The sequence below is a fragment of the Gavia stellata genome, chromosome 3, assembly GCF_030936135.1.
Source record: "Gavia stellata isolate bGavSte3 chromosome 3, bGavSte3.hap2, whole genome shotgun sequence".
NCBI classification, from domain to species: domain Eukaryota; kingdom Metazoa; phylum Chordata; class Aves; order Gaviiformes; family Gaviidae; genus Gavia; species Gavia stellata.
Genome location: NC_082596.1, coordinates 101,779,802 through 101,923,980, shown reverse-complemented (window position 1 = coordinate 101,923,980; position 144,179 = coordinate 101,779,802). Strand labels below are relative to the sequence as shown.

General features: G+C 38.9%; 1 protein-coding gene across 1 annotated transcript; it reads left to right on the top strand.

Moving 5' to 3' along the window:
* Positions 1-46,854: 46,854 nt before the first annotated feature.
* On the top strand, positions 46,855-139,131 carry CDYL (chromodomain Y like). Its single transcript, XM_059815668.1, has 8 exons — positions 46,855-46,926; positions 80,331-80,997; positions 116,742-116,786; positions 128,162-128,418; positions 129,024-129,196; positions 132,620-132,830; positions 137,599-137,742; positions 138,789-139,131. Exons 1-8 carry the CDS (start codon positions 46,855-46,857, stop codon positions 138,945-138,947), a joined length of 1,728 nt encoding a protein of 575 aa, XP_059671651.1. The 3' UTR covers positions 138,948-139,131.
* Positions 139,132-144,179: the final 5,048 nt, after the last annotated feature.

The window sequence follows — 144,179 nt, the reverse complement described above, 5'->3', positions numbered from 1 at the left end:
TGAGAGACAGACAAATAGTAAGATCACAACCCTGGAGTTCAGAAGAGCAAGTTTTGGGTCAGGGATCTGCTCAGTAGAATCCCATAGGAGACTACCCTAGAGGGCAAAGGAGCCTAAGACAACTGGTTGATCTTTTAGTAGAACTTCCTCAAAATGCAAGAAAGATCCATTCCAATGAGCAGAAAGTTAACCAAGTATGGCAGAAGGTAGCTTGGGTGATTGGAGAACTCCTGGCTGAGCTCAAATGCGAAAAGAAGGTACAAAGAAGGAAGGCTACCCAGGAAGATTATGGAGACATTTCTTGAGTATAGAGGAAGGAATTAGGAAAACCAAAGCTCAGCTGGAGTTGAAACTAGCGAGGGATGTGAAGTGTAAGGGGAAGGACTTCTACAACTACACTGGCAGCAAAAGCAAGGCTGAAGAAAAGGTGGGCCTGGTGCTTAATGGGGGAGGAGACCTAGTGATAAAGGATATGGAAGAGGCTGAGATATTCAAAGGTTTTTTGCTTTTGTTTTTGCTGGTTAGGTCTGCCCTCTGACTGCCCAGTTCCCACTGCCTACTAACTGAGTCAGTGGGAATGTAGAGGGAGGTACAATTCAGGAGCTCTTAAGCCAATCAAGCACATGCAAGTCTATGGGACCAGATCAGGTGCATCTAAGGGTATTGAGAAAAGGCAAACATCATACCCATCTTTAAGAAGGGTAAGAAGTACGGGGAGTACAGACCGGTCAGCCTCACTTCAGTCCCGTGGAAGGTCAAGAAGCAAATCCTCTTGAGAGCAATTTCCAGTCACAAGAAGGAGAAGGTGGTGACTGGAACAGGCAGAATGTATTTACCAAGGGCAAAACATGTCTAACCAACTGATTTTCTATGATGAGATGGCTAGCTGTGTGGGTAATGGGACAGCAGTAAATGTTGTATGCCTTGACTTTAGCAGGTCTTTGACATAGTCTTCCATAGTATTCTTACAGACAAATGAGTAAGATATGGACTGGATAAGTGCATGGTAAGGTGGGTAAAAATCTAGCTGGACCATCGAGCTTGAAGCTCAGTGATCAGCAGTAAGAAGTCTCAACAGACAGCCAGTTACTAGTGATTATCACTCAGGGGTCAACACAGGCAGCAAGACCATTCAAAATCTTTATTAACAAGCTGGATGATGGGCTAGAGTGCTCTACAGCAAGTTTCCAGATGATAGCAAACTAGGTATTGTGAATAAGATGCCTGCCTCCTGTGTATTTTTATAGCTAGATAAGTTCAAAAAATGGGCTGAGAGGAACCTCATTAAGTTCAATAAAGGCAAAGGCAAAGTCCTGCTCCAAGAATGGAATAACCCCACGCAGCAGCGCAGGCTGGGGGCCAACTTGTTAACAGCTGGAGACCAGCTCACCTACAAGATAGCTCAGGCAGGGACTCTCTTCTTGGAGGTGCACAGTGGAAGGACAAGAGGCAACAGACACAGCATGAAAGCTGGGAAATTCTCACTCAATACAGGGAAAACAATTTTTACTATGAAGGTGGTCAGATGCTAGAGCAGGTGCCCATAGCAGTTGTGGAATCTCCACCTTGGAGGCATACGAGACCCATCTGGACACAGTCCTGGACAACCTTCTCTACATGGGCCTGCTTTGAGCAGGGGGTTGGACTAGAAGGTGATCCCTTCCAACCTATGTGATTCTGTATTTCTAATTTGCAGCTTAGAGACACCCTGAGCCTGAGACAGTTTTAACGTAAACAATAATTCTCACTGTTTCACAGCTCTGCAGCTTAACCACATGCTTTGTGAAGAATCGCTTCTTTCTTGGTTTGAGTCTGCTGCCTTCTTTTGTTGCCTTCTGATTCTTGTATCAGAAGAGACAGTGAATAATTAATAATTTCCTTCCTTCTCCATGCCACTCAGGATTTTATCAGACTCTGATGTTTCCTCCTCAAACATCTATTCCAGGATGAAGAGTGCTAAGCTACCTATTTGCTGCTTGTATAGAAGTTGTTCCCATGTTCTTTTAGCCCTTCTCTAAACCTTTTCCGGTATTACTGTCCTTTTTTTTTGGGGGGAAGGGTTCAGCAGGTCCTTACACAGTATCCTAGAAACAAGTTCAACATGGGGGCATACGATATTCTCTGTTGTATTTTCTAATATTTCCCTAACAATTCATAATATTAAATTTACTTTCTTGACTCTTATTAAGCATTGAGTTAACATACCCATGCAAGCCAAGAAAACATCCAAAAGGATATTTTAAAATGTTATCATCTATATTTACAAGCTTAAACAAATTTGGTTATCAAGAACCTAGAGCTTAAGGAACTATCTATCAGTTTCCAGTTGAAAATTTATTCCACCACAATATATGTATGTGAAAGCTAGAAAGCCAAAAGGGGTAAAAACAAATGTCTAAGCCTCTTCAAAGTCAAATGCCTGAATAAAGTAGTAGGTATTACATGCCCACATCCATCAGAAAGTTTAGCAGACCCATCTTTCCAAAATTATCCAGAAAGGAAAATAGAAATATTTGGGGCACATGTTAAGAATGAGGCCAAAGCATGTGCCATAGCGTACTTGTCACTGAGCAGCTGGAGGAACACATACAAGAGCCTAAATGAAAAAATCCCCCAAATATTACTCAGTGAGGGAAAACTTATGGGACTAAACAATGCCAAGTACATATGAAGATCAACCTGGAACACTTGACAGTTGTATTGTGAACCTTTAGTGATTTCTAATTTTTCAGGAAGGATTAAAAATCTGGCTGATGACACAGCATGTACTGCTGTAATAGGAAGGTAACATAAATAGGAGTCAATGAAACTACCTTTGTTTACATTTTCTCATGATCATATCCTATACCAATCTCATGGTTTTATAATCTAAGACTCCATTCTTGCAAATGGCCATTTGCAAATGGTAATCTGCTGTACCTGTACACGTTAAGTTCCAACTACATCAAGGAAAGGTAACAAATGGAACAGAGAGGATGTATTTCAAGGTTTATAGCAATAATGTTACCTGGTTTCTTTGTTCAAGCATTTAGAGAACTTGATAACTCAGTTAACAGCTGTTTGTTTTTTTTTTAAATTGACTCAATTTATGTGGTTTTCATGGAAGAGGCAAATCTTAAAATAGGGATTTGAATGAGCAGAATCAGCCATTGTGGTTTCTCCAGCTATAACAAATTGTTCATGGTTGTCAATTAAGGAGTTAGATGTCCTCCCTTGATTTGCTATTGGCTAACAATCAGTACTTATAGTTGAAGAAGTGTTGTAAACATGATTGGCTGCTTATTTTCATAAAAATGAACAAGAGAGCTAGCAAGAAAAAACTGTTACCTGCCTCTTTCATAACTGCATCTATAATTAAGACCCAGGCTACCTGCTGTCCTCAAAAAAAATTGGATCTGATTACTTATTTTAATATAAATACAAACTATGTGCATTGGTTTTGCCTTCATAGTGGCTAGGCAGCGCCCAGTTTCCCAGCAGGATGGCAGGCACATTCCACATAATGTTCCCTCCTGCTGTGCTATTCCGTTCCTTTAGTAGGAGGTAACAGCAGAATTAGTAAAAAGGCAGAAAAAAACCCCGTATTAGAAAACCAACCTCTTCACGTTCCAGCAAAGCCAGAGGGAGTATCACATACAGGTACCTGCACTTTCACACCCACACTCCAAAGGAGATCAAGTGTTTGACCATCAGTCTTCAGAAGGCACTTTAAAATCCTGTGGTCCGGAGGCAAGCCAGTGGAAACAAGACTGTCAGAAACATCTGTTCTAATGATTTTTAGAAGTCAGTACATTTATTAATCCAAAATGGACATGACTTGTAGAACATATATCTTGTTTAAAAAAAAGTAACTTTTTTAGGGATTACAAACTTTGCTGACAATGATAATGTGTTGACATCATATACTGAGATTTCTGCAGGAAATTTAACTTAATCTTGCATAGCACTCTCATTGAAATAATCTGTGCTCAAAACAAAAAATCAAAGAAGCTTACATTACGTAGATTAAAAACATGGTAAGAGTACGTAGTCATAAATGGTGAGCTGTCACCCTAGTGCGGAGGTTACTTGTGTATTCATCAAGGAGCTACGCTGAGCACCATGATGGTCAATATTTTTGATAAAGATCTGAAGAAAATATGAAATCTTTCTCATAAGTGTCGCAGAAGACAGGAGCTGCTGCAGCATGCCAACTCCTTGGCCATACTCATTATCTGTTTCCTCTGTTTGTGCTGCATGGCATCTTCAGTGGAAAGTTCTGTGAACGGTCTGACTTCTGTACTACAGATGTATTTTCTCCATTTCAGTTTTGCTATCTTCAGATGGAACAACTCTGCTTCTCCAGTTCAACAGACTCCCATATTCTAGATGGCTTCTTTTTATCTGTAGCTTGCTTCTTAAGCCTTTCTTCAGTTCTGTTTTTACTTGTTTCTCTGTGATGGAAGTCACTGGTTTAATCCAAGAGAAAACTGACAAACTATGAGGTACTCTTCCCCTCATTTTGGCTAGTCTGTTCTTCCTCTGCTTCAACTACATCTTCTTCATACTAAGATTTCTAATCTGCTGACCTTCTCTGACCCTATTAGTAACTCCTTGCAGATCAGGATGCATTCTTACCCATTCATATTACTCCCCTGCTTTTCTCATCACTTCTCCATCTTCTTGATCTTTCCTTTCACAATAAAAATTGTGTTTTATTTTCTCCCATTTCAAAAAAATCCAGTCTTTCCTCCCTCTTTCCACTCCTTAAGTTCACACCGCAATTTCTGTCAGGAGTCTCATGCCCCGACTCCATCCTCCTTCCAGTTCAGCTGAGTTTTCATAACCTTTCTGTTCACCTTTTCATTTGATTGAAGCTACAGTCAATATTACTATATTGATCTACACCTGCTTAAGGCTCAAAATCAGTACCCTCACTTGTCTCTTGCCCTTAACACAATAGCAATACTCTTCTTTTGAATTCTTTTCCTCCCTTAGCTTCAGTGACTTCAGTAACTTCAGATAACGCAGGAGTCTCATCCACAAGCACAAGTTTAACTACCATCTCCATGCGGAGAAAAAAATTTATACCTCTACTTCATCCATAACATCTTGGCTTGTCTTTAAACTTCAGCATCTTCTGATAGCTATCAGCTCAAATGCAGTATGACTAAAGCATCGCACACTCTTCTCTTCCCTAGTCAGTCCTTACAATTTCCCTCATTTAGAACTTCTGTGAATAATGTGATCACCAGACTTGTCAGACAGGCAGGCAATGCAGACAGCTTTTTAGGTCCAATAATCAGATTAAGTTTCCATCTTGCATATTGTTTCTGGAGCCTGTAGATAGCTACAGAGTTATAAGTCTTTTCCAAATTGTCATACTCTTTACCTTCAAACACTACAACCTTTTTCTGCTGCCCTTAATAGAAACAATATTCATACTACTGCTGTAAAGACCTTTTGTTCTAGGCTTCATTTCTTTTTGACTCTCCCCACTGGTTCCTTCTTTGCTATCAAATCAAGAATAAGTTCATTTTTTTTAAAGAATGCCTTGCAGGCATATTCCCATTTTTCAAGCCATTTCATTCATTCTCAGTATGTCAGTTCCTGTCTGCAACTGACCAATTATTCCAACATTTTCTTCCATATCTGCTAAATAAAATTACCTACATGAGTTTTCTTGAGTTTTCTTTTACTGCGTCATAGGTTTGAAAGGATATCCCTGCAAATGACCACCACACCTGCCATAGCAGATGTGCTAGGTATAGGGAGATCCCGCAGCAATTTCCATCATGGGCAAACCAGACTTAACTCGGGGAAATTAATTTAATTTATTGCCAATCAAAAGTCAGATTAGGATAATGAGAAATAAAAACAAATCTTAAAACACCTTCCCCCCACCGCTCTCTTCTTCCCGGGCTCAACTTCACTCCTGAATTCTCTACCTCCTCCCTCTGAGCAGCACAGGGAGATGGGGAATGCAGTCGGTTCATCACGGGTTGTTTCTCCTTCTTCTTCAAGGGGAGGACTTCTCACATTCTTCCCCTGCTCCAATGTGGGGTCCCACCCATGGGAGACAGTCCTCCATGTAGTTCTCCAGCATGGGTCCTTCCCATGGGCTGCAGTTCTTCACAAACTGCTCCAGCGTGGGTCCCTTCCACGGGGTGCAGTCCTTCAGAAGCAGACTGTCCCAGCGTGGGTCCCCCGCGGGGTCACAAGTCCTGCCAGCAAACCTGCTTCAATGTCGGCTCCTCTCCAGGGGGTCACAGATCCTGCCAGGAGCCTGCTCCAATGCCGACTTCCCACAGGGTCACAGCCTCCTTCAGGCGCATCCACCTGCTTTGATGTGGGGTCCTTCACAGGCTGCAGGTGGATATCTGCTCCACTACAGACCTCCATGGGCTGCATGGGGACAGCCTGCCTCACCATGGTCTTCACCACGGCTGCAGGGGAATCTCTGCTCCAGCACGTGGAGCACCTCCTCCCCCTCCTTCTTCACTGACCTTGGTGTCTTGCTGTTGTGCAGCAGTTTTTTCCCCTTCTTAAATATGTTACCCCAGAGGTGCTACCACCGTGGCTGATGGGCTCAGCCTTGGCCAGCAGCAGGTCCGTCTTGGAGCCGGCTGGCAGTGGCTCTATTGGACACAGGGGAAGCTTCTGGCAGCTTCTCACAGAAGCCACCCCTGCAGCCCCTCCGCTACCAAAACCTTGCCACACAAACGTAATACACATTCTGGTCAATGTTGTTTATACCGAAGTAATATTAATAACACAGGAATTAGTCCTGATGTTTTTATACATACTGCCCACATTTTAACATAATGTAGGAAAAATTCCAGTTGCTGGTAAAAGATGGAGTAAATATACTTCAAATTACTCCTTTGTTATTATTGAGTACTTTTAATTTTACTGATACTTCAAGGAAGTTCTCTTAATGGATTTGCTTTCAATGTGAGTTATTTTGAATATATTTAAAAATAATTATGACCACTTTTCTTATTGCCTTTCTTTCTTGATATGCAATCTCATACGCACATTTCACAAATAGTTCAGTGTCACCAAAATGGACCAAATTCATCTTCTTTGCAACTTCTTTGGTGTGTTAAGTCTAAGATAAAATGATGCAGAGGAAAATACTGTTAAATCTGTCTTTACTGACCAATGCTTCCCTGTCTGTGTAAACACAACAAAATCTATTCACTCACATACCCTTCTCTGTTTCATGACTGACTATTATCCTCCAGTCTGTGATAGGCTCCTTCTTTGTTAGTAACTGAAAGTCCTTTTGAGGTGTATGGAGAGGTATACAGAGAATATGAAAGATGTATAAAATGAAAATGTCTACTCAGACGCTGCATAGAGCAAACAATTTGGTAGTTTGTATGCCATTCAGAAATCTTGCCTTTCTACATGTCAGCATCTCATCCAAATCTTCTGACACTGGTTCTGTGCTCCAGAAGTCTCTTCCCTTCAGTGCTGAGTGATTAATTTAGCTTGTCAGGAGGTAACAAGACTTAATGTTTCTCCCATTGTCTTAACGCGGATCAGCTTCTCTCAAAATCCCACCTTTAATAATGAAACCCTAATGTTTCAGCAAGGCTTATGATCAATCTCACCTAATTCCACAATATAAGCTTTTATATCTGAGCTAGTCATATTGGGCTCACTCTAGTCAAAAAAGAAAGAGAACTGATAGGGAATAATTCATCTGATCTATTTTAAATATCTACCTTATGCTTAAGTAAATCATGTCTAGGAGTGTCATTTTCTCTATCATTGGTTATAAAAGAAGTCTAGACAAAAAGCTCAAAGATAGACACTGTTGACATCTGCTTCTGGTCAGACAAATCCTACCTCTGGTTCCATTTGTACTTTTACAGAAATATCAGTGATAAAACTCAGATGTCTCACTCTAACATATTAGGTCCAAGCATGATTTATTGCTATGGTGGACCCTTTATATATTCCTATTCTACAATGTTTTATATATATAAATATAAGGAATAATAATGCATCGCTTGGTAGGGTGCCTAAACCAAAGTTTAGGTATCTCTGTGTCACCATTTTTTGAGATGAATGGATCATTGATAATTTTCAGATGTACAGAATGGTTAAGAAAAATAGATACTTTGGTTAACATTCACAGAGATTTGAAATTGTCTGTTCTATATACTGTGCACATGCACAGTTAATATTCTTCAAATGCAGCTCTTGAAGGCAAAACTGGAATCATCTCTGTCATTTGATATCCTTACAAAAGCTCTTTTTAAATAATTCAAAATTAACTGGAGAGGATTGAGAATATTGAGGACTAAACCAAACAGGATAAGGATTTTGGTTATTTGTCTTACAAAACACATCTGTGAAAGCAGCAAAGTTTCTGGTTATGGATACTTTTACGCTATTTTTATTTTTTAAAGTTACCAACATGAACACAGCTGGAATAATATGCTCATGTGACATCCACAAAAAGATTAGAAGAGAAAGCATTAAGGAGCAATAGACTGCTGTCTTTCCGATCTCTGTAAGGGTGGGATTCAGCTCACTAATATTCATCATATAAAAGCTAGACTCTACCTGTCTAAGTGAGTTGTCAAGGCTCCCTCTATAGTCAACAGAGAGAGACTGGCACTTCCCAGCAATGATTAATCGAAATGTAGAATAAATGTCTGAAGGGCACCAGCTGAGTCCTTTCTGAAGTTCCTAACTGTATCCATTGATTGTAAGGGAGATCTATATGACTAGCTCAGAGTAAATAAATAGCTTTTAGATGCCTAAAGTGAGAAGAAATTAAGCCAGATGGAATTTTATCTTACTCATGTAGTAACTGTTACTTGTAATGGCTACCAGCCCTTGACCAAGGATAAATATGATGAAACCATTTTGGTATTATTTCAAAAAATCAAATTACAATAGCCATTTGGATGTTAGGGAAATCTTCGTAGACTTATCAATTCACCATGCTTATTGTAGAAAATGTAAACAAAATTTAACCGAGCAATCTATAAAGTATCTTGAGTTAATTTGTATGAGGCAGAAAATGGAGAGTAGAAACATTGTGCATGAATCTTAAATCTTATTTTCAGAAAAAAAAACACCTCTGGGAATTTTTTAAACATTCCCTGCTCTCTTTAGCTAGAGATCTTTTATCTAAAATATTAGGGAATGATAAGAGAAACACTTGTGATCCATTTAGTGCATTTTTAATAAGTAACTTTCCCTTGGCTTGTTAGTTAGAGCTTTTTCAAAGGAGTCTTACTCTATGAGCATGCCAATTTAGTTGCAACATGATATTAAAGGATATTAAATGTCTGATAAGGAAGGTTCCTCAAAACACACCTGCCTTTGATCCAGTGCACTGTTAGAACAGTGATCTAATAGTCGGAACAGGGGAATGGAAGAACTATTTCCAGCTCTGACATTGGCTCTCTATGACTTTGCATAAGTCACAATTCTGCAAAGTCAGAGAAAATGACTAAGCCGAGGGGGAGGGGAGGAGGCTCCCATTCACTTTCAAAAGCACAGTCTCCACTCCCCCTGGAAAGTGAAGAGACTGAGAATAGAATTCAAGCCTCACAATGAATCCAGCTCTCAGGAAAATTGTATTCCCCCTAATTAAAGATTGAAATAGTACAAACACATTTCATCTACCAGCACTACTGAAATGGCACACCCATGACCCGTTAGCTTTTTTTACAACTGTATTTCAGTTCAACTCTATAAATGTTTGTGATGTCAGTGTTTTAGCTTTTATAACTGGCATTAGGAATCAACATGTTCCAGTAGATGGATTGGAATTCTCCAAAGGATGTACAGAAAATTTTATTATGTTTAGGATAATTACGTACTTGGTTACTGAAAAATAATTTGTTGCAACAATGAGCTTTACTGCTGACTACAGGGCTGATTCACTAGGGAGGATTCTTACACCTGCACAAAATCCCGTTGATGTTAATGGGGCTTCATGTGTTACCAAGAATCAACCCAGCAGATGAGCTTGCAAAATTAGAGCTTTAAAGCAGTCATTTTTAAAGCTCTGTGACCTGCAGCATGCTGCCAAACAAGTAGATCATAAGAAACAAGCTCTGTTTAATCAGTGAAGTCTCCTTACTGCCGAGTTCTCACCCTGCTTCTCTCCTTTTCCCCCTGCTGTGAATAGAATACTGACCACCACTGGGTATATCCTCCTAATTAATTTCTAGACTCAGTCCCTACTGGACAGGGTAGGAACCGCCTAAACTAGTAGGTATCCAAGAGCCATGTGGACTAATGAAGTAGGTAGGATCTCCCCCAGAGTTAGCACTTTGCTTTTGCATGTTTCTTTACCTTCCCTTCCCACTTCTGATTTTTTCTCTGAAGAAGGGAAAGAAGGAGAAATAAATTACATTTTTTGCTCAGCTGAATGAGGTGCCAAAGGAGCAACATAATTGGGACACTTATGTTGACAAGTCTGAAGACTTCTACCCCCATTTTAAATTTCATGCATCATTGTTAAATGAAATCAGGAAATCGCTGTTGCAGTCAAATGAAGATTACTGTAATTTCTTCATTCACTTACAGAAAAAGTACTTTATTTGACCAGAAACTCCACCAAACCCTTGAAGTAACTCACAGGTAGGGACAAACACATAGATATACAAATGAGTCATTAGGTTAACTTGCCAAGGACAAGTGATTGTGCTAATGAAGCAGTTATTCTTCTAAGACTAGAGTATTACAAAAGTGTGGATAGCAAATAAGTAGGCCAAAGGAAGTAAAGTATTTAGGATAGGTTGGGGAGGAGGGTATGTATTGGTAGCAAAGGGAGTGAAGAGACTGTGGAGGAAGAAGACAGGCACATTCTGTGTGTGATTCAAAAGGTGAGAAAGATAGAGGAGACTAGAAAATAGGAGATAGGAAGAAAAGGAAGTCAGATAAAGTATCCCAAAGGTTATACCCATAGTTCTGTAGTAGATTCTTCAGAATGTCAGAGTAAATTTGAACACAGGGACACAAGCTCATCAGGCCTGGCTTGACGGCAACAACCTATTTTTCTTCCTTTTTTTTTTTTTTTCTTCATGATGACATCATGCCCATGACATAAAGGACCCATGCTTCTTCAGTGCTTCTAGGGTTATGACTGCATTTAGAATCATGGCCTCTTGATTGTGTCAGTAGGCTATAAATAGGCTACAGAAGTCAGTACACTCCAACTTCTTATGTTATCTATTTGTTTCCAAAGGCCTTCCCATGATATGTAACGAATGATATCAACATTCTAATGGCAAATATTTTTAGCTTAAAAATAAGGAAGTTTCCCATTAAATTTCATGCTACCCATAGTCCTGGAATCTGTGGATAACTTACGTAACAACCTAAGAGACACAGGCACCTACGTCAAAGGGTATAGAAGCTGATTCAGTGAATATGGCAACTACCTATGATACATACTTGATACTCATGTGTATGTTGTCAGCTGTCCCAGGCTTACGCCTTAACTTCTGCTTTGTCCTCCCAGATGTGTCATCATTGGGAAATTTGCAGAGACCTGCTTACTACAATGGATTATCTATTATTTCAAAATAATCCTGTTTTACTGTAAACACAGATCATTCCATGTCAGGCTTTTTTCAAGTACTTTAAGTTTTGAGTGATGGAGATGAAGATCTCCTTCTATGACCAGGTGACCCACCTAGGGGATGAGAGAAAGGCTGTCAATGTTGTCTGCCTGGACTTTAGTAAAGCCTTCGACACTGTTTCCCATAGTATTCTCCTGGAGAAGCTGTTGGCTCATGGCTTAGACAGGTGCACTCTTTGCTGGTTAAAAAACTGGCTGGACGGCCGAGCCCAGAGAGTTGTGGTGAATGGAGTTAAATCCAGTTGGCGGCCGGTCACAAGCGGAGTCCCCCAGGGCTCAGTTTTGGGGCCAGTCTTGTTTAATGTCTTTATTGATGATCTGGATGAGGGGATTAAGTGCACCCTCAGCAAACACCAAGTTGGGCGGGAGTGTTGATATGCTCGAGGGTAGGAAGGCTCTGTGGAGGGATCTGGACAGGCTGGATGGATGGGCTGAGGCCAATTGTATGAGGTTCAACAAGGCCAAGTGCCGGGTCCTGCACTTTGGTCACAACAACCCCATGCAACATTACAGACTGGGGGAAGAGTGGATGGAAAGCTGCCCAGCGGAAAAGGACCTGGAGGTGCTGTTTGACAGCCGGCTGAATATGCGCTGGCAGTGTGCCCAGGTGGCCAAGAAGGCCAACGGCATCCTGGCTTGTATCAGAAATAGTGTGAGCAGCAGGAGCAGGGAGGTGATTGTGCCCCTGTACTCAACACTGGCCAGGCCGCACCTCAAATCCTGTGTTCAGTTTTGGGCCCCTCACTACAAGAAGGACATTGAGGTGCTGGAGCGTGTCCAGAGAAGGGTGACGAAGCTGGTGAGGGGTCTGGAGCACAAGTCTGATGAGGAGCGGCTGAGGGAACTCGGGTTGTTCAGTCTGGAGAAGAGGAGGCTGAGGGGAGACCTCATCGCTCTCTACAATTACCTGAAAGGGGGTTGTGCAGAGAGGTGGGTGTTGGTCTCTTCTCCCAAGTGACTAGCGACAGGACAAGAGGGAATGGCCTCAAGTTGCACCAGGGGAGGTTCAGTCTGGATATTAGGAAAAAGTTCTTTACTGAGAGAGTGGTGAAGCACTGGAACAGTCTGCCCAGGGAGGTGGTGGAGTCACAATCACTGGAGGTATTCAAGGAATGTGTGGATGTGGCATTGTGGGACATGGTTTAATGGGCATGGTGGTGTTGGGTTGATGGTTGGACTTGATGTTCTTACAGGTCTTTTCCAACCTTACTGATTCTGTGATTCTGTGAAGTAAACATGGGTTTGAAATTGTGGCACTTAAGTAATACCAGGAAAGAAACATGATATGGTTCAGGAACAAACAGATAACTGCTTTGTCAAAATTGTGGATGGTATAAAGAATGTAGCTATCTTTGTGCTTGGCTATAGTCACATATTATTCAGGAGAGAATGTAAATGTAATTGTCCCAAGCAAATCATGTGGCTGGTCTGGAGACTGCATGTGTTATGATGCTACTCTGGGAAAATTGCTAGCCAAGGGCAAAAGGCTAATCATTAGCACTAGTGTTTGTGCTCATCTGATCAGAGACATAAACAGGCAAAAACAGCCATTCATCCCACTCAGTTTGATATAACTCACACTTAAAGAGTCATCTACATGCTCTAGCCAGTTTGTGTGCTTTTATGCATATTCCCTTTTCAAATGCACATTTCTTCATGGTCTGCTGTGCAACCCAAACCTCTGAAGAATCTTTTTCCTTCATTGGTTCTTGATCCATCTTATCCACAATTGTTCTGCATCCAAGGGACAAAGACTTGCAGAGTCTCTTACCTATATATTTAGAGATAGAGGCATTTCACCACTACTGCAATGGAAGTCCATTGTGGGGGAGATGTGATACACTGCAAAGGCACTGCTGATATTCAGCGATACTCTCTAGGCATGAGATAGCATCATGGGAATAGTCTGCGACACTGAAGGAAGGTCATTCAAATGGCTGCTGAAACCTGCTAAACCAAGCATCCATCTGAAGATAGGTAATTTTCTTCATAACTGAAAGATACTTAGTATTAGAAGAATACTGGAATAAAATGGTGCTGCCCTTACAGCCCTGAGCTTCCCTCTCATTGTTGTATCACAAACAGTGTAGACTATTACATTATTCCCCAGGAAAAGAAGAGTGTAAGGGAGCATCTCAGTGGGGACCATCCTATCAGACAACAGTTAGTACGTTTCTCCCTACCCCTATTCCTCTGTCACATCGTGTTATAGAAGTTACATATGTAATGTAACTATACAAATTACATAAGTACCTAATGTAATTGTCTCCAATGAGCATATATAACAAAGCTGGATTGTGGTGATTATATATATCTGTTGCATTCTGTGTGGCAGTACTACAGTTCTAACCTACTAAGGATCCAGCTAAAGCTCATGGTAAAAAACTGAGACTGAACACCACTCTCTAAAAAACCTGTTCCTCTAAAAAACTCATGTAACGTCAAACTGCCATAGTTATTTTAATATTTTTTGTACATTTTGGCCAGAATGTTAATGCTGATGCTTCTTAGGAAATTATATGTTTCAAATCTGGGCACAGCACTCCAAATTCCATAGGGAAAGCAGTATGTCAAAAGATCCTGAGAAGAGATAAGAGGGAAGTCAAGTCAGGTAATGACCTAAATAAAACAATTTGTACAACAGGAGTGGAATCCAGTTACAAGCCAAAGTGTTTGCAGACAGGCTAGTACCAGAATAAATAGGTGGCTTATAGTAACATGCTGAAGCCATCAAACTCAAACAGCACTTGGATAGTGTGAATTTGAGTCTTGCCATTTTTAAGAATTTTTATATGTGTTGCTTCCATTCTGCAGGAGCTCTTTCAGGAACATTTGTCCTGAAAACAATGATTCAGGTTTAAGAGCTAACATTTCAAAATGCTTTATAATCAATGTGCATACCCAGATTATTCTGAAAATTATGTGCCTAGGGAAGGGAAGAATTAAAAGTTCAAGCTTAAGATAATTTGCTTCAGTTGCCTTTCTGCTCAAAGGAACTTATTTTCATAATCAAGACGGTTGTTTTACATATATAAGTGCATTGTCTTGAAAATTGCAATAGTAGGGACTGAAGCAGAATTAGCGGTAAAAACTTCAGACTGTTTGACTAAGGCACTTCCAATACGCAATGCCCATAGTACAACACCTTTCAACTTTAAATGTGTTCTGAAGTCTATATACATAACTGAATACTGGTGTGTCCAGACAATGAATCATTTTCTTCTGTGGGAAAAATTTGAGACGTTTACTCCAGGCATTCCTCAGATGTAGTTCTCCTCAGGAAATAGCTGATTTTATTATTGAGAGTGCTTTAAATTCCATGTTGATAGTGAAGTTGTTTGGAAAACTGATAGACTTTAAAGGAGGGCAGGTGAACACACACCAAGGTGGACAGGTTGTCTCAATCCCTAAGAAGTAATGTGAAAATCTCTATTCATTTCTATTGACTCCTCTCAGTGCATCTCCTATCAGTATGTATGAGCTATTTCATAGTTACTCCAAAGGGACTAAGGTGCCTTTCTTAAATGCTACCCATTTAAAATCAAGTAAAGAATCTAGGTCTCCCCCATACAGTTCTCTTACTGCAATGATCAAGAGATGTTTGCCTCACGGCCCATCAGTTACTATGATCTTTCCTGCAGTCCCTCTTAGGCTTTAGTACACAAACCTTTCTCATGGTAGCAAAACCAGCTTTTATCCTCCCCTGTCCTGGGCCATTCGTTCCTGCTTTTGGATAGGAGTTCACTGCCCAGTTCTATTGTGCTCATACGACTCTCTGTGAGGCTGTGACAACCTGGACCAGCAACATTTTCTGAGGTTAAAAAAGAATCCGTGTTTTTTTACCCTAATTCAAGTTTCTGGCAACAAGCAGAGCTGAAATATGATTGGAGATCTGAGCAGCAGAACCTGAATTTATGTTCTGAAGTGATGTTGTGCTGGCACATACATCTTCTCAACCTTCAGAGTTATACCTTTCACCTTTGCTTAATTAGATGCATGTCTGTAGGCTTCTTTTCTTCTTCACTCCTTAGCTCCATAGTTACTACAGTTTTGTTTAAAAATTGCAGTAAAATAGGTATATATTTTAAACTGCATGAAAGCTGACTGACATCATGTAAATAACAGCAGTATAGCAGATGTACAAGTAAAACTAATGTTGTGACATCCAGTTTTCAGTGGGCCAACTGTCTTTTCCTTGGGCCAACTTCCCAGGAGTTGCTCAGATGGAAAAGTAATCACTTACAAAAAGTTTACTCAGTCAGTTTACTCCGCTGTCTGATTCAAATGCTGATGTCTCAGATGGCCTCAGTTGCCAATCTAAACCATCCACTACCTAGCAGGAAGTTTCCATGTGACATCCCACATGTAAGTCCCAGTTGTGGATCTTCATTAACAACACTTTACTGAAAAGAATGGAAACTGATTGCCACAAAACAGCTACTAAAGTTCAGCCTAAACAGTGGTTCTTTGCATTATTCCTGAATGTGAGCAGAACCTATAAGTAAAATCCCTGATAATCAATAATATTAATAAAGCTGTTAAATTTGGAGGGACCAGAAAATACAGGATTGAAGTTAATGCTAAGGAAACGCTGACAGCAAAGGAGTGATTGTTTTCCTGCTATCAGTATCTCTACATGTAGACTTATATAATACATACCACAACAAGGAGCAGTAGTTTCATTTAGTATTTAGATTTTCCTGAAACTTTGGGCAGGAATGTGCCAAGATGCTTTGGAGGGGAAGTCACACAAAGGAGCTGTGAAACAGAAGAGTGTTATCATATTTAGCTAGCAACTCTCTCTAGGCTTTTCTGAAGAAGGCCATTTGGCCTAATAATTACTGGGTGAATTTTCCAAGGAAGAGTAATAATACTGCCAAATGTAATTCTTTGCCCAAAATTACTGGACTGTAACAGCTAGTTAGTTAGTTTTATTCTAACACAGGGGAAAAATAACCCACAAACATTTTATATTTTGTTTCAGAAGAAACTTCCCCCAGAAGCTCAAACTGAAACAGACCTTCTGGAAAAGGGTAAGTCCAAATTTCAGTCCAGATGGCTTTTAAGTTTTTCAAAATAACAGACAAGTGAAAACAAACTCATAATGGAACACGTCAAGCAACTACTGAGACTGCCTATAATACAAATGACTAAGTTTGTGTAGCTTGAGATGGGGGTTAAGCTATGTAGAAATCAATCCTTTCATGAGCAAGAGGAGTACTAAGGAAACTTGCTTTTCTACTGGTTTCAGTCCTTTATCCGTAAACACCCACACCACAGTTATCCATAAACATCCACACCATAGTAACATGTCTTTCCCTCAGTGGCAACATGATGGGATTAACTACCTTGCTGCTGATTTCCACTACGTTTTAGGGAACTCTGAGATCTCTATCTTTCTGTTAAATTTGTTTGAAATTATTTAACAGGTTTATAGGTCATTAGAGAGAAGCTAATAAAAGATATCACGTAAGCTATAATTTATCAGGCTATCAAATATAAGAACTCTTTTCATTTCCAAAATGAGGAATTTCCTTATAAGAGAGTGCCTTATAATACATAGCTATGCAACTGATATAATTCATATACAGGGCAATTTCCTCTCAAGGGAAACAAACACTTAGGATACAGTCAGGTAACAAGACTCAAGTCAACAAGACCTTAAGAAGCCAGGATGCTTCTTAAGAAACCATCTCTCAGATAAAATGCAGTAACTGACAGTCTGTGTATTCTCAGCTATGCAAATGTAAATAAAATAAGTTAGCATGTAACTCTTAAAATAGAAATGAAACTGTTGTGACAGTTATACCGTATTTCCAAAGTAAACAAACTATTTATTAGTGACTAATGGAATGTCTTCCTCTCACCATTATAGTGACAAATGTTAGATGACTATGAAGCAGCTTTTTTCCAAACCTCACTGGAAAAAATATATTGTGTATTCTTTTCTTAACTTTGCTCTGAGGCACCTAATAGATTACCAGTTGTTAAGTGATGCCTTCTTTTCAATTGTTGTGATCCTGCTTAAAATACTAAAATTATTTTGTTGAGATGCTCGTATGTATTTCTGATGTGGGTGAGGGACTTAAAATTGGCAGCAAAATAGCTTCTGTGTCAGGGATGAGCCTTTTGTAATCTCCCTGATGAACTGACACAATGATAAGCCTTTCACGAGAACCACTCTTTGCACATGCTCAGCAGCACATAGCCACAATTTGACAGCTACAGTCCCTTAAGAGTCTTTCCACACTGGGGTGCTGAGCTGGACAATCCCTGCCGCTGCCGCTCCAGGTTGCTGTAGAGCATTGCAGGAGCAGGCATCAGAGCTGAAAATGGGAAGACTTTTCTATAGTCTTAGTGTTCTTATACTGCCAAGTCACTCAGTACTAGAATAAGAACCTGAATGAAGTACAGGAAGAAAGGAAAAGCAATCTGTCTGAAATGCCAAAACGTAGCAGAAGCTTGGACTGGGGGAGTGTGGGTGGACTTTGGGGACCAGGCAACTGGTTGTTGTTATTGGCAAATTGAGAAAAGGAAATCAGCTTCAGGAAAGGGAGATTTGGGACTAAAATAGCTAGGGGATGGGAAGGCTGAGACAGAACAGGAAGTTGAAGGGGATCCTGAGACTAAGTGAAGAAACTGGAGCAAGAATTCTGGGCTGGACGAATGAAAGACTGGGAGATGGGAACTGGCAAGGATGACAAGGAAGCAGGCAAAAAGCTGGTGGAAATTGATAGTGGGACTGGGAGAAGAGACTCTGATCACACGTGTGTTTGAAGATAATTAAACAGAACAGGGAGCAGGGAGCAGGGGCAGCCTGGGAATAGCTAAGCACGCTGACCAGACCAAGAAACTGGTTGCTAGCCACGGCCAAAAACTTAGAATGGAAGGGGGGATTGGAGCTGCAAGAAGAATCCTGCAACTGAAGACGTATATTAGTTTGGCAAGAAGTCAACAACAGAGAGACTATAATAAGATTATAAAGAAAAGAAAGAGGACCAGCAAGACAGATTTGAGTGGATGGGCATGGTAAACATCCAGCTGTGGTGAACAAAGTCCTCTGCCTACTAGAGTACACCCTGACAGCACTTAGACCTGAACCCAAGTTTCTTCACTGTCAACATTCTTCTGCTGTCAGCAAGTACTTGCGAAACTCACTAACGTTTGGGTATCTCAGTATGTGGTCTTAAGTGGATTTAAGACCACACTGCCACTGAAAAGGAAGAACATGCATTCTCTCCTGCCTCTGGCTGCCCTTTTCTTGCTTCAACTCTAAGACTGTGGACCCACAGTAAGAGCTGATGCAGCTCACAGATCTAATGAGATATTAGATACTATTTTACGGAAATAGCTTTCCGTAAGATCAGCAAGCTGGTCTGATTTACTGCATTGCTACATGATTACTCATGCCAACAACAGTTAAAATGGTGGAAGCTGCACCTGAAACAGATGGGAATGTAGGGAACACCTCCAGTCCCAGATTTTTTTTTACTGTCTGGTCCTACATCCACTTATACCAACCCTGAAATGATGCCCTCTTTCGTCTCTATTGGTGGAACATACGGAGGTGGATAGCTTAACTGAACTGAACTGTTACTTGCTAACTGAAATGGTAGGAACCTACTTTCTGTAACTAAAAATTTTTGCCCTGCTAATGAACAATAATACTGCAATCTGTATGATGCCACACAAGGAGATCCTGGAGTTTTGTTTGCTTCTTTAATTCTTTATAAAAATGAAAAAGAAAAAATCTATTGTTAACAGGTTATGAAACTTGAGAAATAAGCATTCTGCGATAAGGAATTAAAGCTGCCTTGTGGAAAAACAAAAAGTATGTAATTGTGTAATTAAAAGGAGTATCATAATGCCTGTAAAAATAGAGTTCCAGTAAGGCAACTTAGAGTTACTGACTTTGCAACCTTCATAATGTTCTTTTAACATTTTCTGTGCATGTGTAGTAGTATACAAGCTGTTTTGAAACTCTGTTTCAGTATTTTGGAAAAGCTGAGGAAAGAGGAGAAAGAGGCATGTGTGTTTTATATGTATAAGCAGGCCAACTAAAGGCACTATAGCTGAAAGAGTGAAATGAAAGGCACTTACATCATACAGTTTTCCTGCAATGAAATTCTAAACACACCAAGGATTCTTGAATATTCTCTTGAGGTTGCTTATTGGCACCTGCAAAGCAAAAAGAACTCTTTGTATTGTATTTATTATGATGTCTCGGTACCACTATGAGTAATGCAATAGTACTTTCTTTTTCACTCTGAGGGAGAGGGGAAAACGCAGTACTAGCCAGCTTATTTAAATAACTATAATGTTAATTACCTGAAATTCCATATACAGAATCCACGTTGCTGTGCTTAGAATTTGTTTGAACTGTATAAATGTTAATAATTTTTTAATAGTTGACAAGGGAAAATGTGTAAGGCTTGCAAAAGATGACCCCAAGTCACAGAATCACTCTGCCTCTATAGGAAGTGGACTTTGGTTTGGTAATTAAATTCAAAATCAACAAACTCAGAGAGGAAACATTTCCTTTGTACAGGCGTACCTACTTGGAGATTGTGTACCTACATAAAGTGAGTTTGGCTAGAGTAGGCTGGCAGCTGTGTTTGCAGAGTTGCCTTCTGAGAATTATCTTATCAGGCTGATAGCATTGGTAGACCAGACCTGATTTCACCAAGGGGACTGATGGGTGATGGCAATACTGTCATATTGGTCACAGCCTGGCTCATAGCAGAACACTGAACCAGCTAGTAGCACAAATAAGTTGATCTTGACATAAGTGATTTTCTTTAGACTGGAACAGACAACAGAGACTCTCCCTTTGCTCCTCTTGATATCACCAAAGCCAAGCAAGCTGATGAGGAGGATAACTTCTATTTGCACCTGTAAGGTTGATCATATGTATGATGGAATGATTTTAAGCTGTTTGTACGATTTAATTTTCCCACTTTTCTCCAAATGAAAGATAGTTGTATTCATGTTCTCAAATGATATTGCAGAAGGAAAAAAGTAATTTGTAGTGATAACTAAGAAGGTTTAGTTTCAATTTCCAGAGCCAAAAATTAACTGGATGAAGTGGAAGTGGGAGGCTCTAGGCCTTAGTGATATTTTGTTTTTAAGACAGAGCAATGGGATTGATTAACTTCAGCCTTTGTTGCTAGCACTGGCATCTAGCAGAAGAGGCATATCTTAGGACTAGGTCAGGATTGTCGTTTAGCATCCCTTTCATCAGAGCCTTGTGCTAGTGTGTTAATTGGGGCAGACACTCATTTTGTTGTGGTTTTGAAACTGTTATACGTGATATATAGAGACTTCACATTGGAGGGTCACTGCAACTGAATGTGTATTGATCAAAAGAACACCCTCTAAATCATTATTACAGAAACTTAGAACAAAAACACAGCAGAACAATTTTGCAGAACTAAAGTCCTTGAGCAAGAGGTGGACTTACCTGTGGATAAGGAGGAAAATACTTACATCGATATGCGCAGGTTGCCAGCATTACTGGAGGCTCTCTGCAATGATAGTGAAAATACCTGTGAATATTAGTAAGTTTTAGAAGACGGTTCCACCACTAGAGTAGTTGGTCCAAGTGAGTAAATGCCCACTTAATTAGAAGAAAAAACCTTGACTTTGACACATTTGAAAGGCTTGTTGAGCTGTAACTCAAGAGCACATTCTGTGGGTACCACTGTATCACAGAATAAGTTAGCAGAGGCTCCAGGGAAAGTATCAGAAAAAACTGTACAGGCTTTTTTGCCAAGTGTCATTATTTTCTATGAATGCATTGCATTATCTGCTAAATTAGTTTGAATGTGTCACCAAACATGTCTTGCCCACCTGCACTTGGAGATTATGTCTGAAGAGAAAAGAAAGTTCGACAGAAAATCTCTAAAGAGCAAATTTGACATTATTCACACTATGAAAACCAGAAATGCCAAGGCTATTTGGCGTAAGTGTATAGCAAGTTGGTAGTATGGACAGTGATGGGAATCTCTGCTACATATTTCTCAAGTCACTCTATACATAGCAAAAGTATAAAAAAGTCAGTGTGAAAGGAGTCTTAGTAACAAATCATCTATACCAGGCTGGATTTGAAAGGGATTTTTTAACAATTATTTCTTTGGTTAGGTTTGTAAAAAGAACAACAGCTATGTCCTCTAACCCACTTGCAGTTATAAATTCAGCTAAATTAAAATATGCTTTCTGAGCAAAATCATGTATTGTGGTAGCAGTGTGGGCCTCCACGGCATTGTTAGTGAATCCTGATGTGTAATTGAGTTGCTCTAGAATTTAATGAACTATGTTCTTGAGATCAGAACAACCATCACCTCCTAGTTAAGATGCCACAGTCTAAAGTGAATAGGAAAAAAGTATCTGGAACTTTTATCCCTCAAATCACAGTTGGAAAAAATTAACTTTTGTTCTGTGTAGAATAAAAATACTAATACTAATTATTATCATTGTTGTTGTTATTGTTATTATTATTTCTCTTTGGACTGAAAAAATAAAGTTAATTTCATGCAATTTAAAGGAGACTAACAGCCAGTTGCAAAAGCCAGGAAACAAAAATGGAGCCTTAAGGAGCCAATGAGGTCCTCAAAACTTAGAAGTTTTGAAACTCTGAGAACTCTATTCACACTAAAATCTGATTGGGTCTGTTCATCTCTGAATGGAAGTCAAAGCTGACCAATCTTAGTCTTTTTTATATCTCTAATTAATACTGCCACTAATGGAAAAACTGTAGGGATCCATTCACTTGATCCTGTTGCAAGAAGGAGAAAAGAGATGAGAACAAATTTGAACAAAGACAACATGAATCAAGATTACAGGATTTGTTTTGCAAATGGCAGGAACTCAGGATTAGTACCAGAGAAGACAAGGTGATAAAAAAAATTAAAAATAAACACCCCAAGAAATGACAAGAATTATCATTAAGCACAGTTGCTGATCTTTCAGATTTTGCATGTTAGTTGAATACTCAGAAATAAATTGTGTTGTTGCTTGATTACCAATTGACAAGAACCCCAAAATGTAAATTTCTTACCAACCTTTACCTTAGTGGACACTTAACAAACAGAATTTGAAATTCCCCAGAGCAATAGAATTGTTTTCCCTCTTTTCAGGCATGAGTTTGTTTTCTGAAATAGTATCCATGTGGGGACTTTTTGTTTTTTACTTCCCCAAAAAGCATTTATAATTCCCTAACAAGATTTAAATAGAAAATGCATTTCTTCAGCAAGCCTGCATCAGCAGGGCATTAGTTTACATATTGAAGACTATTCAGAATGGAGGGGAAAATCTGTGTATGTGCATAGGTTTCTTGCTTTAACGTTTATGTTCTGCTGAAAACAAAAATTCTTTTTTTTAATATCCTAAAAGGCGAAACAAATTTTTATCTTGGGCAGCTCTTCAAAACCCAAGGATCCTAACAGCTATGCAAACACTTTTTAAAAATATTTTTCAGTGTGTCAGGAATAGCATAGAGGATGGTTATTAATCTTCATCTTCATAAATTCCCTTCATCCCCTGAGATTCCAAATTAGCTGACAGGTTTGAAAATTCTCCTCAACCAGTTGGACAGAAAATAAACCTACTTACCTTGTTCACTGCTACATTTTCATCATCAGGAATGTAATTGTCTTTCATGTTACTGAGAAAGTACCCATGATGAAAGCTAGCAAATACTTCTATGGAACCGAATAAATAAGAAGGTGGAAAACAGGCTTTGAAAATATATATATATTTATCTTCAATAACTATTGCATTGTTTCATGTCTGTTGAGGAACAGCCGTTCTCCTCTTCAACTTTCTGCAAGTAAACTAGTATTATATTTCCTTATGTGACATTTCCATGATAACACCAAACACATATTTTAACTGACCTTAGAATAGCAGATAAATGTGAAAGTATCGTAACCAGTTCTCTTTCATTCATGTGCCTCTGTTTATTTTATTTTTGCCAGATATTGTTTTCTTCTTACACAATGTAATAGGAATGTGACAAATGCGGGTGTGCCTTTGAATAATTTTTCATGCTGTATTTGGATCTGTCCTGAATATGAAGTTTCTGTACTATACATAAGGCACTGGACACATGACTTTCAGGTCTTGAAGTGCATCTTCACTTCCAGCCAGGTGACAGACACATACATCTGAACACCTGGGTTAACCTTCTGTGGATGAGAGTATTCCCACAATGGAGTAGTACTTTCATTAATATCCCCACTAGTTTTTAAACTCACTCCTGTTAAGTCAGGTTATTTGAGCTGAGCTACTCTTTCAGAGTAGATTGTGTCAGTTGTTAGAGGTTGCCTGTCCTTGGGGGTGGGGGGAGAATTGTGAGAAGTCATTTGATGACTATCAGCATGACTGTGTTATTCCTGCATATCCCTATGAAGTGGATTGGTTCCAGCTGGACCTTAACCAAAATTGAACTAAATATGTGCTTAGGCTGTTTGGTGTTTCTAAAATGCCCTTTTCTCTCATGCTTTATTCCAACTGCTAAGTAAAGATGCCTTCTTTTAAGGGAGCTGTTTGTCAATAGCAAAAGAAAAACAGGTGCCTGAAACTAGTCAGATCTGCAGGATGATAGGCATTAGTATATACAAGATAGTGCTTGCCTCCTGACTGAAAATAAAAGGAAAGCAAGATTGCACACAAACACAAGCCCAGGATCAGACCAGTCAGAGAGGAGCCAGAAGTGAAGTCACTCCTGTAACATTGAAACGACATGTTAGGACTCTGGTAAAAGCTGATGCTGACTCCGCTGTCTACTCTTATGCTTACAACTCTCTGCAAAAAAAAAAAAAACCCGTCTGAGTTTATTACCCCTTGAATACAGATACATTCTCTGCCCAAGAATGAATACTTGTCTTTAGCAAAATTATATTTGCTGACTCTTAGAAGTTGCTTTATAAAGCTTTGACCCTTTGAAGTCAATGAGAGTTTTACCACCTGACTAATGAAGTATGTCCATAAAGCACAAAAATGTGTTTTGTCTTATTATATGCAACTTACCGATGATTTTCTTTGGTATGCTTCAAGGATAGTCAAGAACAACTGATGTAAAGAATAGGATTTGAAGTAGGCCCTGAGCCCTTGGCTTCTCCTGTTTCACGCACAAGCAGGGAAGTTTCTTCTATGATGTCATCTCCAGTTTCCTTGACACGTTCCACATGACATATTCTCTGAATAAAGCCGGGAAGATGAACAGTCACTGTTCTCTGCTCTGGACTTAGATACGTTTAGATACGTTTAATAGAAATATGACTGATTTGTGATATATTTTTGATGGCTGACAGGGCTTTTTTCCTTGCCATTCTGCAGAGCTTTGAGTTAAAAGTCTGTTCCCTTGGGAAGTGCCAGTGTTCCAGCCTCTGTAGGTGTAGAAAATCCTTTATTGCACTTTAAAACCACTTCCATATACAGAAACAATATTTTAAGTAGTTCTGAGGTCTTTTGCAGATATTACTCTTAAGTCTTCATCCCGTCTAAACCTTGAACTATTGCAGTCAAGTTAACTAAAGCAGCCTTTACAGGCTCAAAAGATACAGATAACAATTGCAACACTGTTTTTTCAAATTTTCAAAAATATTCGTCAAATAGTTCCTCTCTGGTATATGTATTATATTGAAAAAAGGTAACACTATTATGTGATACATAAAGATGTTATCTTTTGCACTCATTCGGGACGACCTGTATGACTAATTCATGACTATGCTATTTGTGAGTAATGGAATCATCCCACATTTATTTTCAAAAATCTTTAGACTATGTAGTGTTTATGCGTGCCTGTGCTGATCTGATATTGTATCTTTGGGGAGCGCATTACATGCTATGTTACACTGTTTTTATTATAGCCAACACAGCTAGTAATGCCTACAGTTAACATTAACTGTAGTTAACGCTTTCTAGTATAAGACACTTTTACATTGTTATCTTTGCTGAGTTTAAACCATCTGGATTACAACTTTTCAATATATGCCGCTTGATGAATTCTTTAAAAGAATATTTCACCTGAAAAGATTCAGTTTGTGGTTGTGGTTTTTTTCCCCAGAACAATGTTCAGGAAAAATATGTTCTTCTTTGAATAGCTTTTGTAGTTTCTCATTATTGGGATGTGCCAACAATACAACTTGACAGCTGCTTGACTCCTTGAGGAAGTACTCACTGGAGTGTCCTCATATCTCCTTTGCTCACTTCTTTTCCATACTGCTGCACAGTGATCTAAGGGAAAGATTACAAAAGGTAGATGTACGGAACTTTTAACGGCAAGAGTTCCTTCCAAACTACAGCAGTGATCATTTTTGGAATTTCAGTGAGCCAAGCTGACATAAATACACCAACATGGTTGCCATTTAGCTAGTTTTTTAGTTTGATTAGACATGACTTTAGACCATTTTGTTTTATTAACTTTTTTGGTTGTTTTTAAGAATGAATATTGTGCTGCAACATAAAGGTATTAATGCCAAAATAAGAGATAGACATTGTGTCTGCGTTAATGCTTGACCTTCCGGAGGAAAAGTCATTCCCTGTTGCATTGCTCTAGAAAGACTGATAGAAAAATATCCATGCCCTGCTAAAACACAATCTCCTTATGTGAGGACAATGAACACAGTTCAAGATGACATAGAGGCTTGATGGCAAAACCTAGTAAAGTGTTTACTAGTGAATTACCCTTGCCTATTGACAGCAAAACTTGAATAACAATACCAAAAGATCACCAGCTAGCAGCTGCTAAAATTTAACAGAGCAAATCCAGTAGAATTCAGCCTATCCTAATACAGGCAAACTTCTGGAACAAGGCCTTTTGTTCCAGTGCCGCCAGTCTAAACAACAAGGCTATTGACTGCATGTGCCAGCCTTTGTTAGTGGGGGCTACCTGAAAAGATGAAAATTGCATGAATCTGCAATTTCAGATCCATTAATTCTCAGCTGCAAAACCTCCATCTGTAAACTGACCCAAGAGAAGTGGTCATGTTGACTTAAGCTTCTATGTTAAAGGATCATACTGTCATGGTCTATCCCTAGGAAATAAATTTATTTCCAGTGGCAGTGTTGAATAAGTCTCAAGAAGCCATAGCGTAGTTTTGATCTTTCATATCGCCATAATTATTGCAAAAAGGCATTAATTCATCTATGGACCACCAGTCAAATCAGTAAGCCCTATGGACAACTTCAGAGAAAGATAAGGAAACAAAATGAAAGGCATTCAGACCACTTCCTCTTCCACTTTGTCACACTTTTACTAAGCTATACACTGACATGAACACGCTTCCCCAAAAAGGAACTGTTCACGAACCACCTCCAAGAAAAGACATTAATTTTCTCACTAAAGATTCCTTACCTTTTGCACCCCTTCCTTTACAGAAGTTAACATTATTTTTGTTCAGGCTATATTTAATTCACAGTCAAATCTGCAGTCTAATGATGAATCAAGCAGACATTTTAGTTTCCCTTCCCTGTGCTGAAAGGCACAGTTTTGTGCAAAGTTTTTCAAGCACCAAGCCTAACTGATTAGCATAATATTCTTATAAATTAGTAAAACTTTTGGTGAGAGGTCCTGGCACTGCAATGGACTGGATAAACCTACTTTATGATGATTACAAAAAGTTTAAACTTAATCCACTGTACAGAAAAGCTTCCTCTGGACAGTCGAGGGAAAACAAGCACTGGATCCCACATATCTACATCTATATTCCCAGTACTGAGGGGAAGCTGCAGGGCCTGTTGAATTCCAAGAAGCAGGCACGGAACCAGGTGATCAGAGCTAAGCAGGTGATCCCATGGATGTTTGTTTCTTCATCATCTTCTTCAGAAGATACGTTGCAGTCCTATGAACTGGAGGAAAGAAAGGATTGCAACCTATAATATTCTGCCAGCAACACTGGTTGAAACATCACAGCAGTATTTGATATTCTGACATAACCATGTTAAAGTAAAATTACTCTTCCAGTCACAGAAAAATACAGGGTTGAATCCTGAAACTGAAAGAAAAACAGAGATCTTTGACACATTTCTGATCTGCAAAAACACAACTGTTAGATCAAAAAGTTCATATTCTTTATTTATAATAATGCATTTCTATTACTCTAGAAGATGGCTTTCCTCTGCATTTTTCGGTTTTCCCTTTTTCAGTTATTTAAGAAGAAAAGACAGTTAAGCTTTTTATTTTCCTCATTTGAATGGAAAAAATGATGGTTTTTAGTCTTTCTACAATTATCAGAAGGAATACCCTGTTCTTTCTCAATATCTACAAATGTCCTTATCACAGAAAACAGCTAACAGTTTACCGCCCAGACTAACATTCTCTTCACTTGACAACACTGCTTATAGGATTTTGAAAAGGCTTGATATGTCATGTTGAGAAAAAAAATGCTGGAGATTTTTAAACTCTGGAAAAGTCAATCTGTAAATACCATGCCCATAACCAGAAAAAAAAAAAAAAAAAAATTCTCTATGAACAAATATCCTGCATGAGCTATATTGGAATATCTACTACATTAAAAAATCTGTAGGATGCTCTGTATTCTCTATAAGAACAGAATTTCAGCTGTCTCTATTCCCCACATACTTAGTCACTCTAAAACTGTATTTAGTCATGAGAAGGTAAATTACGGATTCCAGAGAAAGCAAAGAATGGCTGTCTTTCAGACCTGGTACTTTCATTTACATCAGTTCTCAACCTACTACTTTCTTAGCTTATGATACCTCCTTTCAAAAATTGAAGAGGACATTCCCTAATTTAATTTTCAGTTAATGCACTCTTCATAATGGTCATTACATTGACTATGAGAATGAGCAAACTGTTATGGCTGATCAGGCATTTGAAGTGTTCTGTAAGGATAAAATTATCCTTCAGCTTCACTCCATTCTCCCATCCCAACCCAACTATTAAGCTAGGATTCTGTTGTCTTAGTTGTTTCATAAACCAGTTCTCATCCTCACCAAGGCAAGGGAAGCTACATTCCAATGGTAAGACAGCGCTACTTTGAATAGAGCCAAGGAGTTCAAGGAAGTAGCTAAAACTTTTTATCTCTGATGTCGATGTAAACATCTAAACTCTGCTGGTGACCAACAGGGTGAGCTGAAAGGGCGAGCACCGTGATTGCACAAGATTAATTTTATTTTAGATTTCCAGTTTGGGGTTTTTGAACATAAACTTTTTAAAAGTTAGGTAATACTTGTACACCTTCACTATCTATGTGTGTTCTCCAATCAGCTATTCACATGGCCTCTTCCATGGAGCTTTTGCCTCATTCAAGGCACAGAGCGTCTTCTAGGAATAAATCCAGGATGTGTACCAGACAGATTTACCAGGGATGTAAAAAGACACTAATCTCATCTCTGTTACCATCTCTGCACGGCTGCCATTGTCAGGGCTATCTGTGTCTGTTTCTGTGTACTGATGGAAGCTGTCGTATTTAAGATTCCAGTTTCATGTGTTGCAGAACTAGAAAGGTGGGTAGTGAAAGAGGCAGGAGAATGCAGGAAGAGAAAAGCAGGTCCTATAGATAAAACACGTATTTTGTCCCATGAGATTATAATTTAGTCCTACTTCTGTCACAAAGCTTCCATTTGATACTAAGCAAGTAATTTAAAACATAGTAGTCACAGATGGCTTCTATATATATATCTTTGGAAGCTCAATTCAAGATGTTGGGTACACAGCTGGAGTTACAGAAGCATCTAGTATTTACACCTGTAATAAATATCAATAAAAATGCTACTTTAAAAATGAAAGGTACTATATTCTCTTAGGTACTTAAATCTAGGCCTCTTTAATTGAACAGCAGAAACCAGTGGACATCTCTGACAATATTAACATGAATTTCATGTCTCAGTTCTACGTGGGTAGAGGATGGATAACAATACAAACTCATTTCATGGGCAGATTGTGAAGAAAAATTAATGGTTGTTAAAAAAAATTATTACATTGAGTGTATCGTTTAAGTCCACAAGGAAACAGTGGAGTATCTGCCAGCATTCTTTGAAAGCAAGAATTTGGGGAAAGAAGCTACATCTTTATCAATAAAGGGCTAGGTATGATGACGTCAGTCCCCAAAAATTACCAAGAATCTATTACTATAAGCGTAATTACTATTCTTCAGTTATTTAAACCTGATTATGTTACTGTCTTAATCTAATCTAGAAGTCAATGTTTTGCAGATCAACGGAAGTAATATCTTAGTAGTTTAGAGAATTAGGAGGCTCGCTTTTCTAGACTTCCATGTAAAGAACCTTGTTTAACAGTCATTCCTTCAGGTGATCCCATTTTCCTCAACGTGTCACAGAACTAAACCCTTCTTTCTGCCTGAAATGATCTCTGTTTAAACTGCCCCCACTACAAAATGGGAAACATAGTTCTTAGCTCTGTGTTGGAAGTATAGATGCAGATTGCAAGAAATGCTTTTTTCCTAGCATTTTTGTTTCTTCATTTTAACTTAAGCATCTCAGACCACTTAGAAGACAAGAGACTGAGATGAAGATGAGGAAGAGGTGAGGAAAGGAAGAGGGACAGAAATTACAGAGAATATCAGAGTGCAAGGATGAGCCACATCCTAGGTGTTAAGATGAGGACAAATGAGCATAGGATCAAAATAGGAAAGTAAAAATATTAGGTGCAAAGAGATATCTAATCTGTCAACATAGTTCGGCCAGGATGGACTTTTAAATTGTTTTAGATCAAGAAAGCCTGCATCATAGAAACATGAGTAGGATTAATTTCACCTTTCTTTAGGCAGTTGCAGAATAGGTGCCATACTTCCAATCAGTAAAAACCCAGTCAACAAAGTAAATCAAATTTAGACTTCAATTCATCTGACCAGACATAGGCATCTACTTTAGGATGAGGTGAAGCATGCCGTGAATTCCATTGACTATGCTGACTAGCTTTTCGTTGACTGTGAAAAAGTAGCATCATAGAATGATTTGATCAGATGTTAATGCCTATAGCATAGATTATCACATACCCATATCAATCCCACCTGTTGAAATCCTTTAGCTAATCACTGACTGTACCTCAACTAGTAAATGCTTCATTTCCAAGCCCTACTCCCAAATACTAAAAGGCAGATAATCACCTTAATATAACTGATCACAAGTTACTGATAGTCACTTTATTATCAAGAGTTATGATCTTGTGGATAAATATCTGTATATCAAATATGGCTGTGATCCCTTGGTTAGAGCAAATCCTGGAGATGTAGACACATTCGCATCAAATACAGATCCCTATGATATTTTCAGTAGTGTAAACTTTCAGCCAGCTGTGGCCTACCACCATACCTATTTCAAATTCAGCTATTCCACCATCTATGAAGATCTTTAGAGACATTACAATGGCACACAGCGAGGTAAAAATGGAGCTGACCTTTCAAATGAACTTGACTCCATAATCTGTGCCTTGCCCATAAATTGGAACATTCTTCATTCTGCTCAACAGAAGAATGATTGTCCTCCTGACTTTACCAGGACTGCCACTGTAGGCAGTTGTCCACTTCAAAGTGGAAACACCACATGCGTGTGGTAAAACTTCCTGCCTGGCTGACATTGTCTGATTCTTTCCAAAGCTGGATTAACCGAGGCTGTTTCAAGCACCTCTAAAAACATTTGCTGCCACTGTCAGAACTCAAACTGGCCTGGCTTTCCACTCTTCCTAGACTGCATCATTACTGTATTCCATACAACTTCTCTATTAGAAACATTTATACGCAATGTTAGTAAAGCCTTTAGGAAGTTGGCAGGAAGGTTGGTTTCAACAACCAAAATATTGTTAAAAATTGACATGTCCTGCCTCAATGAGGAAGGTATGAAACACCTTCAGAAATAAGAAGGAAATGGTGATCTAGACAATTCACCATACAACTTCCAGACAACTTGATTTTTTCTAGAGAAAGCAAGATGAGAGCAAGCTATCATGGAACTTAGCGTAGCAAAATCCAACTGCAAAACCTGGGCACCAGTCACGAAACCTGGTACCTCTCAGATGCTTGAACCATAGCACTATTGCATGGTATTTTGGAACAGTATGGATGATTCTCCTGAAAGGTCCTATAAGGCAACGAGGACAAAAAGTTAGAATAGAAGGCAAAGAAGAATTAATGGCAATGCAAGCAATGAATATGCGTAAAAGAAGAACTTCTTTCACTGAAGATGAAATGTGGAGTGTGGTTGAAACATTAAAAATTAGTAATAACTCTGAGCTTTTGCTGTTTCCTTGAAGTACTAAAAATAGAGCAGTACTGATGAACTGTGTTTCTTTTTAGTCATCCAGAAGATCAAAATGCCTAAGACCTGGTTCACTGCAACGGTAAGACACTTAGTACAAATTAAGATGTTCTATTCTTACGCCTTGCAAGCAAAGTAACACCTTCAGCAACCACTGCTGCCATCTCTTTGCTAAAACACGAGTACCAATTACTTTAAAAGATTGTCCTTCAAAGGGTGGCTACAACAATGATGGCATGCTGAGTACAGCTCAGAAAGGATTCAGACCACATCTTAGGAACTGTGATTAAATGCTCACCTCCAGAAGGCAGTCACAGAGTTCCTAGATCTTAACCGTCTCTGTTTCATACGTAGGCCTATCCTTCTGTCAATGATCCTCCTACTGTCACTGAACGAACCCCTTCTTCACCACTTGAAGTCTAGCTTCTGAAGATCTCCAGAAGTGGTTTAAATACAGATCAGTTCTAACCTCTTCATAGACTAGTTAGGAAATCAGGAAAGTATGAAAAGTAAGGAAGTTGTCAGGTATTTTATTTGAACAAATGATGTCCATCCAGCAGTCCAGTACCAGAATTTCAGTTACCCAGAAGGAGGATGTTGACCTGGGAGACATGATGTATTTGTCACAAAGAATGGGCAGGTTAACCAAGTCTGAGAAAGGAATCTCCAGCTCTTTCTACATAAATCATTCAAAGCCCGCAAACAGATCAGCATTTTCCAAATGGGTACCTGCTGGACGATCGTCCAAAACTTGTTTGTCAAAGTAGAACGTTGAGGACTTTCTTGGCTTTCCAGACACGTTTTTGAAAGACTTTGGCAAAAAAATAAAAATAGGAGGTAACTTGAGCAAAAGTTAGTTGAGTCAATGGGTTGATTGAGTACACAAACGTGATGAACTCTGCTTTAACTTACGCTGTTCTGTGGCACAGTATGGCTTCCTGGTGTGGTATGGAATAAGAAACAGTTGCCGGAACAAATGCTGTGGTGTGATAGAATGCACGGTAAGGCACTCCTGTCTCGACACTGGTTTCGTCCCACCCCTCAGCCCTTTTGAGATCAGAAACGCCATCTTGCAGAATCTGCTTTTGAAGGAGTAACTCATCCCATCTACCTTTGCACAACAATTACTTCAATTCCTCAAGTTAATGGTTTACTACACGGCACCTTATTTGCACAACTTCCGGTGAAGCACCCCCGGATGACACAGGAGGTGACAAGAAGAAGAGGTGACAAGTTGTGTGGTGTAACTGGTACTGGACTCATAAGAAAGTCAACAACCCAGCTACTTTCTGTTGACCCACCATACCAGGGAGGCTTTGGTGGGGCCTCCCCAATTCGCAGACACGGTCCGTTGGGAGATGTAAGCCACATATATGCCCTTGGCAGCGACCACTGAGGGTCTGCTTAGCTCCCGCGTGGATTTGCCCATGTCCGTCACTCTCGCATGGCGAAGGCGTTCAGCCAAGTAAGTTTGGAAGAACGCTGCAGAGGCGTTACAACGTTGCGTGTACAAACGGCGGTGGCAGAGTAGGGCGAGGGACTGGGGACCGGCCGGAGCCCACGGAGGAGCGCGGCTGGGAGGGCCCCGCGGTCCGGACGCCCCGTAGTGGGGCGAGGAGAGGGACGAACGCGGGGGCTGCGGGGCCAGAAGCGCGGGGGGCTCACGGAAGCGACGAGGGCTCCGCACGTGCGTGGGCCCCGTGTCCCAGCACACCCCCCCCCGCCCTCCACGCCCGCCTCTCCAAACTCCGCGGCCGTCCCGCGGCCCCGGTTCCCCGGGCGCGGCCCCTCCCGCCCCCCGCGCGCCGCCGGGCTCAGCTGAGCAGACAATGGGAGATCAAAGCGGGGGGGGCGGGAGGAGGAGGAGGAGGATGGTGCCGGGGGCGGCTGGAGCCGAGGCGGAGCGGTTGCGTGTGGCGCTCTCTCTGCGCTCGATTAGTGTTCCTGGGGAGGGAGCGAGCGAGCGAGCCGGGGACGGAGGGGTGGGGGTGCGGGGCGCCGCCGCCGCCGTGCGCGAGTGCGTGTGTGCGAGTGAGAGAGTGTGTGTGTGTGTGCGTGTGTGTGTGTGTGTGTGCGCGCGCGCCAGTGAGTGTGTGCGTGCGTGCGTGCGTGCGTGCCGGCCTGCCGGGGTGTGCGAGAGGCAGCGCCAGGGCGAGGGAGCGAGCGCGAGCGGGGAGCGAGCGAGTTGCGCAGCTGCCGTGCGCGCAGCCCAGCCGCCGCCGCCACCAGCAGCAGCAGCAGCAGCAGCAGCACCTCACTGGCATTTAGCGAGCGGAGCTGCTAGTTGCGCTGGAGAGAGACGCGCAGGGAGGAGGAAGAAGAAGACGAGAAGGAGGAGGAGGGGAAGAGGAGGAGGAGGGGGAGGGAGGAGGAGGAGGAGGAGAAGAAGAAGAAGAAGACGAGGAGGAGGAGGAGGAGGAGGAGGAGGAGGAGGAGGAGGGGGGAGAAGAGGAGGAGGCCACACGGACACCAACTGAAACAAAGTATTTCCAAACCAGCACCCAACTCCACCTTGTGAGGCTCCCCAGCATGGCTTCCGAGGAACTCTACGAGGTAACAGCCCCCGAGCGCCGGCCCTGCCCCCGGCCCCGCCGGCCACCCCACCCCACCCCACCCGCCTTTTTGTTGCTCTCGGGAGAGCCGGCGGTCTTGTCACCCACACTTGCTGCGGCTGCCCCTTCCCGCTGGGCCCAGCGCCTGCGTGTGCCCCCCCCCGCCCAGCCTGGCCCCCCGCCCCCCTTCCCTCCCCAGTTTTGCTGGAGGAGGACGGAAATGTGACTGAAAGGAGGAGACGGCAAAGTGTTACCCGTGGCCTGCGCTTCCCCCCCCCCCCCCCCCCGTTCACACAACACTTTGACTCCAGAAGGAGAAGGGGGGGTGCTGGATGGTGGGGAGCCGCGCTGACAGCCGCGACTTGCTCCGGGAGTGAGCACGCCGAAGTGCGAGCCCGGCGGTGTGCAAAAATGTGTGCAAAGCCGAGTTATCGCATGTGTCCGGGGGGGGGGGGGGGGGGGGGGCAGAGGGGCTTTCCTCCTGGATTGGTGTCTGTACCAAAGTCCTGCGCTACCATCCTGTGCCTTGGCCATGCAGCAAGCTGCGGTGATGCAAAATATTAAAATTTAAACTCCTCGGCTCTTCGTGCTCTAACGATAGGGTTAAGGTTGCGAGGGAAGCCAGAAAGATTCAAAGTTAAGGCTGTGACACGCCATCCTTCGCTCGTCGCTCGGGAGGTGGTCAAAGGGTGTGCTGACGGGAGAGGAAGGTTTTGGGGTGAAGAAGGGAATGAGGCGACAGCCTAACTTTGAATTTCCTGTCTTATGTGTGGCAATTTCACATCCTTGCCCTTAATTGAAAAGCATTATGGTTCTCTTGGATTTAACTTCCTTGTTTTTATTTTTACAAGAAGTCATCCCTGGCAGTGAAAAGCCGTTGTTGTTTTGGAGCCATTCTTGTCTTTCGGGTAAAGAACTGGCCACCCAAACCCAAAAATGCTTTTATCTCATAGTTAATACGCATCCAGGCAGTGTTCTATAAAAAAATATTTATATCCAGAGGCTGGAAGGCTAAGGTCAAAGGGAGGCAGACAGCCTTCAGGACACTTGACAGAAGAAGATGCCTTACTGTACTGTTGGTGTACGTCTATCTCCCGTTATTGGAGTGACATCTGCGCTTCTGTGGGTGAACAGACCCATGGAAGCCAGTGAAAGGTGCCCCGGGTGGGCTTATATTTTAAGCAAGTTGACTACTGAGTGGAGGTGCTGAACTGGTAGACTAGAAGGCTGAAGGCCTGTATTCCCAAGACAGATAAATCATGGTTAACTGCTTTGGCAAGTTTCCCCATCCTCATAATGTGGCTTAAGCCAATCTTGAAGGGATCATCCCTGGAAGTAGGCGAGAAATTTAGGGACAACTCTGCATGTGAGACGATTGCCAAAAACTTGCTTTGACTTTGGAAAAAGTTCTGTCGGGTTTGTGGAGTTGGGCCCACGGACTGTGCTGTGGCCAATATTTGCTCTTTGCGTGTTGCTGTATTGGATCAAAGACAGACAATGGAATATCGGTTTCAATAGGCATAAAAAATGACCAGAAGAATTCTATTTGCTGGACAGTGGACTGAGATGAAGAGTGACTACTGCTCATTACTCTTCTGGGTTGTCTTAAGTTGTGTTCAAAATGTTGACTTGTGCAAAAGGCTCAACAGTCTGTTGAGCATGGCCGTCCTCACTGGGCGGGTGGCATGTGATGTCTGTCAGGTGAAAGCCTCTTTTGCAAAACGCCTGAAGTGATAAACTACTTTTTTATTTTAAAAATCAGACACATTCTTTAATGGTCTAAGTGCAAAGTTTATTTGAGATGTGGAAGTTGTTAATGTTTTTGGACTCGGATGTGGTCAAGCTCTTTTGCAATTTTTTTTTTTCTGAATTGCTGTTCGTTTTCGACAACTTTTGTCTTGTAATGAAATTTATAGCCATGCCTGAAAAATCATAAAATTATAAATAATTTAAATATAGTGAACACTAATTTGGGAAGTACGTAACTGCAAGTTGACCTGAAATGTTGGATATTAGGTAATTTAAACCCTTCTGTGAACTGCCCATGTTATTGACTGGGGGTTTACTTCTGTTTCATGGATATTTTCTTTGTAATTCGTGCCATACAATATTCTTTGATGCTGGTGAAATCCAGTGCCATTTGTTATACTTCTATTTTTCCTTCGGAATCTTGATCTTGTGTCTTGATCGAAAAAAGTGTAGCATCTATTTGCAATTGTTAGACTAAGTATGACTACTCCTGCTCATATGTGTCATGGTTCTTCCCAAATACAAATGAGAAATCTTCTTATAAATAATAAAAGTGAAGGTAAATTCTTTTTTTTTGTTTTGTTTTGTTTTTTAAGAAAAAAATAACTTTATGGATTCACTTCTTTTTTGTGGGATGAGTTTTACTTTTACTCTGGAGATCACCTCTGGAGAGACAGAGCCAGTGACTTAGGATTCAAAGATCGAAACCTTGAAATACACTAATGGGCTGGAAGGATTACTTTGTTGGTCTGGCTCTATATCCCGTATGTCATTTGTTCCCGAGCGTTTTAGAGGTTGTGGTAATGATGACCTGCTTTTTTTGAGGAGGGAGAAGATCTGAAGAAAATATGAAACTTTTATTGAAAAGCATTGAAGACACTCTTTTTTCTAGATGGAAAGTGAAACAAGTAGTAATGTTGCCAACCTCCATGGGTGAGGCGAATAACATAGTTTTGCTGTTTGTAAGTTTGATTCTTCAAGTGACAACATGTTAGTGAGATGGACAGACATGGAGAAACTGGTGAACAAGGCAAGTAAAGGAAAACACAAGAAGAGGTGCAGTCGGGGTTTTTTCCCCCAAAATTTGTGTCACTAGGCGTTGACATCTTATGGCATCTTTCTTCGTGGGTGCCTGCTGCCGTCTGTGTTACTGTGGCTTTTGGAAAGTCCTTTGTATAGCTGCTTGGGCAAATAGCAGGGCTACTTTCTCTTATAATGTGACGTTTGCTTTGTTTTACTGACTGATTCCCACCCAATGAAAGATTGTTGATTATTGGTTGGACTTGATGATCTTACAGGTCTTTTCCAACCTTAGTGATTCTGTGATTCTGTGATTCTCATCATCTTCCCTGGAGTAATTAGAAGTAGGGTACCCACCTCATTTAGAAGGTTCATTTGGAAGCAAACTATGTTTGCTTTCTCTGCAGTCAAATCACTCGACCTCCTCTGGCAGATCCTTGCAGTGATGCCTGGGATTGAAGTCATCCTGAATTGTGGTTGGCATGACAAATTTGTTTGATGAAATGTGGAAGTGATCCCATAAAAGTACTCCCCAGGACAACTGTGTGTTAGCCAGCAGGTCAGACATACCAAATGGTGGTTGGTAGACAGATACTAAAGCTGTGCTGAGTTTGGAAAAGTCTCTTTCTTATAAAATTTAATAACTTTTTTTGTACTAAGTGCAGTGGAAATATATTGAAGCTTGCTGCCTGTTGGAGATTGTATCTAATCAAACGACCAAGTGTTTCCATCTTTCCTCTGAGAATTACTGGTACAGCTGATGGTATACATGGCCCACTGGATCCACTTGCGTAACTGCAGTTAGGCTTGGGCCGTGATTGCTACTCATATCAAAACATTTTTTCTGGGTTTTACCAAGAAGCGAGTAAAACAATTTGTGCGAACTTTGCAAGTGCGCCTGTGCATCGGTGTCTTTTCTTCACTCCGTATTTCACCTCGACATTGCTCCTAAAACTAGCATTTTAAGGTGACTTAATTGATTTCTGTTAAAATATTACAGGTTAATATATTTAAAGTCCTGTAGTCCAAAATTATACATTTTGGTATGTTTTATAGAATGGAAAATGTCTTTTTTTTTTTTTTTTAATTCTTCAAGTGTCTTGCAAAATACATAGGTGTTTTTTTTATCCCCATGTCTAGTATTCTCAAGGTGATACTTCACTTCCAGTGATGATTCAGTATTTTTGGTTTTATTTTTAGAACTGGAGCCTTTGACATTAAATTATACAGATACAGTGAAATTACAAACTGAAACTAATTTCAGGAGCAACTGGCTGAAGTTCTATGGCCTTGCATTAGGCTATACGTCAAGTTTGATCGCCTAATAAGTAAGACCCAAAGACATGTATTCCATGAAAATTTAAACTTTGTGTATACAGTAGTGGCCACAAGTCAAAAAAAGTGATCCTGTGGGCTGTTCCTCAGCTACTGTGCTAGTTTTTTAAATGATAGAGTATGGAAAACTGAAGGAGAAATGCTGTCATTTAGTTGAAAATTTGATACTGCATGGGAATTACCCACTTAAAACCAAGGTTTGTCTCACAGCCCTAGTAACACTGCAGCGATCAGATCTTCATCATGTTTTGTGTGCATTTACTGGAAAGTTTAAACATTTGTTTTGCTTAAGTTAACTGAAAGGGTAAATCCATTATCTACAGTACACAGCTTCAAGTTTGTTGTAATTTCTTATGGCTATTTGATGAAAAATTGTTATTAACAATAAATTAGAATCGCCCGTTTGGGCAATAGCCATTTTTGCCCCATTGAAATGGGTTGTTTTTATTCAACCTGTCTTGCAGGAAGTCCAAAATGTCTTGGGATCTATCTTCTGCTGCTTGTTTCTGTTGTGCTGATTCCTAAGATCTTGGTTAAACATCAGTGACACTTGTTCATAAAGGGGGTCTTACAGTCATTGAGCTGTAATGCCTGAATCTTTCTGATTTTATTTTGACAACAAGTGGTGCAAATGTTATTGCTTGTTTCGGGAGAGGTAAAAGACAAAGACTTGCTTGACTAACACCAGCCAACTAAACAAGACAAGGTATTTACATCAGACCTGTTTGTGTTGCTTCCACCCCTTAGGAATTGTACATCTGACTTAAAATAGAGTTGAGGATTAGCTGTTCATCCCCCTTTGGTGACTTTCACTTCTTTAAACCAGAGCACGAATGCAAGAGCACTGCAGGAATGGAGCCACCACATTTAATGCAAGAAACTCGACTTTCTTCCATGTCCCTTGCCACGCTGCTTTTCACCAGCTTGACTTCTCTCTCATCTCCTGTCCCAGAGCTCTAGGCAGAATTGAGGAGGTCTTCTGCTGTCGCCGCCCCTGGGGTCCCCTCCGGCATGCCCTGCCCTCTGAAGTGCCGCTGGCCTGGCAAGGCTTTTGTGGCTGCTCCCAGAGTTCAAACACCCGCAGTCAAACGAATGGAATTCTGCCTGGGTCCTCTGTAGGACTGCAAATGGTTCACAGTTAAGGAGATGTTTTAGCATTTTCTATGCACAAAACTCTTTTGTACGTAAAAGTATATATCAAAGGTATATTAAGAAAATAGATTGATTTTTTTTTTTTTTTCTGTGTAACTTGCTTTGAATTGCCCATGTCCGTCAGGGAAAAAAAGGATGGGAGGGAGAGGAAGCAGGACAGGGGGGAGAGATGCCCCATCCACAAAGCATGTGAGGCTCTTGTAATTCTTACCATCACAGTCTCTGTCTTTCACAGCAGACTGCGATTTCATTTCTTGAGTTTTTTGGTCAATCAAAGATTGGCTAATGTGGTGCCAGTCACATTTCGAGTTACGGAATAATTACTTCCAACTTACAAGACTGTACTATCGCAGAAGGCTGCTTCCACTCTGTTGATGTTCAGTACCTCTTCAATGAGGATAAATTGTTGGACGCAAAGGACTTAATGAGACACGCCACAGCCCCTTGTTCCTCAGGAAGGCTGGCGTAGCTGGAACAGCGTCAGCGATGCCGTGTCCCTCTTTGACTTCTCAGTAGGTGCAGCTTCATTTCTTCCTGACGGCTGCAGCATGTCTGACCTGTGCCAAAGCGATAGAAAAAACAGGTTACTGACAGTTATGGTTTCATCTCTCTCTGATAAATACTCCACGCTTGCAAAGACTGTATTTGATACAAAACTTTGACAACCAGAATGACTTCTTAAATATGTGATAACTGCATGTGCAGATCTGTTGGCTATAACTGATATACAGGCTTATAATGCCACTCTTACTCTTCTGCAATAAACCCCAAATCTGGTGTTACTGGGCAATGTATTATTTTTTGGGTATCTGTTGGAAGCATGAGCTCCACAGACTGTATTTGCAAGGTGAAAAGGGGTGCCGAAGTCTCTTCCTGTTAACTACTTCTGTGCCCGTCAGGTTTTGGATGGCTGGATGGCATGTGTTAACCTTATTTGTCAATAAATACAGGGTTGTTCTTTTTGTTGTTTCTCTTTGAGTAAAACATTAATTATTTTCATATTAAACATACCAAGTGCTTTCTCTGACAGTATATTTTTAGTCCAGAAAATATCTTAAAAATGAAAGTTCTGTATTTCTAATTATCAAATGTATTCTCCAAAGCCATATATCTCTCTAAGAAGAGCTTTTATTTTTCTAATTTTTGATGGGCTTTTAATACTTACACACAAGAATTTTGTGTTCTTTGAAATAATTTCTTTGAACTTCTCTCCATATTACTTAGAGGAAAAGAAAATTGGCATGTTACCGGTCCAGTACACTATAAAGGCAAGAATATTTACTGTTTTCATAAACACCCTCAGAAGATTTACATGTGTCCCTTAATGGTGACCTGCTGTAAATCTTTTTCAAGGAATCTATGAATATGTATGAATACATAGAATGGATACGGATAAAAATTTTTTTAACCATAGATTTGCATTTTTAAATTATTTTGAAGCCACTTTGCTAGCACAAAATGCAAAATAAAGCAATTATTTACTAAATATCTTTTAACTAGATATTTGTTTTAGTGAATAATGAAACAAAGTACTGTAACAGCTTTGTTGTGATTCTTCAGTGAGGCTTCACATTTTACAATCGCACTGCATAAAATAAATTAGTACAGCTCTGATCAAATCTTCCTTCTTGGCCATGTTATGTCTGATGGTTTGTTTGTTTCATGTCTTTTGTGGGGAAAGATAAGGTATGTGTTTTAAGTGGCCTAACCACATTTGTAGTTGTGCCTTTCCAACTCTTCTGCCCCCACAGTTTCTGAAAGTTTCACAGCTTTTAAGTAAATTGAGTCTTAATGTTCAATCTTTGCTGATTGTCATAGTAGCATCTGAAAAATTAAAACCCAGGGGTTTTTTAGTATGAACAGGGAAAGGAGGAGTTGTACTTTTTTCTTTTTTTTAAAAGTGACTTTGGGATTTTCATTTTGCAGTGACATTTAAATACCTCTCTAAGCATCTCCACTTCCTGTATAACAGTGGTTTATGGAAATTTGCTTGGTTTAGGGAATAATAATAAAAATATTGGCTTTAGTTTTAAGATGCCACAGTTCAAAGCAAGTTATTGGAAGTATGTTGTGATGTATCTATCACAGAAAAATGTTAGGTGTACATTTTGTAAATATGTATGTAGGGGAACCACTGACGTACATTCTTCAGAGTGTTGAAATGAATATATCTTAACTCCAAAATACTTCCCTGACACTGTGATGTGTTGAATGCTGTATTCAGTGGATATTCAGAAGTCTATAGTTTTTGAAGTTCTTTCCATAAATTGCAGTTCTTCAATGAAACATCATCTTTATATTGACAACATTTTTGTTACCAGTAACAATGTAGATACAAAGGTACTAAAGGATTCAAAGTAACTTTGGGAAAGTTAGCTGGATTCTATTTTGGCTGCTTGCTACATCAGGCTGATTTGTTGTGGTTTGATTTCAGCACCTGATTTTCCCCAGTTATATGTATAAAATACAGCTCGTGCTAGCACAGTGTGACTCTTCCATCATATTTTAGTGGCTAGATCACTTACAAGGTTAAAACTAACAGACCTGGGATTGTGTCTCTAAGAAATAATAAGAATGTAAGACTATACATACTGACAAAAAAGATCCGTCCAGTTCAGCATCCTGATTCCTATCACAGGTCCGTAATGTCTTACTGTGGAGGGAAAAAAATGGGAAACATGGCACAGTGGTAATCACTGGGAGCTTCCGTGGCTGGTTTTGTTGGGACCAAGGCAGATTTCAGCCTCTGTTATAAAAGCCAGCACTATGACCTGAGCTCCCCAGATGTTCAGACCCCACCTTCATTCCCTGCGCACATCTGCCGGAGGGTCGCGACTGCAGGCTCGGGCAAAGGCAGGCACGTCTGTGGCAAGAGTGATGCCGTGCGTGTTTCTGTTGATCCTGGCAGGGCAGTGTAAGCGGGAGTAGGGTATGGTCGCCAGGTCGCTCACTCGTGTTGTTAGCACAATTGTTCATCGGGCTAAACTTTCATAATTTCTCTTCAGACAATGTTTCTAAACACTTGCTGGGGTCTTGTTCAAATGGTAGAGTTTAAGGCATTTGTACAAGTCTTTTCTGAGTCATAACCACTGAATACATTGCTGTAACTGAACACTGTATTAACTTGAACTTTAATTTTCAAGAAGAGGTTATTAGCATATGTGATCAAACAAAATGGAAACACCAACTCTGAGTGAAATCTAAAGTCATCGGCAATGTACGCTCTAGATACCTGCAAAGTCTTCAGTGGAGACTTCACATGCTTAAGGTCTGTATCCCAAACTAAGGTCTAGCTAACTGCTTTGTGTGAGTAGACTCCTAGTCTAGAAAATTTAGAGAGAGGAATATGGCCACAGAATAAACCAAATTGTAATAGTGCTTGTAATAATAATTCTAGGAATTAATCTCATTATTTGAAATGAATACTATTTTGTGAGTGTAAGTATAAACCATAGTAGATTGTAGTGGAGTATAATCTTTCTAAAATTATGAAGATCGACAGAAAGCTTTTCCTTAAAGAGAAAAAAATCAGAGATTTTTTTTCTCTGTAGGCTTTTTGCCATACAGTAACTCTATACTGTAACTCTTAGTTGGCCCCTCATGTTTTCAAGGCTGGCACATTTTTTCTCTCACTTGTTTGGGTCACAGATAAGGACCAAACTTGATCTTTGATTAACAGCGCTTTCTAAGAACAAAGAAACAGACAGAAAGTAAAAGCAATGATGTTTACATCAGACTGAGAGTCCTGAGCTTTTGTTCTTAGGGTACTTTTCTGTGATATTAGATCATACATATAGTTATTCTAAATAAATGTATTCAAAGCAGCTCGACGGTCAGTTGAGTGAGCATTTCCAGCTAAACAATTTCTAATGCTTTCTGAAAGTGACGCTGTAGAGCTTCTTCCCCTGGAAGACTGAGACATCCGTAGGAACAGCTCACCACTATCCTTTGCAGCTGAAGGAAAAACTAAATGTCCAAACATTCCCAAGGGCAACGGAAGTTTTAAATTAGTGCAGTTTTAGAGGAGTCAATCAATTTTCACTTATGATATAGTAAGGTCAGAAGTTTCCAAGTTAAAATTTAAACTGTCAGCGCACACCAGGTTGTTTATAGTGTATGTACGTAGCTACAGAAGGTTAAAGCCCAGCTTACAAGTTGTTTTCAAATTTGTTCTTTCCTTTATCTGGTTCACATGCTTAGTGATATGCACTTCGTGTTTTGATTTGATTGTACAAAAGGGTGCGTGTTGAGTGGGAGAGTAAAGGACACTTCATCTCTATTTTGTTTTCATTTAGAAAAAACATCCATAAGACAATGTAATATAGAAGTCTAGGACGAGTTTGTTATCATATGAGTTTTGAGAGGCATGACTTCCAGAGAATTAACATTGGAAAAAGCTGTATTTTTACCCAGGTCATCAAGGAATTATGATCAATAACAACAAAGAATTTTTTCTCAGATGCCAATGGCAAATAAGGTAGCATCCTGTTTCAAAAGTTCCATCAGTGTTTCAGATTCTATTTCATTCATGTTAGAGGCAACTCTCTTGTATCAGGGCAGCTCCTTAATTGATTTGTTTTTCCTTTCTCCCACATTGTACTCATCAGATCTCCTGAGATTTGTGCTTATTTATTTAAACTGCCCAAGAATAAAATATTAGATTCTGAATTATAAGATGGAAATTATTGTATTTAAGGATGCTTCTTTGAGATGTCACGTTGTAGGAGTGTTAAAACATGGAAGCCAGTGCATCAAGCAGTTGTTGATTTGACAGCTTATGTCCATGACTACAGAAACCCAATGGATATGAAGGATTACTGCTTCACAAATCTTTAAAACCACACAAAGATGGGATTCCTCATTTTTTCATCAGCAGGGTACACGTCATAGTTGTATGCAAACCGTGGCATGCTTCTCTACTTTCTTATCAGTAAAGATTTAATAGCAAGGTTGTTTGTCCTTTATTGGATTTTTTTTTAAAAATGCTTATTGAGATAAATCATTAAAACACCTTATCTTTAAAACCAATTTTTACAAGGATCAATTTCAATTTTAAGTTCAGTTTTGCCCTGAAACTGGTGCAAAGCAGAACAAGCATATTGAATAGGATGGTGTTTTGGAGGTTATCTCTGTGACATTAGTGGCAAAGCATGGATTTAGTGAGGGGATAGAATGAGCACTAGGACGTCATATGGTTTCTGTCCCCATGAATGTCAGGTCTTGATCCACCCATAGTGACAGATGAAACTTTACTGTTACTCATTTATACCTATTCCTATGTTATTTTCCTCCATTTAACCAGATAAAATTGTTATGCTCTAGTTCTTCGTACCTTTGGATACTCATGAAAAGCAATGAATGATGGACAGCTGTCAGTTAAGTTACAGTTAAAATAATGTGAGATAAATTTTTTTTTCAGTGCAAGTGAAGATCTTAGTTAATCATTCTTTACTGGTATTCATCTGTAAAATGGGAAGTTCGTGTCTCTATTGCTGTGTGTTATTTAAATATATTCAATATTAACTGAATTATTCAACGTTAAAGTCCTTACTCAAGTAATTACAACCTAGTTCATTCTAAATAATTTAATCCTCTGCACTTGAACATATATATCTCTAATCAAAGCTATTAAATGTAACAAATTGATTCCTTGCATGCACACAAAATAATTTGCTTTATTATGACATTCTTATTGTCAAGTAAAAATAATGTCCTTTGGCTTTTTTGCTTGTTCATGATGGATGTTTTCATAAATAATGGAAATTAATAACAGTCATTATTCTAAACTATATAGACATGGTTTTATTCTTTCCATTAGTAAAATAATGCTTTATTTGGCCCTTTTTTATTTTTCTTCTGTACACTTGTTTATATTTATGAAGCTTGAACTAAGATGTGAATAGAAGTGATTAATTTGGGGGAAGGGATTTTAGATCTTTATATGCTAAATAAAGTCTTAAAGTATACTGAGACATATTATGAGAAGGGGAAGAAGAAAGTAGTGGTTGGACTGTGGAACCATGTGATAATTTTATGTTCTGCTTTTCACTAAATTAATGCTCCCTTTTCATTCATTTGTCCCTTTTGTCAAACGCTTGAGCTCTACCTTTGCAGTGTCTTCCTAGTACCTGTCTCTCTTGTTTTCAGTCAAACCACCAGAAAAAATTTTTTCCATCCGACTTGTTTGGAAAAGGGCACTTTCAGTGTGGAATCAGTTGTCTATTGATTGTAAACTAAGGATGATTTTTATTTTTCTGAGCAAGAAACTAGAACTTTGTTGTGTAGTGGAAAAAAGGCATATCCTGCTAGAACTGCCTCATCTTTTGTAGAAGGATGGGTAGGCAGGGATTGTTGGGGAAAAACGGAGGATCTCATCATTAGGACACCTTAATGCTGTCTTGAAAAATGTAATTCTTGCTTTCCTCTGTAATAGTTACTCTAGCATTGAGCACATCACTCAGAGTGAATATTTCAGAGATGATTGCTAATCATTTGCTCATCTCCCTGACAAAGTTTGAATCCCTGAGCCAAAGCTCATCATCTCAGTTGATGAGAGTCATCCAGAAGGCCATTCAGACCACCTAAGTAAATTCCTCTAGAAGGTCATCAGACTTCACCCCCTTTCTCTACAAAGAGGTATAGAAAGGCTAGTCGGGTTAATTTAGTCAATTAAGTATACTTAAATGTGACCTCCTAAGCACTGAGGGTTTTTTTCCTTTTTCTACTGTCTTCTGGACCTGATGCAGGATAATACCCAACTTTTCATTCATTGCAGGCCTTCCCTTGGGACTGTAAACTGTGTTACTAGGTGAATGTTGTTAAAGGGATTGTGCTGTTGAAGTATAAAGTGTTCAGGCACAGCACTGAGCTACTATGGTGTAAGTTAAGGTTTATCTGAGTGACAGTAACTGATCAAGTTATGTTTTTAAACCGTAATTGTGTATTTTACTTCATTTTACATTAAATCTCAGAAGGTGTTTGGGTGGCAGTGCTTTATAATTGACTTCAGCAGGTCCTTGCTCTGACCACTCAGCTGTTCCTTCCGTTGAGCCACAACGGCAGCTTGGCCACGTGTTGAGAGGATGGAAAATCCACCTGGCATAATTAAAACCAACCAAACCAAAAACCCAGGCTCCAAAAATGTTTATTTGGTTGAATCAGTTCCTCAGTCTTGTTCAATGCATGGCCATACACATATTTGCCAGGATGACGAAGAAGGTGTGGAAGGTCGTTGGAGCTGTTGAGCCACCAAGTGATGTCCACAGAGGAACAGCCTCAGTGAGTGAGCCCTGAGACTGGGGGAAGAAATTTGTGTGTCATTACAGCATTTGTGTCGGTTTTCCTCTCTTTCCCTTAATATTTGTTTGAGTGGCGTGATGTTCAAAAGTTAGTTTTGAAGCATACTAAATATTAAGGTAGGAGACTATCTATTCCTTGTCCACTTTCAGCTGTGAGTCTGAGGGCTCTGTTCTCTACAGCTTAAGGAAATTTAAGTGCTGTGGGCCTTGCTTGCCACCACTGCCGTCTCCGGCAAGCCACTCGTTCTTCCCCCTTCCTTTGCACCGACACTGATTTGTGTTGCTGGGTCAGGTGAATGCCGTTTAGGGAAGCCTGTCTAGCTGAAGGCTGTCCACTGCTTTTGTAGAAATAGTTTTCTGGCAGTTTTCTGACTGACCCAGGTTGAAATCCAAGAGGTGCCGCTTCAGGTGAAGGAGCGGGAATGTATGACGTGGTTGAAGGGAGACAGAAGGCAAAACTGGGTAGATGTGGGGGGATGGTTGCAGCAATGACTTGGCTCTATTTAAAAAAAAAAAAAAGAATCCGTCAAACTGCATGTTTAATTTTCAGCTGGATCAACTCACCGGACTGACTTGCAGTGTGGCTGCACAGATTCTTGCCCTTGGCTTGTGCTGACCCACAGAGCCCGTGTCCCCGGACTGCACCTCGGGGTGATGCAGCACCGTGCAGGGACAGGGTGAGGAGCAGGGCGCTGAGAAAGGGGCTGCGCGGAGGGATGGGGTAATCGCATTCAGAGTAGAAGACTCTGCGCTGTATAGCATTAGTGGCTGGTTACACTTCCATTTTAATGTGAAAATGAAAAACTCATGTTTGCAACAATTTGGGATTCCAGTTCCTTCTCAGTGCTGGAAAACTGCTACTTACTAACATTTTCCTGAATTTTACATTAAGCATAGCGGTTACAAAGCTTGCTGAAACTTTTTGTTACTTTTAGTGTGCGATACAAGTAGTGAAGCTGCTGCAGCCCTGTAAGGTTGTCTTTTGCCTTTCCACCTGGATCATATTGCAATTATGCTCTGATGCTGTTGTGCAAACCCAGTCTGAAGACGCGGGTGACATACAAGCATAGTTAAAAGTATAATTTATTTCTAAGAATTCTGGTTATTCACTGAGTGGGCAGCGGGCAGGGAGTGGGATGGGACAGGATGTCTCCTTGTAGTTGAGCTCACTTTAAGCTACATTTCATTTAAAATGCTGATATTAATAAAGATTATTTTTAGCCCCTCCAATGGAATTAAAGTTCGAAGTACAAGTGCCGTCAGTATCTTTTGGGTAGAAGAACTTACACTTTAATTACTTTTGGTTTCAGTTTCACGGGCAGGAACAAATTATTTTCACTTTGAATATGTTTATGTGAAGGTGGGAAAACTGATAAGGAAAGTAAACTGTGTTGCTCTTTAACTCCTTCCAACATATAAGCAAAAACGGGTTAGTAAAGAATAATATCTAATAATACTAAAGACTACAAGGCTAATGCTGTATTATAGAAGGATTTGGAAACAGAGATAGTAATTCAGTCAGAATTTAGAAAGCAGCCAAGTAGTTTAAGTGCCCCAAATCCACTGTTCTCAGTTCTGTGTGTGTGTAGGCCCCTTATTTTGCTTATATTAAGTAAAAATATTGTCAATTATTTAGAAGTAGCTAATACTTAATTAAGAAATGTATTATTTCTAAATGTTAAATACGATGATAAAAACGCTAGTTTATGTATTCAGCATTTTAAAGACAATTTTCTTATATTAAAAAGATATAATATACTTATTACAAATATAGTCTGCATTTGTATGCAGTTTGAAAACATAAAATAGATTAAAATATTTGTTATTTCAGGGGTGTAGCACACAAAAATTAAGGTTGTGTGAATGTATATTCAGATGACTCATTGTTTTAACAGGTGCATGTAGCAATAAGTTTAAAAGCTATACTTTGCTTCTAAACCAGTACAATTTAATGGCATTGCCAACCATTGGCATTGATCCATCATTTAGTTTAAAATAATACAAATTATTAAATAAATAATTTTAAAGTACAAAACAAGATTACAGTCAGTTTAAAAAAAATTCTGTTGATCACCGTGCCAGTTTTTATTGAGTGCCACACTTATTAATAGTAGAATCACTGTATAAAAGCAGGCCATTATGATTGCCCCTTCCATTTTTTGCTCTGTGTTTTAATTCTGATATTGTTTTAATGGCCAGCCTGGCCTAGGCACTGGTTTTTTTACACCCAGAAAGCAATGTTTAAAACATTGCATTCTATTTTTGATTATTCGCAAGATAAAAGCAACTAAACAAAGTGTACGATTAAGGATAGAAAGGTGCTTCAGAAAGTTCTGTAAGGTCTGAACTTTCTTTTTATAGCTATATAGGCACATTTTCCTGGGTTTTGTGTGATAGAGGAATCTTTCTTTAAATGTCTAGATGCAAAGAAACTATGCATTGTTATTTCAGAGTGATAACATTAGGTGATCATTAATAAAATTTTCCTGGAATTTCCAATATGTGCAGGTCATTCATCATACTTTTCTGAGAATAAGAAATTCTGTCCTGTTCAGTTTTAGTCTTCTGGAAAAAATTAAATGAGATATAAGATCACTTAACTTCTACCAAAACAATAATCACTGATAGTTATCATTGCTTATTTGAATCTGTTTTATCCAGTACAGGCCTTGCCAATAATACATACTCACTTTTTCCAAAAGGATGATTTCCTAAAAATAATGTAATACAGATTTTACTGAAAATATAAAGAAAACACTTTTGTCTGAAAGTTATATTACTTAATTACAAATCCCCTGGGTAACTTTTATTTTTCTTACAGTAAAAAGTCATTAGGGATAGGTATGAATCTGTCATAGCATATTAAGGCAGAGGTGAAGAATCAAATGAATGAAGATTCAGAGAAAATGCCATGAGCAGTAGTGACTATTAGCTGTCACAACGAAAAGACCACCATAGTAGATTACATAGACACTAATCATAAAACTTCTATCAATGGGGTTAAGAATAGTGTGAAAATTGTCTTACTTATTTAGAGTAAAAAATGCTAGTAATGACATGCGTCGACTAGATAGGGACAATAGTAGTTGAGAAGAGACAGAAATACTGCAAAAAATATTATTGTATGATTCTTTGAAAAAACATGCTGTAAGTCACAATACTGTTGTCCTCTGGCCAAAATCTGGATGTTGTGTTCGCACTTTCCAGTGACTTACAAAAAATATTTTTTTATTCTGGTAGGAACAAAGAAATTAGATTTTTTTTTTCTTTAGTCTACAGGAGTCAGGTTTTAAAACAAACAGAGAAACCCAACTAACTGAAGGTATCTAAGGTATTGGGGTTTGTGTTTTGTTTTTCTTTAATTTTAATTGTTGTAGAAGTGCAAATAAGATAGGATAGGCCGGGATAGAACATAATACTAGACTGGACAGGTTGATAATGATCACAGAAAGAACTGTGGAAAGGCTGAAATGAGAATTGCTTAGCAGAAAATTGAAGAAAGCAGAGTCACTGCTTGCCCAACTCTTCATGACGATTAGAACTTGTCTGTATTTATTTCTTTATTCTGAGGCTGAACGTTTTGGGTTGACAACGATATTCGTGTGGATGTAGTAAGCTTTTGTAAAGCACCTGATGCAGTACTGCACGGTATTCTGATTTTTAAAACCTAGCTCTTTGCTAAGTCAACATCACCCATATTAAATACACTTCAAACTGGTTAATTGACAGATCATAAAGCAGTAATAGATGAAGGACGTTCATGTTGGATTTTACAGAAGTTTTTCACAGCCCATTGCTTTGAGGATCTGGATAATGATCTGGAGGAAAATAGAACATAATCTCTGGTAAAATGCATACGTGCAAAAAATTGATGGATTGATAACTGTGAAGGATGGTCTGTACTTAGTTAATGGGGATCATTTCAACATATGTTAATATAGCTAAATATATCTGTCTAGACGGTAAGATCATACATGTAGGATGGAAAGTACTACTTTGGAAAGCAGTAGTTTGGAGGTATGAAACCGTAGCTAAAATGCACAGTGCAGTCCCTTGGTATGGATACAGGGAATCTCAAGTGGAAGTAGGTGTGCTTTTATTTTGCTGTATAGCTCTAGTGAGGTAATGTTAGAAAGTTACATCCTATTTGAGCTTGAGATGCAAAAATACCCCAAACCTAGATAAAAAGATTCAGAAAAACATGTCAAGGCCAATTAAAAACCTTAAAAGAAGTCAGTGAACAAACCCTGGTGTATAGCAAGAGCCTGGAGAAGCTCAGTCTATTTAGTTTAGAAAAGGGAAGTTTGGGAAGTGACTGATGGCCTCTAAGTACTTATATGGGGCAAAGATTTCAGAAGGAGCAGTCCTTTAGGTGTAGTAGGCAATGGTGTGACAAAATACAGGAGCTGAAAGCTGAACTTGGGTGTATTTCTTCTAGAAATAAATTTAGAACTGAAGGCAGTTATTGATCAGAACAGTTTATTTAAGGATGTTCTGGATATGTCAGCAATAAAAAGCTGTGAATTTTTCAAAAAAGATGCCTTAAGCTCAAGCACAGTATGATGGCCTGATGCAGGAATGTTGGAGTGAAATTATCTGTTATACAGGAAGGCAAACTAAATAATCATCGCTCAGTAAAATCTGTAAGTTTGGATAATACACAGGTCATCTACCAAATCTGACAAAGGTGTTTTCAGCATCAAAGGCACCCTGTACTCAGTTGTAATGTGCGCCTGTATTTTTGAAGGGAAGGCTGAAAAGAGAAGGGAAAGGGAGGGTTGGGAATGTGGAGAGAGGACATAATAAAGAACAGTTTAAATTGTATTTTACACGTACAGGGGAATTAAGTATGAGATTTATTAAATCAATATATCTAATCATCCAAGCACTACATACATCTTCTATATAGCATTTTGAAAGATTTTTACATGATAATTGTGTGAATTAGCAGCCAGCTGGGAACAATACCCTGCTATTTGTTAAAGGAGAGACAATAAAGTTCTTCTAGACAGGAAAGAATCTACATTGTTAACAGATGACCTGAAAGTTCAGCTCATTGAAAAGGCAAATATTTTGACCAGGAGAATAATTCTTCCTGTGGAGCAGTATAAGTTGCCGTGCTTAAGCCGAACAGCTATTTTTAACCATGTCACAGCTATTGAGCTTAGTCTTCAACTTCATAAACAGTGTAAAAAAAGACTAAGTAGGTCTTTTTCTTCGATGAATGTAGAGGTGAATATGTCAGAATCCCTTTTTGTTGCAGTTTTTGTTTATTTTGTGGAATTTCTATATTGGTTTTAACAGTTCAGATGTAGATTTTTGTCTCTTGTCACTATGTGCCACGTTCTGTTTTGTTAAACTCCAGAAGCACTGTTGCATTGGAGTAACTGAGGGCAAAAGCTGGAGTTACATGTGGAATGAAGGTTGTTATGATGAAGGGGAAAAAAAAGTTAAGGCTCTGTATAAAATCCTACGTTCTGCAAATGGCACAGATACAGTTTTCCAAAAGTTTGTTCTTGAACACTTCTGTGGTTTAAAAAATTTTATTCCAGTTTAATGGTAGTTTTACAGTAGAATTTGAGTTCAATATGTAGCTTTTCAGCTTGTCTGGATTCTTTCAGATGTTGGACTTGAGCATCTAAAATCTTTATCAGAAAATCTTTAATTTGATTTCCTGAATTCTGGGTTTTTCTGATTTGAATGGTGATTTTGTTTACTATGCTGAAGGTCTCTTAATTACTTTAGTGCTTTCTAAGAGTGAAGTTGTGCCTAAATTATGTCTTGCAAGTTAAGATTCTTCAGTTCACAAGATGTGTTAGTAATGTAATTAAGATCTTATGGAAAAATATTTGAAGGAATGAAATGCTGTTTTCAAGACCTACGCTTATCTTAGATTTAAAATATCTCAGCTTTCAAAGATGGTATGATGGAAAATGATATATCAAGGAAAATCTATTTTAACTTTAAAAATGGACATGACTTAGTAGGCAGGCTTATGTGTCTAGGTAGTTCTTTGTTGTAATCTCTGAATGTTATTTTGTGGTACGCCTCTGGAGATTGCGTATTGTTCATCTAAATTCTGTATGATTTCTTTGGGACATGCTATAGAGTTTATGCTTACTCTGTGTATGTACATAAGTGTGTACCGCATCCTTTGGGAAGAAAACCAGCATCTTACCTCTTTAATTACTATGCCCTGCCTCGTAGTGTGGCTTTAGCTTCTCATGCTTTTTGGGAAAGTGTGACCCAAATAGGAGAAACAACTATGAATTGCACAGAGTGAAAAGCAATATGGATTTTGTTTCTTTTCCACTTTTGCAATTAGTGAGTATGGTCACTGTATCTATCTAAATGGTGAAATTTGGTCAGGCCTAATATTGTCCTTCTTCTTTCCACCACTTCCCTGCACCCATGCTAATGGGTTTGTGGAAAAATGGAGGGCAGGCAGGATGTACTAAATTTTGTGATAACTCGCGTGATGATTTGGTGGCAGGCTGAGAACAGACCAGACTACCTTTGAGTATTATTCACGGAAATGAACTACGAAGCATGGCCAAGCACACAAACGTTCCTTATGTTAGGGCACATTCTGGTAGTTCACTGTAACTTTTAAAATAACTAATTTGACACTTTTCTAAAAAGACTATTTGACTGATGCAAAAAAAAGTGACACAATATAATTGAAACTATACCCAGTCTGCTCTGTGATACAGTTAACTGGCAATGCGTATGTGCTACCACAAAAAAAAAAAAAAAAAGACATTTCAAGTTCAGTTCCTACCAAATTATGAGATAATCACTTTTGCTTGCATGATACAGACATGTGCATATAAACAAACCACATTTAGGTTAGCCCTTTGTTCATATGCACTTGATAAATCAGATAAAACTCTTGCACCCCTACAAGGAGGAGGATTGTGAGCTCGCTACGGCAAGGGCTATGTCTGAGCATCTTTTTATTTTTTCTTTATAGATTTTATACCACATCATAAAAAGACTGTTATTTACGTCACAAATTCAAACACTCTAGACTGAGGAAATGCCAGATTTATGGTTGCCTGTGAGTTCTTAATTCTCTTTCTTTGTATCTACTTTGTGCACAGACTGGATCATGGGTCCTGTGGTCAGGGAAGAAACCTGTTTGCAGCCGTAATTAAAAGAGAACTAGAAGGTGCACAGCTAATCTACCCTTTCCAATTAATTCAGTGGGAAGGGGTGCTTTCCCTTTGGTGCTCCCAGGAGGGAAGCATAAGCCATGAACAAAAACCATGGTACTGACATGTTTAAGTTCTCCTGTTTATTCTTATTCTCAAGGACTAGAGATTCCCCCGTATTTCCAAGGCAATGTATGTTGATATCCTGGCTTCTCCCCACCTCCTCAGGTGGGTGTTCCTTCTACCAACACTGGTACTCAGGATTTCACACAGAGTCAGTTTAGGGCGTTCATTCATCTGAAAATTCTTCACCCTCACAACCCCCCACTTTTTTTTTTACCTCCTGTTTTGCTTAACAGGGTCAGTTTGAGGCCAGATTTGCTTCATGAACAGGTTCAGTTTAAATTTTGGCAACCCCATGAGGGTTGCTTTAAGCAGCTATGGAAAAGCATCCTTGGACAGTTCAATCTGATCTGCTAAGTTTCAGAAGCTGCTGGCAACTTTGGAGGTGTTATAACTTCTGAAAAAGACAGCCATTTTAAGGAAACTTTGAATATAGCATTATTTCACTACCAGCTACCCTATAACGAAATACCTTTAAAGTAGCATGCAAAATTATATTAAAGGTATAATAACTTTGTAGTTGAAATACCAATGTTTTTGTATTTGTAGTTGGAAGCATCTAGAATTAATTTGTTCATAGAAAACTTGAGTTGTGTCTACTTAAAACAAAAATGCAAAGCTCAAATTCTCAATCTGGAAGTTAAAAAACAAAATTTCTAGAAATTTATTGACTGTCTGTTGTTTTATCACAAGAGAGAGCAGAGTCAAATTTTGGTTTTCTTATGAAATTTGGTCCTTATTCTTTGTTGTTCAGTAATTTTCTTAATTTGGAATGCATATGAGGAGCTGATGATTTTGCTCATTTTTTTCCCCCTTTGGAAAATGAGAAGAATGATGGGGTAGAGGGAGTACTTCTAATGAATATTTCTCTGTTTCAATCAATAATTCTGCTGATTATCATCAGTATAAACATTATATCCAGCTGTATAGGTAAGGAGTCAATAGTTTTTTCCATACCAACCGACCTATCATTTGTAATAACAATTTTATTTTGATTTGTCTACACGGATTCCAGTTAGTCTGTTTGACTCCACGCACACAGGATCAATTTTCTGGGCTCTTGCCTGCTTCGTAGAAGCCATTGCCCCTTGCCTTTTCCCACTTGTACTTATGAGTACCTGTTTTTAAGAGAATAATGTACTTCCTGTCCATATAGCTTCTCTTGCTGTCTCTTATCAGGCTTAGAAAACAATAGCAACCCGCCTTCAATATATATAATTACAGTCCTCCTTCAGCGGTAGCTTTGTCAATGGAAGAGCAAGTCCGCCCCAAAGCATTCATCACTGCCCTCTACTTGGGGTTACGGCCTTCTCTGGTCTGCTAGCTGAGCTGCTCATGGGAGCTCTCCCTAATCCAATTCGGTCAAATTGAGCCACGTTAGGAAAGATTTGTTATTTAAATTACTTAAGCTGATCTAGCTTATTTTGACTGACATGTTTAGGGAGTTCTTATATATGCAGCTCAGCCAGAAGGTTTGAGAAGGGTAACCATCAGCAGGATGTGATGATAAGCTGGGAGCATGGGTGGCAAAGAGCAGGTCTTTCCCAGCTGTGACCAAACTGGTTGAGGTATGCTCATCTCCAGCCTGAAATTTGGGAACCCGCTTTTCTTCATGGAGCGCTATCACGTTTTTTGGGCCGTTCAAAAAGAGGAGACTGCCTAACACCAGTCCCTCTCTGAGTGCTCCTGTTAGCCAGAATTTCACCCGGAACCACCTAGGGTATATTGGCCAAGAGGCTTTGATTGTCCACTTTTGAATTACTCCTGCCAGCATTATTTCATAGCTGAACTAAAGTGCAGGTCTCCCTCTGGTGCCTACTTTGTAAAAGCACAAGATTTCATAATCGGGCTGAGCAATTGAAAACCAACTGTATGAAAAGAGAAAGGTCTCTTTGTTGTCCTGGTAATAACAGTTCTGAGAGTGCTGACAGTAACGTTAGACAGTAGACTACTTTTTTCCGTGTGGTACATAGTGCTAATCTACGCATAAATTCAGAACTGTGTATTCACTGTCAGCTGCAGCAGTGCTTGTCCTCTGCACCTCTTCTAACAGTACAATCTTTTATTTGGGAGGTATATTTGTTAGTAGATATATGGAAATAAAACCAGAGTACTTTTGTCAGTTTCTAATCTTTTTCACTTTCTTACCAATTCCTTTTAGCTGTTCATTTTGGAAATTACTTGACCACACAAAAATTAGTCTTTCTTTAAGAACTAGAAGTTTTCTCCCTTGATGGATTTCAAATTGTGATGATCAAGATCTAATTTAAAGCCCTTACCCCACAGATGGAAAGGCTTAGACACCAGAACATTAATAGGAGCACACAATCACACATCCCCAACAAAATGCTAAAAACTGATGTCATCACTGAGGGACGAATTTTTCATTTAAGTCACCTTCCACCTCAAGGCCTCTGCCCCCTTCAGAGAACCGTGTTTTATGTAATCAGTCCTACTGTTCACAGCTGTCGATGTGTAAATTTTTCTATTCATATTCCCAAGAACGCACAGTGCAAATGTTTCTCAGAAATAATCCCCGTTATGCCATACATCAAAAGCATTCCATGCATTTTGGACATAGTACCTTTTCGTTGTACCTTGCTGACTTTGAGAATACCTTGACAACTCCTGATATCAGCAGGCATTTCTCAAACCACCACAAGTGATGTGTATGACTCAGTCTTGCATGTTGGTATTTCCAGAAATAAGCCTGCTTTAAAAATGCCTAAAAAAATTGTTTAAAAATACAGTTCTAGAGGAATACTGGTTAATGTTTCAGACATGTGATCTTCTCATCCTTTGCTGTGAACAAACATATGTCTAAAAACTTCCCTGGTATGAGAAACAAAGCAACATAAAGGACTGATCTGGACTGCCCCAGCATGAGCAAGGTCAGGCTGATGCTTAGAAATGATAAGCCGAAGGCAGCCCCCCATCAGTTTATCTATTTGAAACAGTCTTACCGAACAGCAGTCTAATCCTGCATTTGAAGCTTGCCTGGGAGTATCTCTGTGGACAGTGTCCAGTAAAACAGCCTGCTTGGCTGAGCTTCAGAATACTTTGTTCTAAAGCAGAGGAACAAGGAGCGATGTGGAACAGGAGTTCATTGTGGGGAGTCCCATCTTCTCGTGATGTCTGTAGCTGTCTATTTGGGGGACAAGCTGCTGGCCCTGAAAAGTAACCAGGTGCTCTTTTGGCTCGCTTTGTGCTTTACTGCTCTTTGGAAAACTGCAGATGACAATGATGATCAGGTTCTTTTGGCATTTATATAGGGGCAGGGGTGGTGTTGGCCTTTAGTCCCCCTATATTTCTCTACTGCCTTGATGTAAAACTGGTGTTTCCCCATCTGAGTGTTAGGCTGTAGTTTTCCTATGTATTAAGTCAGTACTGGGGCAGAAATGGTGTGGGGGGAGGCGACATGTGGGTTTTGGGGATTTTCTTCCAGTGCACTCTCTTTCATTGTGTTAGCTTATCTGTTTTTATGGCTGAATGTGAACCAGGTCCAGAAATTCAGCTAAAACATAAATATTACTCTGGTCTGCTTCTCAGCAGCATTAGTTCTCCGAATGGGTACAATATGCATCTGCACAACAACTATGCCAGCACAGAGGTGGGGGAGAAACAAAAGGGAACGTCAAGAAAAAGATGTCTTGTCTTTTTTTTTTTTTTAATTTTTAAAAAGATTCTTAAAAGGAAGGAAGCAAGGGTGAGCAGGTAGCAGGTCACCCAATGGGCAACACTTTCCTGCAAGTTGCCATTAAAGGGCTTCTGGTCGTTCTCAATAAGATGGATTCTCAGTTTGAACATCTGTCTGTAACTGGTATTTGTGTTGTCCTCTTCTCCCATATTTTTCTAATTTTTTCATAGAAAACAAAACAAAGTGTTGAAGAAGCTCTTTCACACTCTCCCATTCGGCTTTCAAAAGGAATAAATTGGCTTCTAAATGCTTTGTAATTGTGGTGCTATCCGAGGCAGGTCAGCGACCTCCTCTAAGAGCAGATCAGAGTACTAGATTACTTTTTCACTGCTAGCATTTAGTTCCTCCTTAAATTCTGCCCTTGAGTTTAGACATCCTATCAAAGAAAGGCAATCTAGGTCCCAGTGGTAACAGATGTACATGGAGAGGTGGCAAAAGATTGCTTGCAAGGCTCTCCTATTTTTTCAGTAGTATAAAAAATTGTTTTGTCCTGGAGGCTCAGTCAGATGCTTTATAAGGCTTCTGAATCTTACTCCTCCATTTACTTCCCAAGGAAGCTTCCTTTCTTCATGTAATTGTTTTGTCTTTAAGAATTTGTTTGCTTATAATCTTCCAAAGTGTCTTGGAGTCACAGAAACCCTCTCAAGAATATTGTGTTCTCTAACTGCACCCAGTGCTGTGGAGGAATATTGCTCAAAAAGGCTTCATAATCTTCATAATAAAATAAAGAAGGCACTAAAGATTACTGGAAAGTACCCAAATCTCTGTCAGTGCCAGATTATGGGAAAGTTTGATGAAATACAGTTGTCCATCTACCTGTTTACACCTACAATACATCCTTAAGCTGGGAATCACAGAAAGGATTGTACTGCGAGGCAAATAATGAAAAACATTCTTTTATGTTGAGAACTCAAGTTTAGACCTTGGTCCAGTTGCTGGGGGGAGGAGGTGTTCAGAAGAATATATTGCACCACCATAAAGATATTTCAAAATATCCAACCGCTTTTCTTGAGCAAAACAGTTCCTTTCTGGAAGGCGATACTTGATGATAATTTTAATGCTGTCCAGTTCCACTGTAGGAATAATTCTTGTTTAGCCTGAGGGAAAATCTAAGTGATGGTGTAGTGCTGTTTCTCAAAATAGTCCTTTTCCTCATTTAATTTTTTCAGAATTGCTTAAATTATTTTTACAGACATCTTGAGCAGCTGAGTTTTGCATAGACTTCAGTGAAATCTGAGTGTTACTTGTAGTCTGAGCATATCTACTAGAGCACAGTCTTCACTGGGGCTTAAGCACATCCTTGATCCTCTGTGAGTCCTGACTGAGTTTAGCCGGGAGCTAGTCTCCGGATTCTCAAATCACGGTACTGCTGAGCATCAGCCAGGTGACTGTCTTAACAGCTATGCTTGCGGTGCTGTAGCCCACTTCTTCATCCGCAATATTTTTCCTGCTTTTCCATTTGGCCATTTTACTCCCACCTTCTACTCCAAGCCACTTTCAAATTTGTTATTGCGTACAGTGCTAAAAAGCCACCTGCTTGTCTTTTTGATGAAACTACTGTCGTACAGTACTTCCTACATACAACCTTTGTATCCTTTTGTTCTTTCCTAGTGCTCACCTTTGTTTTACCTGGCTTCTTTCACAGGCAGTGTTCCCTCTTCCCTTCTGCTTGAATCCTTATTCTCAAACGTTATTTCCTTAAGCCCTTATTAAAAAAAAATACCATCCATTCTTCCACCCTGAGAACTGAACACAGCGAGGGATGCTGTGTTGTCTTTTAAATAATGCTCGTTTTCAGAGTGTACTCTTCATTGTTCCTTTCTGTTGACTCTCTCGGCCTCTCTACCCTTTTCCTTCTCTTACTGTATTTTAAATCTTTTTGGCTCAACTATGCAACTAAGTGCTTACCAGCAGGATTTTAAGTTGTTTGGCAGGTGCCAAGCTGAGCATTTTTTTACATTTCCTCTGGTGTCTGCCGATTTTGATGCATTAGCATTGTTGGTAGTCAGGAAAATATCTCGCAAACTGTGTTGGCATGATTGAACCACAGCACTAAATGTAAAACTCGGTGGTTAAAATTGAATATATTTACCTTCAACCCTTTGCTCTCACACTAATCTTTAAATACGAAAGCATATACTGTTGTCATTAGATCCGTTGTACCTGGAGCTACCACTAAGGAGAGTTTTTTGGAAACAATTCCGAATAAAGTAAATGCTGGTGCCTTGCCAAGTAGTAGGATAACCACTTCTGTTTTCTAAAAGAATGCAACTTTTACTTATGTGGAAAATGCATACTCAGGCAAACTGTCCTTTAGACCATGACATTTTTTTTTCCAAACAATTTAAAGATATATTCAAAAAATCATCTGTTTGTTTTTTCATGTCTGAAACATGTATGTAGGTAGGGTTTTAGGCCAGAAGTAGTTACAGAGGTGTACATGTATCAGATACACTTCATAATAATATGTGAAAGGAGCATATGTTGATTCCCAGATCCGAAAATGGCTATCTGAACAAATCCTCATATACTGTACTTCGGGCTCCTCATGTTCCTTAACATACTTCCTTAATTAAGCTCTTCATTTCCTAGATTTAAATAGCTGTCCCCAGCTGTTGTAGATTAGCAGATCCCCACTGCTAGTCTAAAAAATTGGCCGAAACTCTTTTTTAAATTTAGAATTTGGTCTGAGTTTAATTTAGGCAATGTTTACTACTGTAACTTCTTCTCTTTCTCTGGAGAGCAGGGCTTAGTCAGTGAAGTAATAACATTTCACAGATACAGTAACTCTTGGGTAGCTGCAAGAAAACTGAATCTGAGGAATTTAAAAAAAAATATCTTCTTGACAGAACATGAAATAACAATATTATGCTAGATAAGCAAATAAGATACAGATTAATATAAAATTCTGAATATGTGATGATATGGCTAGGTGTATTTTTAAATAAGTAATTAACTTTATTGAAAAACATACTTAAAATATGATACATCTGTTAAAGGCTGAACTTTCTATAACTTTCTATAACAAAGGCATAACTTTCTATAACAGAAAACTACAGGAAAGTATAAAATACTGTGTATTTTGCTGCCAGAGAATTACATCACTGAATCAGTCATGGGCTGAGCTTAAGTAAACTTGAGTTTTAAGTACCTAATCCATTCTTAGTAGTAGTAGCAAACTTTTTATAGATGCACAGAGATACTTTCTTCATTTCAGCTTATTCAGCCGTCTCAATTAATTGAGCAACTTGTTAAAAGCTGAGAAAACATTTTGGATTTCAGAAATCAATGTCTTATATACTCTTGTCTAAATAAAAGAATAGGTATGAATTAAGATATTTTACTTCCAAAGTTTAGCTACTGATTATTTTCTCAAAACAATTTACAATAAAATCATGTTAAGTTAAACAAAACAAAAACCAACCAAGTATTTAAGTGCATAACCTATTTTTAGGTAAATAATACTAAAATAAACAATCAGAATGGTAAGCTTCATGCATGCACTGTGGTTAAATTTTAGTTTACATCCAAATAAAAATTCATGTAAATTATAAATAAACCCCTGGATATTCAGAGTTTCCTTAATTCTTTTAGGATTAAGAATGGTGCATTTCTTGGCTGAATAAAAAAACAGTTAAATGTTTTCACACCTTTATCATCACACTAATAAATGTGGGATGTATGGTCCTGTTCAGCAAAACCTGCCAACTTTGGTTAAAAGATGGTATTTACCATTTTGTCTTAACAATACCAACCAATGAAAATGGGCCTTTCCTTAAAATGTAGGATGCAGATGCTGTTAAAATGTAAGATTCAAGCAAGCGGAAAACCTTGATTTAAATCAGAATTAAAATCTGTGGTGGTCTTAGTTTTGTTTGTTTATTCACTTTTTTTTCTTACAACGAATCCATTCTGCTGCCCCCATGCCTCTTCATTCATTCTTGTTAAAGCACCGCTCTGGTGCAACAGGGAAGGGTATACCTAGAAAGAACAACTGAACAAGCTGAATCATAAAGGATTTGTTCCCAAAATGTAGTGAAGGAGAGAAACCAAACCGGACCCCGAATCTTTGGAAGCTGCAGATACGGTTGAAGAGAATGAGTGAAAAGACGATTAAACTGAGCCGGAGAAAGCAACTCTCACTAAATTGATCTGATTCATTTCCATTTTGTGTGTGTGTCCAGGGGAGTTAAAAAGAGCAAGAAAGAAGGTGGGAACAAATTTGAGGTAAAGTAAATTTGATTAGTGGCTACATGAAGAGAAGGATAGAGTGGGAAAAGTAAATTTAAAAAGCTGATTAAGCAAGGGCTAGCTGAACTTTATTCTAGCCCAATTGTAGTACCTGAAACGTTCTTTTATTTTCTTCTTTACATTTGGCTTTCTATTTGGTGTGATTTAGTTTCTTTCTTATTCTCTGTATGCAGCTGTTAGGTTTTTTTCTGATAACCGACACTAAAAAAAACCCCAGCAAACTCCTTCAGCTGATTTGAGAAAGCAAGGGTGTGGAGTTAACTACTCCAAAGTGTAGGATGACTCATGAGTTGAGAGGCTCCCGGTTGGAAAAGGTCCTCAATTACCGGGGCTGGACCCACGTATCCAAACAATAGGAGACGGAGATGAACAGCTTCAAGGTGCGTTTCCATTGCAGCTTTTAAGCTGAGCTGAGTGGGCACTCTCTGTGGTTTTTGACCCACCCCAAACTACAGTTTCCTGGTTTCTATGAGTGCTGCTGATGAGCTGATCTCTTGGTGAGGCAAACTGGAGAGCTGGTGAGTTTTATACTGGGTGGGGGGACTGGTCGTAAAAGGCCCCTGAATCCTTTCCCTTTGAGATCAGATGGACACCAGTGTTATCCCAAGGGAAGGGTCTGGGATACCTGGGGGTGGGAAGAGTGGGACTTTGGCAGGAATACTTTAGTTGTTGTGAAACTTCCCTTGTAGGAAAGCCAGAGAAATGGCTAGGGGCTAGGTGATATGATGAAATTACCTTTCTAAGGCTTTGGCTTTGTTTGCTGAATGGGTGGGAATGTTGTAGTACTTAATCACTCAGTTTATCTTCAATGGGGTCAGTTATTAGGAGACAGTTGGTTGTGGGGAGGAAGAGAGGAAAGGAGAAGAGGGAAGATGAAAACAGGCTGTAAGACAGAATATATTGTGACAGTGGGACAAAATGTTCCATGACCCACTACAAGAAGTCTTTGGACATTTTGGTATCTGCGCAAGAACGGTTGTAATTGATTATCACTGAGTGGTGCCATTTCTTCTTACAGTCATCAGTTTGTCAAATCACATCAAGCAGAAGAGAGAGCTTGCAGTTCATTGAAAGAGCTGTGTTCAGTGGAAACTGTATCTGATGCCTGCAAAGGCCATCAAACCCAAAAACAAGGTCTCTGAGCTGGACCGGACTATCCTTTTTGAAGGACACCTTTCTCTGTTTCAGTTTCATCATCTAGTTACTGTCAAAGTTCTTGGTTTCAAAGTAATTCAAAAAGCCTTTCTGATGCCTGTTAGCTGATACAAAACAAAAAAGAATAAAAAGAAAAATAACCCGGTTATTTCCCAGAATGACTAGCTTTCCATTGATTAAAGTAGTTAAACTGATTCTTCAGGAGCTGCAAAATCCCTGTAATTGATATAAGGGATGGGGAAGGGTAATAGTGAAATTATGACTGCCTGTTTCAGTGATATTTTATCATTTACCTGCAACATAACCCCTTACCTGCAAGCATCTGTAGACCTTCATTCTGTGCCATCCACAGCTGTTGGCATAAATTAGCGGTGGTGCCACAAAAAGCAGAGAAGTTCTCTTCCTGGGCCTGGCTGCTCCTTCCTGCCCCTGTGCATGGCAAAGCTTCTGAGCAATTATGGCACAACATGATACTGGAAAACAATTTAAGTTTAAAATAGTTTTTTTCTTTATTGGGACATTTTAAAGCTGCATCTTTTTCCCAGACTTGTTCATTGTGTAGCTAAAAAACCCTGTGCTAGTGTTGGGGGGAGGGTTAACACATGTCCAAAGAGCAGGAACTGCTTAAATTGGCACCAGTGCACATTCCAAAAGAAAAGTACCTAGTATCATTGTGTTAGACACCACCGTCTCAGTTATGCTGGTATTTTTCACGTATTCTTATGGAAATGTGTGGGTTCTGTGTGGTTTGTTTTGTTTTAATTTAGAAGGCAAGGCTTTTGCATTACCACACATCTCTGGCATTGGTATCCTAGCTATGTGATTGCCTGAATATCGCTTTGCTGTCGGGTATGGTTGAATTCCACTGAGGGTGTTAAAATCTGGAGAGTGTAGCAGGCAATGTATGTACAGAACATCTCATTTTGGTGTCTGAGGTAATCTGGATCTTACCTGTGTGGTGGCTTTTTGCTCTAAATTTGTTACTTGTTTTCAGGTGTCCTCTGTTTTGCCCTCTTAGAAGCTAAGTAACCTTCAAACATCAGGATCCTCAATGAAAGCATTTCTGTGAAGAGCTAGCTAAAACTTAGAATTTCCAACACAGGGAAATTCTGTTAAACAGGATTTGTTTGGGTTTGGAGGAAACAACAGAGGACAGTGGGTCTTTTTCTTCATGGAAGTCAATTGAAATTAACTTTTTGGCAGTAGAAATTCTCATCGTGTCTTTTGTTGGGAATGTTGAAGTTTAGCTGACTTTTGATACTTCGACTTGCATTTTGCCACTGTGGCATATCGTCTTCAGGGTGTTGTCATTTAGGTACCTCAATATATTATTTATCCAAATGAACCAGGATCTTTGGCCAAGTTATTTCTCCCAGAATGCACCAAGAGTTATGTATCTCTTGTGCTTTCTGCACAGGTAGGTAGGAAGCATGCCTGCGTAATGTGAGCAATTACATCATCTTTGGAGGAACAGCTTGTGATTCTCTGAAAAGAGTGGGGGCTTTAGGAGCTTCGAGAAGAGGCCATCAGGTCAACTTTTGTAGGAAAAGGAAGTTAAATTGAGTTTGAATGACATTAAAGCATAGTTGCTTTAAATAACATGTTGAGATGTTCCAACTCAGATCAGACAAAAAATGAAAAAGTGTCTTATGATTTTGTTGATTGGAGAAAATAAAACTTTCAGGAGAATTGAAATTCCCCATGGAAACATTGATTTAATGAAAACTGCCTTACCTTTTAGAAAATATTTCATTTGAAAAATTTCTGACAACATTTAAATTTAATAAGCAGTTATCTTTATATTGTCCATACTTTCTAAACTGCCTCTGTAACCCTGACTTTAAAGTGTCACTGGTCTGAACGAAACAGAACATAAGGGCTACTACTCAAGTTCAAGCACTTGATCTGCTGGTGGCCTTGGCTTTTCCATAAAGCTTCTTTATCCTGTTGTCAATAAAGTATTAATCCTCATCTTTCTACTTCTTAAAAATACAGAGTGGCTTTTGATGTAAGAGATGCTCTACTGGACTAGCCTGAAGATCCACCTAGGTAGTGTCCTGTCTTTAAACGACTGTAGTGAATGGATAAAGAATAATAACAGAGCACAGTGTGACTCTTCGTTTGCCATACTCTTCTCCTTACTGGGAAACAGTAATTTAAGAGCTTCCTGAGCTACAATTTGCAGTCAGTATTTAGGAATCTATAATGGATCTATTGTTCATAAATTTGTCTAGACCCTCCACTGTGTGATGTGGCAATATGTTCTGCAACTTGGTTTTATTTCTAAATAAAATACAATATTTTTAAATTATTTTTTCCCACTAGGTATCCCCTTTTTTTGTTGTTGTTGTTACGGAAATTATAGGAAATATTTCCTATTAATTTTCTTATTCATCATTTCATATACCTCTTAACCTCATTCATTTCTTCCCCAGACTGAAGAGTCAGTCTGTTTAGTTCTTCCTTCTTTGGAAACAGTTACAAACTTCTGATAGATCTTGCAACTTGGGATCATCTGATCTCAAAAAAAGATGGAGAGACAAGTGTACATGTGATGTAGATAGTATTTGGGTTTATACCACGCAGTACTTGAGAAATTCAAACAAACTTCAAAAAGTTCATTAATTGTGTTTTGGGGTTTTCCAGGTTGGAAAAAAGTCTTATCCCCAGCGTTCAACATTTTCATGTTTGTGATGAGCTGACAAATTTTAAATACAGTCAGAAGTGATTTCTCATTAATTCTGAATATTCCCACTTTCATTTTTCAGCACTGGCTTCAAACACTTTGATCATCACAGCAATTTAACTTTGTATTTGTATTACTACTGTGTAGTACAAAGTAAATCCTCTCCCCCCAGTGATCAGTAACAGTTAAAAGTATTTTCAATTAACATTATTAAAATGACAAATAGTACTGCAAAACATACTTCCATGGCCAGTCATTTCCATTTTAGTTGTCCTAATTTTATCTGTCAAACTGAATTTATCTAAACTTGGTTGCAACTTTTAATAGGATTTTTTTGTCTTTATATTTTTTCTCAAGTAAGAACTTATTCCGCTTCTTTAGAACTACTTCCCTAATTTGTGACAGTATTTCGAATTCTCAGTTTCCCTCCCTTTTTACATAAATACGCGTATCACCCGCCTTCAGAATATAGTCTATTCACGGTTGCTAGATCCGAGTATTAGTAAGTCAGTCTGATAATGTGAATGGACTATCCATCATGGTATACAAAGACCCCCTTATCCAAACTGATGGTCACATCTAAAACAGTAGTAAGCATTTCATTGTTAACATATACTGTCTTGGAGAAAAACCCTCTGAGGGAAAAGGAAACACTGGTGAATCTGATTTTTTTATTATTATTATTTTTTGGGGGGGGAGGAATGGTGATGTAGACTGCAAACTGGGTACCTTGGTTTAGGCAGGGTACTGGCACTTGGAAAGCTGTGAAGGTGTAAGAGTGAACCAGCACAACTTATGCAGCAGTGGTTTAGGATGTAAGGAGGCAGATTGAAGCAGTTATATTAAGGCTAATAGTGGAAGAAAAGTTACACTGCTTCTAATGCACACATTACACTTAACAAAAGGGCTATCACTCTCATAATGTTAAGCTAAAAAAAAAAGGCAAAATAAATGTGTGCTTTAGCAGTAGTTGGTCTATGGAAGTGTCTCTCTCATATCCTGTCGGAGACTGGTGGGTAGGAAAAAAATCATCCCATTAGAAGTTAAGGCACTGCTGGCAGGGTGTCTTAAAATCCTTTAGAAGAAATAAACTGTTTTCCCCCAGATTTGTTTTTGAAAGTGACACTTGCTGTTGGTGTATGGTGGAAATTGAAACGAAATTTCACATTCATCAGTAACTTTATGCTTTTGGCTTAAAGAGGAGTCTGTTTCACTTCCCTTTGTACTTGCTCTGGTGAGATGTCACAGAGTTCGGGAAATGTCAAGAAGAATAATTTCATTCAGAAATTGGCATCTGAATATCTGGGTTTTTAAAAAAATGCTTGACTTAAGTGCCTTTCTAGTTTGGAAGCAGTCATGCATTGGTTTTTTTTTCAAACAGATCTCTCTGAATGAAGATTCCAATCTGGCCCCCTTGAATAATTATTTCTAAATGTGAGATGACAAGTTAAAATGATATTGTGCCTACAGAAAAAAACCCCCAAACTTTCCTGTAACCCTTCTTGTGTTTATGGAGGTTCCTTGCAAAATTGTGTTTATTTTGTTTTCTGGATTTGGATGGTTTCATTTTTACTTATCTTCTGTTTCAGTTAGAAAGCAAGACTTCTTTAAATATGCAGTCAGGGTAAGGAATAGATAGAAGAAGAGACAAAGTCCTAATCCTTTGTTTTGACACCAGATTGTACTTGATTACTGTGAAAAGATTCATGTCTTAAAATAAATAATTAAAGACTTTGGGTAGAAAAGCTTTTGAAGGAGATGAACTTTTCAAAACTGTGGTATCATCCTCATGTAATTCAAGGCATTTCAAAAACAAGGGGTGAAGGACAAACATATGCAAGCAAGAAATTGGAGGGTTTAATTCATATGCTTTCCAATATTCTATAAAATGTAAGAAATTAGTCTTCAAGAATTACCGATTCTGCTATTAATTATCTCTAATACTTATATACAATTTGTAATTATTTTCATGCCTATAAGCTCAGTATTCAGTCTTTAAAGTAATCTCCAAAAATAAAGCTTTCCTTCCGGTAACTTCCCCATCTCTGATTTTTTTTATTTTTTTTTTTTCCCCAGGTTGAGGGACTCTGGGTTAAATTTCCTCTGTGTTCATGACAAACCCATATAATCTATGCTGCTACTGAACTGCAGTAATTTTCACCATAATTCCACATTCTCGTTATTCCAGAAAAACTTACCACTGCTCTTTTTCCACTGGTATATCTCCTTTTTGATTTTCTGCTCCGTCCCACTTCCATCCCATAAGTGTATGATTACACAATAAACCAGCTGAAAACCAAAACATTTTTGGATATATTTATTTTTAGGCAGATCCGTTCACCGGTTTAATTCATAACATTGCTACTTTCTGGAAAAGGAAGGAATCACCTATGTTCTTTACAGTATCAGAGCCAAGTTGTTCCAGATTCAAGAGAATATGAAACAAAGTTGTTTGTTGTCATGGATTATAATTATGAGAACTAGGAAGGTTTTTTTAAGACATAGTCTGTTGAGGGGAAAAAAACCTAAATAAATCTTACATTCCCCCAGAAATGTCGTACATGCATTACCAACATGCCTTTTTTTAAAAAAAAAAAAAAAAAAAACACACAAAACTAAGAGGACAACACTTTTTAAAAGAAAAAAAAAGTTGAAGGAATTATTAAAGGCTATTTAACTTTATCTAACGCTTAACATTTATGTGATTTCAGATCAAAAAAATCTTTCTCACATTGATCTCATAACTAATTTCACACAATATAGTGAAAAGCATAGCCTTAAGATCAAAGTTGAAATTAATCAGTGATATATATCTTGATGGCTGATTAGTAATAATAAAAATAGCGAGGAAAAAACTGAACCTTTGTGTTACTCAAGTAGTGAGGTCTGGAAGATGCAGGCTCATGAACTACATGACAAGTACAGCAGTTTGGACACAGTTTCCAGGAAATCCCTTTAAAAAAATCATTAGTGCTTTGGACTGCATCTAAATTTAGGCATTTGTTTTAAAGATTAAATTCTGTTCTCTGTAGCACCACTGTAATGATAATAATATCAATTAATTTAGTTTAATTTTTGAGTAACAGTAGAGATAAGACTAAATTCTGTGCTGAGTAGCACTAATTGTACTTTACTGTGCTAAAGGATTAAAAATGCTATCAAAAACTTTCACAAAATACCTTTAATATGCAAACATCTTTTTAGAGGTATGCTTTAAAACATATTTAAGTTAACCACTAGCTATTTTGAATTTACGGATGATACTGGGCATTACCAGCAGATGACTAGATTCATTGCCAGCACCTGAAAACCAGAAATTGCCTATTTTTAAAGAAGATCCTGAGTTCAAAAGATTTTTAAAAAATGTTACTATTTCTAGAACCAGATAGACTCTTTCAGTAAGGAGTTTGCAGCATAAATTCTTCAGATGCAGTATAGGTATGCAGTAATAATGCTAGGTATAAAGACAAATGTGTAGGGAGAAAGGAACTCTCATTTGTCCTTCCAGTCAAATTTGAAAGAAAATGAAAGATGTTTCTGTATTTTAATGTTACTGTAACCGTACTATGACAAAATAAGTATAATGCCATATTCCTGGAATTGGGCAACGTCTAAATAAATAATTTCTATTTTATGTAGCCAGGGATTACCAAATCTAGGCGTTTGGAAGACCAACATGCTAGATCTTGCATGAAAGAAGAGACACACTCACTTCTCCCCCCCCAAGAACTACTCTCTTAAAACAGGTGAAGCGTTATCTTAGAAGTGAGCAGAGCAGGTAGGTGAGGATGCACCAAAAGCCAATACAGTATCCATATCTGGTGGAAAATACAGAAAAATATCTTCTTCCTCTGCAAAACAGCACATGGTAGTTTACTTACAAATATTTTTGTAGTAGTAGTAGAAATTAACAGATTATGTTATGTGGCATCACTGTGGAGGGAAAGACTTGAGAATGCAAGTAGAGGAGGAAATTTGTGCTTGTAGAAGGTAACTCTTGGTTCCTTTGTTCTTGAGGATGGACTTTAACAAGTTGTAGTGCCATGCCATTTCTGCCTACATGAAGATTTCAGTCATGGTTCTTTTTAGGGAAAAGCTCTGGCTTTTCACAGACTTCAAAGAACATTGGCAAAATCTGCAGAACAAATAGTTTAGATTTCTTTAATATCTGTGTTGTGACCTTAAAAGGCACAGTTTTTAAGTGTTTTATCAAGAGTGCAATGGCTACTTCATGCCACAGCCAATTTTGAGACAATGTTTTCTGGACAAAAATAATAGGCAAGAAGTGTTTTGAGTAACAAATAACTTTTTTTTATTTTATTACCTGATTCTGGAAACTGTGTGTATTTTTCTGTATCTTACTGCATTCCAGAGGATAGCGAATTGAAGACTCTTCTGAAGAAGGTTTTTTGTAGTTTTATTACTTCAGAAATTCTTGTTAACCATGTAATACAGAAGTTGCTGTCACCCAGCTTTTTTAAAAAACTCTGAATTATTGTAAAATGAGTTTACCTCAACACAAGCTGCTGTTAATGAAGCTGCCATTTCCCAAGCCTAAAACACTTTTCATGCTGTTTGTTGTCATTGCCAAAGCATGAGGGATTTTGAGATGGGACAACGTATTTTATCAACCAACATCAGGGTAATCGGATTAATATTTAGTGTCTGTTACTTTTAGTATGCATGTAGGAACTGATGGTGGATAGGATCAGTAAATAATGGAGCTTAAGACAGTGCGTATTTTCAAAAGACAACAGAAGAAAATTTTATGGGCATCAGTCCCTTTGATTCAGGACTTGTAATATCAATGTAATGGGCTGAATGACTATTGATTGGATGTTTAAAAGTATGTATCATGCCTAAAGCATTAGATAGATTTTGGGAAGATCGTAATTATTGGAAATATATTTTCATACAAATTATGCCAGCAGGAGGTATATGTATGTTAAAAAAAATTATACAATGTAGGCCATTTTTATTTCTGATTGGCATGTTTGAAGGATGAAAGGATGAGGCTTAGGAACCCCTTAAAGTTACAAATACTGGTGAAATAAGAAAGCAATTTGAATGCATACCTTATTGCAAAACTTGTACTACGAATGTGCTATGCGCAGGCCTAGCAAAAAGTTAATTATGTGCCAAAGATCACAAACTTATTTGTATGTACTGGGAAATAGGAAGGTGAACACTGGAAGAACATTATAAAGCTTTAAAACCTTGCAAGCTGGAAGGATCTTTGCCAAGCAGAGTTATCAGCGATCCCACAGCTTTATTTGTACCCCACAACCCGGTTCCAAAAGCAAATGGGAAAGTGGAGTCATGGAGGCTGCAGTAGTGTTAAATAAGAAACAAGAATTTAAGTTCAGACTGAAAGCTGGGGAGGTGGCGCGACTTGAGACCTAAACCAGAGAAATGCCTTTTTCCAACTGGGAAAATAGTTCATCTACTAAGAAATCCCATAGAGAAACAGAATGTCAGAACTAAGAGGCTGCTGTGCAGCATTGAGGTTGCTTAATTAGGGGAAATTTCCATATCACCAGCTTTTCTAGATGGGATTAGATGAAGTATTGAGAGGAGTCATATTGCAGGCAGAGTGGCTGGGGACCTGAGCTCATACAGCCCACTCTTCTAGGACGTGTTGGAGTTGAGGTAAGGAATACAGAAAGAGCCAGTAAATCATGTTGTTCTTAACTACAATCTGGAATTGTTTAGTATGTTTTTCTGTATTTGAAAACAAAAATGCAGTCATGGTCTTGTACCCAGAAGCTTGAATTATGTCTTGCTGAAATAAGCTTTTGGTGCAAGGGTGAGAGGAGCCTGGTCGGAGACCGTAAGTGCATATTGTGCCTTCTCGGATGCAGTGATTCCAAAGAAAGCTGTCGCTACTATCTTTATTTAGGACAAGCACCTCAGGACCTCTAAGAGAAAAAAGGAAGAAGAGATTGCTACTGAATGTGCTTTAAGAGCTTCTATGAGGTCTGTGTCCCTTCTTACTGAGGTTTGGTCAAGTGATCTACAGTAGCAGACTCATGTCACTGTCCCTTCTGCAAGCAGTAGGCTGCTGAAAAGCCTTCTTTGGTGTTGGCAGATAAAAGCGTTATTGTAAGATTAAGTGGAATTTGATAAATTAAGTACAGCATACCAAGTTCACTCTTCAGCTGTCCTGTGATTTTTCTTTTTCTTGCTCCTCTTTCTTGTTACAGTTCCAGTTTCTGAAGTTTGCTTAGCCATGCCAAAGTGTTCTCTAACGTATTTGGAGTGTGGTTTTGCTGTGACCTACTCTCTCTTTAAGACAATCTTTTTAGATAAAATATTTTGAATCTTTATCAGTCACTTGTCTTTATAGAGTCTTTGTAATTGAGCACTGTTGAAGGTTCAGTTTCTCCTGCTTTGAAAGCAAAAGCCTGTAGTCTCGATTCTTAATGTTGATGAATTCTTCATCTGCTACTCTGTATTATTGTAGCTGAAGGATAAACCGAAAATATTTCTATTGGCCATATCCTTTAAGTAAATAGTAGTCAAGCTGTTGAAGCTCTTACTGTGAAGTATTTATTACTACATTTTCCCAAATTACCACATCCCAAAACATGATCGTCTTTGGGTGAGAGTTTTGTCTTTCGTGTTGCCAGAGTTGCCAATAATAAATATACATTTCAGTTTTCTATATTTTTTCTTTGGGATAGTGTTGGTTGCGCCAAGTCTGGGACATTCACTTTTCATGACTGCAGCGGAGAGATATCAGCAACAGAGTTTGACAAGTGCAGATGGAATATTTATCTCTGGGAAAAAAAAGATCCAGGATTTGCTTCCTGGGATATAGCTTTTACAAAAGAATTGAAGATGGGAAGAATTTCCTTTGGAATTCTATGTGTGGGTGATGCTAAGATCTTCTAGTAACAAGCGATGAGAAAATTTTTAGTAACTTGATAACACAGTAATACTTACATAATAGCTTTGACTGCCCAAAATGCATATCTTAAATCAAATGCTAGTAGTTTTTAATAGTTTCTTCTGATTAGGGCCATTTCCATTTAAGAAGATAAGCCTATTTGATGCTACTTGTTCTTAGTTCAACAGGAGGAAAACAGTGCATGTTTGGTAAGAATACACTGTTGCAGACATTTGTTTACATTCAGTATTTGTACAGATATTAACAGCTTTTCATGTATTTTCATTCTGCTTTTGTGCAAAATGGAAAATGTATAAGTCTGCCTTATCTCTTGTAAATAAAAGGTTAGAACAGTTACGAACAGTGAGTTGATGAGAGTAAGATTTTCTAACCATTTTTGCAACAGCTAGTAACTATAATTAGGGTAAAGCAGTTGATAAATTCTGTAGTAGGCTGTAACTTGCACCACAACTTGCTGTGATTATTTCTATGTAAATTGTATATGGAAAGATCTGTGGTGCTGACATTTTAGCATCAATCATCAGTGGTGACTTGTGAGGAAGTAAATCTCAGGCAAACTGTTTCTCCAGTGAGTTAATTCTCATCACAGGCCCTCCCTCCCCACCCGTTTTCCTGGGGTCCTCTATGGAAAAGGCTTCTGACTAAGATCTTTCTTCTGATTGCGAAGTCTACTTTTCAGTAGATCATAAAGGAGTTGCAGGTACAGTGATACTCAGTTTGTTGAATGTAAGTGCGAGGCATAAAACTTCCTAAAGTGCCTTTTCAGGAGGTGGCTGTGCAGCCAGGCATGGCATGCGCCACAGCTGTGATTCCCTGGAACAATTGGCGTTGATGAGACTGTGGTAATTAAATTATTTTGTCTATTGTCTTTGTTAAGACTATGGAAGGATATAAGTCATAAAGTTGATGATAAATTACGAGCTTGACTGAGACAATTGTATTTTTATAGGCAACTTGATTAGAAATTTATACAGAGGGTGAATTAAAACTTTAATTATGACCTGCAGGCCAGTATATTAATTGAATGTTGCGGATAGCCACAAAGTTAGCTCTTGCATGACTTGTGCTCAGGAATCCTAAAAGAATGGACAGTCCTTGATTGCAATAAAGCCTGGGAAGAAGAGAAATCTTAATATTTGTTTTAGCATGGTTATTTAACTTTTGGAAGGAGGGTTGAGATACACAGTTCTCTTTATTGCATCGCTCGCATGAAGGACCACTGGAAGTATACTAGCCCTTTACATGACCCCTGTTCCTACGTATAAATGTGTTCCAACTTCACTGCACACACTGCTTCCTCAAAAGGAAGCTGGGAGTGGCTGCAGGTTGTAAAGCGATGGTCCTGTATGAACTCATCCTGCTGGTCTCGATTGCCAGAATACAGTCAAGTGGGTGAACTCTGTATTGGCAGGCCTTGGGCCAGATCAGGTATCATCCCTCATCCCAGAGCTGTCACAAAAGTAACACAAAAGCTGTATCATCTGCTGTAGCTAATTTGACAGAAAGGCAGTCATCTGCCCACATCTGATCCGTGTTTTATTTTGTACAGCTCTGGCTTCCAGAACAATATATATGTAATACAGTCATCACCATAGCGAGAGAGTCCTGTACCGTATAGACAGTCTGGCCAGTCATGCCATAAGGATGCAGCAGCTCAGTTTACAACAGTTCATCGACTGTTAATCCAATCACTCTGTCCTGCTAATCAAATCAGTCAGCTCCAGGAGCATGTGGCGGCAGGGTTCTGTTTGCTCCCAGGCTAATGCAGGTGGAGCAACATGGAGCTGCAGCTAAGATGAACTCTGGAATTTATATGATATCCTAGCACATCTTTTTTAATGATGTTATTCAAACTTAAACAATATAATACTATGGGTTTGGTATTCTGAATGTATGTGTGTTAAGCTGTTCTTAAAATTCACCTGCTGGTGCTAACTGCACTCTGAACTGGCGTTAAGTCATACTATTGGAAATTATGTCTTTTCTAATAAAATGTGTACACTGAAGATTCTAGTGCACATTTTGCAGACCTTCAGGTGTATTTTGACATCCTCATCAAATTTGGTTTTGAGTAACTGTCTTCCCAAAAGTACTTTCTCCTTTTACTTTAAGCAAAACTTGGCACTTCAACTGTTTTCATGTGTTGTATGCTACTATATATTAGTTGCATTTTTTAATGTAGAATGCATTTATTTTTTTTACAATAAGAAGTATTTGAATACTGTTTATCATTGGCTTCTGCAAGATTTTAATAAATAGAGGCTATAGTAATTCATAAACATTGCTGATCGCTTATAGATGATCATTTAGGTCCCATTTGTACATGGAACAGTTTCCAATTTAACCAAGGGTGACTGTTCATATGTAGCACATACATGTGTGCAAGACTTGCATTTATTCTAGCTTCAGTCTCTGAATTGAGGAATGTCTATAGTGGTAATTTGTCTCAATTGGAGAAAATCAGTAGAGTGAAGCAGTTGGTGGTGTGACCCCCAGCTCTACATATTCTGCTGTGCAGCGCTTTTATTTTGGACTAGATTTAGTGGAGCCTCTCAGGATCAAATATCCATGCCACAACGTGTGTCAAAACTGTTCAGAGCTGTTATTTGCTTGGACCTGTGTGCCCCCTTGGGGGTTGAAGCATAACAGATAACACCATTGCATTGGTAACACCATTTCCAGTTCATATTTCTCCATAAAGAATCCACATCATGTATATAAAAACTGGTCTGTGAACAAAACCATTGCACAGTAAGTGGGAATAGTGTGGAGGGGAGGAGGATTTGCTTCTAAATTGCACTATTGCTCTGAACCAAAACACTAATGTAAACATAGCCTTCGGCTAACAGGACAAGGCCTTCTCCTATATTTTACAGACAACAGAGAGAGTATGAAGTCAAACAGATTCTATTCTGTTAACTTTAAATTAATTTAGCCAGACATGAATGTGAGGACGGAGACAAACGTCATGGGAATGGAAAAAGGATTTATGATGAACAAGGCAGCGCTCATTGAATATTTACATGCCTACTTATATTGTTATTTTGCTCATTCTGGTTTTTGTTCCCCCACCGACAGCTGTACCTTTAGTTCAATCTCTTCAAATCTTCTGTTAAAGTATGATCTTTATATATATATAAAAAACCCATATATATACACACATACACACAGAGAGTATACCTTATATAGAGTTTACAAATGTGCCCAAATGACAATGCTTTAGACTGAGAACGTCCTCTTGAATTTCGTCCTTACTTTGACTGACCTGAACTAAAGATCTTTCATCATGGATTAAGATTGCGTGTCCTTTTTCTGACCGGAGCAGAACACAGAGGTTACTGTACCTGTCCTGCCCATAGGTGTTTGTTGTCCTCTGCTGGAAGTTGCAGTCCTCTTAGATGTGTCAGAAAATACAGCATACGTGGCGGCTCTCCAAACCGGTTATTTCAGGATGCCTACATTAGCTCAGGTATTCTTAATATCTAAACCAGGTCACTTTGACAGAACTACATTAGGGAATAATTACACAAGAAGTTGTGCTGACAGATGGGGAGGAGCTGTTGTCTCTGAGCACAGGATGGGGAGAAGCTATTGCTATTTTCACCTGGCACAGCTATAGCCAAACAGCACTTTGGCCTGCAACCCTACCTTGTTCATGTCTGTTGTTTTAAAAAGTATAAATACGGTGTATTTTGTTAATAAAAGCAATTAAAATCAAAGTATCTGCTTCTTCAGGGAGAGAAAGCAAGCATGAACTGATTCTCACCACGTTCATGGCAGGAAGGGAAATTTACCTTTTTTCAGAGGGGAAATCTCAGGTGTAATTACGGAGTGTGGGACTGTCATTTGGGCACTCCGCTATTGGATTATGCCTCTGAGCAGTGCGTTAGTTTTCTGTCAGTTCTTCTGCGGGCTGAGTTTTTGAGTGTCATTGATCAGTACCCTGTGCAGAGAAAGCGATAACTTAGCATGCTAAAATAAACTGGGAGATGTTATCTTTTGCCACCCAGATAGTTTGCCTGATAACCTTCCCTCACGCTTGTTTTATCTTTCCTTTTTATATAGTTTTCCTTTTTATATCATTTTCCTTCTATACAATTTTCCTTTTTGTTTTGATTCTTCCACAACACTTGAAAACTAACCATTAGCAGCAAATCCTGGCAGTACAGAACCTTTTAATTACTAAAAATAAATACTACTCTGTGGCAGAAGTCATTGGACGCTGTAGAAACGGTAGTTGGCACGAACTGGTTGTCGCCAGCATTTCTGGCGTGATCATGGCTAAGGATGTGGTCTTGCTCTTCCCCTGGTGCTTAGGGGCACTCTGCCAGTTTTTAACTCTGAACTCGACACAAGATAAGAAAAGCACCAGCTTAGCTCCAGGGTAACAGTAGTGGGGAGAGGACCAATGCTGCCCGTGTAGATGTTACCTAACTGCTCCAACAGGTTAGCTGTATCATCAAACGGCACTGTAACTGATGTGTCAGGAAGTAGGAACGTAGACTTTTCCGCACTCAGCCGTGTTCTTTTGTCGTTTTAATATTTGGATGTAAGTCATTAGTATCTTCTAACATAAGACTTTGAGATGCCTTGCATTGTTTTTCCTGTCATGTCACCGCTGTATATCAAAGTAGAAATGGATGACTTGGGCAAGCTTTCTTTTTCAGTAGGAAAAGAGGAGAAGTACAAGTTTGTGGTCTCCGGTTTTGCCACGAAATCAAGTTGAAGTATGCCACTAGTTCAGGATGAATATTCCTATTCCTGTTCTATACCCAAGCCCTCTGTACATTGTGGAAGCATTCCAGTTTCCTCGTCTGGATGGGAAACACGTATGTAGCTGTTATCACTGGCAAAAGTATTGAAGCAGAATATTCCTGAGCAGTTTTTCAAGTGGTCCTAGGGGAGTTAGACTAATCAAGCTGAGGCAATCCAAAAAGTCCCTCACTAAAGCTCTGAAGCCACAAGATAAATTGTGTATCACAGGTTAATTGCTATAATTTTTGTGTTGTAAATAAAATAGAAATAAGATGTCTTCAAGAAGAATAAAAGGGTTAGGAAAAAAGTCTCCTTTTAATCAAAAGGAACAATGCCAAAGTAGCCTTTGTTGCAGACTTGGACAATACAACTAAATATAACGGTTTTCTTTATGCATTTTCGTTTGCTCTATAAATCATCGGGCTGGTAATGGATTTTTGCGTCTGCTGTTCTAGAGTTCATCTGTTATCTCTGCAAGGTATCTGGTTTTTTGGATGAGAGGGATGGCTTCCTACTTGAAAAGGGCATGTTCTTAATGGGTGGCCTTTCAGTATTGAAAGACATTAGTAGAACTTTGTGCCCAGTAATTGATGCTGTTTGTTACAAAGATTTCCTGCTAGAAAGTAAAAATACCTTACTAGTAGTAGAGATCTTTCTCTGAGAATCGTGTTTTTAAAATCTATTTTAGAAGGTCGAGAGAGACAGAGAGGATAAGCAAGACTATAGCAGTAACTGCTTTTTTGACAGTATATCAAGTTGTTTTTATTTTTTAATGTAACATTTCTGGCTTAATACTTGAAGGTCTTTTTACACAGTCTCTACTAAAAAAATTTCAAAGGCATACCTCTCCATAATGACTTTCTTATTTGGGGTAGCATTTTTGTTAAAAGGTTCTTAAGTACGGTTTCATGGAAAAACAATAGTTTCATTTTTCTAGCTGCATCGTTTTTTAAGTCCAGTAACTTTACTCAAAAGTGAAATAACCAGAATAAAAATAGTTTTAACGTATTTTAACGTTTTAAATAGTATTTGGACAATTTATATTGCATTACTCTCTATAAAATGTATCGAGTTGTACAACTGATTAACAAGGTAAAGGCAGAGCTAGTTTGTGATTGGTTTTTATTTGTGTGGTGTTGTTTTGGCTGGGTTCTTTTAAGACCTATGCAAACAGAGCTGTGCAACATCCTAATGACGGGACAGCATAGTACAACACCTGCAGGCTATCACATGAAGTTGTAGGATGTGTAGTTATATTGCTGCTGAGATTATAGTAATAATAATCATTTAACCTCACTGTTGAAAACCAGGCAGTACATTATGATATTATGATAACATGCCATATATAAAACTGAGGTGCACTATTAAAAAGAATCTGTTGTCAATGGTCGTATGATTTGGTAATTAATGGTATACCATATATGTATGTATACCATACATACCAGTATTTTTCTTCCATCCTTCCAAACTGTTCTGTAGACGTTCCATTTGGTTAATGCCACTCCAGTAAATGTTACTGGTCTTCAGAATTTCTCCTAGGTACATGTGATCTTAGCTTACATGAGTGGTCTTTGTTCATGAGGGGCTAGGAGTTAAACTAGTAAGTGATAGTCCCATTCCACACACACCCCCTGCCTTTTCTTAATTTTTTTAAATAACCAAAAGGAAGATAGAGATGGGGAAGAAAGCTCTATTGGTCCTATAACTGAAATGAAGTGAGCTGGAGGATTTACCAGAAGGATCAGCCTGGGTAGGAAAAACGAAATAAAAAGGGGGAATCCTGAGACTAGCCTTGCACTTACATCTCTTTTTCTGTAAAAGAATACCCTTTCTGCAGGACTAGCATGACTGGCATGAGTTTTGGTGTGAGGCATGAGCCACAGTCCCTGCAGCTGCTGCTGTCTGCCCTGCCTGCTTTACCCCAGGGCCTGAATTCCTCTAGCCTGTGGGTCCCGCGTGCAGTTGTAGCATGTGCGTGCTTAATATTTGTGACATAAATATCATCTCTATTTGCAGATAAGTGAGGCATGGTAATTTGTTCAAGTATGTGTATCAAAGACTCTGGCCAAAACAAGTTCTCACAAGAACAGCAGCCTCTAAAAAAAAATCTGTATTTGCCCCGGTTTCTGAGCTGTACCATATTGTCCCTGGTAACTAAAGGCTAGCTCACTGTAAGTAGGAGATTCTCGCATATGCCTTATGCTAAGTAAGCAAATTATTCAAACAGTATCAAATTGATAAGTTTTGTAAGGTAAACACACTGTGTTTATACAGCATATTTAAACATGATCTCTATATTCAGAGAGGGAAATCCGATCCACGTTGAAGTTGGTGTCAAAACTTTGCTGGGGCCAATGCTGATTGTTGACTGTAATGTGTCATATTCAGATTCTCGTGCATGCAAAATACTTACTGAAGAACAATTTTGGTATTTAGAACATGTTTTATGAGCTGGAAGTAACAATCTGAAGTTTAAAGAGAGGAATTTCCAGTCAGCAGTGAAAAACTGTAAGCTATAGAGCTACAATGCAGAATTACAGAACTACAAGAGTATTTTTAAATCTATCTACACTTAACAAATTATTTGCATACAAGTTGCTCACTTGAGTTGTATATCTGCCCATGTCTAATGTTTAATTTTCCTTTTTAACAGGTAGAGAGAATTGTTGACAAGAGGAAAAACAAGAAGGGAAAAACAGAGTATTTGGTGCGATGGAAAGGATACGACAGTGAAGATGATACTTGGGAGCCAGAACAGCACCTTGTTAATTGTGAGGAATATATACATGAATTTAACAGACGCCACAATGAAAAGCAGAAAGAAAGCACATTAACCAGGACAAACAGGACCTCTCCAAATAATGCCAGAAAACAAATTTCTAGATCTACCAATAGTTCTTTTTCAAAGACATCTACTAAATCTTTAGTTATGGGTAAAGACCATGAATCAAAAAATAATCAACTCTTTTCTGCCACCCAGAAGTTCCGGAAAAACAATTCCCCATCTCTTTCTGGAAGGAAAAATATGGACCTTGCAAAATCAGGTATTAAAATCCTAGTGCCCAAAAGTCCAATTAAGAGCCGGACAACAGTTGATGGCTTCCAGAATGAAAGCCCGGATAAAATGGACCATATAGAGCAGGAACAAGAAGACTCTGTAGCACCAGAAGTAGCAGCAGAAAAACCAGTGGGAGCTTTATTAGGACCTGGTGCAGAGCGTGCTAGGATGGGGAGCCGACCAAGGATACATCCATTAGTGCCACAATTGCCAGTGCCAGTAACAGCCACAATTGCATCAGCATTAACAATAAATGGAAAAGGTACGTGTACGAGTCAGTCATTTTTGTGTCGATTTTTCATTTGACTGATCTTTTTTGCCATTCAGATGCACACAAATTACCCACTCTGTTTGAGCCATGCTAAATCCAGTGTGAAGAACTTCACAACTTTATTTTACATAACTATATGACTACAGAGTCATTTTGAATTTTGCCAGCTTTTGCTTTCTTCAGAGATTCATTACTATTTGTGTTTTCAGAATCACCATTAAGATACATCTGTGTTTGCCTCGACATTGTGTGGTACACATACTCAGTGTACCGTTTCCAGAGATTACATCATTGCTTTAAGTTTATTTAAATAGGTCGAATTTGGTATGAATATTAGAAACATAAATTATGGGAATAGATGAATGATGTGAGCAGGCATTCTTCCTAACAGTTTACATATCTATCTTGTTATAAATATTGCCTGGAAAAAAACCTGTGAGCATGATGTTCCTTAAAAAAATGAAATTGGTAAGTTTTGTTTCAGTGAAAATTTGAGCCAATTGTGGAGACACATGTGCCTTCTGCCTGGACTGAATTCCGTCTTCATTATGTTTTATCAATATTTTGTTGTTTGTACCTCATTTGATATTGAGAGCTTATTTAGGATTGATGCGTGGCTTGTTAATATCTCAGTAGATGACAGTTTATTCAACTTGTACTGTAAAATTTGTGATACCAAAGAAACCCAAACTGCTTTTGTGGGAGGAAGGTGTTTGTTCCCCCCACCCAGCTGAGACCCTCGTTTAAGACTTCATGGTCCTCATTCTTGTGCGCCGAACCTTTGTTCTTCCCTGACAGACCCAGGCGGTTGTGTAGTCATAGGTGTTCTCGTAAGCATGCTTTTGAGGCTAAATTTTCAAGTGTAATACTGCGTCCTCAGATAAAATGCAGCAGGTAAAATCTGTAGGTATGCTATTGATTACGGCTTGCTGGAAAAATTGCTTGAAAACCAAGGACTGGGCCTGCCAGAAAAACACACTTAGAGACAAACTGTATAGGCAAAAAATGCGTTGAAGACTTTGGGAGCGTTTGTGTTGGGTGTCATTTGCATTCAGATTTTCTGAAAAAACAGCTGCAGCGGGAGAGGTTGAAAAGCCGTGGACAAGGGAGGAGTATGCTCCTGGAGCTGAGGTGTCAGGTCATGGACCAACCCATTTTGCTGCAGATGAACTAGGTAACCATGGTAATGCACACACGGATGCCAGGAATATCTCTTCCTTTGCATGGGCTAAAGAAAGAATGTAAATCTCAGAGGATGTAAACAAAGCTGGAGGGGAAAATGCAAGGATGCCAGTATGTGAGTTTTCTAGTAGGTGAGGTAGAGGAGTGTGTTTGCATGTGTGATGGTGTTGTGATAATTAATACGTGTTTTGGAGTATGGTGGTGTTCCTAGTGAAATGGTTGATAAGCGCTGCCTTCGGTGTCCTGGGTTTTTGCCTCATGGCGTTCAGAAAAAAAGATTGGGACACAAAGGACCTTCTTGGGTAGATCAGTAACCACAAATGATTAAATCATTCCCACCAACCTTTCACTCTGGTAATAGTGGTACAGCGAGGGCCCGGTTACAGGGCATCAAGTGGAAAGACCTGCACAGGAATGGTAGTGACACGTAAAATATTAGCGAAGGTCCATTTCTCTGTTTCCCTGAGATGTTACAATTTCCTCAGCTGCCACCACCTCCTCCAGCTCTTCTTAGGCATTTGTCTGGGCAACTAACATTGAAAGCTATCAACTGACCCTAGGGATGATGGCAATAGGAGATTTTTCTCACGCTTATGTTTTCACGAGATCTTAAGGTGTAGATCAAAACAAAGGAGAGCCAAGGAGATGGTCAGAATCACAGAATCACTAAGGTTGGAAAAGACCTGTAAGATCAATATGTGGTTGCCCACAAATACACAGTATGTTCCTACCTTCTGTCTGCTGCTGGAGGGATATTAGTACAAGTACATGAACTGAGGCTGCCAATCCCTAAGCTGAGCTGTGCAGTCTGCTGGGAAACGGATGCTAAATATCCAAATTTATTATGGCTTTGCAGGCAGTTACGCTCATCTGCAACACTTTTGGGGGTAAAATCCAAATCATGCAGTAATTCTCTGATTATGAAACTTGGACACAAAGTCACAAAAGAAAAATACTTTGCATTTATATCTGACATCAGTCTCTTTTCCTAGCTTTTTAGGATTTCTTGGAAAGCTATCTTTCTCATGGAAGCCCAGGCTCTAACTCAGCCATTCTGCATGGCCAGAGTGCACCTTTATTTAGAGAGAAGCCAAGAGAGGTAGCCCTGTCTCCTAGAGCTAGCCTGACCTTGGAGCTTCCTGAGCTGACACATTCTGTGTCTCTTCATTAAAGCTCTGCTCTTCTCCTTGCTGTTTTTATTTTTAACTTCGCGCTGCTATTCATTAAAAACGAAGTAAATCAATGCTTCCCTCCCTCCCCTGCACGGGGCTGTCGCGGTTCAGGATCCCGTTTCACTCCTGACTCAGGATATTCCTTCTGCCTTAAATGGACACCTCATCACATTTTCAACACCGCCTCGGGAATCACACATCATGAGAGGTATTCATTGCACAGAAATGCCACCAAATTCGTACCCTCATCTTCATACACACCAGATCTGACGTATTAATAATACAGACGATAGATCTGGCATTTGGAGCACTCTTTCCAAACTTCCCACCTCCTCTGCATACACCTTCCGTTAATTTTAAGAGTTCCTACTTCCACATGGAGGATGCTGTCAGGAAGACAAAAACGTGTTTTGAAAAATAACTTTTTACTTGAGCTGGTTTAGGAATTTTTTATCAAAACATTTTTTTTTAAAAAAACCAGTTAGTCAAAGCGGAAATCACTAATTGGGAAGCATAATTTTGGAAGATTCTATTAGAATTCTAAAAAATTTTAGACAGCTTTTTTAATTAAAGCTGTTTTAGATTTTTATTATATTTTTTAAAGTAATATTGGAAAAATACTTTAAAATTTTAATATGAAAACAGTGTTCCTAATTTTGAGATTATTGCTGTGACTGCTTTTGAATTGTGTGACTCGTGTTGGTTTTTTACTCCTAGTTCAGGGTGGTGAAACTCTTCAGCGTCTAATCTATTCTTAGTTTGTTTTCCCCAGCCTTGATTTTTTTTTTTTTAATTTCATTTGTAATAAAAGTACACACCAGGAGAAAAAACATGTATGCATAGGAAAATCCCATGACTGCAATTACTAGGAAATATTAGTATTATTGTACCACCTAGGCCTGCTTTTCATGAGATAAACTGCCATGATGCAGTACTTGTTCCAAAGTTCCTACAGTCTCAGAAAAGGCAAGCAGCAAATGTTTCTACAAATATGCAGGGGTCCCAGGGGAATAAAATAACAGTAATGTTTGCTCTGGGAGTTGGTGGTTTCAGCACACTAAAATCTAGCTGCTATCCAAAGTATATTTTTTTTAACAAAGAAAACCATTGTATTGAATGTTCATATTTTAAAGGCTTGGCCTTGAAAACAGAGTCAATGAAGTAATACACTATGTACAAGTCTAAGAAGGGTGATATATGGAAGAATTGGGAATAGGTCACTGAATGAATGTTGCTGTGGTTCTGGTTTTTTGAAATATGTGGTGATCATCAGCTGTTACTGAAAGTTAATAGAAGCAATCCTGAAATGGATGAATGAAACAGAAAAACACCACCAAAGAACTGAAATGTTATGGAAAAGATGTTAATGGCACCTGCAAGCAATGTGTATTACTCAAAACTGGGCAAGACAAAAAGTGGCCTCATGTCTAACAATAGGTTCTGATACCTTTAAAGTTTTTGAAAGCTTTCTTCATCCAAATTGAATAAAAAATAGCTTTGAAATTTTATTTCAGATGTTTTAGGCATAGTACACTCATAATATCCAGGGAAGTTCTATTTAATAGAGTACACAAGAAGTGAAACTTTAAAGGCAATCTGATCTGTCAGTCACACAACGCTAGGAGTTGTCTTGCAATTTTAGAAAGGACTAAAAGACTGAATTGATTGTTCACCTTCTGCAAAACTTGACCATAAACCAGGCGAATACCATTGCTTGGCAAATTCTAGCATTTTGTCACTATGGGTCACCCTATAGTTGCTACAGTTTTTATTCAGCTAACAATGTCCAACATATGGATGTGATTGAGAATAAATGCCACAAAAAGGGAGATTTTGGGCAGAAAGGCATGCAAAGCTCGAAGTACAAAATGAGCAAGAAAAGCTCGTCTAGCTGCATATGTTATAATTAGAATAAGGCAGGCTGGTGGCTGGCGTACGGGAAGAGAAGAAATACAAGAAATGCAGTGAATTACATCCCTGGTTAGATGGTCAAGCACCACCAGCGTGCACAGTGGCATTAGCATCTCCCTCCTTGCACATACTAGTTCAGATTAATAACTTGCAGCAGGAGCAGGCTGTTTGACAATACACAGATGATTGCAGTATATCACCCTACAAGGAACAAGGGTGTGTGCCGATTTTTCAGATGGATAACGGTGCTGGTTTTATTTCAAAACAATGGTATTATCACCAAAAGAAAAGCCAGGCATCAGGAAAAAAAGTGACTGAACTTAAGTTCTATTTGTTAGCTGTTCTCTCCCCTACCCAAAGCAGCTTGTGGGATTAAGAACCACAGATTCAAAAAACAAAAATCCGCCCTAACACCCAAGGAAAATAGTGTCTGTTGTTTGGTTAAGTGTCTGATAGCTTTAGTCTCAACAGGAACCAAGCAAGCGTTGAAGTGCTTATGGAGGCAACTGGAACCGGGGAGAAACATATGTTCTCAATACAATACCAAACCTAGCTGAAAGGAGTTCAGCCGCTCCCTGTTCCGTAGGGTGAGGGGAGCTCACCCAGTTCCCTTCCAAATTCTGCCTGTTACTTTCTTCCCTCTCCCTGTATGTGCCTGGGTGTTGGGCTTTACATGAGGAACACTCCGCTGTCACCAGCACAACTCGTTAGTCCCATGGGAAGAGCATCGCAGTTGACAAAGGTGTGTTGGGTGTGAACCGCATTAATTGTCCAGGTGGACCACAAGCTATGCAAATAACCCCTCTCAAAAAGCAAAATTAAGAGGAGAGTTGCAGAAGTTCATTGCTGTGTGAATTAGAGTGGACAGTACAACTAAAGGAAAATTGGGGGGATGTGTTACAGTTTTTTGGATTTCTTTTTAGCGTCCTGGAAGGACAAAAGCAGCTTTGAGCCCTCCTTTTGTTTGTTTTTGTTTTGGTTAAGTAGTAAAATGTGATTCCAAAAAAAGCCCTAAGACAGGAACTTCCTTTTTCAGCGTGTTTGTACATTGCACTTGGATGGCGGCTTGATCTCTGCTGAGTGATCTGGAAAGCAACCAAGTATTTTATTAGTGCAAACAAAAGCCTATGAAATGGGTTAAAGTCCTTTGTAAAGCCTGCCTAACTTCTGAAATTACTGGTTAAACTTCTTTGTCAAATGCAGCAGTGTGTAATTTTGTATCTTGTATTGTGTATGCATTTAGCAAATCACTAAGTAAAAGTAAAACAGTTTTCATGTAATCAACCTTAAAGACACCTTTGGGGTTTTTTTCTTCAGAAGTTGCATTTCATTTAGTCCTTTTTCTTGGAGTTCACATTATTACTTCCCTTATGCACTGTATTGCAACACTTTAACCTACCATCAAATTTTCCATCTGTATTACTAAATAATTTTCAAGTTCTTCAGCAGCTTTACTCTTAACTAAAATAATATTCTGCATTGTTGCCAATTTCTTGTTTATCCGTATTTTCTGGCTTTATATAAATGCAAAAATGGTAAGTAATATGGTAGACTGGATGGTCTGTATTATGTGGAAAATTGATCTGTTACCCCATACTGTTCTGGGTTTTGACTCCCCCCACCCCATTGCTTGTGTAGTTTCTGGTACAGTTTATTGTTACTTTACGTGGTGCTCCAGGATTGAGAACAACTTGTGAAAATCTCTCATCTTCAGGGCCATAATGGTTTATGTCAATAGATCATCATCATAATAAATCAGGATTTAAGTGCAGGGTTTGCTTGAGTTTTAAGGCTGTCTTCCTGAGAACATAAGACATAATTGACTGGTTTCTTCCTTTTTCTGCCTTCTGCCATCCTCCACTAAGAACAGAGGTGCCCTAGTCGGATGCTACGTTGGTGCAGGCTTTTGATTCAGCTAAGCTGGTGTAAAAGGTAGCTACTTTGAAAAGAGTGGTCCCACTCCTTGCCCCTGCTTTCCCAACCCCCGGGTTACACAGAGTTGGCCTAACCAACTGCTCCTTTAAGGACAGGCGTATTTTTATCAGCCTTCTGGAAGTGACAGTGAGGGAGAGGATGTGTCCCTGGGGAGGGATACAGAGGCATGCTTTTTCCTTGTTTTAATTCTGTCCCTGAAAAACCTTTCATGGAAACTCTGGATAAAATGTATTTTAAAAAAAAAAGGGGGCGGGGAAAGAAAGTTCTCAAGAAATACTCAGTTTGTACATAAAATCCGCAACCTACGTTGATAGAAAAACTGCTGTTATTTTCACCGAAATGTGTGTTAGACCTGCAGGCCGACTGGTAAACCTAAAGCTCTTAGCGGTGCAGTTCTTCTGACATTGCATGAGTTTACACGGATTGAGGATCCGGAGTCTAAATCTCTCTTGACTACTCAGATGGGGACAATAACGATCAGCCGTTACGTCCTCCTACAGTACTTGTACCAACATGAGATAAAAGTAATTTCTGAGGACACGTTTGTCATACCCGCTGTGTCAAAACTTAGGAAAGATGAAGCACAATGAAGCCAAGGCGCTCTTTACAAGCCTCACTTTCAACCTGCTTTGCATACGTCTACGCAGGGAAAATGTGGTGAAGATCAGACTGAATGATAGAACAAAAGTGTTGAGCTAGATTATTTTTTTTCTTCCACCATTGTCAAAATTGTAGAGCTTCAGAACACCTTTTGATAATACAGCAGAAATGTGAAGCGCAGCAGAAATACTTGCGGGTGCCTCTTGCAATTGTGCCTGGCAGAGTAAGCAGCAACTTTTTTTGTCTCTTGCTGTTTCAGTTTTTAAAAAAGTTACATCTCTGATCTCTATTAAGGCTGTGAAGTGCATGGAATGCATGTTTGCTAAGGAAACTGTCATTATGAATCTCTGTTCTCTTGAAAAGAAAATTAATATTAATAGGTTGATACAAAAATCCGTAAAAAAACCGACCAAAACGATCATCATATGGTTCAGAGAAGATTTGCCTAGATCACATTATTTACTTAAAATAAAAAGTCAACAAGGCATCCTCATAGGGAGACTGTTACAGGTGGGATAAAATATCGTAGAGGTAGTAATCAAACTATTTCGGGTTTTTTCCATCAATGCTTGTGAAAGAGAAAATTGTTAGATTCAAGGAGATGCAAAACTGAGATTTTTTTAATATTTTTTTTTTTTTAAAGCTAGCTGCTTGGATAACAGCTGGAAACAGTTTTGCATTTGCAGAAATACCTTTTTTTATAATGAGAACTAATGAAATAGCCAGACCCTGTATTGCCCTGGGATAGCTGTGCTTCCTACTGAGCCAGAGAAGCTGCAGTACTCAAACTGGCATAATCATGATTCAAAACTGCTGCTGTGAGTTATTGATAATAACACAGCAAAGTGCTATTCCTTTATTTAAAAGAAAATAAATACAGAAGCTGTACATGTGTGATACTGTATGTATTTTTTCAAATCAAACAAAAATATCTAAATTATCTGCTGTACATACCATTTATATTGTAAACGTATTTAAGAACACACACTAAAATGCATTAGGCTCCAACTTACCAAACAGTTAATTCTGCTCTAGTAATTGTTTTCTTAATTTTGCAATCTTAGAATGCATAAAAAAGCTTTTGGTTTTTATTTAGTAAGTATTTCTTTAATTTAAAATCCTTTAAAGTTTATTATATTTTAGATCCCTTTAAGAAACAAAGACAAATCATAAACACTAGTGCTTTGAACTAGAATATTCTATATTTGAACACATCTGAAAACTGGGAAGTTCTAAGGTTTAATGTGGAAGAAGAGGAGGAAAGAGATCGTTTTACTATTGTGTTAAGAGTTCTTTGAACATCTCAGTGAAACATGGATGAAGAAGTACAGACTGTCATTTATTTTCTTTGAATATATTCCTTGAAAGAGGCAACTAAAGAAAGTAAGTAGTTGTGCTTCAAAAGGCTGCTAAGAAACTGGCTGGGAAGATGGAAAACAGAGTAGGCTTGACGGTTTATTGTAGTTGTGTCAGAAGGTTAACAGTGGGATGTCATAAGATTCTGTAATAGGATCTGTGCTTATTTATATTTATTAGTGATCTTTTAAAAAATATTGCAGTGAGCAGCAAAGGTACAAAACTTGCAGAGAAACACTTATTTATTCCTTAAGATGTTAGAAAAGAGAAACTTCAGAGGGACATAGCTAAAGCAGGAGGCTAAGCAAAGTGATGAACAGCAGGAAGATAACTTGAACCGATCGTTTTCCTTGCTGGCTCCTAAACAGAGTATTTAGCCTGTGATGCAGATAGGAATACCTAATCGCTGCTGAGGGCAACTCCAAGAAGACTTCACCTAATATTGGACAAAAGAAGCTCTCAAGGTTTCTCTGTTTGTCACACGCATTTGTTATTACTCTGCACTCAAGCTTGGTGTATAATGGATCTGTAGATAGCATCTGTTGGCTGGCATAGCGTTTTCCATGCCTCAGCACTGCAGTCCCTCAGATTTCAACTTGTATTGCTGTATCGTTTTTAAGATGGGCGAGAATGAGAGGGAGTGGAGAAACTGGCTGGCTGCCTTCTCAGACTAGTTCCGTGTGAGAGGTGTCCAGGTGGACTTCCAATGCAGACACAGTTGGAGAATCTAGGCCAAGCCATTGATGAAAGCTGGTACAACAGGAACAAAGAGGATGTACAATAATAATTTTTAAAAATCATGTATCTGAAGGGAATACCGAAAAGATTTTAGAGAAGAAACAATTACAGACATGAGGAAATAATGACTGATGTAGTTGGAAATGTCTATTCTGGAATTGAATGAATAAGACAAGGGGACATCTAAAGAAATCAAAAGGTGTCAAATTCAAAACAGAAAGATAATAGCTTTTGAGATAGCTTCCATTTAGTCCTGAGAACTGTTTGCTGAAACATATTTGAGTCCAAGAGATAAGAGATAATGACCATTTAAAAGAATTGTAGGCATTTGTAAGGATAATGGGAATAAATGGTATTTCTAGGAAAGGTGTAGTTTTACAAAGTTCTCTTGCTTTAGAAGTAAGGAAGCGTTTTGTGACATACCTGAAAATTGTAATTCAGGGATTTTTATACCTCTTTCTGCATTGTTAGCCATTATTATTTATGGAATAATTGACTGAATTATTATTTATGAAATTGCTTTTATACTCTGCAGATATTCAGAGATTCTAATCATTGCCCTGTTAGGATATTGGGATAGGCATTGGAAAGGCAGTAAAAAAGTGGAGCTCTGGTCTGGTTCCTGCTGAGGTCCTTACTGTGAAGCACCTTTCTCCACTCTAGATCCATATATGACAGCCTTTAAAGAAATGCTTAGAGAACTGTGTAAAACAATCATTTTTGGGAAAAAAACCCACAAAATTGAGATGCTTTAAGTAAAGAATACTGATTTTTCATTCATCCTTTTTTGTTTTGGGATAGTCAGCTCAAAAAACCCTCCAGTGTAAAGAGATTTTTTATGTTATATTATCCCCTCATCCCTTGGTTTTCTGGACAGATTTCAAATTCAGTGTGCACTTTTGAGAAATACAGGAATGAGTTGAAACCAACGGTAAATGCAAAGCTAGTTCTTGTTTTACCAGGCATAGTATTTTATTGACATAGATAATTTAAAAATAATTTTCAGCATACGGAAAGAATATCCTGCTAGGGCTTCTCTTAAAGTTGGTGATTGTGTGAAGATGTATTTGCGGCAGTGGAGGGCAACACCCCTTCATCAAGGAATTCAAAGATAGGATTTTTTCTTATATTAGCACAAGCAGGAAAATTTAATATGGTAATAATGGGTATTTCAAACAATTTACTGTGTGTTTTGTCATTTTCTCGTTTAATTTCCGAATACAAAGGATGACAGATTATTCTGCGTTCTTTAGTTTAGAGAATCATCTATTTTTACTTTCTGTGCATGTGTAGGCAATTAGCTTGAAAACCTGTTTCAAATATTTAAAAGTTTATGCAATACACAAGTTGCATCTTTGATTACTATTATTGAAAGGTAGTGAGACATTTTGTTTTCTTGTTTCTTTGCTTTGCACATTGACAGTGCTTTTTGTTCCATTAGCTTTATTTGGTCCTGTATAGTCAGTTAGGTTGGGGGGCTGGTTTTAGAAATTACCTTTCTAAGCACAACCAATAGAGCAGCAAAAAAACCTTTAAATATATGAGAGGGAGAAAAAGTAATTTAGACATATTCCTTATCTCATGTCCTTGTAGGAAGTGGAAAGTTTTCCATTAAAAAAAAGGTAAAAATAAATTAATAATCTTACCATTAATAAAAAAAAATGTGTCTTTTGTAATAACTATACAGTGAGAGAATGGATTTTCTTCAATGATCATGTAGTATAAGGTAGTGATGATAGTAAATGGAATGGCTGCCCAAACTATGGGACCTATTCTGGAGTAAGTACTCTGAAATGAGGGTTTTCTGAATTTGATTTAGTTCTACTTGATGTTTCTGCTCTTAAGAATCAGAGGAAATGTGTATTTCAAAGGTTTTCTTTCTCTTTCTGGAATGCTAGATTCAACAACCCTTTAGATTGCGGTAAAGTAAAAGGAAAAAGTTACAAGCATATTATGTTTAATCAGCTTTGAAAGCAATGGGTAAAATTATTCAAGCATGAGTGCCACATGACAAATCAATGGTATGCTTTTTATTTTTATTTTTTTTCAATTGAGGTTTTAGATACCTATTGTGTTTATTGACCTCATGGGAAAGTGCTGATGCTCTGCATTTTTTGAAATCAGATTTCTTTTGATTTGCGTTTTCAAATACAGATGTAGCTAGCTAACATTAAAGGTTGAGCTCTAAGTCTTCTAGTAAAGTAATACAAGCCAAAACAATCAGTATCTCTCACTGATCCTTATTTTTCGGCTTGCTGTGAAACTTTGAGGAAGAAAACGGACTTGTTACAATGGTATATTAGGATATTTTCGTCTTAAGTCATCTTTAGGAAATCATTATTGCTCTTGCTATATCTTGTCATAGTTAAGGGTTCCCTGTTACTGTTTTGTTGGCATAGTCCAGTTTGAAATGTCATCTTATAATTGAATAAGATATATTAGTAGATTAGTGATTGATGCATGAAATGTTAAGGAGCACTCCATGCTCTGTTAGATGTTTTATGCATATCAATAATAAACAATTTTTTAAACAAAATAATAAAAGACATAATTGCAATTGTGTGAGCTTTCTTTTTGAAAAGACAGTGAATTCTTATCATAGAGTTGGATTTATTCCCAACCTTTTAAAAATTATTTTGTTTTCTATTTTCAAATTCCTGTTATGAAGTCTGATACCAAATTAATTTATATCATATTTGTTTTAGATTGTGTCAGGTGAAATTTAGGCCCCAGTGAAAGTAATACATCTCTCTAGATTCTTTTCAGTTAAAGTGTCATATGAAGAAATTATTACTGCCCTATTGTGTATTACAAATTACAAACCTAGTAGGGTAATGTAATGCAATAGGCCATATACTTACATATGTTCAGGTTAAAAAGTGTGGGGGTAATGCTAAATAATATTTATTTCAGGATAAACCTGTACAAAAGTCATTCAGGTGGTCTGTAGTTGACCTGGCATTAACATCTCTATACTTTTGCTGTAATTTTGTCAAATATTTTAATATTTAGCCAGTGTGAGAATTACCTATGCTATGATCTTCTAACAACTTAGTTAAACTCAATGATCACATTTTCACATGTTTCAGTCTTGTACGTCTTGATTTTTTTTTTAATATATTTTTAAAATACACTTAAACATTAGTCTATCTTCCTACTATAAGTACTTTATATATTCTTTGGATATGGCTCACTCTTTGAAGGCTCCAAAAAGAAAAATCCATTATACCGAGGCAATTTTTGATGGGTTTTAATTACAGGTTGACTAAGTATTTCTATCTCTAAAGCACCTTTTTTTCCCCTCAGTTGTATGTGCTTGTTGGTTTCTCTGTTCCCCGGCTGAGCCCTGCTGTGATCCTCGCACCCTCGCTAAGGTGCTGTACCTGCTCTCCCGCTGCCCCGGGAGGAGGGATCTGCACAGGAGTGAGTTTGGGAGCACTGGCAGGGTTAGGGAAGACCCTTGAGGAGGCTGTTGGAGCCTTTGGATGAAAACGGAGATTCTCCAGCATCCCTGGCAATCCTCAGCAGTTAAAGAGGATTTCTGTTGGTTGCAGAGGGATATTTATGTGATCGTTGTGTGCTTTTACGGACCTTGTTTATAGGTCAGTAAGTTCCTTGGTATGTGTCCAGTTTTCACAGATGCTCTTGTAATTCTGCTCTAATTGTGCTGTGGCTTCACTTAGAAGGAGTACAAACTTTTTGTAGGGGGTGAGGTTAGCTAAACTGGTTTGGTGTTAATTTTTTTTACATTTAGATTTTGCGGAAATTGCTATGAGATCCTAGAACTGCTCTGCCCAATGTTTGTCGTACCTCAAATCAGTCTCGTTTACATCAGTCAGATACTGTGGAATTGAATACAGTCCCATTGTGTGATAAAGTTTGTAATGCTTAGGCATTTAGTTGATTGGTTTAAAATGAATTAATATATTTCAAAAATGAGGTGTAACAAGCTGAAGAATTATGAAGAAAAATACACAACTGAAATTTTGTTCACAGTATATCTACATTCATGGAAAGAAACTTTCATCTAGAGTTAGTTAGGGTAAAGCCCATCACAGGAAGGGATGAGAATGGGAGTGTACTTCTGAATTTTCATAATCATGGTGAATTGTAAGCTCCCTAGTTTGCATAGGGATCCCAACTAGCTTTTATTCTCATCAGGGAGCAACTAAAAGACTAAAGCCAAAAAGTTACTACCTTCATTTCAGTATTTCTCAGATACAGTAGGTAAGGGGTGAGGGAGTTAATGGTTTTTTAAAACCTTAGGATCTCGTAAGACGCACATTCAGAGTTTGGGGTTTTTTAGGGAACAGGTAAGAGAGCTGCAGACAGGTCTGAATAGTTCTTTCTTGTTAGCTAGTTTGCTAGGTTTTCACCTAGTGTTGAGCTGCTAGTTGGCTGGATTTCCAGAGGGTTAGTTGTGGGAGATCGAGACAAAGCAGGGAGATTGAAGCTTGGCTGCTCCTCCATATGGAGCTATTAGAGCTTAGTTTTCTCAGTCATCCTCTCGGCTATACATTCCCAAAAGGGGAGAGAGAACACAAAATCACACTGGCTGGCAATGCTGGGAAATTGTCTGGGCATCCACTTCAATATGAAAAACTAAACAGGACGAACAACACAAACATGAAAAATTGAAGTTTCGACTTTGCTCGGCAACCTCCAATGATATTTACATACTTGTTACGTCTTTTCAGCATTCTGGATGTAGCAGAGAGGGGAAAAGTAGTGATGCAGGCTAATCTTCTAAAAGGCACCTGAGTTAGGCAAAATCATCCAAATAATAAGGGTCCAGACTCTTCTAAAAATAAGAATTACACATTTAAATAAAACCTAAGTTTTTCTTTTTTACTCTTACCCATGTTCAGGCACAACAAAGTAAAGTGAGAATGAGTCATTGGTAAGAAATGGCATATTCACACTAACACTGTTTTATATTTACCTACTCAATTTACCCTTACAAATATAATAGAAAGAGGATATCCAGATTTCTTACTAATACCACTATGATTTTGTATACATTTATCATTCTTGATCGTGAGAACTTTGGGTACAAGTCTCCTTGAGATGCAGTTAATTTAGCAAAAGATACAATTTCTTTTTTCTTCCAACATCTTTAACTGCCCATAGTAGTTGAACCCAACAGGCAGGTCACAAGTGGAGTTGGGCCCAGAGGATCCATCTTTGGAGTCTGCTGCCCTTTCCCAAAGGAGATGGAGAACTGTTTGAGCAGCAAGGGCAAGTCTTGAAGTCCTTCCCTGCCCCTGCCTCCCAGGGATCCAGGCTTGCAGCTCCTGCCTGTGGGAGGGAAGCCGCTAGCGGCATCAGCTGCCCTGTGCTTCCTGCAGCAGCTGTGTGCCCTGCCTGGCAGCGGCTGCTCTCCCAGACCCGTCCCCTCTGGAGCAACAGTTTAGCAGTCTTGGGATAGTGCGGGCAGGAGCAGCAGCTGTAGTCGATGGAAGAAATAGAAGGCAGGGCTATTTGTATGGGAGAGGGAGAGGAGGGGGAAGGACCTCCTTACACAGAGTGTGGAAGGCAATGATCTTGGGTGGGGGAGCAGGGTCGGCATTGAAAAGAAGCTGGAAACGCTGGCAGGAGGGAAAAGGGACCTTAGAAGTTGGATGTGAATGCAATGACTGCTGAATTTGGACCACCCTGGTACAGTGCAGAACATACAAATTCCTTGAGTTAGTACTAGTATTCCTTCAGCATGCTCTTATTCAAAACCAAAATGAGTAAATTGTTAAATTATTGGAAAATATTAGGACCATCCATGTTCTTCATGCAGTTTATTCAAAAATCACTTCAGTTTGTGGGAGTTCCTTAAATTTTAATTATGTGTTCTATGAGGCTGTAATGAGAGGATGAGTCAGTTTTGGTGCACTGCATTGTACTATTGTGTGGTAAATGAACCTCTGTACATCAACATCTGTACTCGGCTCTGGTGAGGCCGCACCTCGAATCCTGTGTTCAGTTTTGGGCCCCTCACTACAAGAAGGACATTGAGGTGCCGGAGTGTGTCCAGAGAAGGGCGACGAAGCTGGTGAGGGGTCTGGAGCACAAGTCTGTTGAGGAGCGGCTGAGGGAACTGGGGTTGTTCAGTCTGGAGAAGAGGAGGCTGAGGGGAGACCTCATCGCTCTCTACAATTACCTGAAAGGGGGTTGTGGGGAGGTGGGTGTTGGTCTCTTCTCCCAAGTGACGAGTGACAGGACAAGAGGAAATGGCCTCAAGTTGCACCAGGGGAGGTTCAGGCTGGATATTAGGAAAAAGTTCTTTACTGAGAGAGTGGTAACACAGTGGAATAGACTGCCCAGGGAGGTGGTGGAGTCACCCTCCCTGGAGGTATTCAAGGAGCGTGTGGATGTGGCATTGTGGGATGTGGCTTGATGGGCATGGTGCTGTGTGGTGTGGGTGGGTTGTTTTGGTGTGGGTTGTGGTGTGTTTTGTGGTTTGTGGGTGGTTTGTTTTTTGTTTGTTTGGGGTTTGTTTTTGTTTGGTTTTTTTTTTTTTAAAGGTTGGACTTGATGATCTTACAGGTCTTTTCCAACCTTAGTGATTCTGTGATTCTGTGAACACACTTGGGATATATATGACTTCCTTATTAAGAGGAAACCTTGAAGTATCTATCAAAGGTAGCATACAGTGGTCTCAGAGCTGAGGTGTGCGGTAGGAAGGGTCAGTGGAGGGGAGTATTTGGTAGTATTTGGCTTCCTTTTAAATTATGTTTTGCCTGTATGTACTGATGGTGTTTTCTTTAACGTTGCATCCTTCCACAAGCCTTTGTACTAGTTGATTAGGCTTTGCAGTGAATGGAGATTAAAGGTCATGATTCAGGAGGAATTGCATAAAAACATAATATGAAAGCTACCAGCAATGTCATACAGAATCCTACAATACAGTGATTGTATGGCAGTATTACTAACATACTTTATGACAGGATTTCTTTCCTCTTTTTTTCCTTTGTATAAACACAAGAAGTTGCATTAGGCACTTCTGACTAACTTTAGGTCATGAGATTTGTCCATCAAATGTGCTCATCAGCATGGAGGCTGCAATTTGTAATTTTTTTTCCCCTCAGTTGGAATGCTTTTTTTTGTATAACATTTAAGTCAAAAGACACCGAGGTCATCTAGTCTGCGGTCCAGTGTATTAGAAGTCATTACATTTCATCACTTACTGCTATATCCTGAGTTAGCTTGAGTTAGCCTAGAGTATTACCAGACTCTGGAGGCTAAATTTTTGTTTGTCATTTAATGCTGAATAGCAGGGAGTTGATTAGAAAAAATATGCTCAGATGAAAATACTTGTTTTGTGTGTCATGTTCTGCATAACGTCTTGAGAGGATGCCATCTGCTTCTGAATAAATAAATAAACTGGATTCCTATTAAAAGAGCTTGCTTGCAGAAAAGCAGCTTATGTTTCAGCCATGTACACATGGCCTAGCCCTGGTAGTGTGCCCTCCAAACACTTCCTTCTGGCAACCTCTGCTCTTCCCACCAAGACCCGTGCAGATTGTTATGCCTCCCTGAATGCCTGAGTGTGCTGACAATGAAAAACTGTGTGGGCTGGTTATTAAAACTTCTGTTGAGGTCACCCTGCTAAAGGGCTTGCTTTCACTATTAGCAATTTCTTCCTTTAGTGTCCTTCTCAACTGAGGAAGAGAATTGAGGTCGGCTCAGATGATTCCTTGCTAAACCTCTGCAGCATAAACTCTGGACATTCTCTTGCATGTGAAAATTGAGTTGGCATAAGGGGCTTTATGAATACAAGAGAAGTACAGAGGGGTTTTTTTGTTGTTTCTCTTTTTAACAAAAATGGTTGGGTTTGTTTTGGTCTTTTTGTGGGTTTTCTTGTTTGTTTTTGTTGCAATTGCCTATAGAAGAGCATATGACCAGAGAGACTGTTGAATTTTACATGTGTCAAGCTGAGCTGTAGCCTGGAAAGATTCAATGTGAATAGATTTTAAGATAGAAGGTCTCACAAGCACATTGCATTTTTTTTTCTTGCATCGTCCAGGCTATGAAGTTCTGCAAAAGTAAGGAAAATATTTTAGACTTGAAATTTTTGGAATTTGGTTTCAGGAATACCCTCAGGTTCCCTTTACTGAACCGTCACAAATGTGGGAAAGGTCCTGTCAAGAAGAATGGATTTTTCTCTCCAAAAATTGTTTAGGTTGTTTTTCCTGTGCCTTGCTAAACTGTCTTCTCCTGTTTCATTCTGTCTGTTGAATGCAGCTTATTCAAAATCTTCAGTCTATACGACTCCTTTGAGGGGAAGGAGAAATACAGCCACTGACGTCTATTAGGCAACCTAGCCCAAGCCAGCTATACTTTTCCCCCCATTTACTACTGTGTTTAAACATCAAGTAGAAGTGCTTCCTACACCTGCTTGCATAATGTCATTTTTTCCTTCTGTCTGTCCCTCTTATCACTCCATAGTTTTGGCTGCTTGTTCCTGTCTATATCCTTTAATTTACGCCAGCCCACTTAAAGGGGCTGAGTAGGGGCTGAAACCAGCAGGCACTGGGCAGAGGTGGATCTTGAAACTGGCACTGCTGCTTACACATGTATTTTTGAAAAGACTTGTTTTTCTTTTATTTCGCTGCTAAAAACATCTGGTAAAGTGGTGGAAAGTAGTAAAGAGCTGGTTTCTTCACTGAGCAAAAGCCCTTACTACAATGAGTAGAGATACAGAGGTAACTCAGGTGCCCTAATTAATGCTCTCTTCAGATGCTTATAACCCTGACCCAATATACCAATCTGCTGTCCCCCTCCCAGAAGCAAGCAGTGTCACTAAGCAGCTTCTTCAAATACAGGCAGTATCTAATCCATGAACATAAAAACCCCTGAACTGAGTTTTACAGCAGTGGAAAGATTGCTTTATATCTCAACTAAGCTAATACAGAGTCTTTTTAATGGTGATTTCCCTTAGCCATCTCCACTCTGCACATGGGCAGCTGTGTCCCAGTGGATAAGAATGGAAGTAACTGGCTAGAAACTTGGCTTCAGCCAAGTGGTTTATAATTCAGAGCCAGCAAAATGTGGCCGGGACCATTAGTCAATACGACTTTTTGGAACTGCCTGATGAAGGAAGATGCCTTTTGACTTCATTAGACTAATGTGATAGCAGGTCACAGGAAGATAGAAGCTAAACAAATTTTAAAAGGCAGTATTAAACAGAAAAATATGTCCCTATTCTTTACTCATCTCTATAATAGGAGTAATTACCAAGATCTAGCAGGTAGTCCAATGAACAGACTACATTGGGTTGTATTTGGTTATTCAAAAAAATTATGCGATTCAGTCTTGTGCTTAAGGTCCTGGTTTTTTGTTTTGCTTCTCATCAGACATTTGGATATCCTCATGAAGGTTGCTCAGGGCTTGTTTAAAGTATCTGGAAGGGTGGAGATTCCACACCCCTTAGGGATGCTTGTTCCAGTGCTTGACTACCGCATTGTGAACTTGTATTTTTTTAACCTAATATCTAATCTGAATTTCCCTCGTTAGAACTTGTTTCCATTGCCCTTCATCCTTTAATGTGCACTCCAAGAATAATCTGCTTCTGTACAGCCACATGTTAGGTAGTTAAATATGATGTGAGTAAGATCATCACCTCTCGTTGGGTGCTTCTTTCTAATATGTCAGGCCATCCTATGTAGACTATGGGAACTAAAATCTGAATAGTTTTTGCTTTTCCTTGTTAACTTTCAGAATTGGAAGTCTGATTTTGGGGAGATTCTCCCATCTACCTCATTAAATAGTCAAATTAAGCTTGTAAACTGTACTCAACCTTGTTGTTCAGTATTATTTACTGTTTGAATAATTTGATTATTTGGACCTGTAGCCTCACAGTCTTTGTCACAAATTTGGAGAATTTGAGAAATCAATAGGGCTCCTCAAGCAGATGCTGTTACCAGATGGGAATTCTGTGGTGTGTGTTCTGGAGTTGGTTTAAATCTCTTAGAGAGTTAAGGCCCCCATTGGCTCTGTCTTTAGTGGTATGGATTTCTACCAACAGCTTCAAACTAGCAACATGGTATGTGTTTATAGTAAGCCTGTTACTTGAACACTTTTTCTCCATTTCGAAATACCTAACATCTTAAGAGCTGTGTAGAACAACATGTCACTGAAGCAATAAACATTGGCCTTTATTCAAATTACAATAGCATTGAAGCTGGGACTATACATGTGGAAAGCAGATTTTTTTTTTTTTAAAACCTGAGGGATGTTAGGGCTGCAGCTTGGACTAAAGGAGATGTTGATCAGCTTAGTCCATCCTTGTACTGAGGCAGAATTGAGCAAGTGTTTGTTTTCCCTGACAGGGGTTGTATAACCTGTTCTTAAAATACATCCGTAATGGGGATTAAACCATCTCCAACTCACCTTTCATGCTTCTTTGATTAGAAAAGTCCTCTTCCTTTTCTTTCCCCAGTATATTTTAATTGATACATGTTAAGCCAATGCCATTCAGTAATGATTCTTCCAACGAACAATTCATATTTGACTTGCACATGCTGTAGAACAGCTGTAAGATCTCTGTACTTACTTCTTACAGACTAAGAAGACCCTATTCCTTTCATCTTTCCTCATATGTCTTGTTTTCAAATCTCTTGTCATTGTTGATCAACCATGGACAGTCCAAAGTATCTCACTTTAGGTATGTTGCCCAAAAGTGAGTGGTTTCAGCAGGTACTTCACAAGTACGTAGTAGAACGCGTAGTCTCTGTGCACATGTAAAGTTTCCTTACCAATGTGCCTCAAAATTGGGCTTTGCCCTTCTTTCTTACATCACATTGTTAACTGATGTATACTTTGTGATTAATTATAACCCAATAAACTTTTGTGTTCTGCTTCATAGTCTGTTATTCCACGGTTTTAGTGCATGTTTTATTTTTCTTCCATACAAGTAAAAATTCACTTTTCCAACTGTCTTCCAAATTCAGCAATATAATTTAGAAATGTGATCCTCCCCTTCTGAAAGCTTGCAATCCTTTCAGTCTGATGTAATCTGTTCATTTCATAAGTATAGTTTCTCTTCCATTATCCAAGTCTTGAATAAAAAATACTGACTAGAATTGAGCCCAAGGCAGACCTTTGTACTTGAAAAGTATTTTTAGTTTCATAGTGTATGAATAATAAAGTTTCTCCATATATTTTTTCAACTATTCATATACCTTGCTTCTCTCACCTCTCCGTAGTTATTACCCTCAGACAATTAATTTCTTACCTTGTTATATCAGTAGTGCCAAGACCATCTACTCCATCTTTTTCTTCCCCCCCTCCCTTATCACTAAGTCATTCACTTGATTCCAAGCAATCTGTAGAGGTTGGTTGCAGTGGTTGTGGTGGTGGTGGTGGTTTTGTGTTTTTGGGGGGTTGGGTGGGTGTTCCAAATTGGATGGCCAAGAGCAGGAGCCAAAATTTTATTGAAAAAATAACAGCAGTAGTCCAAACATATTTACAGGTGGAAGTGTGATACTTAAGTGTGGTGGGTTTTTTTGCATCAGGCCCACCAATCTATTCCTACAACCACTGTCCCAGTAACCCTCCTGATCTGTCACAGCATACCTTGTTCCGCTTGTCTAGTCCAGCAGCTATGATTACTTTCCGAGATTTCCTATCCTTGTTTTGCTGTTTCTCAAACTTTGGGGTGATGTTAGCACCTGTGAGACTTTCTAGATTCTGCAGACTTCCTCATTTTATCCTTGTGAGGCTAAAAAGGTGCTAAAAGACAAGTCACATGGTTCACAGCGAAGCTTAATAGCCTATTTGCATCCACTGCACCAATAGATCAGAAACGGTGTGGGCACCAGGAGCAGGGAGGGGATCGTGCCCCTGTACTTGGCGCTGGTGAGGCCGCACCTCGAATGCTGTGTTCAGTTTTGGGCCCCTCACTCCAAGAAGGACATTGAGGTGCTGGAGCGTGTCCAGAGAAGGGCGATGAAGCTGGTGAGGGGTCTGGAGCACAAGTCTGATGAGGAGCGGCTGAGGGAGCTGGGGTTGTTCAGTCTGGAGAAGAGGAGGCTGAGGGGAGACCTTATCGCTCTCTACAGTTACCTGAAAGGGGGTTGTGGTGAGGTGGGTGTTGGTCTCTTCTCCCAAGTGACGAGTGATAGGACGAGAGGAAATGGCCTCAAGTTGCACCAGGGGAGGTTCAGGCTGGATATTAGGAAAAAGTTCTTTCCTGAGAGAGTGGTGAAACATTGGAACAGGCTGCCCAGGGAGGTGGTAGAGTCACCCTCCCTGGAGGTATTCAAGGAGCGTGTGGATGTGGCATTGTGGGATGTAGCTTGATGGGCATGGTGCTGTGTGGTGTTGGGTGGGTTGGTTTTTGGTGTGTTGTGGTTTGTTTTTTGTGGTGTTTTTTTTTTTGTTTTTTGTTTTTTTGTTTTTTTTAATGGTTGGACTTGATGATCTTACAGGTCTTTTCCAACCTTAGTGATTCTGTGATTCTGTGATTCTGTAATATATATTCTACTATGGGAAGAAAAGGTATTTCCTTTTTTTTTTTTTTTCTTTCTTTCCCCTCAGTGAGATTGCTAGATTGTGGTTTTGGTTTTTCTGACCGGCATCAGAAAGGCCCAGCATTTCACTGCCTCGGTGCAGGAGTGGGCTGCACTCACTGTCCTACCTTCCTCTTCTGTAGCGGAGTGTAGGAGGAGTAAGAGGTGCCTGTGGGCTGTTAAGCTGTGGCCCCCTCTCCCAGAGAAGATCTTTGCGTGCCCGTTAGGTGGGCTGTGTGTGACGACAGCCTCTGAACTGCCCTAGGTAAGGTTTGTCCATCCCACTATCAAGCGTGACCTTGGGTTGCTTTAATTTATGACTGCCTCACATTTTCGTCAGGTTTTGTAAATCAAAGTGCGTGCTGTTCCTGAATCAACTACAAATTCGAAATGTTTTGCCTATCAGATTTTAAAGATCACCCTGGAGATTAGCAGCCCAAGATCCATAGATGTTGTCTTTACAATGCATTGCTTGCTCAGTCTGGTCAGGTGGTGGTGTTTGCATATATTTGCAACACATAGCAAATTCACTTCTTTCTTCCTTTTTAAAATTCTTTTTCTCCACACATACTTTTATTTTAGCTTTTTTTGACTGTTGGACTTGATTGGTCTGATTTCCTTTCGGTAGCATTAACTACATGTTTTGACCAAGGAACTCTGTAATTGTAGTTAAGTATTGATTTTGGAGGAGGAGTGATTTGCAGTGCATCTCTTTTCCATGGGAATCCTTCCCGGTGTTTATAGTGCACCAGCTCCTTTATTGCACAGTGACTTGCAGTTTTCAGTAGTTGACGCTGCTGAATGAGTTGCACTTTCTGTTTCATTTATATCTAAAAATTTTTCAAAAAAATAATTTTAATAATTTGGGTTTATGCTTATTCTGGCTCATACCACAGTCAGAATGCTTTAGTTTCCTACATATTTCCCATTCTTTGGGCTGTGACTTTGTAGGAGAAAACAGGCAGTTTCTTATGGTTTGTATTTGTTTCAAGTAGTGATCCTCATCTGTTTTTTAAAACAGTGCCATAGTTATTTTAATCTCTTTGTGAAGGTAAATGATTTATAAATCACTTAGACTCTAAGTACATGAATTAGTAGCCTTGTTACTGGGCTTCAGCTCATTTAAATTAAGATTTGTGATTCAGAGAGTAGGGGGAAATATTCGTTCTCAAAATATCTCATAAATGTATGTAACAATATAATATGTACTGAATGGACTTTCATAATTTATCTAATTTTGTCACTCCTGCCTTGAAATAATACAAGAAAGTCAGCATCTAGTTCCATACTGTTTGCTAACTGTACAGGATTGTGGAAATTTTTTGTGCTCAAACAAAATACCTGGTTAAGATTTTAAAAAGAAAAAAAGCATAATGCATGAAGTCACTACTTGTAAATTGGCAGAGCTTCAGTTAAGTGAATTTCTGCTAAGAACTTTTCCTGTCCGGGCTCTGGCTTCCTGTCGCAGGCTTAAAGAAACAGCACGTGTATCCTAAAAACCCACTTGTCTTTTTGTCCTACATGCTTTTAACATAAAGGCTGGTTTTGTACACTTATGTAATGCCATGAGCAATGAAGAACCTTGAGACTTTCCTGAAAACCTTAGGCTTTCACTGGTTTTAAACGTACTCTAGAAAGCTGACAGATCTAGGCGGTGTTGGGTTTTTCTTGTTTGCAAGGTAAATATGACCTCAAGCTTTTTAAGAACCAAGTTCACAAGGTCACCACTCAGAAGGATTAGAATATTTTACAGTTACATTTAATGACAAATTATTCTGTGCTTAAGAAAAATAATTAGTAGGTTTTGTCCTGTACTTTCTGGGGTTTTTTCATCAAGATACCAATAAAGACCACCTGATTTCAAATGTCTGTGCAACAGTTCGACAAATAAAAATGCACACCTCCAAATTTAAATACAGCCTGCATTTCGTGAGTTATCACAGTATGTTTACTAGGACCTTTATAGTTCTGTAAGAGGTAACATTTTGCCAGAAGAAAGAGGCAATATACCTTCAAGAGCAATATACCTTTCTACGAGATAGTCGTTTCTGTAGCCTGGAAAGTTTGGAGTGTAGAGTGATACTTTTGACACTGGATGGTGACAGGAAAGGTATCCTGGCTCACTGTGCAAATGAGAAACTTGTCTTAGTTTATAGGCTGAACAGAAGTACTTAATTCAGGGCCTTTTGTGGTTGCATGCAATTGCAGCTTTGCTTTTGCTTTTGTCAGTGGCAAATCGTATCTACTGCGATGTGAAGGCTGTAGTGGGATAGCTTCCTTCTAGTGCACCTATGAGGGAAGTGGCGTAATAGAATTCTTAAACGTGGATTTTCTAAGGAGAAGTCTTTGTATATTTATTTGATAGTGTAATTCGTGGCAATGGATACACACAGCACTAGAAGTGTATTTCAGATGATGTAGAGAATGAACTTAAGTGTGTCTAACATTAAGTATGTCTTAATATTACCTGCCCCATAAAACTTCCAACACTGATGCCCAATTCTGTAACCACTCTGTGCTTCAGAGACTCCTGCCTTGTAAATTCACAGAGCAGCATTGCTACAGATGTAACACATATCCAAACTAGCTTGGAATTTTTGTGGTCTATAGGTAATAAATAACAACTGGGAGTGTGTTTGTTACTACATCTGAATTAGGTGAAATCCTCTTTAAGCCACATTCTTTGGTTTTTATTGTCAGTGTAACATGCTTTTGCCCACAAAATGTACTGGTCAGACTCTAGGATCAAGTTTTTTCTTTTTTTTGCCTAAGTTAGGGAGAATTCAAATTTCATTGTCCGAGTCTGCTGCTCCGAATGAATAACATGATTAAATCTAAGAGGTAATAATCTCCATATCTCTACCTTAAATTTAGGACTTTAAAGAATTTGATAAATTTGTTATTTCATTTTTTTGCATGTTATTAAAGGTCAGGATAATAAGATCCCCTGAGACTGCGTCTGTAAGTACATGGAAAATCTCTGCTTCTCAACTGTTCTGCTGTCTGGTCATGCCAGAGACTTAAGCTCAGTGTGAAGTCATTGAGACAACTCTTTCGGCGGGTAGGAAACGCTGCAAAAGTATCAGGTAGATCTAAATCCTTAAGTTTTATGAAAAGTTATATTCAGTGAAGAGTAATTTCATTCATGGACATGAAGGGTTCTTGGTGTCTCTTCCATTTCTTTTAGTGTTCTCATGGTTTTCTTGCAAAATTCAGTCTGGTGGAAGAAAGGCTCAGCAGCAAATCATTGAATGATTTGTGGCCTACAAAATGTGGAGTGTTTTAAAAAGGGATACTGATCACTATTTTTTGAGAGCATCTCATCAATGCTTTCCCATGACACATCTGAAATTACTTTTCTGGACCTAGTTTCAGTACAAAATAGATGTAAAATAGATGGGTCCAGCTGGGAGGTAGAGCTGTCTTGTTTGCGTTACAGAACATAAAGTTAGTTATTTTTTAAGCTTCTTCTAGTAACCTGCAATAATGGGTAATTGTAGCATTCCTGAGATTTAGATTTTTGGCTTAAAATAAGCAAATGTCATGGACATAGTGCTCTTTCAGTATCACATAGCTCATCTTATGTTATGGGGGACATATGGATATGTTTTCTTACAGAGGTGTTTTTTTTCTCATTTCCAGCATGAGCATTCATTAAATTCACTGGCAGGTGTTCAATTTTCTCATGATTAAATTAAAGTTGGCATAATTCTAGCTCTTAATTGCTTTATAATTGTTCAGATAGTTTACCATACCCTGATCTTTCCATAAAGGAGCTAATATATCTTCAAAGCTCTGTTTTGTGTTTTTAATAAAAAGTTGCATTTCACTTGTTAAGACATGCAGATGTGTTTTAGGGGCCTTTGGGAATTTTTTTTCTTTAAAGTTTATTCTTTTACAGTAGAGGCAGATACTATGATACTGTCCCATGCTACTGCTACTCAAACAAAAAAGCCCTTACCTGATACCTCAACACTAAGTTCAGATTTATACTTTTTATTTCTCTGGATGCTGTCTTCATTCATTCTGTCCTCCTGTTTTAGCTTTTCAGTACAATCCCCATAGTAAGGTTTTGGGTTTTGATACTAATAGGTTTCTTAGCTTTTTGATTGATTGGTTGGTTGTCTGGTTTTTGCCCTCACTGTGTAACACAGTTTTTCAGTTGCTGTGAGGTGAAAAGGCAGTGGGAACAGTAGCGGGATAGAAATGAAACCTGCAGAAAACATGTTACTCTTTAATTTCTAGCTTACTTGAAAGGTTTTAAACAGTAAAAATCTGTAAGATGACAAGGAACATTTAATAAGAGCACCACAGGCTTCATTAAGTAAAAATTTCAGTACAACATCTCCTACTTTGAAAGTTTATTCCCCCAAATCTACCCAAGTTTCCTGAGCAGAAAATACTTGGGCTTCATCTGATGATTGCTGTTCCAGAGACCCCCTTTTTTGCCAGTTAATTTTAGTGTGAGGTCCTACAGAAGGATGTTCTTTACTTTGCTTTTTTGGTCTTGGTTCCATCTTTAAAATATTTACATTTCTGTAGGATGTCAGTATTTGTGGTTGGTTTAGGGACTATATTTTTTTTTTTTTTCTCTTACAACTATTGTTAGACATTTTAAATTGTGAAACAGATTAAGAGCTAAAAGACAAATACTTTAAAGTTTTGACCATATTTATTTTCTTTGTGTATCTTTCTCTCAGAACATTGTACATTGTTATAAACCAAAGGAATTCTATAGGCAAACGCTCTGTTTCATCAAATGTGTTTGCCTGAAATACCCACGATTCTGTTACATTAATTTTATCGCAGTTGTTACAGGCACAACAGAAGTAACATTCCGTTACAGGTCCACTGCTGTAGTGGTTAGAACTGCTGTAACATTGATGCTGCCATAATGTCGGTACTCTTACTCTCTCATGTCATAAGGTTACAGTCTGGCTAGTGCGTTCCAAGTTGCATTGGCCTTTTATGCTCTCAATCTCACGTTGGTGTTTGTGGACTACTCTTAAGTGTTGGGGTTTTTATGTGCTTCTGATTGTTTATGTCTGACTGTATTTCACTTTGGCTATTTTATAGTAATACTTAAAAGTATGTACTTTGTTATATTTTGTAAAAGAAAATAGGTCTTAATGTGGTCACATTGTTAAATTAACCAAGAAACGAGTCTTTGCCAAGGGGTAACAAAAGCAATTTTTAAAATATAGGTTATAGATGTGAATTAGATAAGCCAATGTTGAACTATTTTAATGCAGTTTAATACTAAAATCCACATAGTAAAAGAATCAATTACACTGGCAAAAAAATTACAAAAACTTTGCTAAGCAGATGAGGAAGAACAATTTTCAGTGCAAATTAACCCCTTTTACTATGATAGATAAAGGCACATCCTTTCCAGGAAGAAATTTTAAAACAATCAAAAAAAAAGTCTACATGGAATTTTTGGTGTGTGTATGTTCACACAGGCTAACTTTCAGTGTACAGCAATATGTAATGGGTAGATTTCCATTGAACATTTAACAGACAGACATTGTTATAGGTCATGTTTGTGGGGGTTGGATTTGGTTTTAGACATCTTACTTTCAGTGTTTAAACTTTGGGACAGTGATGAAACTTTATTGGCTTGAGATGTTAGCCTTTTGGGAAGAGGAGGGGCAAAAACCTCAGCCTCTTCACCTATCATCCAAACTTAAACACATTATCAGAAGAAGAAAGGAAACGAAAAAGAAAAGTAAAGGAAAAAGTCAACAGCAGAAAGTTCTGTGGTGAATATTGGGCTGGCATCAGAGGGAATTACATGGAAGAAATGTATGGGATGTCAGGAATTCCCATATCCTGAGAATTTCACACATTGCTCAGCAGTTTGCTTTTTTAATATCTTAACTGTCAAAGGCAGCAAGTGATCATCTGCTCTCACACAGGCTTTTGGGCAGTGATTTGCAGTTTAACACAGCTTTGGCCTTTTTGTCAGAGATGTGCTTTTGCTATCATGTTAAAATCCGTTCAGACTTGGCCACCTTTTAAGTCTTTCTAAAAATGTTTGACTGTGTGCACACTCCACAAAACCCTCTTTGTTTTTTATCCATTACAACGTCTGAAGATCGCCTACACTGAACGTAGTCTGGCTTGGAAATGAATGTAACAGTGCCTGGAAACATTTCCTACTAACATAATGCTAACAGCAGAGGAAGAAGTCTCCTTTTAAGTGACTGGATCTCCTTGGCATAGAAATACTGCACCAGCTAGCTAGGCTTCTTTAAAAGGACTTTGTGGTGGATTGACCCTGGCTGGATGCCAGGTGCCCACCAAAGCCACTCTATCACTCCCCCTTCTCAGCTGGACAGGGGAGAGAAAATATAATGAAAGGCTCATAGGTTGAGATAAGGACAGGGCGAGATCGTTCACTGATTACCATCACTGGCAAAACAGACTTGACTTGGGGAAAAAAAAAATAATTTATTACCAATGAAAATCAGAGTAGGATAATGAAAAATAAAACCAAATCTTAAAAACACCTTTCCCCCACCCCTCCCTTCTTCCCAGGCTTAACTTCACTCCTGATTTTCCCTACCTCCTCCCCCCGAGCAGCACAGGGGGACGGGGAATGGGGGTTGAAGTCAGTTCATCACATGCTGTTCCTGCTGCTCCTTCCTCCTCAGGGGGAGGACTCCTCACACTCTTCCCCTGCTCCACCGTGGGGTCCCTCCCACGGGAGACAGTCTTCCACATACTCCTCTAATGTGAGTCCTTCCCACGGGCTACAGTTCTTCACGAACTGCTCCAGCGTGGGTCCCTTCCACAGGGTGCAGTCCTTCAGGAACAGACTGCTCCAGCGTGGGTCCCCCGCGGGGTCACAAGTCCTGCCAGCAAACCTGCTCCAGCGCGGGCTCCTCTCTCCACGGATCCACAGGTCCTGCCAGGAGCCTGCGCCAGTACAGGCTTCCCATGGGCTCACAGCCTCCTTTGGGCATCCACCTGCTTTGATGTGGGGTCCTCCACAGGCTGCAGATGGATATCTGCTCCTCCATGGACCTCCATGGGCTGCATGGGGACAGCCTGCCTCACCATGGTCTTCACCGCAGCTGCAGGGGAATCTCTGCTCTGGCACCTGGAGCACCTCCTCCTCCTCCTTCTGCACTGACCTCGGAGTCTGCAAAGTTGTTTCTCTCATATACTCTCACTCCTCTCTCCACTGCTGTTGCGCAGGGATATTTTTTTCTGCCTTTCTTAAATCTGTTATCCCAGAGGCGCTACCACCATCGCTGACGGGCTTGGCCTTGGCCAGCGGCGGGTCCATCTTGGAGCCGGCTGGCATTGGCTCTGTTAGACATAGGGGAAGCTTCTAGCAGCTTCTCAGTTTCTTCCTTTTCTTTTTTTTTTGAGGGGAGGGAGTTTTGTAACCGGCTCCTTTTGTGGTGGGAGGGCTTGTGCTGTGCCTGCTGGAGCAGGGACAGCTGAGGCTCTCTCTGAGCAGGCCAGGTGGGGAAGGGACTGCTCACCAAACTGCAGCCAGCTGTGGCTGCCTCCGCTGGCATGCAGCTAAAGACTTTCTGCTGCAACTCCTTTTCCCCCCGCCCCCTTCCTTCTTGACAAATTTCATCAGCCTTTTCTACCTTTCTATAACATAGTCCTGTGATCCGCTGGAGAAGAGTGGCTCCCTGAGCTTGCCGCATCCTTTCCATGTCTGCCCGGCGGGGAGAGCCCACCTCGGACTTGCCAGCCTGGGACAGCAGCTGCAAACTGGGGGAGGCCCAAAAGCACCGCCAAGGTGGAAGACCCTCCTGCAACTCTTGTTCAGCTACTGAGGGCTCTTTTGGCTCATGGTGATGTTTCCCTGACAAAGTATTGCTTGAGTTAGTGGGGAAAAAAGGAGGAACCTGAAGCCCCTCAAGAGGGAACTGGCTCTGCTTTGGCTGAGACTTATGGAAAACCCGATTTTGCCTTCCCCCCGCCCCAAGATGCTTTGGATGATCAGGTAACGTCAGCGCATTCAGAAGTGATGTAGTAACAGCAGGCAACACTGGACAAAACAGGCAGTTTTAAAACCACCATAAGTCCAAGAAAGGGAAAAAAATACCCTCAAAAAGTAACTGTTGTCATCCCCTCTCAATAAATGCAGTAAGCCAGGGAAACATGGTGCTCTTGAACTTTTTATGTCCACTCTTGCTATTGTTTTATCATATATTCCTGGCTCCCCCACATTAGGGGAAAGGGGATTTTACTATGGTCTGCACTTAAATGCCAACAATATCAGATGAATCAGACTGGCTTTACTTCTCTTGCTGCAACCCTGCCAAATTCTAGCGTAACACCAAGCATTGCAGAAGGTCGTCTCAGAGGATGACTCCTAGAGTTGGCCATAAACTCCCTTAGGCAGTCCAAAAGGTATTGCACAAAGTTTAACCAATAATAGCACCCGTATTTAATTCAGATAGTAGTTTGGTTGTGCTGAAACCAAGGAGATTACCAGTTTTCCCTGATGAATGACTGTTCGCGTTCCTTACCCTTGGAGAAAAGGGAATTGTCAGTTTTAATCTGATCATTTAGAAGTTTCCTCTTACCACAGGCTATTTTTCTCATCATTATTTTGGAACTGTTAGAAGGTTATAATTTCTTGTACCCAGCCATAGAGTCCAGCCTCCTGATTTGAAAGTGTTTTACAAATAATGCATAAAAGAGAAGTAATTTTCACATCAGTGAGGTCATGCCAGAAATGATCAGTTCAGAACAGAGACTGCGCTCTATAGGAACATTCTCACAAAGACCTTACATAGTATGAGACCCTAAATTTTATGGCGGAGGTACAGATAGATATTGGAGCTGTGGTTGTGGCTTTCCAGATAAATATTCAGGCATGGCCACAGAAGAGGATTTTTTCCCCCCAGGGTTCATTGAAGGACACAGGCAGAGAGCTCCCCATCGGGACTGAAAGCAGCAGTTAGCTAAGAATCCGATTGTCATTGTCCATAGTTTGCTAATCAGCACCTGATACCATCGGTCCAGGTACCTTTTCTTTGTATTCCAGCTTGTTGAAAAGCAACTGCCTTTAGGTCAGGACAAAAAGGCATAAATGCTACATAGCGTGATCACATACGCATCACAAAAGACTAGGAAATAGGGCTGGAAGAGACCTTTGTCATCTAATCTGTCCTTCTCCCCCCAGACTGCTCTGCAGATGCTGCTGTTGATTCAGTCAAATGGTTTTCACATGCAGGGGAATCCATCAGGCTCACTGGGGAACACCTGTAGCTCTGGGGTTAAAGAAGGTCCCAGGTAGTAGAAAGGCTGGTAGCTGTTGTGTCACTGTGCAGGGGTACGAGCAAGGGACTGCGAAATGGAGGTAGGGGCTCTCTGAGGGCCCTCGGGTGGGGCAGGAGGTGTTTTTAGGTAGTGTGATAAAGTCAGAATGCTATCTGCTTTTGTAGGTGCCCTTGAGACATCAGAGATTTTGGTAATCCTAGCTAGTCAAGGATGCAGGGAATAAGAGTTTTAACGAGGGAAATTTTCAGTGAAAATAATTCATGTGTCTCTGGAGATGCTTGGTTTTCTGTTGAGCCATGTTTGCCTTTGGAGACTACAAAATGGGGGAATCTTGTTTTGCTCTCAGAATCTGGGTTGAATTTACTTGTTGTTGAAGTATTTTATTGCATCAGAACATTAAAAGACACCTCTAAGGCATATGATAAGGTGAAATTGCAGCACAGGGCAGTGTATGTATGTTAAATGGACTATATTTCACTTTTTTTTTGCTTATGGGTCAGGGTTATTTGTCCGGTTATGTAGTATGACTGTACAGGGCCATCAGCACTAGCTCACTAGTGAGCCCATGTGGGACAAATGGTTTGGGTTTTGTAGAGGAATCCTGACTGGGAGAGGGGTTGTTCTTCAATGCTTTGGGAAGGGAAATAATTGTGAGAAGTTGTTGTTTCCAATTGCCTTGTGACCACTGACACGCGTAGTTTTTTTAAGCTACTAAAGCAGAGTGAAATCACTGACAGACCCTTTTAGAAGAGTGATCTTGAAACAGCACAGGCCTGAATTCCAGCCATTGGTTTCCCTTTACCACATAAGGGAAACATCTTTCCAAGCTTAGAATTTAAGATGAAATTATTTCTGGCTTTCAGCTAAACGCATGTGGGAGTGAAGTTATGGTTAATTTTAAATCGACCTGTAGGATATAGTGTTTGTTCTGCTTCAATTTTAACCTTCCTCAAGGAGAATCTAGTGAGTTAAATCCTGTATCAGTGTTTGCACACTTTGTTATGTTTCTTATTTATCTTTGCTACAAGTAACGTGAATAATATGTATTCAGGTTCATACAGCAAAATAATTAAAACTACTGCATTAACTCTAGTAATAAATGCAATAATTATATCACTCCTGAATGGATATGGGCAACAGTTTTTTAACAATAGAAATTGTAACAAACGCAAAGCTTAGAACAGGGAAGAGCAGAATCCTATTATTATTAAATACACATCTGACTTTGTTTTGAAGCAGCATTTTTATTTTGGGTCAGAACAGTTTGAAAGATGTTACATTGAAGGAGTAAATCTGAAAACAGAAGAACCACCTGTTTAAGTTTTTTGTTGTGTCTCCAGTTCACCATCTGAGCCAAAATCCATTATTTGCCCATTTCTGCTCTTGATTGCTTCCTACTTCTTGGTCATCATCATATTAATTTTTCATAAGTTACAGGGAACATATATAAGCTAGATGAAAAGGAAGGGAAAATTCTAAATTTAAAACCTTAATGTTTTAAACCTTAACCAGCCTAAAAGAAAGGGAAAGACTTTGCTTGCTGGCTGGTATTCACAGGGTGATGCACAGTGAAGGACTTGTCTTTGGAAGGAGCAGTTGTGAGAGAACCACCCAGAGTGGCACGGTGTGAGTCTCTCACTGAAAACAAAGCTGTTTCGTGGGCTGGTAATGATGGGCAACACGTCACGGCATGTAGAAGGAATGTGCTTCGACATGAAGCCTACTATTTACTGTAGGTATTAGTTTAGAAAAAACAACTTTCCCAACAGCTTTAAAGACTGTATCAGTTGCACTGTTTTCTGTGTCCTTCAAAAGGCTGACAAAATCAGCAAGTAAACAATCCCAAATCAGCTTTTTGAGTACATATTGCGCTAATATAATTCTCAGATGTCACAACCTTTTCCAGGGGCGGCTACTTAGACCAATTTGTGGACCCTTGGCTTGATCGTTAGTCTCCTTTCCTATTCCATGCGGTTTACTCTAGAATTTATTATAGTCAAAAGTCATGCTGTAGGGACAGTCCTGGACCTAGCAGACAGGGAAGTCCCTGTTTGTGAAGAGGAGGTGATGAATAGTTGTGCTTCTCTGACTGTCCTTTTTCATGCTTCATCCCACTGCAGACTGTGGCAGCCTCAGCGGATGCGTGGCTTTACCTCCCGCTCTAGCTCGTGTCTCAGCGGGACATCCTGTCCGCTTCTGATGGCATTTTTTTTTCTGTGACAACTTTTCTTATTTCTTTGCTTTCTGGGTAAGCATTGATAAACTACAAATTGATGGCAGCAATGAAGCGTGCTGTATTTTCCTTGCAGATAGATACCTGCAACAGTTTTTCTCATGATTTTTCTGTTTAGGCAAGTTTGAAGAGTTTACATCACAGGCTGTTTTCTACAGTATAAATAAACGTTAGAAGGTAGATTCACAGTAGGTTGCTCTTTGTGGGGTTGGTTTTTTTAAATGCTTTAGATTGTAGAGCGTGAAAGAGTATGTAGCATTACAATGATACCTGTTCTCTGATGATTTCAATTCTGCCCGTTTCCTATGTGGATAAATTAGTAGCGTTGGAGTTTATTTTGCAATATTGGACTCGATCTCATAATTAAATGGTTTGCATGAGGAAATATCTACTCTTTTCTATAATTATCTGCTAGTCAGTATATTATTTAACTTGAGAGAAACGTGTTGCCATTCTCTTTAGATGAGCTTTTCATGTTACCCTTAGTTATCCTGTCCTCTCCTTCCACCACCCCCTTCCCACACATTCTTGCCCCCTGCTTGGTCAGCAGCAGCGCTTAGGAACCGATCAAGCTGAAGGGTAACCCAATGCACCCTGCAAAAATGTTCAGCTTGCTCCTGCTGTTAAATTGTCCGGGTTTGTGGGTTTTTTTGCATGTCTTCATTTGTTTATGTCAGTTTATTACTCATTTCTTGCTACTTAGTCGTAAGTTGATATTTTTGTCTAAATAATGAGCCCAGAGTAGGAAAACACTAATACTTTTTCCTGGATATTCTGCTGTAGTTGAACTATATATAATGTTTTTCGTAAACTTGGTTTAGGATTCCGGTTGTCTTACTTAAGACTGGGAAGGGAAAGGAAAGTGAAACAGAGTAAAATCACTGATGATGGTAAATAGTTTTAAACTGGAATTTGGTTTAACTTTGGAAGTTAATTGTGGAATTGTTCAGCAGATGTATCAGTGGTGGGAGGGAAGGTACTAAGGAACCCAGCTGCCCTGTTTCTGGGTTAGACAGAAATACCTGTGGTGAATGACTTGTTTCTGGTCTGGCAGACTACACAGGGAAGAAACAGAGCAGTGAAGGGAAACAAATCTTAATTTTCATGTTATGTTAACTAGATTGCTACTTAAGTACTGATAACTAATTCAGTATGTGCTGCTTGCCCAGATCACGGGGGTATGGTGAGGTTCACGGAAGGTCCTTGGCTGATTTTCCTGAACTTGCCAGCTAAATGAAGTGCCAGTCTCCTGGCAAGAGCAATCGACCCCAAGGACAGATGTGTGGCAGACTTCCTCCTTGTAGTAGGGGTGAACTTGGTTAAGACGTTTGCAGTGTTGGTCTGCTCTGAGCCAGCATATGATTGTGCTGCTTCTTGCTTGTAGTCTCTTGTCTGGTTTAAAAGAAAGCAAAAAAAAAAAGGAAAAAGTTAGCTTTTTTTTTTTTAAACACCACATTCGTTCTTTTAGAAATTTCATTAAGCATATAATTTGGTTTTAAGAATTAATGAAAAAGTAAGGTGAGCCCACTGCAGCACTTTTGTTAATTATAATGATTCAAAAGAACACCTTGAAGATACATTCCTTTGAGGTCTCCGTAGTATTTTAACTGTGCTCTAGGAGAAAATATCTGATGGTGTGGTATCTTCTGTGATGTAGCTATACTGGAAAAGTCAGCTACTGTAGTAATTAAAAATTGACAAGGTGTTTGGATTTGTAAATTGCCAATATGTTAATGTATAGATAATAACAGAATAGAAAACTATAAGCGATTCTTTGTTTCCATTAACTGTTGACCTTATGGCACTGTACTAGTGATATGGCACCATATTCGGAGACCAAATGGAGATGCAGAGTTTAGTTCCCAATGACAGAGAATGTTACCATTCTTATACAATAAACCTGAAATATTTGTTGTTACTAACTTCCACTTCTTGACATTAAAAGAAATGTTAATGTTTAAGTATCTTATAAAGTAAAATTAGTTTTAGATAGAAAACTTCTACTTTTCAATGTATTTCCAACTTTATATCACTAAAAATAATTCTATGTATACAGCTTCGATGCTGAGCAAAATAGGGTTGCTCCTGTGTTGAGATGCTATTTTTAAAATCCTGACATTTACATTAGATGTAAGTATACATGATACGGAGGCTTCTGATGCATGGTTTGTAATGATATGAAACTGCAAAATATTGGTAAAATATATGGCAAGTAATGAGTGAAGTCTTGTAAGATTATATTTCTCTGCAGTATCCAGTATGGCTCTCCTAAGTATTGCTTTGGGTCCCCAGTAGGTTTTAATTGGAAGGGCACTTTTGAAACATGACTTTGAGAGCAGTCTTGTTTATAAACAGAAATAAACTGCCGTGGTTTAAGGCTTCTTTTTTTTCAAGTTTTTTTCCAACTCTCTCTGAAACTACATCAATACAATTTTTACTACTCAAGTTGCCTTCCAGATTTGCTAGTTTTAAGCAAGCAAGTCTCGGAGGTATTTCACTTACTATGATACATTTCCTATCCAGACTATCACATTTGTCTATCTTTTTACTGTAAGTCAGCAATCTTGCCATGTTGAAGCCTTTTAGTCTGTCATTTGTTAAATGTACAATCTATTCATAGTCATTATAAATCTTTTCTGGTTTCTTATGGCATGCTGGTTTCCCCACTAATATTTTAATTGACTTTGTAACTTACACTACATTTCACTCTTATTTTTGGTCTAATTCTCCCCTCTCATATTTTTTTTTTTTAATCACTGGAAAAATAATTTGTATTTAGCATCTGTAACTATGAGAACTTTAGAGTTTTACTTTGCATTTCTAATACCCGTTCTTTATCTGTTTTAGCATCTCCCTGTATTCTTCCCAGTGTTCTTTACTTCCTATTTTCTTGTAAGTATAGCATATTCTATTTTTCCCCTCAGTTCCTATTGACCTGTTTAACCATGTGGAGTTAATTGAAGCTACATCTCCCTCCTGAAGAGAATAATTAAACTACTGTATAAGTTTAGTTCCATTTATACACCCTCTCCTTATGACTAGGGTGTCGTGCTATTTTTCTAAAAAGTATTTAATGCAATATCTTTTTAAATAACACATTTATCTAAAATTGCACAGCATTCATCTTGGTAGAAATTAAATTTCAATTCTATTTGCTGATACTGTCCTGTTTCTATTTTCTTTATTCTCTTTGTTCAGTGGTCGGAATCTGACTTGAACAGGTGGGTCCCTGTCAGGCTTCAGGAAACAACCAGTCGTGTAATTCATCTATCATTTTGTCTCATCTGTGACATGTTTTAAATGGTTTCCAAATTAAAACTGAGCTCACAATTGTGACTAGTTATGTACTAGTCCCATTATTTGTGTGTACACGATCTTTGCTTTACTTAATAGTAATTCTTCTGTCTTTTATGTAGTGACTTCCTCTGATATTTTTGGCTTCTCTGTGTATTCTTAATGGATTGTTTCCGGAGGCAAAATTCAGTATTTTAGGAGTCTACTGTATCTAAAGATGTTCAGAGCCTCTCACCCATGAACCACCTCTTAGTAAATGTAAGTCCGAGCACAGCTTTATGAACTTCCCGCTGAACATCTGAGGCTCCAGTGCTGGACTTGGAGTTGCACCAACTGGAATTGCAATTCCCAAGCTCAAAATTCAAATGGAGATGATTCCCTCATGTCTTCCCCGCACCCCCCGCCAGCTTTATCAAAGGTTGTGGACACGTGAACTATGATCACACCAGTATGACTCCTGTGAAAAGATGTGCTCCTACCTCCATCTCCAAATAGTCAAATAAATCTTACTTTCCCATTGCCAGCTACACAAGCTACAAAATTCTCTCTGAGGCCACTGCACACTTTTATTTAAAGTATCAGATGTGATACACTTTGTTCTTGGTTTTGTGTAGCAACAGGCATTATGGTACCTAACTAAGTCTCCCTTGTTTTTGGCGCAGTTGATAGCAGTTGGTAAGTCCTACTCTCTGACAGAGGTCATCACTGGTTTGTCTTTTTTAAACTTGTTCTGAAATTTGCCTTAAACCACATCGTTTTTTCTGTTGGTTGGGGTTTTTTTTCTCTGCCACATCTGTAACTTCCTAATTTCTTGATTACTTTTTTTCTTCAAAATTTCAGCCTCCTAATATTAGTCTTCGTAATCTCTCAGAGGCTGTGGTTTCATATTAATGTGTTGGTGCTGCTGAAACAGTATGTCCCGTTTAAATATCATAGTGCTTATTCTGTTGCTTCCTTAGCTGTCTCTTTTGACTAGCAATAGTATCATATATTGCTACTTGTACCTTATTTAGATACATATAATTTCTGGAAAGAAAAAAACCCAGTACTTTATAAGAGCAGATTTTTACAGGGGCAAGTAGCTTTTTGGGATTGGGACCACCTGTAACTGGCTTCTATACTGACTTGCTCTGTAGCCTGAGGGAAGCCACTTTAGCAGCTCAACACATGCTGCCATAGACAGAAAGTGGTGCAAACTACTTAGTTAGTGCTTTATGGAGTTACCAGTTTAGGGTTTTCGTCTGTGAGATTTTTCCCTTTGATAGACTGTTCTATTTCATTGACTGTTGTCATATTTATGGAAGCCTAAAGTCTGAAAGAGAAGCTGATTGCTTTCCTTAGCAATATGAAGAGTACACATGTAAATGCTACCCATGTATGTGCCATCCATCCTACTGAGGCAGCTCACTGCCTCCAGTTCCTCTCAACTGCTGGCTGAGATTGGAGCATTGCCTTCTCTGTTCACTGCTTTTGGTTGTGGTTATTTTCTTGTGATTTACCCTGGGCGTGTTTTTTTTATTTGCTTGTTTACCACGATATTTTTTTACTTCAAAATTTCATGAAAACATGTTCTTATGATGGGTGTTTTCCCAAGATTCATGGCAATGTTCAAGAACTTTGCTATCTCTGTAAATTCCACAGTGTGGACAACCATACCGTTTGTACTGGGGTCAAGCTGTGGGGCAAGATGATGTGAAGACAAATGCCTCCTGTGTTGTCTAGGAGTTGCCTGCAGTGATACAGGACAAAGCCTAATTGAGGGAGGATGTCATGTAAGTCTTCCTCATGCAAAGCATCTGATCCAGGTCTTTTACTCTCAGTAGTCTCCTACTGTTGAGTTTAGGACTTTCTTTAGGGGTTTTTTGTGGGTTTTTTGTTGGGGTTTTTTATTATTATTTAATATAGGAAGAATAAAGAATTCTAGATATTCTCCATGAGTTCTCCAGTTCAGGCATGTCCTCACAGACCCACTGATCCTTTTTTTGCCAAAAACAAACAGGAGAGATCAGATTCAGCTTGAGAGCACAGGTTGTATTTACTTCCTCCTTCCATCATGCCTCATTTTAGCTGTTGCCAGTAGATCATATTTGGGATTTATTCCTCCCCAGCAATATAAAAGGACAAATTTGGCAAGGTGATAAACTGTTCTGAATCACTTTTTCAGTTCAGAGCATCTAACTACCCAGCACCTGTTGTATGGGATTCCCAAAGATACCTTTCATCATTCTGCTTTTAATGTGGGCTTATTTTCCCAGAATATTGGGAAAACCGGGGGAGAGAGTGCCTTTAGAACAATTTGTGAATGCTTCTTTAGATGTGGTGTAAAGAGCAGTTCTATGCTTTGCCTAAAAGCAGGGTCTTTAAGAAATCTTCATGGCTCAAATCCTTGACTCTCCAGTGGAGACTACTTTCCCCTGAGTACGTCTGAATCAAAAGTCAGAAGCTGCTTGGCACATGCCTTTCTGAATGTGCCATTCATCTCTAAGAGGTACGCAAAAGCCCCAAGTGAAGACTCAGAGACAACTCCTTTGTGCTTCCCCTTCCCACCCCAGGCAGTTATTTCTGTCGAGGTCATTAATTTCTGATAAGGGGGTGCTGCTGCAGAACAGATTGCCCGTGTTAGTAGGAGCCAGCAACATCACGTATCGCAGTTACCCAAGCAAGTATAGGGTATAGCTGGCTGTGTTAAGGCACACAGCTGCCTGCACTTGGGTGCTGGAAGATGGCCTCTCTGCTGCAAGCTCCAGTGGCTTCAGGGAATCTATTCATTGGCAGCCTCTTAATGAACCTGTTGCTGAGTGGCCCACAGGAGGTGGAGACATCTTCTACCAATGACAGATGTCAGGGAGCGTCTGGAAAGGCACACGTAGCCCCTTGAGGTAGATACGTAAAAACAGAGATGCTGCTTCAAAGCAGGGATGCTTGCTCCGGATACTGTCCTGTAAAGCTCAATACATCCGTATCAGTGCCCTGAACCTCTGAAAGTCCTCTAGCCCTGTTTGCCTACTGCTTCTCTGCATTGAAATGCCAAATGTTTCTGTGAGCAGTTGTGAATGGAGCTCTTGCAAACTCTGGTATTTAAAGCCTCATCTATGCGGTAAGAATGAAGTGTGAACACTTACTGACATGTTTTCAAAAAGAAGGTGGATGAAAGCATCCTACCAACGTAGTGGTGCTATACCCATCTATCTAAATCTCACTAATAATCTAGCTAGAATGTTTTAGAAAGTTTTTATGTCCTTACCAGAATTATGCTGTGTATATGTTTGTGTCTGTACAGGAAACTGCTTGGGATGTCTTTTGGCAGTATCTGTTCTAGGCTAGCCTTACATTAGGGCACTCTTATTCCGCAGAAGGAGAGCCGTTTTTTAGATCACTTTGAGGATTGGATTAACTAGCAATGAAGTGCTCTTAATATAGAATGTGTTCACCTTAGGACTTAATGTGAAATAACTGGGTATGCTTCAAGTTTAAACCTTAGCCTATTTTGTGATAGCTTTCCTCTATAAATGAGCCTCAAGAGATGTCCTTACTTAGCTCTCAAATTTGAGAGCATTTCAAATGAACACTGTGGTATCATAACCTGCAGCTCCAAGAATATCAAAGGACAAGATAGGCGAGTTCTTCCTTATGAAATGTTCCCAGTGTTAAAAGGCCTCAAAAAGGAGTCTGTAACCTGGGGAAGGTTTTTCTTATTTGTATTTGTTTGTGAGCAGAAGAAATACAACTAACTCTTTGCTTCTCCCATCAAATACTTCGGTGCATGCTACTGTGAAATACAGCTGGGATTTTTTGACTGGAGTAATATCAGAAGGGTTGGGAATTTTTTTTTCTTTTCTTACAACCACCTTGAATAACAGCTAAAATGGTGAGAATCGTCATGTACACTGTTTTCTGTTTGTCAGTAGTATCCTGATTATAGATTCAATGGAAGAAAAATTACTCCAAAATGAGTCTAAAACTGAAGTGGAAGGGGAGAAGGGAGCAATCCTAATTTATCTTGATGCTGTGATAAAGGAGAAAAAGAATTTGCTCATCTGAGGAGTGTTTATTTATATATTTCCAGTGAAATAGTAAGAATGGAGATGTATTTGGAAAGCCTTTTGCAGTTGTTAGGAGGGGGGCATTTTTTTCCACTGTAAGACAGCATGTAGAATGTTTACTTAACACCTTATGCATAAAAATGCAGAGGTTCTTTTCGAAGGCAGTAAAACTTAATCAGACTTTTTAGAGCTTTGTTGCCAAATTATATGTTATTAATGTTATCCTTGTTTTTATGGGCATGGTCTTAACAAGTGTTAGGTCTAGTATTGTGTTATTCCCATCTTCGTACGGTATGTAAACTTTCTTTTATTTCTGCTTATATGACTTAAAATAGTCAGACTAAGGTAAACCTATTTGACTTGAGGGTGGAGAAACGCCGTTTTCTGTTTAATGATTGCCCACTTTCAGTAGCAGAATTTTATGTTAAGATTAGTTGCATTTTTGGTCGGCATTACACGTCTATCTTTACATGGATGCTTACGCTCTGAGAAGGGAAGACATTCAAAAGCAAAAATAATTGAATAGCCTCTAACATATGCCCAATGCAACTAGTAATGCTGCCATCTTCCGAACAGTATCATTGTAGACATGTAAATATATTTGATGCTGTAAGTGATCAAAGAAATGGAGAAAACTATCTACAGAAGGAAAAAATGGCTACTATAGACCATATCACTGTAAATGTGACATGGCAGCCAAGGTAAAAATTGGTGTAGGATTGAAAAACTTTTAAATCAAGTGGAGAAATATTATCAAGGGTACATGTGTGTATGTGTGTTTCTCTTTTCATGTTAATTTTGTCCACAACAACAATGTCCTGTAAGAAACGTAGATTTTATAGGAACAATGTTTCAAAGTGGCATTTAAAATTAACACCTATACAAAATATAAGGAAAAGAGGAATTAAGGGCATGAGAAAGTGGCTTTTTTTAGGAACTGAAGATAGACAAGCCTGATAGCCGCTGCAGGACTGTTTACTGCTGAGTTGTAGTGACCCGTTGCTGATGTTTCACCGAGCACTACCACAACAATTTGCCTGTTAGTCTGTGCTTAAAACCTGCGTTCTTCCCGTATGGAAAGGTGGCATATTTGTAAAAAATAACAGAAGGTGGCTGAAGAACATCTAATGGTTCCCTATGTAACTATCTCTATGTAACTATCTCTTTCAAACAAAGGTAACCACTTCTTGATTCTGTTTCCAGGAAAATAGTGCGCACCCCCCCCCTCCCAACAGGAAGAGTTTTGGGGAGGTTTCAGTGGCAGGGTATCACAGTGATCAGCAGCCCTAATTTGAAGAAGTATGACCGTTTCCCCACCCCTTTCTCCTCCCAGGTGTCTTTGGGGACGCCTGTTCTAATGTTGGGGTATGTGCAGATTATTATTGGTAGTGCTGTTGGTTTGTGTGCTGCATCAGTATAACAAAATATTCTGGAAGGATGTAAGTAAAGTGTATCTTATTCATAAATGACCTATACCTTCTGAATGCTCTTTGAGAAACACAGACAAAACAGTATTTTAGGTGAAATGTAAAATAAATTCAGTACTTTTTTCTTCTTACAAATATTTATAGTGACCTTCAAAGGAAGCTGGAACTTTTGTTTTATTCCAAAATATAAGTGCTGTAGATACATATACTCGGACAAAAAAACGGGCACTTATATAGAGTAGCTTTTTGGAGCATGTAAGGTTTTGATAGTTTTCTAGAACCCTCATTTTGAATTTCTATAATCTGTGCCAATACACTGCAATTCTAAGAAATACTTGCTGTGTAATTGCTGAAGCAGAGGTAGAAAAATTAATGGAAGCTGTTATATATTATGTTTGCATTGCAGTATCGCTGTTTGGGGTTGGTGTCTCATTGTGTGAAATATTTAATGTAGTGCAGTGTTAAGACTGGAAAAGCTTAACAGTGTTTACAGTTAGAGCTTGCTAGTATGTATGAACACGTAGCAAAACACTACTGTTCGTAGGCAAAAGGGGACATTAAGCAATGTGCACTGGCATGAAGTCTTGTGGATTTTATATACAGGGGACTATAAAGCAGTGAAAGTATAGAAAGGACTTTGGGGGGGAAAAAAAATGAACTTGTAGCACTGACTTTTTTTTAATTTAATTTTTTTTCCCCCCAATCAGTTTTACAGATCATATTCTCCACTTTCCAGTACTTGAGTTGTAATCGGTTACAATTACAGTGTTATTTTTGCAGTTAACAGTTTAAGAAATTGTTGTTGCTGGTGTTTGTTCATTTGCTTGTTCAAGTAGGACTCTTCTTCTTAACCATTTCGTCAGTTAGTGTAGGAGAGGGCATGGTTGGTGTGTGAGGGTCCCTGAAACTCCTTGCGAGCACTGCAGACATATCTGAAAATACTGAGTGATTTTGTGATTAAAATGAGATATTACTTCCAGTGCAGATGAATGCCAAGCAATGAGGAGGGGACAAAACAGACTTCTAGGCAAAACTATGCCTATAGCAAAACATAAAACCCTGCCTGAACAATGACTGGTTCCTGACTACTTGTTACTGCTCAGGAAAAGGGCATTGGGTTTGTTTTGGGCAGTTTTCTGTAAACACCTGCTCAGTGCTAATATAAAAAAACCCCAGAAATAAATTGTTAGTAATTACTATGGAAAAGGAGTAGAGGACGAAAGAAAGCTCGAATATGCCACGTTATAAATCCCCATCTTGAATATTGTGTGCAATTTTGGACCCTGTTCCAAGATTTAGTAGAAGAGGAAGAGGCGTGGAGAAGAATTACAGGCTTGGGCTGGCTTCTGGAAGAGGAAAGGGTAAATAAGAATGGGACTAATCAATCTGGAGAAGGAATGTGATGAAAGGGATGAAGAACGTAAAGTTGTATGTTGCAGAACTTACTGCAAAAAGATACTTTGGAAGACAAAACCATAGTGGTTTCAAAAGTAAATCGGACAATCCCACAGGGGATAAGGATTTAATTACACGGGTTTGGGTGCATCCTATGGTTCTGGGCATGCAAATCTTAGGAATGCCTAAATTTCTGATGGCTGGAGTTGGGGAGAATACTCGGACAGCATCGTTCACACCTCCCGTGTTCTTATGCTCATTCCTTAGACATCTGTGCTGAGCCTTTCAGGAACACATACTCTGTCAGGTAAACCTTTGACTTAAGAGTACTGGCACTAGTACATGCGTACTCAAAAAGAAGTGTGCGAAAGGAGCTTGGCTGTTGTTAGAGCACCCATTTGGATGTGTCCCCAGTGTTGTTGCAGGGAGGGTGGTGTTTGTACTCAAGGTTTGCTGTGTAAGCTAAACTGAACTTCTCGAGAATTTGAGAGAGAATAACAGCAAGGCACAAATAGCTTAGAGAGGAGCTTGGGATTGTAACTTTTGGATTGTTGTGAAGCTGTGTGTTACTTGTTTTGTTTTTACCTGTTGATCTAGATGTCTGGCATTGTGCTTTTTAATTGTTATCCCCCTCATATTTTGGAGAGGTGGCTTTTTTCTGTCTTCTGCCAGTGGAACGGGGGTGATGATGATACCTTTGCTGTTCTGCTCCTTTTCCAACTTCTGATTTTTGTCTGTCTTCCTTTTGAATACAACCAGTTCCTTTCTTATCTGTTGCCCATAGCTTTTTCTTTTTCCTCTCTAAGAGAAGCTACATGAAAACGGTGACTGTTACCAGGTTTTGATCAGCAGCTGCAATACCAAGTAGTCCTCTTAACTTGATTTTGCATGTGTATGGTGAAGCTTTGCACGGTAGTAGTATGTTTTCGCCTTTTGAGAAGACCACATTAAATTAATTAACAGTTGGCAGTTGGAAGAGTTTTTTGTAACTGTAAGAGCTGTTTGTTTACCTCTTAAACAAAGGTAGTTCTGCATTAGTTGACAATATCCAGGGTAAATTGTCTTTTTTCCAAGCCCTTATTGTTTTTGGAAGGCTCAGTTTGAAAGGAGAGGGCTATGGTGGTTTTTGGGTCTTTGATATGTTATCTCCATTAATGTATTAAAATGCAGAACTGCTTTTGGTTTGTTATGAAATCTTTATTTTAAAATTGTGAAATATAGTTGTAATTAACCTGAAAATAAGTAACCTCAATGCAAAATTTTCATGTGAGGAAATCTATGGCACCCTCTGGCACTTCTTTATTTTCATCCTCATTTGCTGCAACACATCTCCAAGACTGTCCAGTGATGTAACCTTCGCCTATTTATATACAGCACAAAGTACTGCTTTATGTCTCTGAGTTCTCTCTTTGCTTTTGAGGACCAAATACCAAAAGCAGTAGCCTGCTACGCTTTTAGGTGTAGAAGGTCACAAACTTACAGCAATAATGACCAACACTAACGAGCGTGTTTTAACTCTGTCGGTGCCATTTTCTGATCTGTACCAGTTGGCCGAATCTCCCTGCGCAGAGGTACTGTTTCTGAAGCCAACAGGTTTTTTTATTCCAGTCTAAGTATCCTAAAAGTGGGTTTACAAGATTGGATGTAGGAGACTTCTTCCACTGAACTGCAGCTGTCCCTTGTTTGTGGTTTGAAACTGCAGCTTATTGACAAGTGCCGACAGTTTGTATAAAATCTCAGAAGGTCTCTTGCCAATTCAACAAGCATGAAAAGTGGTGTGTGGTATTTACATCTTCATCTCTCTTGCCAAAAGTTTTGTGTCTCAAAGTGTATAATAATTGCTTCTTACATCTCAAAATAATTTTCTAGTATTTGAGTACATCTTTGGAAGAACGAATTGTGGGAAAAGATCTACTCAGAGCTCTTACACAAGTTTACTGACTCTTCTTTTGGCTTAGTCTAGTCTATTGTGCTCTCCTGGTTCTCCACTTTTTTCACTATAGCTAGGATAGAAGCCATAAAATCTTATGTCAGGGTTTAGAAATCAGAGGTGATTTCAGTTGTTTTAATTTACCTTTCCTATGGAAAAACAAACCCTTGAGGCCAGTGATACCATTCCATATGTTCCTAATGAAATATGGGGCAACAGTGGTGTTCCTGCAAATTCCCTTTGAAGGGAATCCTTTTAAAGGAATGTAATGGACACAGTGTGGTTTACAAGGGAAAGTATCGAAAGCATCCCTCATCAATTTCGTATTTGGTATGCGTCAAATTTTTATTTGTTCTGCTGAAATGACAAAAGGAATTTGATAAGCCATAAAAAATTCAGGAATAAATGTGAAACTTCTGTGACAATATAAAATATTAATTTTCCATTTCACTTTGTTCATCTCTGTCTCCGAGACTGATGACAAACTAAATTCAGTTTCTTACTCTTCACTTTAACCAATTGAAAAATCTTGAGTTGTCTTTAACTTCTTCACAAAAAGTGATATGGTAAGAGGATTAAATTACTAATACAACAAGAAAGACTTTTAAAAGTAAAATAAAACCTTAGTATTGTATAGCTCCTTTTACAGACAACTTGCCTAATTAATCATAACAGATTTATAATAAAAGATTTATTTATTTTAAGATATTTGATATAAAGATTTCATTTATATCTGAAAGCAGTTTCTGAAATACAAATAGAAAAACGTATAATGTTCTAAATTTTAATTTTGTTAGTCTTAAAATCTCTCTCATATGCTTCATACGGGTCAAAGTAAGCAACATTTGAATACAGTTAAAATGTGGAGATATAGAATATTCCAGTTATAGGTGAGCCTGTTTAATGTCTTCACTGGACCCACAAGTGTTTGAAGTATCTTGGGGGGGGGGAATCACTTAAAAATCATAGCATTACCTATTATTAGAACTTTAAAAATATAGCTGCTTCAGAAAGATAATGACAAATTAAGCAAGATGCATCAATGGCATTTAATTAACAACTTATTTATGCATGGTTTAACTGTACTTTTTAAGACATCATATGCATGATGTTCTGAAGTACCTGTTTGTGAGATAAGGGCTGTGGGTTTCCAGTAGATTTTAACAAAATCTCAGATCTCAGTTTTCAGGAAAAGGCTTTCAAAACTTTCCTATCTTGGCCTGTAACACATTTTTTCCAACATTTTTAACCTTACTGTCCCCTTCCCCCACGCATACTCCATTACTTTAATCTGACAAATTTTATGGGGATTTTACATGGAGACTCACATACAGATGGATTATAGATCCAAGATGTTATCGTATTTTTTTCTCTTATGCATGCTAATTATTTGGTATTATGTTTCTAATGTGGAGTACAGAAAAACCTGTCCCTTCTGTGTCATGATGAATGGCCTGTTTACTTGCATGACTTTAAATTCTGTCTATATAAGTGACTGGGAACAAGACCAGAAAGACGTAATGCTCTATTTGTCGATTCTAATAGCAAAAATTGTTTAGACTTGAGAAATAGCTCATTGTCTATGAATCCATTAAAATACCCATCACTGCATGGGTCTTGTTTCCCTTTCACAGAAGTATAGTCTGTATTTCTTAATTTCCATTTTCCTTTAAAGACTATTAGGCTTTGTATGATCTTGCCAATCAAGTTCTTTATTTGGCTTAAGTGTCATTTTCTTCTGTATATTAACTTCTCGTGGTATTTGAAACAAAAGATTTCTGCTTTCTCTTTGCAATCTTGATGCTGTTAGACGACCTAAAGATGTTGGAAAGGGAGAAAGCAGAGTGTTAACCTGCTGAAGTGCATTGGTATTAGGAACGTTAAATAAACCTTTCCCTTCCTTCTAAAAATAGGTATATGATGATTGGTCTGTTTGGCTTGTTTAAAATGTATTTTCTCACAACTGTAAAATTAATTTGTTGGATCCCTTTGTCACTTTAATTTTGTTCTGTCCACAGTGTCTATTTCTGTAACATTTCAGTAACTTTCAGGGGACTGAGTTTCATACTTACTGTGTGTTTTTAATATGACTAGTGTGTGTTCATGATAATAGGGGTTTTGAAACTGCTGAGCTAATAAAATGTCATGAACAGCATGTTATCGTTAAACTATTTCCAGGTACATCCACCTTTATGGAAGCATTAGCAGCCAATGGTACAACCAACATACAGACATCTGTAACAGGAGTGACAGCCAGCAAACGGAGGTTTATTGATGACAGGAGAGATCAACCTTTTGATAAAAGGCTACGTTTCAGCGTGAGACAAACGGAGAGTGCGTACCGGTACAGAGACATTGTTGTCAGGAAACAAGATGGATTCACACACATTTTGCTATCAACAAAATCATCTGAAAATAATTCACTAAATCCAGAGGTCAGAACAATTCTGATTTGGGAGGGGGGAGGGTGCTGAGGGAATTCTAAGTCTCTACCTCATTTATGCCTGTTACTCAGGCACAAACATATAAGAAATAAGATTCAGGTTGTTGCTTGCAAGATGTTACACATACAACTGACTTCAAGTGTAATTCAGTTGAGTTTTAACTATGTTATCTGAACATGTAGATGTACTGTCTTTTAGAAGACGTGGCGATTTATGAAGTGCAACTTGAAACAAGCTTTAGCCTGAATTAAGGTTCTTTTTTTTTTTTGAACTGGTTGCATATGCCATCTGCTGTCCAAATTACAGAAATGCTGAATGAGTGCTTTAGTTACAGATAACATCTAATAGATCTCTTCTTAAAGATTTCATTACCTTAGTCTAATTACATTTTGAAATGCAAAGCTTCTAATTTTTTTTTTACTTTCTTATTGGCATAATGAAAAAAATTAACTTTTCTAATATGATGGTTGAGTGCATCCTAAGGAAAAATGAAAGATGTCAGAGATCTCATGGGGGGGGAGGAGGGGAGGAGAACATTATGCTACTTTTTAATGATGGAATAAAAAGATTCTAATGAATTTTTGATTTTTTTTCAGGTAATGAAGGAAGTCCAAAGTGCACTGAACACAGCAGCTGCAGATGACAGTAAACTTGTGCTGTTCAGTGCAGTTGGTAGCATTTTCTGCTGTGGTCTTGATTTTATTTATTTTATACGACGTTTAACAGATGATAGAAAAAAAGAAAGCACTAAGATGGCAGAAGCTATTAGGTATGTAAGATTATCTTCAGTCATCTGAGTGGGTATTCTTCATCGTGTAGTCTGGCTTGTTTTATCTTTATTTGAAAAGCCTCTAATTCAACAAGATCTCAGACATTCACCTGTTACGTGATATAGTGTGCAGCACTTCTTTATACTCCCTGTCCCTTTCTGTTTGGGTTGTCATTTCATGCATCGCTATTTTTAGTAGTAAAATTTAACTACGAGAACTGGTGGTATGGTAACACTCCTCCAGTTGGAACCGATTCTAAAAGACTTAAACAGCCATAGGGTTTCAGGAAAACTAATTTAACACACACAAATACAAAATGTGCATTGAATGAGTACCTTAATATAGTACATTCGGAGCAGTGGAACAATGACTGTTTTAGAGGAGTAGATTAATACTAGTGAACATCATCCCAACGCTAGGTACCAAACCTAACGTTTAAACAAAATGAGCTGAACTACTACAAATTGGAAGAATATATATGGAAAGAAATTTCGATCTTAGAGAGACATGTTTTAACAGTATAAACAAGTAGCTTATCATTTGAACACTGGTGTTGATGGCCTGGGCTCTTGGATTAGCTCTTGTATGCTTCCAGAGTATCTATATTCCTTCAGAGACCTCTGTTCTGTTGTTATCAATATTCATGTCCCTAAAAAAGTCCTTGTAACATGTAAAGCCTGTTTCATTGGAGGCACAGTTGGCTCATAGAGATGCTAATATTTGTTTTCAAAGGAAAATTTTCAATCATTCCACGTGGAAGTTGCTCATGCAGTGACTTCAGATGTGGCCAGGGAACAGAGAGGCTTTTAACACTGAGCTTCTGTCACTAGTTTAATTCGGGCCCTTCCGGAAGGCTGATTTGTCACCTATTATTCATTGTTAATAAAATGGATAAAGTTAACTTAAAACACCTACGAACCCCCCGTTCAAATTTAATAATTGTCATTTTTGTGTATATGCTAGAGATGGTCCTCTCTGGAATATTCAGACATGACTAAAACTATCTTAAGTCTCTGGATGGGATGCTTGTGTGACAGCTTGCATAAGATGGTTCCAGTAGAAACTTTTTTGCGTTCATCTGTTTCGGCTCACCAGAATGAGTTAAGAAGCAGCATGACAACCTGTAGTGATGGATGCAATATAGTAAAAACGTCCTGTTTTGCAGAAATACTAAAACGCAGATGAAGAGTAAACTTTAAAATTACCACTAAATCCTCTTTTTTAAACTTTTATAAAAATCCCATATTTCAGCATCTAATACTGAAAAGTCTTCTGTCATTCAGAGCAAAGGAGTGCTTTACAGGTGCTGACAACTGTATGTTGTACATTGTATTCTAATTGGAGTTTGTCATGTACGTGAAGTAAATAGGGACAACTTCATTATATGTGGTAGCTATTAACTTAGAAATGTCTGCACCTCAACTTTGAGATTTTAGAAGTCTCTGCTTGGTCTGATGCGTGTGTGTACACACGCAGACACACGTACGCACTTACTTTTTCCGAAGAAGCTCTTGAAAGCATTTACTGTTTGAGAAAAGAGAAGCATGTAAGCATCCATGCTTTGTGGGTACTGGAATGAATTGTCATGTTCTGTTGATAACGAGGATGAGAATATGCATTTGTAACGTAATAGCATAGCAACTATAGCATTATGACCCACTAAGAGAGGGAGATGAGGAGGGGAAGTTTACAGGTGTTTACATGGCATATGTGATAATGGAGCTCTACTATTTATGGCTTGTTCATAATTTAAGAAGGCAGATTTATTTATTAAGAAAAGCTGTCTCCCAAAAGTCCAGAAATACTCCTTAAGGAAACTCATTAACGCTTTGCCTATCTTCACTTACTTATACCTGTATATCTCATACCTTCACCTAAAAATATAGATAGATATCTTATACTAATGTCATACATAAACACAGTGAAGACCAAGCAGGGCTGTAACCACAGTTTTGGTGCCCGGAGTGAGGTGTGGCTACAGCCTCATCTAAGGGAGGGCTGTGAGACACGTGAATACACCACAAGCACCGTTATCAGCCGGTGCTTGTAGGAGGAGCATTAAATCTGCACCTGCCCAATTACTGTGCTTTGTTGGGCTGGGAGAAGTGCTAGGCTTTCAGAGAATCAGAGAATGGTTGAGGTTGGAAGGGACCTTTTGGAGGTCATCTTGTTCAACCTGCCCCTGCTTAACCTAGAGCAGGTTGCCTGGGACCAAGTCCAGGCAGCGTTTTTTAATATCTCCAATATCTCCAAGGATGGAGAGTCCACAACCTTGCTGGCTGCCTGTTCAGTCACCCTGACAGTAAGAAAGTGGTTCCTGATGTTCAGAGGGAACCTCCTGTGTTTCAGTTAGTGCTTACTGCCGATGGTCCTGTCACTGGGCACCGCTGGAAAGAGCCTGCCTCCATGGTCTTTGCACCCTCCCTTTATACACATTGATGAGATTTCCCCCCCCCCCCCCGCCCTGAGCCTTCTCTTCTCCAGCCTGAACAGTCCCAGCTCTCTCAGCCTTTCCTCACGTGAGATGCTCCAGTCCCTTAGTTGTCTTCATGGCCCTTTGCTAGATCATCTTCAGTAGCTCCACATCTCTCTTTCACTGGGGAGCCCGTAACTGGACACCAGTGCTGAGCAGAGGGGAAGGATCACCTCCTGCAACCTGCTGGCAATCTCCTCCTAATGCAGGCCAGGATACCATTAGCCTTCTTTGCCACAAGGGCACATTGCTGGCTCAAGTTCAACTTGGTGTCCACCAGGACCCCGAGGTCCTTTTCTACCAAGCTGCTTTCCAGCTGTTTGGCTTGCAGCATATATTGGTGCCTGGGGTTGTTCTTCCCTGGGTGCAGGACTTTGCGCTTCCCCTTGTTGAACTTCGTGAGGTTCCTGTCAGCCCATTTCTCCAGCCTGTCGAGGTCCCTCTGGATGGCAGCATGACCCTCTGGTGCATCAGCCCAGTTTTGTATCATCAGCAAACTTGCTGAGGGTACACTCTGCCCCATCATCCAGATCATGAATGAAGCTGTTGAATGGTACTGGACCCAGCACTGACTCCCTGGGTTGCAACACTAATTACTGGCTTCCAACTAGACTTCGTGCCACCGATCACCACCCTCTGGGCCAGCCATTCAGACATTTTTTCAGTTCGCCTCACTGTCTGCTCGTCCAGCTCATACATCAACAGCGTGACTATGAGAGTCTTTCTTATGGGAGACAGTGCTGAAAGCCTCAGTCTGAAGTCTAGGTAGACAATAGCCACTGCTCTCCCCTCATCCACCAAGCTAACCACCTCATCATGGAAGGTTATCAATCAGGTTGGTTTTGAAAGTGATGTTACTGTGGACATGAATTATGCCTGAGTTTTCAAGGGCTGGTATACTTTACTCTCTCTATATATGTAGTGAGTGCATGTTTCTGTTTCTCTTCAGGAATTTTGTGAATACTTTTATTCAGTTTAAGAAGCCTATCATTGTAGCAGTAAATGGCCCAGCCATTGGACTTGGAGCATCTATATTGCCTCTGTGTGACGTGGTTTGGGCCAACGAGAAGGCTTGGTTTCAGACACCATACACTACTTTTGGACAAAGTCCAGATGGATGTTCATCCCTTACATTCCCTCGGATAATGGGCCTGGCTTCTGTAAGTAGCTTGCAGTGTAGGGGCTGACAGCTTCACAATGCAGTTGTGATAATCTACCCAGAGTGTTTTCAAGACTTTTAATCTTTGCTGTGTTGTCTCTTCTTTATTTTTTCTTTCTCTTATGAAAACGTTTCATGAGAAACCAGTATTTATAGCTTCTCTGCTCCATGCTATTACAACCTAGTCTTCACCTGCATGCACAGAACAGAAAGCAGGCACAGGACCTAATCCCACGTCATGGGCACCCTTAACCCCGACGGCGGCAGAAGGGTTATGATGTCCTGCACACCAGGACACACCTTCCCTGCTGATGCCTCCTGAGGATCAGCCACCAGTGTCTTGCATTCAGCACAGCATCAGAGCATAGCAGAGAATGGGCTGGTCTGCACTCAGTGTCGTTACGTAGCAGAGCCCTGTGTCACCAGCTATGAGCAATCTCATGCTAGTATGCAAAATAGTAATTCAGCTTTCATGCACTCGTTCTCAAGAATTCATGTTGAACCATGTCTTTTTGTAGATATCTGCCAATGTTTAACACTAGTGTGTTATGCAAGAAATACTCAGCCCAAATCACCTTTTGTGAAGGATTTTTTTTCAGTCTTGCACTCAATTTACAGTATTGCTGAATTGGAAAAAAAAAAGTAATGCTTTGCATTGTTGCTGAAAACATAAGCCACATGTTACTTAGTATCCCTTTTCTTGCTTTCCAATTAGATGAAGTGATCAAATGTAACAAAAAGCTATTTAAAATCTCTTACCTACATTATTTTCATGTTGCTTACTGATTTTTATGCTGTGTTCTTTGAAAACTGTTAGACCTATGTCCCATTCCAATTTGAAGCTGAACAGTAACAGTATGAAACAAGTGCTTGTAGCTACACCTATTTTTCCTAAATTACTGTTTATTATAAAAGCCAGTTTTTCCCTGTAGGTATTTCTTGATTTAAAAATACACATTTCAATATATTAAAAACATCAGTTTGAACAGATCTAATGACTAATTGTGTGATGTCTGGACTTAGTTACTAGAAGAGAACAGAAAAGGTAACTGAAATAGGTTAACAGTTATAAAAGTATCTTTAATATTTTAGCGTGTTTCAAATTACTGATTGTTCCTTTCCCTTTTTATTTGGCCATCCATTCCATCCATCCATTCCATCCATCCATCCCCGTCCTTTAGAGACTTGTGGTTGTTACTTTTTTGTTTCTTTAGAAGTTGTACAAAAAAACACACGAAGCTCTTCCCTTATACTCTTTCATGTGTGTTTGTTTGAGAGCATTCACTCTCATTTTTAAATATAAAGGTTTAAATTGAAAGCTTGCAGTGATAACAATTCCGTAATATTCAGTGCAAAAGGGAAAAAAAAGAAAAGTCCACTGTTTTCATACTATCCTCCAACCCTCTGCAGTATAGCAATGTCAATGGTGTATGGGACAAAGTTGGACTTTAATCAGCAGATTTCATGAAATATATTTAGAATCCATACTGAAAATTTTGCTAAAGTAGTAGCATGCTTTCTGGTTATAAAAGGGAGAGAGAAGTCAGCAGAAAGAAGAGGTGGTATGAGTGAGATGAGAAACATTCGGGGGCGGGGGGGAAATCATACAGAAGAAAGAATTAAGGCCTCTGTATGTATAATAAAATTTGTTACAAATGTATTAATTCAGCAGTATTAGTCCCACCCTTAACTCTTGTAAGTCAGATTCAGTGCATTCTTTTTATCATCAGCAGCTACGTAAAAATCTTCAATTGCAAGATTGTTGGAAATATCTTCCCTACTGGGTCAGTCTTGGCTGGTGAGCAGGTCTGTCATGGAGCGTTGTTTTTGTTTTTTCACAGATCACGTTCAACAGTGGTCATAATTACAGGAAATCTGAAGCCCAGGTCTTAGGATTCAAAACTGATACTGTGTTGGCAATACCAAGAATTTTAGAAGGGTTCTTAAAGTTGGCTTTTGAATTTTGAAAATAATCTATAATAGAGATTAAGGTGACATCTGTTCGGGGAGATATGCTATTGTGTGTCTGCTGTGGAGTCCTTGGTCTGGTTTTCTGGTCCTGGATATAAAGCACAGGAGCCACATGATCAAGCTTCAAGCTCTGGGTTTCCCGGTCAGTCTCCAGCACACTTGGCAGTATTTCTGAGGCTTTTCTATCAGTCATGAGGAATACACATTTCCATAGTGCCTGTAGTCCACATCACATCCAGGGTCTTGGGCATTACAGAGACCAGCTGCCTCCTGATCATAGTGCAAGAAAGCTGAGATGCTCTACGGCAGCTAGCGCCTGCGGGCTTGCACGAAAGGTCCCCCATGAGCCTCAAAGCACTCGCTGTAAATGAGACCAGAGGATGTCCCAGTGAAGTTCCTCTGTGGAAGGAGAAAGACTGAGTAGAAAATGAAGTTTGTTAATGAGAATCTTGTATCAATGCAATGATTTTCTAATACAGCAATAGAAATGAAGATGATATTTCTTGGAAAGTAACCACCAAGTGTGTTAGTCATGCCTTGTATCTGCTGTGAACATTATATGATTAAAACTTGTTTAGCAGTGGGTCTCCGGCATATGGTGTGTATAGATCAAAAGTGAAGATGCCAGAGCAAAACATTTCCCTTCAAAACCTGTCAACTGAGAACACTAATGGGAGTGCTCATTTCATGAGAGGTTTTCTGCTAATGCTGTGTTACAGCTGGCAAAAATAAGATAACTGCACCATTAGCATTTGTGGGTTTTCATGTTCAGGGAACTCGGCTGTTGCTACTGAGTTTTAGAGAAAAATTAAGGTTCTCTAGCATTCATTTTTATCCTTGTTACCAAGGATACATGTGAAGAATATGTAGACCTGACCAGCTGACTGACTTAGATTTCTGACTTTCCTAACTCCCAGTTAGACTGACTTCATGTTTTGATCTTTGATATAAATGTTAAGTATCTTTTTAAAATTATTTTGGAAGCATATTTTTTCCATATCTCGTTAGGAAAATGATTCCTGGTTTTAGACAAACTTTTGTGTATCACTGATTTATGACTAGTGTTTCAGGTTAGTATTACTCACGTGTAATCTGGAAAATTAGAAGGTATAGTTGTGATAGTTAATGAACATTGTGTATTTGATTTTGCTTTCACAGAAGGTAGAACTATAGCGGTATATAATTTTGTACCTTTAGTTTGAGGCTTGTTTTTTTTAAACTGATACATGTGTATCACAACTTTCCATATTAACTTATGAGAGATGTGCTGATGATAAATTTTATGTAAAAGATCCTAGGAGACATCTCTCTTTTTTTCTTTTTTTTTAATGCCTAATGGACTGGGAGTCAGCAACCAAACTGCCAGTAGTACCCAGACTTTGTTTTTCATTACAAAGGGGCAAGTAATAGACCTCTGAGTTTTCAAATTTCTTCATGTGTAAAATAGCAATAGTAGGAACATTACCTAGAGTTAATTAGATAACTTGAGATCCTTGACTGAAAGTTGCTGTAATAATTACCAAAATTTCCAGTATTAAAAACATTAAAAACCTCAGAATTTTGTCCTCAGAAATGCTACACCTGTCAGGTTTGGGTGTTTTAGAACAGCCTTAGTTCCCATATTTCAGGGGTCCAGTGATGGCTTTGTTGTATTTTCAGTGTAAATTAATCATTAAGAAACAGTAAAACTGAATTTTTTATTTTCTTTTTTTTGAGATTAAGAATTACTCTGACTTTAATCTTCACTGGCTGTTTCTGTGCAGATGTCACTGCAAACAGGAAGTTTAACTATAGAAGAAATTTCACTAAAGGTAGAATTAAAGCTTAAGTGTAAATCGTTGTAGGATGAAGCTTTAATGGGGAAGCTGATAAATAGCGACATATATGATAATTACAAATCAAAAAGATTTACAGAACTAGAGATCACCTTATTGCATAGAATGTAGTACTCTGCTTTGTACCTTTTAAACTATGTACAAGATCTTTTAAATACTGGGATTTTTTTAATAAGACTGCTAAATCAACTTTTGAAAAGATTTATCAGTTCAATATTGAACTCCTGAATAAAATGGGAATACTTATTTTCTGTGAATTTGATCAGAAATTGGAATATATCCTGTTGCCTTCAATGGGTTTTGGAGGTCAAATTCTAAGATGATCCAGCCATTTTAAATGTTGTATCATAAGTGAAATACTGCTGAAGACTTTTGATAAATGCTGAAAATAAACCATGTATTTAGGTTTCAAACATTTTCAGTACTAAAAAATATTTTAGTTGCAAAATATTTAACTGTTCTACCAAGACTGGCAGTTCCCAGGAGGTCTACTACCAAAACTGGGTTATTGTTATAATTTACAGATAATGTAGATTTTTAGTAAAGATTTCATCGCTACAACTAAAATTAGTATAAAGAGCAAGCTGATGCATTCATTGCTGTTTTACAGATCTGCCAGGCATTATAAGCTATTACCACATATACAGTTAATCAAGTCAGCAATACTGCAAGAAAACTAGAGCTAATGAACATTCGTGAATGGGAAATGACAAAAGGCGTTTTCACATTTAACCCTTAATCATAGACCTCCATATTTTTATAACTACTGATGTACTATAGTCAACAATACCAACCAGCTATCTGTAGGCAAGTCTTTTTCTTTATTAATTAAAAGCTGGAAGAGCTGTAATAAAACTATTCCAAATAGCGCAGGCATTTTCTGTATTTGTTTTGAACATTTTTTCCTTTAATGAGTTTTGTCTCATTACATTTCATACCAGAAGTAACTTTTTATCCCTTCAGGCCAATGAAATGTTGTTCAGTGGAAGGAAGTTGACTGCACAGGAAGCTTGTGCCAAAGGACTCGTCTCTCAAGTGTTTTGGCCGGGAACATTCACACAGGAAGTAATGGTTCGAATTAAGGAACTTGTCACGTGTAATTCAGTTGTAAGTTTCCTTTATTTTCTTACAATACACTTTTATGATTAGATTAATAAGTATTTAATCTAAGTATTATTCAATTACATCATTATGTCCTTCTAAAAAAAAACTATTTTCATGAAACAAGGACTGCGCTTTAGTATAGCAATGTCTTAACGCATTCTTATGTATCTTTTTTGTTTCTGGGGTTTTGAGGGTTTTTAAGTTTGTATCTGACTCTTCTTTATCATATGTCACAGTACATTGTAGTTAAGAACATTAAAACAGCATTGGACAATATATTTTGTTTTTTACATAGTTGCATAAGTCCAACTTATTCTAATCAACAGTGTAAACAGTTGTCCTAAGAACTGCACAGAAACACAGAAATCATGAGTTGTAACTTAATGTCTTGAGTTGTAATTTAAATTACCAAGGAAATAAATGCAGTCTTTGACATTATGTTGAACTTAGTTTTATGAGTAATGCCTAGTGCATTTGTGGTTGTGTGCACTACTGGCAGTTGCACAAGATAGCTAAAAATACCAATACTTGATGCTTTCTTACAAGAAGAGATGCAGTACAAATCAAGTGTTCTGTGCATTAGAAATTTTGGATTTTGAAACAGAGTAATAGTTTTCTAAGTGTAAAACCAAATGAGATTTTTCAGTCTATTTTAAATGCTTGAGAGATTCAAGGTCTGTCTGGTTATTAGAGCAGTTCTGGATAATAGTGTTATGATTAGCCTTCACCAAAATGGTGTTGGAGTTTTCTCTAGTTATCAATAAAAAACCAAATATGGGTATATATCTTCATAGTTATGGTTTTATGATTTTCATTATTTCCACATTTTTGTGCACTTGTAAATTGTGCTGGTAGAGGGTAAAGGAAATCCTGTGTTACGCTATGAGAAAGACTGTGAGAAATGTTTCTTAGGGTCATAGTATGTCCATGAACTAATAAGCTTAAGTTCATAATCAACTTCGGGATTCGTCCATATAAACCTGTAAGTGCACATGTCGCTCAGTTCTCATGTAATACTAAACAAACTCTCTTTATTTTTTTTGGCCTAGGTACTTGAAGAATCCAAAGCTTTAGTACGTAATATCATGAAGGTAGACTTGGAACAAGCAAATGAAAAGGAGTGTGAAGTTTTGAAGAAAATCTGGGGCTCAGCACAAGGGATGGACTCAATGTTAAAATATCTGCAGAAGAAAATTGATGAGTTCTGATGAGATGCCCATTGACACTGGAATTGTATTTCTTGGACATCAGGGCAAAGAAGATATGCCCATTTAAAAAAACCTATGTAAACTCACCCCTTGCTCAGCTTGGGAACAGGAGTGGACACACACCCCACACCCCCCCCCTTTTATTGTCAAGGGGTTTAAAAGTACTGTATCACTTAAATTTGAACAAAACTCCTTTCTCCCCGATTGTTACATATAGATATACACACACACACACACAAGTGTATGTGTGTGCATATATATGTGTCTTTTATATATATATATATATATAAAAAAATGTAATATGTGTGTGAAGAGTGTGTATGTAGACAGACACACACACACAAGCTAAAAATAATGATAGAGTGCACTACCAAACATCTCTTTAAAGGCTCTAGTTTTTGTTATCTTTGGCTAGTACTGTATCAAATAGAGAATGGATTAAAAAGTGAACGGTGTTGCATTATTTTCTGTGTGGCAGGGAAGTCTGGAATAATGCTTTTCTTTTTCATTAGAATACAGAACTGAAACGGGTATTAGCCAGCCCTTACTTTCACTGCCCAACAAGTCAGCTATAAGATACAAGGCATTGTCTCAGAAGAAGGTTGAAATACCTCAAGTAATGGAACATTCTAAAATTTTTGGGAATTAAACCCTATTAACATTAAGTCACACATATCCCCAGAAAGAGAGTGTGCTCAGGATTAATGCTAAGAAAACACTCTGTCCTTTTTTTGGGGGAGGTATAGAGGGGTGGGAGGAAGGGGGCAGGAATATGTTTAATTCTTACCCAGATAGCATGAAGAAACCACTGTCTCTTGGGGAAGGGGAATGAGGGGAAGTGGGAGGGAAGTGGAAGGGGGAGAAAAAAACAAAAAAAAAAAGCTTGTTTTGCAGTATTAGTGAATCACTGAATATCTTATGTATGAATATCCTAAGTTATAAGTTAGTTTTAGTGGGTTTTTAAATAGTCTCTCTGGGTTTGGTTTTTTGTTGTTTTTTTTTTTTAAATAACTACGTAAGTGCTTCTGTTGCTGGGTGAGAATACTACTTTATATACAGTCTGGGTTTTGTTTTTGGTTCTTTTTTCCTATTTGCTGGTTTAATTGATGTATTACACCAAAAATGCATTTTATGTTCATAAATTTTAGGTTCACTTAGAATATATTATTTAATAAGTTAAAATTCTTTTGGCACACTATTAAGTAAAAAAAAATTTTAAAAAAAACCTACCTTATATTAGATGTTTAATGTTCTTTGTCTATGCTTTTTTATTATTTTAAATATACACTATATACAGTATGGTGTAAAAGAGTGCCCTGTGTAAATAGACCTATTTTGCATTCCTTTCAGGAGTGGTTATTGATTCCTGACTGCAGATATCTGTTATTACTTGGGTATCTGTGCTTGCAATCTTCTTGAATGTATTATGAAGAATGAAAAAGAAATCAAACCTTATTTTTGTACAGTTTTGAAGTTTTTACTTGGAACTGACCCACCTCCCCTTCCCAGTGGAGAGCTGTACAGTGTGTAAATCTGCCTTTACCTTGGATTGGTACAGTATTTTTGCATCTGTGGGACCTACTTTTTTTGTTCTAGTAGTTTGAACTATATATAAACTGTACAATCTGTAAAGTTTTTATAGAATAAATATTCAGCTGTGAAAACTGGTTAAATAAAACTAATATTTCTTAACACATTTTAAATGTGGTCCTCTCATAGAGTTGTCTTTTTCAAAGACATTTCAGTTCCAATTTTAGAGTTGCTGAAACAAGTCTTGCAAATTAAAGATTTCGATATCTATGTTTTATTTTGTTAAACTTATTTAAGCTCTTAACTTTTCACTTGAAGGAAATAAATTGTTAAAAATTAATTTATTGTTGTAAACTATATAGAGGTTTTCTCTTGCAGGAGGGGGATGGGGGAAGACGACATATAGGAAGTGATTCTACTCTAAATTATTTTGTTACAGTTCTAAAAGAACATGCAGTAAATGTTTCTTTGCAATCTCCTAAAAATGGGTCATTTTCCCTACAATGCTGTGGTAAAGTGCGAATTCCTTAGTTGAATTTGATTTTATTGAAAGGGAGAAGGAAAGATACCTTACCTACAGTTCTGTAATGTTAAACCTTTTGGAGTTGGACTCAAATTTGTATAATGGCATCTGTAAGAAGCATTTGGGCATAGATTGCATCTCTTTCAGCTGGAGGATTATTTATGCTTTCCTTAAAGAACTTTACCCTAAAAGGACTGGATCTAGAGATATTCAGAAGCATTAAATCAGTTGAAGGTGCAGGCAATTCAACTGGAAAAATAATTCTACTTGCTTCATTTTTTTTGTGTTGCAATCAGTCAGGCTGTTATCCTCCCTACAATTTGCATATAAGATGTGAATAAGTTAATGACTGTGTAAATTCCCATCTTTGGCTGGAAAAAGTCCTTAGTTCAGACCAATTCATATACACTGTCAATGTCACTGTGCAATTGCCCTACCTTTATATTAAAAGCAGTAACTAACTTTACACTAAAGAAATTATTCTCTCATACATAAATAATGTACACATTGTCTATATGCTGGACTACAGGGCTACTGTTTCTTTATGAAAATACTGTCCAGTTCATTTTAGTATAGGTGAGTAAATGTCCTTTGTGTATGAAAGTCTTAAGTAAGTCTAGTTTTGTTCTATTATGGTTTTGCAAAGACTAAAAGACAGAAAAATTGTAGACTTACTTCTACTAGCAAGCAAGAAGGCCTGAGAGATCATAAAAGCTGACTTAAGACCTATTTTAAAATAAGTGTTTTCAAGGCTCTTCTGCACAGAAGACGCATGTCTGTCTTTGTCTAGCCTGGTTCATTCTAATGGTTATATTGTTCTACATAAATGTGCAGTACTGCATAGATAAACTAACCTGAAGCATCAGGTTTAGCCTCTGATTGATGATTGAATGCAACTGTAGCCACAAAGTTTTCACTGGGCCCAAGGAGAAGCACTGGCAAGGCTGCTGAAGCCAGCATTACTTCTAAAGGCACCTGCTTTGGAGTCACAGCCTCATGGAAGCAGTGGTACTTCAAAATGGCTTTTCTACATTGATTCTAGTACTGATGTGCAAACAACTTCTACCTGGAGAATTTTGGAGCATCGTGAATTGTTGGACCCAGATGCAATGTAAGAACATAGAAACAGTATCTTTCTGAAAGATGCTCGAGGGAACTTCCATATGGCTTTTTTTTTTTTAAATCAAGGAAGAAATTTTCCTCAGGCATTCCTCCTTCAGTCATGAAGGCAAATCACAACACCTGTTTGGGTGTCAGAAGTCTAATCAGGGGCTAGTAGAATCCAGAATAATGGTATTGGAATATAAAACTCAGCTAGCTTTAGCCTTGCTCAGTCCTGACCCCCAAGCCTCCTGTCAATACTGCCTGCTATCTTGATTCCATCACTGCGCTACGCAATCCGCTTAATTCCTTATGGAGCAGAGAGACACACTGTAAGGCAACTGTCAATGTTGGTGCCAAAACTTAAAAGTAGCATTGAAGCCTTGATAATGCAGTGTAGGAATCTCTCTTGACATTCTAGTTCTCTTTCTGAAATAGGTAACATCTCAGGCACTAGCAAACAGCAAATCGACAAGCATTGGCAACTGGACTGCACTGAGGCCATAGAGTACGCTTTCCCCACCTAAGTTCCATCACATTCAAGTTTATTTTTTGGAAGTAAACAAGAGAATTTTTCTCCTGGTCAGGAAACAGTACTAGAGAGCCATGGGTTGAATGTACTTGGAACTGTTTGAAAGCCACCTGCGTACACCTAACCACACCTTCTGCTGATATGTTAGTTTGAGCAAAAATAGAAAGCAGAGCACAGTTTTAGCTCTGGGTGAGCTAACCTACAACAAAAGGTATTTTGGGGTAATCTGAAGGTCTGAACTCACCTATAGGTTTTTTCCTTGTTCAAACTTCCTAATTTGCATGAATCCAGGATTTGAAGCAGTTTCCTTCACTGGATTGCTGATATTTCTAGAATATACTTCTCTGTGCTTCAGAAGCTGCGCCATTATCATTCTGAAAACAAGATTCAGGGGAATTAAATCATATTTTTAGGTGAGATTCATTTCTTAAAGTCAGGCATACATGAAAAAAATAGAGAAACACATAATGCTGAGCTATAAACTGCTTAACTTTACACTGATGTGTTTCATACTTTACACAGACAGTGGATAAAATGGGACTGCAAACATCTAGGGAATGAGGCAGCAAACAAAACATTTCTGGCCAAGCGGACAGGAGAGACTTTCTTCAATAAACAGAGCCTATACTCTACCTAGGTTTGCCGGCGAAGTTCAGGCACTTCACATCCATCTGGGACATGACAAGTATGCTTCTGAAGAGAGTAGGAGGGAGGAGATACCTCAACTCAATTACAGTTTGCCATATGATTTTTCCATCCTAAGGAACTGCCAGCAGCTGTCAACACACAGGCTGTCTTACAGAGCTGTAGCAGAAGCTGAGTTGGCAACCTTAAGTCATACAGCATAGGAGCTCAGTTATACTGAAGATGGCACACAGGTGAATCTTCCTTTCCAAGGGAAGAAGTATCAGGAGGAGAGCCCCTGTATAGCACAAGATCACCATGGTCCTGTTCTGTACAGCCCCTCATATTTCTCTAGAAGATACTTCCCTCACAGGTCTCTGCATTTTTTTTTCCTTACTCGTGAGGGACATGACTGGCAGATCAAGTTATACACTAGACTTATTAACAAACAAAAACCAAATATAATTACCTCGTGAGGTACTCCCACGATGAAGAGTAGTTTGATGTGCAAAGATTTTGAAGTGCAGTACCAAATGAGAAGATGGCAATGGAGTTCTTTTGGTCCTCTTCATCTCTCCTGCACAGGGAAAAATACAACAAATAGGGGCAATTAGAAACCACCAAGAAACAGCAGGTAAGAAGTCAAAGGAACTGCAGGAGGAAATAAAGGAATGACATTTATTCTCCCTTAAGTCATCATTCTTATCACCCTCAATGCTGGAAGAGATACAATTGACAAGAACATGAGGTGGACATACACCTGCTCCATACAGCAGTGTGGAGCTCATTATCAGTACCTATGTCTAAACTCATGCAGACTACAAGCCTCACATTCACAGGCCCTGGTCCTCATGGGGAACTTCAACCACCCTGATATCTCCTGGAAGGACAACACAGAAGAGAAATCACAGGGAGATCTCAT

Excerpts from the sequence above, each read along its gene's own strand:
- CDYL (XM_059815668.1), top strand. The coding sequence starts at position 46,855 with ATGACGAAGAAGGTGTGGAAGGTCGTTGGAGCTGTTGAGCCACCAAGT. Across the intron at positions 128,419-129,023 it reads ATAATTCACTAAATCCAGAG|GTAATGAAGGAAGTCCAAAG; the intron begins GTCAGAACAATT and ends ATTTTTTTTCAG. Across the intron at positions 137,743-138,788 it reads TTGTCACGTGTAATTCAGTT|GTACTTGAAGAATCCAAAGC; the intron begins GTAAGTTTCCTT and ends TTTTTGGCCTAG.